At 35.4% G+C, this 144,179-nt stretch overlaps 2 protein-coding genes and 1 long non-coding RNA gene across 3 annotated transcripts; all 3 read right to left on the minus strand.

Annotated features, from left to right (window-relative positions):
• Positions 1-5,555: 5,555 nt before the first annotated feature.
• Positions 5,556-50,093, minus strand: LOC100377722 (MGC81958 protein-like). The gene is made up of 3 exons (NM_001290087.1): positions 49,493-50,093; positions 33,424-33,518; positions 5,556-5,960 (listed from the first exon to the last, which is right to left on the minus strand). The coding sequence occupies exons 1-3, from the start codon at positions 50,091-50,093 to the stop codon at positions 5,556-5,558; spliced, it is 1,101 nt and encodes a 366-aa protein (NP_001277016.1).
• Positions 50,094-52,364: 2,271 nt separating this feature from the next.
• On the minus strand, positions 52,365-59,141 carry LOC102803149 (galactosylceramide sulfotransferase-like). The gene is made up of 2 exons (XM_006816007.3): positions 59,023-59,141; positions 52,365-53,528 (listed from the first exon to the last, which is right to left on the minus strand). Exons 1-2 carry the CDS (start codon positions 59,139-59,141, stop codon positions 52,439-52,441), a joined length of 1,209 nt encoding a protein of 402 aa, XP_006816070.2. The 3' UTR covers positions 52,365-52,438.
• Positions 59,142-68,096: 8,955 nt separating this feature from the next.
• Positions 68,097-69,093, minus strand: LOC146750933 (uncharacterized). Its single transcript, XR_014928854.1, has 2 exons — positions 68,765-69,093; positions 68,097-68,270 (listed from the first exon to the last, which is right to left on the minus strand). It is a non-coding gene; the product is annotated as an uncharacterized LOC146750933 (long non-coding RNA).
• Positions 69,094-144,179: the final 75,086 nt, after the last annotated feature.

The raw sequence follows: 144,179 nt of genomic DNA on the forward strand, positions 1-144,179 counted from the left end.
ACTCATGCCCAAGATGTGTATAGTTTGAAGAAAATCCATCAAAGTATGTTTGAGGTGCAGCTCCATCCACATGCAATCAAGCATGCATGCATGCATGCATGCATGCATGCATGCACGCACAACCACCCCAAAGCCTCAGCCTCACAAACAAATGCAAATCCAAACATTAATATTGATATAAACTATACCATACCTTACCTACTAGCTAACTAAACCTAAGCTACGCAAAACATATTAATAAGTTGAATTAACTACTAAACGTTTTCAGAGAATTATGAAAAACAGTCTTAGAAGGTGAGCTTGTCTTGGAAGTTGGTATATATCTGTATTTTTGTCCTCGCAACATTAGTAATGCAAGTACACACACACACATACACACATACACATGCATGCATGCACATCCCTTCACATTGAATGCATTCCTATATAGGGTTGCGTTTTAATAACAATTAACTTTATTGCGTTTGTTTCCCTTCTAGGATTTTGAATAAAATGCAATACAGATGTGAAGAAAAACAAATAAATAAAGTGAGATTAAAAAAACACACAAGAAACGAGCAAATAAAAGTAGGACAAAAATTGGATTGTTTTCCATATTTGTGTTGGTGAATATTTGGTTTACTAATGCTTGTACGGTACATGACCTTATCCTGAGATAGCTGACTATATCGTTTTCAGGTTGTCCTTTGAAGTATTGTTTTCTCATCTTTATTATTTAACATATTTTTGTTTTCTTTATTTTTGATAAATGTGGTGGGATAACAGCTGATAGTTTTTTCTTTCTCCTACGTAAAGATCACATGTTAACAGAAAATGTTCTTAGTCCTCTATGGTGTTTTTTTTTTTCACAAAATAGACATTTTCTGTCAAATATATCTGTGTTGTTATATCTCCCAGTCTCTATTTGTAGTCCATGAGCACTAATCCTCAATTTTGTCATTGATGACCTGTGATGAGTATTTTTGACGTGTAAGTAGTTTTCAAAGCCAAGGTCTGTTTTCAGTTCTCTGTAAGTGCGCAATTTATTTTTGTGATTTTTCCCTAAAATCTGTTTACAAATTTTTTCAAATTTTGTTTTTAGTTTTTCTGATATTGTTGTATCTATAATTACATTGTTTTCGTTTTGCTTTTTTTCCTCATGCCACAAATAGTCTATATCTAGATCTTTAAGTATAAGTTTTAGACCGGAAACCCAGTTGTAGTTGTCTAGTTCTAAGCAGAGACTATATGGTTCATATACTTTATTTATTGATTTACTGTTTATTGCTTATTTTTTTTTATTATTTCATCTATTTTTTTTCAATATTATAACCTACATATATCAATAGTTTTTTTGTAATTGTAGTTTGTTGTTTTGTTTTTTTTGTTTTTTTTAAAACCATTGTTGTGCTTTAGACAGTAATTCTTGTAAAATTTGTATGTTTTATATATGTGTTTTAGCAGTTAGTGTAACCATTTTAATTCCTTCTGAGGAATTTTAAGTGTTTCAATAAACCTATAACCATATACCAGAGAATTTTAAGGGATTTTTTTTATTCTAGACCAGTATTTGATCATCTGTTTTATACCTGTTGTAATTAGTGGATACCATCCTAATTCTAAAAGACATGCCACATTGGTGGCTTTGCTGTTAACCTTGAGTCAGTATATGCAGTATTTTATGTGTAATTGTTTCATTGGTGACATGATATTCATATACAGCTTTTGATGTTTAATTATACTATTTGACCAGATTTCTGCACAGTATAAAGGTATTGGTTTGATCATTGGTATCAAACATTTTAAACCGGAATTGCTCTCTGATAGTAGAATTAAGTCACCTGCACATAATAAACATGGCAGTATAAAATTTCGCAAAGATGGCAGATTGTTCTCCCCCATGTTTATATTATTATTATTATTTTATTTCCATTTCTCTAAAGAAATATACCCCACTAACCTGGGGGAACAGGTTACAATGCGAAAGTTACAGGCGTGACTTTAATCGCCTCAATAAAATAAAGTATTATATATATATACACATACACACACATATACAACTCATCTATTGGAGAACCACCACTAGCAAATTATATCTAATCTGAAAAGCTGTGTATACAAATCTTGCAATACTTTGGATGATTTCATGGTTATCCTGAGAAAAAATATATGTAAGTTTACGGATAGGCGAAAGGAACTCGAATTGTGGTTCAATGCGGTTAATTCGATCAAAAAGCGGTTTTCGAATATGGTTATATGCTGGACAAACTACCAGAAAATGAGTTTCATCTTCAACAGCATCTATACATATTTGGCAGGTTATATTTTCCACTGGAGTTCCATAATATCTACCGGTCTCAATGTGTAACTTATGATTAGAGCACCGGAGTTTAGTTAAAGCTTGTCTGTACAGGGGAACACGAACGATATCCAAATAATTCTCATAAAAAATATTTGTTTTAAATTGGCGAAACGTTCGTAACTTATTTCTACTGTTTGGGGATCTACGAACATCGTCAAATAAAGCATCTTTCCAACTTTTGAAATAACAATCTCTCTCTTTCTTTCCAATTAACAACGTTGTTTCATCGATAATTTGGGAGATAAACCTATTCTCCCAAACAGTATGCATATTGTGTTTAATTAATAATTTCTTAATAGCTAAAGCAAAACATGGCTTTCCTATCTGTGCCAATTTTTCAGACTCTCTATAGGCTTTGTAAACGAGTCGATTAGATGACATTTTCAGAATACGTTTCAAAAATTTAATACGGATTAGATTTCTGCCGATACTAAGTGGATATCGTCCGAGTTCACCCATAACTGCACTGTTGGTTGTATTTTGCCCCACACCTAATATATATTTACACCACTTTAGTTAACTGAACATCTTCAATTGGTTTACAATACCGATTTCCTATAACTGATTTATATGTCATTGACGTATATATTAAATAAGAGTAGGCTTAGGCCATCCTCCTGCTTTACGTCTCTTTCTACTGGGAATGTTTTTATTAAATCAGTTTTTGTTTTTACGCATACAAGCGAATTTCGGTAAATACTATTATTTGTTTGATAAAATTTTCCTGTGATACCCAATTTTTCTTAATTTGTACATTAGTCCAGGGTGCCAAATACTTTTTTGAAGTCAATAAAACAAATGTTGTTAAGATATTGTGTGAGCAGTTGTTTAAATAGAAATATGTGATATCTTGTTCCAAATTTTGGTATGAACCCAATTTGTTCTTTAATTATTATTGAATATCCCATTATTATTGAAGAGACCACTTCCCTTTTACTAAACCTAAGCTATGCAAACTTGACTTAAATTTGATTAAATATTAATATAAATTATGAAAATTGTGAGGGTCATCACAAGAAGGTGTAAAGTTAAACTTAAAGTTAAACACACACACACATACAGGTGTAACAGCAGTTGTGACGCCACACATTGGATTAACTTTTAATATAGTTGTGATATGAATTGTATTAAAACGCGTTCCTATATAGGGTTGCGTTTTAATTGGAGTTTAATTAAACTCAATTACAATGCAATACAACATAGGTTTGCGTTTTAATTAAGTTTAATTAAACAAGCCATGCATGGCACAGTCCCAGTTAGTTATCGAATTTAAGATATATAGTTTTGTTTATAGTAATAAAGCTGGAATATAAACATGTCAGGAATATGATTATGATGATTGTTTAACATTTAAAAGATTGACAATTGTATCCGATCGTCAAACAAGTATTGAGAGATATTGCTCTGGAACAGCATTAATTAAAACAAAATCAGTCATTTTGAATACATGTATAATGAATATATAAAATTTGAACATAGTCCGTCAAAGCATGTCAGAGATATGGCTCTAAAAGCCCATTCATTAAAACAAAATGGCTACTAGTCAGCCATTCTGAATTCGATCTAAAAGATAAAATAACATGCGTCAGGAACCCATAATGTCTAATATATGTATCAAGTTTGAACAAAATCCATCTATAAATGCTTGAAATTTGATGAATTTTTAGCATAAAAATGGCCACCACTTGGCCATTTTCAATAGAATCGTCAAACCAATATATCTGTACAAATGTCAGAAATGCTTGATATTTGATGAATTTTTAGCATAAAAATGGCCACCACTTGGCCATTTTCAATAGAATCGTCAAACCAGTATATCTGTATATCTATGACATGATGTATAATGAATATTTAAAATTTGAACATAATCAGTCACAGCAAGTCAGAGATATGGCACTAGAACCACATTAGTAAAACAAAATGGTTACCAGTCAGCAGTCAGCCATTTTGAATCTTATCTGGAAACAAAATTATGTGCAATCTATCTGTAAACAGCAGAGAAATGCTTGATTTTGATGATTTTTTAGAATAAAAATGGCCGCCATTCGTCCATCTTGAATTCAGATCGTGAAACAAATTGATGTGCATATGTATAATATCATGTATGATGTATGTGTGAAGTTTGATTGTGATTGGTCCGGGCATTTTTAAGATACAGGCCAGACGCATACACGCACGCACGCACGCACAGAGGTCAAAACATAATAGGCACCCTGTCGGCTGAGATACCTTGATTAGAAAATGAACAATATGTATAGTATCAAAGCAATCAAACTTGCGATTTTCACCAAAAAGTCAAAAATATCACTTCTTACCAAAAATGACAAAAATATTCAAAAAAATTAGAGAATTGAAGATATCATCACGAAATGAACAAATCTGAGAGAGGTCTACCCAAGGTACATATACACCAAGTATCAAAGAATTCAGGCTTGTAGTTTCCAAGAAGAAGTCGAAAAAGTAAAAAGTTGACGCAGATGACGATGGACGACGAAGGACAATCACTCATGTGATAAGCTCCGCTCGACAACAGCGCCAACAGCGGAGCTAATAAAAGTTGAATATCCTGTGACTGAACATATAAATGTTTGCAAAGCTTAGGTTTAGTAATGGGGAAAGGTTATTAATATTAATATAAATTGAACCATACCTTCCCCCTTTACTAAACCTAAGCTTTGCAAACTTGACATAAATTCGATAAAATATTAACATAAATTATGCAATATTGTGACTCCCCATGTTTGAGGCTCCACTTGTACAAAAGGTTCCACTTTGTTGGTGGGCATCTGCACCACTGGCTCCACTTCTACTTCTATACAAACACATACACGCGCACACCCACACACACTAACTGTGGTGATATATATATAATAATAATTTGGTAACCAAATAGTTCTTAATTATAATGAACAGATATACTTTTAATCTTACACCTCATGTGTGTTCATTTGATGGAAATCAAAGTAATTTTAGCTCTAGATTACATGGATTAAATGGTACACAGTTAAATTACACTAAGCTTTGGCCACCACCAAAAGCTGCCACTGCGATGATGTTGTTCAGCAACCAGAATATATTTGTACATGTAGGGCCTACTTAATATGAACAAAATTTCATAATCATAAGTTTACAAAAATAAAATATAAAACAATTTTGTACAGTTTAAAAAGTTCATTTGTAAATGAGGACATTACACACAATGAATTTTCTACTTTTATGCATGTAGTCGTATCTTTGAAAATGCTATATGTCCATTGTTACCTTTCTCATATACAAGTCCAATGTTATTATTGTCTATTGCTGTTAAACATGAATAGGCACTGTTATGTAAGTAAATAGGCAGGTAACCTGGCCATGTTATTCCATTATCTAAACTCCAATAAAGAGTCATATTGGTTCGTGATGTTCGACTATCAAGCCCTGAAAAATACAGGATGCCATTGTGGTGTAAAATGCTACCACAAACATTCGGATCAGGCAGGTCGTCCACCATCCAAATATCACTAACTGGAAATGATTCACCAGCATCATAGCTTTTTGAGAATATTCGGCATTTGCAGTGAAATGCTTCTGTATTTCGAGACATCATGATCAGAGTCCCGTCATACATTTCCACAATCTGAAACATCAATAAAAGAAAAACTAGTGAGCATAAGTGCAGACAATGAAAGTTTGTGTAAAAGTGAGTGCAATTAATAACAAGTTGCAGTGTGTACATAAAAGAGTGTGCAAACAATAGCAACTTAGTAGTAGTAGTGTTCACGCTACACAAAGTACAGGCTAAGATTCAAGCTGATTTAGGCTTATCTCGCATGTTTGCATTTTGGCTAGACCCAATTGCGTCCACGCACTGGGAGGATCAGTCCTTAGCACAGGCTAAGTGGCGCAAGATTTCTACTGCTAACATGTTTCATTCCAATTTTGAAGTGACGCATGATCAGGAACGAGAGAAACTTATGCACAGAAACAGTATAAACGGCGTAACAGAGTTTTATCAATGCATGTTATAGACAGCAAACCAAATTTATTTTGTCTAGGATTGGAACTGCTGTACGCTCTACCTACAGCGACCCAATAAGTGTGAAAGCATGTGAGGAGTAATGACTGGTTGGATAGAACACTTTCCTGAAAGTCAAAGATGGCACATGTCGTTTTGGGGTGTAACGTACATTTGCAGGCGTGATATGGGCGAGAAACCTATAAATTGCATCCAATATGCAGATGACCTTGCACTTATTTCAGAAACGGAAGACGGCCTACAAAGCTGTCTGAACAAATTAAATGACTATTGTATAAATTGGAATTTAGAAGTAAACGTAAAGAAAACTAAAGTCATGGTATTTAATTGCAGCAACAGACTGATTAAAAACATGAATTTTAAAATCAACAACCAAGACATAAAAGCTGTTAGCGAGTTTTGCTATTTAGGGGCAATATTTACTCCAAATGGGAAATTTAAAACAAACTTATCTATGTTAAAAAATAAATCAATGAAGGCTCTTTTCAGCATCAGACAAACAGTCTTAAACCACAAAATAATCTCACCAGCACTTAGTTTGAAAATTTTCGACCAATTAATTTCACCTATACTCATGTATGGTGCAGAAATCTGGGCCAATGAAATCACAACTGACAGTAACAGTTTAGAGCAAGTTTGCAGTCATTTTTACAGGTTTATCCTAGGAGTGAGTAAAATGACGCCAATTAGTGGTTTGAAAGCAGAACTTGGTAGGTTACCAGTAAAATTAAAAATTAATTTGGCTCAAATTAAATACTGCCATAGACTATATAGTCTGCCAGATAATCACATTTTAAAATTAGCCCTGGATGAAATGATAAAAATTAATTCAAACTGGGTAAGGACTATTAATGCTACACTGGGACATGATCTAATTAAAATAAAAAATGATCACAATATGGAAAATTGGAATCAAATACTAAAAAAAGTAAAACTCAGACTATCTGAGTTTTATATTCAAAGATGGAGAGAAAAACTAAATTTCAGTGAAACCAATGAAAATAGGGGAACAAAACTGAGAACATACAAACTATTCAAAGTAAGCTATAATATGGAAAATTATTTGCAAAACATTTCAAATTTCAGCCTCAGGAAAATGCTTTCAAAATTCCGTCTGAGTGACCACAACTTAGAAATAGAATTAGGTAGAAGAACAAAGCCCAAAATAGAATTAGAAAATAGACACTGTAATAAATGTAACACTAAAGCATTAGGAGATGAAAAACATTTCCTGCTATTTTGTACTGGCTATATAAAACAAAGAAAAAAACTGTTTGATGAGTGTTCAATAAATATTTACACAATGGATGTGAATTCCATATTTAAAAAGATTATGGAGAATAATATAGCTTTAGCAAAATACTTAAAGAGCACAATTTTTAAAACCACAGAAAGTAATTAATTTATTTCTTTTATTTTATTTTACTAACATTTTATTTTTATCTCTTATGTATTGTATGTATTTATGTTCCTTACCATACAAAAACCCTCTGAAGGTTTTTTAGTAGTGTAATAAAGTTATTATATTGTTCTTTGGAGAGTAGCAATCAACGTCACAAAAATAAAATTTCATTCTATCGACTATCAGTAAATTGACATGTATTTTTTTTCAGCATAACAAAGCAGGAGTATTTTTGACCCAATGCAGTCTTGCTACTTCCGGGAATATCATCTATGGATTCGTTATATGAACAGAGGACAAAGTAACATTCCTGTAAAACTTTGGATTTGTCTAACTAATTAACTTTTTATTTCTTTGAAATTTTTTCTTCTTTAAATTATGTGTCTTCTAGTTTGTTACGCCTGAGCTCGGTTGTCATTTGGAAATGAGAAAGTTGCATAAATTTCAACACATGCATAGTATTCACATCCAAAAATTGCCACAGAGGATACTTAGCCCTGGGCTAAGCGTTCGCACACACTTTGTTAGCCCATGCTGAGGATCTGGACAGTGCCTTAAAATCGGATCAGATTTTACCCGTACTTATCATTCCTTAGCCCGTGCTAAGTGTTCACGCACGTTCTCTTAGCACAGCCTAGGAATTTGACCTCTTAGCCCATGCTAAGGAGCTGTGGGTGAACGCGACTAGTGTGTAAAAAAAGAGTGCAAATAATAGCAAGTTAGAGAGTATGAAAGAGAGTGTGTGTGCAAACAATAGCAAATTAAAGTGTGTGTGCAAACAAAAGCAACTCCATGTGTAAAAGAGTGTGCAAACAAGTGTGTAAAAGAGAGTGTGTGCAAACAATAGCAACTTAGTGTGTAAAAGAGAGTGTGTGCAAATAATAGCAACTTAGAATGTGTAAAAGAGAGTGTGTGCAAACAATAGCAACTTAATGTGTAAAAGAGTGTGTGCAAACAATAGCAACTTAGAATGTGTAAAAGAGAGTGTGCAAACAATAGCAACTTAGAATGTGTAAAAGAGAGCGAGAGCGAGAGCGAGAGCGAGGGTCGTTTGTCAGAGCAACAGTGTGTTTTCAGTGCTCTCCATAAATTCTGTAAAGTTATATGAATTTTACCAGAAATAACATTTAAAAGTGACATAGACTGCTCAGTGAAGAAATATCTTATCATCAGGTGTTTATTGCACTACCGTATTGTTCGGAAATGTTTTTTCAACACAAGAATTTGCCCGAAGTTCCGGTTCAGCGAAAGCACATGTGCGATCAACATGGCCGAATACATGTGAGTTTATTCATCATCGAGATCTTGCTACTTTTATCAGGCGATATTGAAGTAAACCCTGGGCCACCTCATAAGATGCCTGATGGTCAGCAAACAATATCTGAGTCGATGACTTTGCGTAGTAGCAGTGATCAGCATGTTTCGCCATTAACAAAAATCCAGTTAACGCAAATAGAAGACAGGGTAGACAAAGAGGGTCGCCATATTGGATTACAAGAGACTGGTGTTGAACGTGTTGATGAGTTTACGTTGGCTGATGTCATGATGGAGATGCAGGGTTTGTGCAAAGATATTATGGATTGTATCGAAGTGGTGGATAATAGAGTGAGGATTTTAGCAGAGGAGTAAAAGTCCTGAAAAGTAGTGTGGATGAAAACCAAGGCGAAATGGCAAAACTAGTTGAAGAAAATAAACAATTACGTGAACGTTCAAATAGGATTGAAGTAGAATTAGATAAAACAAAATGCACAGTTGAAACGTAATAATCTGATATTTTATGGTATTGAACAGCTTGGTATGGAAACGTGGGATACAACAGGAAATACTGTGAAAGATTTTATTACTGACAACTTGGATATAAACGCTGGTGAACTGGAATTTCAGCGAGTTCATCGTCTGACTAGTGCTCATAGTCACCCACAACCAATTATAGCTAATTTTTTGAGGTACAAGCAACGTATGCAAGTTCTCCATGCAGCAAATAAACTGAAAGGTACTGACTATCGGATTGGAGAAGACTATACTTGGAAAGTAAGAGAAACTCGAAAGAAGCTGGGAAAGTTTGCAGATGATGCAAGAGCTGTGGGCAAACAAGTAAAATTTATGTACACTAAAATCAAAATTGATGGTACAAACATGTATATTGTATGCGTATGATGATCAACTTCAAGATATACAACCGATATTGGGCTTTGATAACACAGAGAAATCACCTGATTTTGTTACTTGGTAATGTATATAGAGCACCAGAAAGCTCACAATTTGCTGACAAAGATTTTTCGATACTTTGGAATCTGAAATGTTAATTATTACCAGTAAATATGAGTGCAATGTTATAATTGCAGGAGATTTTAATGGTAGAACAGGTTGCAAATCTGATGGTATTGATCTGGATTGCACATATTTGCCAATGGAGGGGTTTGAAAGGGGCTGATAAATGAATTTCAAAAGATGTGGTAGTAAATAATTATGGGATGGAACTACTTGAATTTTGTTCAGTGACTGGATTAAAAATTGTGAATGGGAGATTATTTCAGGAAAGAGGGAGTGGCAATTTCACTTTTATATCAGAACTTGGTACGAGTGTAGTTGACAATGTGTTGACAACAGAGGAGGTTCTAGTTAAATTTACTGATTTTACAGTGGGCAGTAGAGTTGAATCTGACCACATGCCTTTAGAATTTGTTTTAACTTACCAAAATGGGGTGGGGGTAAATCCAACTAGGGATAGTTTGGACAATTGTATTGTTAACAAGAATGACACAATTTAGGTTAAGGTGGGAGCATCAGAAAAAACAGCAGTATCTTGATAACTTTCAAACTGAACCAATTGAGCAATTAACTCTTACTTTTAACGACAATATTATTATGGGAAACCTTGAGGAAGCAGCAGCGGGTTTGGTGAACATTGTCTCTTTGTGTGCCACTGACATGAAAACTGAGACCAAAAATAATATAAAAAAGAAAGAAAATATATGGTTCGATAAAGAGTGTTTGGCAACTAAAAAAGAAGTATTACGTGTACTAAATCAGTTTAGAAATTCTCAAAATGAGAAAAGTTAGGAATATTATTTAAAATTAAAAAAGAAATATTATAGAAAATTGATTAAAGAAAAAAAGTTAAAATATTTGAAAATGTGACAAAATGAACTTGTAAACTTAGCTGCTAAATCAAACTCACGGCAATTTTGGCAGAAATTTTGGCAACGAAACGAAAATGTGTCTAAAATTATTACCCAGAAAGAGTGGAATGATTATTTTAAGCATCTGTTTAATAACAGTTTTATAGGGGATGAGGATATGGCGGATTTTTTTGGTTCAGTAAATGATTATGTTAACAAGGTTAAAATTTGATGACATTGAGAACACAGAGGTTGACAATACTGACCTTGACTGCCCAATCACACAGGACGAAATTAAAAAGAGCATAAAGAAACTAAAAAATAATAAAGCCCCTGGGCAACATGGAATTTCTTCGGAATTTTGGAAATATGTGTGAATTTACTGATCCGTAACTAAAAGTGTCTACTCACGTTTCCGTTAACTAAACAATATGGCCTCCAGTTGGGGAAATCATCACAACTCCACGCATGCGCAGTCCCAAACAATGAGGTCATGCATACTCCCCTTTTCTCTAAATAAAAGTTGTGTGGAAGAGTCCAGAAAAATATTAATACAGGAACAATGTTCAAATAAAATGTTCAACCATAAACTTTAACACAAAAGTCAACAACACCAAATAACAAATAAGCACCTTTCTTCGTTAGGCAGTCAGCTAGTTGTTTCTGTCCGTCTTGCCATATAACTTCTTGAATCTGTTTGTTTTCGATCAATTCTTTGATACTACTTATTTCCGTTTTTGCTTGACTAGTCTTAAAGCATCAAACAATGATTTGCAATCAGTTATACATATGATGGGTAATTTGGTACTCTCCATCTCTTCAAACAGTGTTGCAATATATATAGCATTATCTATGCCATCTGCCATCGAGAGTGTTTCTCCTGCTAATGTGCTTCTCACTACCCTTCTGATCTTCTTTGAACTCCAACTTATTGGCGAACACATACCATCTTCCCCTACCAGGAAAATGATATGGCCAACCTGACTTCCTCCATCAGGTAAATTTCCCAGGGAGGCATCACTGAATACCGTTAACTTAAGTTGTTCTCTTAATGGCTGAAATTTCAATGTGATGCTCGCAGTTTATTTATCTCTGTAAGATTTCTTACCGTACTTCATGTTGCTGGCCAACCTACAGGCATCAAATAATAAATCTGGTCGACTCTGATGTGTCACCCATCGTATTTGACCAAGCTTTGTTCTAAGAATATCTCTGTCATTGTCAGTCAATTCTGATTCTTTCTGACTTGATCGCATTCTGGAGATCTCTATTGACATCAAGCTATTAACATATTCTGCTTGTTGCAGGTAAATATGATTTTCATCTGTTCTAAGTCCTATTCCCAGGTAATGGAAAGCATCAGAGTTTTCTGTTCCAATGTTAAATTTGGCCCTAATTATGTCAATAACATCAGTTTCCAACTTGTCTGTACCATTCCATATAAAGTCATCAACATGACAAGCTAGAACTCCAATTAATGTGCCTTCATTGTCATTCCAGAAAAATACTGAAGGATCAATCTTGGACAACGTAGCACCAGTTTCCATCATCACCTCCTCAACTTTGTAGTACCAGTGAAGTGATGCGTCACTGAGACCATATACACACTTCTGTAAGTGCCACACTGTCACTTCACAGTTAGCTTCATTGGGAGGTTTTATAAAAACATCCCTTTCTATCTTCTGATCTTGCAAAAAGGCAGTTTTGATGTCCATGGATCTTGGCTTCCATCCCTTTTGTGCAGAAATAGCTAGTATTAATCTCAGAGATTCCTTCGCACAAGTAGGAGAATCTTTTTGTATCTCATTGACTTGTGCTTCTTCAAATCCTCGTGCAACCAATCTTGCTTTGGTCTTTAAACCATTTTCTGTCTCCTTGACAGTACACACCCATCTAGTTGACACACACTTCTGACCCATGTTAGGTACTTCCTTATATACTCCATTATCTCTCCAGTTATCCAATTCTACAATTTTGACTGATTTAAATGAAATATTCTCCATCACCAGTACTTCGTCCCCATTGTCAATACCCTGTTGTGGAATAATATCTTCAAATTATATGGTAATTAAAACTCCACAAAAACAAGTTCATATTAATGGATCCCTAGAAATTGATAATGTACCGTTAGAGGGCGTAACATCAGTATCTTACTTGGGTGTCAATATAAATTCGTCTTTGAACTGGAAATCTCATATTAACAAAGTCACTAACATACTAAGCTCTAAAATTGGTATAATCTCACAAATTCGACATTATGTCCCAAAGTATATTCTTATTCTATTATATAATACCCTGATTCTTCCACATTTAACGTGCTGTGTTGAAATATGGGGAAACGCTTATCCTACCCTTCTTGAACCGATTCTACGACTCCAGAAAAGACTTGTGCGGCTTATCACTTTTTCAAAATGGAACTCGCATTCTGCAACACTGTTCCGTTCTCTTCAAATTCTGGACATTCACAAACTATGTAAATTCCACTCTTGTCTATATATTTTCGATTTAAATAAAAATCGTTTCGCATGCTGTCCTGATACCTACATCAACACTCCTTCTCATAATTATCCCACTAAAATAAATAGAAGTGGCAGCCTCTCTATACCAAAAACAAAACTTTCTATAACCCAGCATAACATAAAGTTTGCATCAATTAAGCATTGGAATTCACTAAGACCAGAACTACAAAATGCAAATATTAGTAGATATTTTTTTAAAAATTGTCTGAAAGCTGAACTTATATCTGAATATTCAGATTAATTATACGACTATTGGTTGACAACTCACTACAGACTGACTGATTAACTGATTGACAAGCCGACTAATTGACTGGTAGTTTGTACAATGTGATTGATTGTTTTGCGATTAGAAAAATATTAATTTATTTATTTTGCAATTAAGTGACTTATTTATTCAATTGAATTATGATTATTCACCATATCAGGATAGAGCATAAAAATCACATATACATATATATGATTACCTTTTGATATTTGTTTCATTGACAGACTGATTGTTTGCTTGATTTTGCAGTTTAGTGATTAATTTATTTTGTAGAAAATGATTTATTAAATTTAGTGATTTGTTTATTGTGCGACAAAATAATGTTCATATTCACTCAGCAATTTCAATGACTTATTTATTTAATTTTGATATTTAGTAATTGAACTATAATGTTTTCTGGTGTAAATAAATAAATACAAATACAAATACAAAGCAGCTGCAATTTTTCTGTTTTACTCAAATCTACTGACTGTTGTATCCCTTGCAACTGTGTAGGCTCTGTATATTCTAAATTGTACCAATTCTTATTACCGCCTGTAGTTTTACCAGCTCTACTTATTATTTTTGCATAAATCTGTTCACTGGTGTCTTTATACAGTTTCCAGGTCTTAGATTAATCATACCATGACTGTTAGCTGATTCATTGTAGTTTATTCCTTGTTTCTTTTCAGCTTAAACCGGTATGTCACTGGTATCTGTTTTGTATTTTCTTCATGTTTCTTCTGTTCGTAATGCATGCCACTGTCTATATGTTCATAACTGGTATCTTCATGAGTGCTAGACTCTATCCGTTTTGTATTTTCTTCATGTCTCATCTGTTCTTCATGTATGTCAGAGAACCTCTGTTTAGATTTGTCTGGTTGTGCAACATGTGATATCATGTGTTTTCTTTCTTCAGTCTATATTGGTGTACTCTTATTACAATTCCACCATGTCATACAAATATAACTTTGCCATCTTGGCCAATTACTCTGGCGGGTCCCTTTCATTCTTTACTGTCAGGTCTCTTGTAATACACTTTGTCCCCTATTGTGCAGTCTTCCGTTGTAGGCCTGATATTTTTTCTCAAGGCTCTTCGTAATCTCTCAGAACATTCAGACTTGGTAAAAGCTTTCCTAGCTGCATACATTGACAGTATATGTTTAGCAACTGTTTTACTGGATGTTGTACCTTCAAGTGTTGGTGGTTCATCCACTAATATTGAGGGCAGATTTGGGTTTCTCCCGTAAACTAATTGATACGCACTGTACCCATGTACCATGTATATTACATAGCTGGGCACTGATGGGGAAAAACAGCCTAAGTGTTGTGTTCCAGTCTTGGTTTCTATCACCCTTCAGTTTTGTCTTTCTAACAACCCGTTACTCCAAGAACTTTATGCCGCTGTGGTTTTAAACTCAATGTTGAAGTTTTCGCACATGTCTCTCACTTCTCCATTATTGAACTCCCCACCATTGTCACTAAAGAGTCTCTTAGGTGCTCCATATATTCCAATCCATATACCTTAATAAATTTCTGAACAAACACTTCTGGCTTCTTACTGGTGATGATTACTCCAGCACTAAACCTGGTAAACTCGTCAATTATGTGTAAGTACCATAGGGATTTCTCTATTTCATGTAAATCAACAGCAACAGTTTCATTGAAATCTGACGCTAGTGGAAACCCCACAACTGGTCTTGGTGTCTGCTTGGAATACTTAAAGCAAGTCTCACAACTATCAATTATACGTTCCAATGATTTCTTAATATCAGGGTCTTGTGTTCCAGCACTTTCAACTAATTTGTATAAACGACTAGCCGAAGCATGGCCAAATTGTCTGTGTAATTTTATCAATATCTTTTCTCTGTCTTCTTTACTTGTATTCACATCTATTATTAATGCTTCATCTTCCTCTACAGTGTTATCAGTATGTCTGTTATTACACTTCTCTTATTCTGTAATCAGTGTGTGACTTTCTTGATTATTACTGGTACATGTATTATTGGGTTGTAAACTGATGCAGTAATGTCTGCTGGTTGTTAACTGTAATTCCACTGGTTTACCTAACATCTCTGCTTTATCATTCATCATATAAAACTTTGTTTCTGCTTTCTTTAATGACGACTTACTTAGTAATAATGGAATGTCTACTCCTACCACTTCGGTATTAATATTACATGCTGTGTTGCCAATATTTGCTGGTATCTTTGCATTTGAAAGATTTGTCACTCTTCCTTTGCTCAACTGAATTTATTTGCGTTTCATCCAATTTCTCTAAGTAATTTTCAAACCACTTCCTACCACAAACTGTTAGAGTACATGCAGTATCGATAACTGCGCACCCATAAGCTTCAGTCATCAGTATATCACTCGTTATCACATTTTCTTTGGTTAAATAGGTCAGATCAAATGTCTCTGTATTCTCTGCTTCCCTTGTGTATTTGTCACTTCCCTTAGCTTGAGTGTAATTAACTTTAGCTACATTATCTTTGTGTTGACAGTCCCTTGCCCAGTGGTATGTTGATTGACATATAACACATCAGCTACGCCTTCCAAATTTATCTATAGAATTTGTGCCTCTCTGGGGATTTTTTTTTAAATTTCTGATCTTGAAAATCTTGTACATGTCCTTTTCGTGTTGCGGATCTCTGATAGTTTTGGGCCATAAGTGCTGATTCTTGTTTGATTTTAATGCCTTCCTCCATCTTGCCAAGTTGACTCCCTACATCGTCACCACATATACGTTTCAGTGCCTTTTTCATGTTGGCATAAGTCAGCTCACCGGCTGCTGTCATCACCATCTGTCTTTCTCTTCGTTCCAAGTCTGCTGCTCCCATTAATTTGAGTGATAATACGGTATCTGGATAAGTCATATTGTAATTCTTGCAAACTTGATATCTCCGTTCAAATTCTGTGACAAAGTCCGAGATGGAGATGTCCGACGATTTAATAAATCCTTCAAAGTTAAGATGTGCTTCATATGTTAGATCCATATTGCTCTTCGAAAATACCTCATCCAATGCATTAATCAATATAGACAAGCCGTTTTCATCATGTAGTGTGCTGGAAATCCTTAGCGCTTTCGCCTTTGCTTGCCCGTTCAAAGTTAGCGCCACTGCAAGTGCCTGTTTTTCTTTCTTTATGTCCGTCACCAAACGCCACATCTCAAGTTCCGCTTTCCAGTTTTCATAGACCGTATCCTTCCCCAACACCGGGGGATTTTTATAATTAGTATTTGAAGCCATTGCTCTGCTACCATGTGAATTTACTGATTCGTAACTAAAAGTGTCTACTCACATTTCCGTTAACTGAACAATATGGCCGCCTCCAGTTGGGGAAATCATCACAACTCCACGCATGCGCAGTCCCAAACAATGAGGTCATGCATAAAATTGACAATATGCACCACAAAAAATTGTTGAAATGTTATTTATTTTATTTAATGTATTACTTGAACAAGGTTATTTTCCTGAAAAGTGGGCAATTGGATTAATAACACAAGTGTATAAAAAATAGGCCAATGGCCTGTTGCTCAACGGTTATTGTACAAAATATTAGTGCTGTATATGACAAATACCCCAAAAGGTAGTGAGACAATAAAACAAAATGCTAAAAGTGGATTTTTTACAAAAATAACAGAAATATTCAATAAAATTAGAATCAAAGAGAGCTTAAAAAGAACTCCAGTGTGTTGAGAGAATAACATAACATGATATTTGCAATTATCTGAATTCGTAATACATGTATATACCAAGTTTTGTTGAAATATGTTGAATGGTTTATGAAATATCACCCAAATAGCTTGAATTTCACTAGCTGGTATGCAAATTAGATAATTTACATAAATTTCCAACAAAAACTAAATATATCTGGAAACTGCCCCAACACATCTATGCACCAAGTTTTATTAAAACATATTGAATGGTTCTCAGGATATCACCAAAATAGCCTAAATATTGGTATGTAAATTCGGCCATTTGCATAATTTTCCATCAAAATCAATCGTGTCTATACACATTTAAATATGTTGAGTGGTTATGTTTTCATTACAATCACAATAGACCAATCATAGAAAACTTAGAACTCACATGTGCTATGTGAGAATGAGAAACAGTTAATAGAACAAATGGGAAATACACATCTCCCTGAGCATATAATTTCAATATGGCATCATTGTATAATCTTCCCAAGTTTTGTCCATTTTCTGACAACTGTAGTGCATTAAGGAGAAGGTAATGAAAAAAATCATGAATTTCTGAAATTTTTAATAAATTTGGCCACTTTTAGTGCCTGGGTGTCATCCAAGCTACATGTGTACCAAGTATCAAAGAATTTGGACTACTGGTTTTGAAGAACAAGTCAAAAGTACTATTTTTGATGAAAAATGACAAAATATTTGCTAAAAATAAAGAATTGAAGATGTCAACACAAAATGAACAAATCTGATAGAGGTCCACCCAACGTATATACCATGCTGGTTTGAGAGCAATCGGACTACCAGTTTCGGGGAAGAAGTCTAAAATAGCATTTTTGACCAAAAATGACCATTTTAAAATATTCGCCAAAATTAAATTTCCTTATCAAATTAACAAAACTGATATGGACAACTCAAGGCACATGCACTATCAATATCAGCACTGTAGACCACTTAGTGTCATAGAAGAAATTTTTGAGTTTTGGGAGGCTAATTTGCATAATTGTTGGCAGATCGACTTCTCATGAACAAATTACCATCTACAATCATCAAGGCATCCACACACCAAAAATCGAGTCAAACGGTTCGGCGGTTTTTGAGAAGAAGTCGTGCACGCACGCACGCACGCACGCACAGACAGACAGACAGACAGACAGACGAAGTACATTAGATAATATATTTATTCTGAGCACAATTATTGATAAATATGTATTCCATCTCAATAGTTGATTATATTGTGCTTTCATAGATTATGAAAAAAGCATTCGATAGGGTCCACTATATTTCACTATTCTAAAAATTAACAAAGGCAGGAATGAGAGGTAGACTATTAACAACATTGTTCTCAATATATACACATGTTAAGACAGTAGTTAAAACCCTACATGGTGTGACTGATCTGTTTAAAATTGGAACAGGCCTGCAACAAGGTTCAGTTATTTCCCCATTACTTTTTTGCTTTTATATAAATGATATAGAAGAAGCTTTTACACAAGGTGTTGAAACTGTAATTTGTTTTAGGGGTACACCCAAATAGATTAATAAAATTTTTAGAGAAAAATAATTTATACTCTCCTTATCAATTCGGTTTCCGTAGAAATAGACGGATGACAGATTGTTTATTTATTCTAAAATCTATAGTTGATAAGTATATTCACTCAGAATACTCAAACAAGCAGCCTGTCGGCTGAGATAGCTCTGCTGTTAGCAATGCACATGGCAATTAAAGAACAGAAGATATCATTAGAAAATGAACAAATCTGAGAGAGGTCCACATGTAGTACCTATATGTATAATATATCAAAGCAATTGGACTTGCGGTTTTCAACAAGAAGTCGAAAATATCACTTTTTACCAAAAATTACAAAAATATTCATCAAAATTAGAGAATTAAAGATATCATCATGAAATGAACAAATCTGAGAGAGGTCCACATATAGTACCTATATATGTAATATCAAAGCAATTGGACTTGCGGTTTTCAACAAGAAGTCGAAAATATCACTTTTTACCAAAAATTACAAAAATATTCACCGAAATTAGAGAATTAAAGATATCATTACAAAATGAACAAATCTGAGAGAGGTCCACATGTAGTACCTATATATGTAATATCAAAGCAATTGGACTTGCGGTTTTCAACAAGAAGTCGAAAATATCACTTTTTACCAAAAATTACAAAAATATTCACCAAAATTAGAGAATTAAAGATATCATTACAAAATGAACAAATCTGAGAGAGGTCCACATGTAGTACCTATATATGTAATATCAAAGCAATTGGACTTGCGGTTTTCAACAAGAAGTCGAAAATATCACTTTTTACCAAAAATGACAAAAATATTCACCAAAATTAAAGAATTGAAGATATCATCATGAAATGAACAAATCTGAGAGAGGTCTACCCAAGGTACATATACACCAAGTATCAAAGCATTCAGGCTTGTAGTTTTCAAGAAGAAGTCGAAAAAGTAAAACATTGACACGGACGACGGACGACGACGACGGACGACGACGGACGACGACGACGGACAATCACTCATATGATAAGCTCCGCTCGACAAAGTCGACAGCGGAGCTAAAAATTCAAAAAGTAAAAAATTGTATGCATGCTTCGTAGACTATAAGAAGGCATTCGATAGCATGTGGCGTGATGGATTATATTGGAAATTGCAAAAATATGGTATCACCGGAAATATTTACAACCTCATAAAAAATATGTATAGTGGGGTATCCTACAAGGTAAAAACTAGTAAAGGGCTCACAAATGAATTTGATTCATTTATGGGGGTAAAACAAGGCTGTAATATAAGTCCAACTTTATTTAGTTTATTCATTAATGACTTGCCGGAAAAAATAAAATCTGCAAATGGCATCCCCCCTGAACTAAACAGCCAAAAACTAAACTGCATTTTATTTGCTGATGACGTCCTAATATTATCACAGACCCAGGAAGGTATGCAGTGCAGCATAGATGCACTGGCAAAATACAGCAATTCTTGGAAACTATCAGTAAGCCTCAATAAAACTAAATTAATGGTATTCAATAAAAGAAATCATACATTAAATAAGAAGTCAGTGTTTTATGAGGGAAATGAAATTGCCACAGTAGATAGTTTCAATTACCTGGGTATAGTTTTCACGCCGAATGGAAAATTCAAAACTGCGTCTAATACTTTAAAAGAGAAAGCTATGAAAGCTATGTTTCCACTAAAGCAGTCTTTATTAACATTATCGCATTATAAAATTAGCACAGCATTGAATTTATTTGATAAATTAATTGTACCAATCATTAATTATGGGTGTGAAGTACGGGGAGAAGAATCAGCAAAACATAGTAACATTATAGAAAGTGTACAGTTTGCATTCTGTAGATTTCTTTTAGGTGTCAGCAAAAATTCAACAAAAATTGCCATAATTTCTTGGAGAGCTGGGTAGATATCCATTGAACATCAAAATTGAAACACAAATGTTAAAATATTGGTTGAGACTAAAAGCCCCAGTAATTCCAAACATTGTAGCAACTGCCTTTATGGAAATAAACACTTGGAAAACAGGATGGGTAGAAAGAATAGAAGAGATAACTAAAAACAACAATCTTTCAGAATTATCAAAACAACATGAAAAAAATATAGGGGAGGTACTCAGAGAAAATTATGTAAAAACATGGAGAAGGGAATTATTTAATGACAGCAGAACGAATGGAGCAACAAACAAACTAACTTCATACAGAAAATTTAAAACTACTTTTAATATGGAGAATTATTTAAATGATATAAAAAATTTAAAATTAAGGCGATTATTTTGCAAATTTAGAATTTCTGATCATAAACTACTCATTGAGACTGGCAGACAAAAGAAAATTCCTAGAAACGAAAGAATATGTAAACTCTGCACAGATGATAAAATTGAAGACGAGTACCATTTCTTAATAGGATGCAGTAAATATGACATACCCCGTAATAAATTATTTAAATATATACAGGGCAAAAAATCTGACTTCTTGAAAATGAATGAAGACGAAAAATTCCGATTAATTATGACAAGCTTTGCAGGAATAGAAACTGCACAATTCATACATACAAGTATGAACTTAAGAGATGAAACATAGTAACTCCATCAAATTAGTCTGCAGGTAGTTTTAATGCAATTGCATATTTAGTAGCTTAGTAGTTTTATTGTTATACTAATTTTCATGTATTTTTTCCTCCATTCTTAGTTACATGTATTCAATGTTTTATTTGTGATTCTGGTGGATTGAACTGTACTTCCGTCTTGCTTTGTACAAAACAATAACATTAGCTTATGTTTAATGTGCTATTTGTGATATTAGTTGTGTGAAGTATTATTTCTGTTCTTGTTTTACAACCATAAAATTACTCTCTGTAGTAGATTTTCGTGTTGAATAAAATTATTATTATTAAAGGCCACAAACTCTGCTGTGAGGGGGGAGTTGGGAAGACATCTTGAATTAGAACATATGCGAACAAAGAAATAATTCGGTATTGGTTAAAATGTATAAGTGCTGATTCCTCTGTTTTTGTATATGAATGTTATGACTATCAATATGACAGGGTAGAAAGAGGATCTAATTGTTGGGCAACATATGTCAAGGATTTGTTATGTAATTTTGGTTTTGCACACGTATGGGGAAAACCTGGTATGTGAATAACCCAAATTGTTTTCTGATACATGCAGTTTAACCAACGGTGTCTAGATATTTCCCAGCAACAGTGGCATGGTCAGATGGGTAATAGTTCAAAATTATGCATTTATTCTAAATTTAAAAAATTATCAGCCGGGAAAAATATCTGGATTCTATCGCCATAGGTGTTTTTAGAATATCTCTCACTTGTTTTAGGATATCTGCTCGTGATCTCATGATTGAAAAGGGTAGGGCATTGGGAATACCACTTGAGCAAAAATTGTGTCCTTTTGGTTGTAATCATATTGAAAAGGAGTTCCACTTTCTATTACAATGTCCCAAATTTGAGAAAATTTGAACTCGTTTTATACACAAATTTTATTATTGCCCAGCGCTTGAATGGAAATTTATTTTGCTACTGCAATCTGAAAATACACATGCAATACAAAATCTTGCCAAATACGTATTTTATTCTTTACAAAAACATCATAGTTTGTTGGAAGGAAATTTAACTGAAATATAAATATAATTTGGTGTTCAAAGGTGAAGTATAAGTTTGTAATATTCAGACAAGTAGTAGCAGTGGTTATTCTTGTCAAACGATCTATTTATTAATTTATTTTTGTTACATTTAAGTGTGTACATTATGGCCTATGGCCAATGGTACTGAATAAAAAATATATTATAGTGTAAAAGAGAGTGTGTGCAAACAATAGCAACTTAGTGTGTGAAAGAGAGTGTGTGCAAACAATAGCAACTTAGTGTGTGAAAGAGTGTGTGCAAACAATAGCAACTTAGTGTGTAAAAGAGAGTGTGTGCAAACAATAGCAACTTAGTGTGTAAAAGAGAGTGTGTGCAAACAATAGCAACTTAGTGTGTGAAAGAGTGTGTGCAAACAATAGCAACTTAGTGTGTGAAAGAGAGTGTGCAAACAATAGCAACTTAGTGTGTGAAAGAGAGTGTGCAAACAATAGCAACTTAGTGTGTGAAAGAGTGTGCAAACAATAGCAACTTAGTGTGTAAAAGAGAGTGTGTGCAAACAATAGCAACTTAGTGTGTGAAAGAGAGTGTGTGCAAACAATAGCAACTTAGTGTGTGAAAGAGAGTGTGTGCAAACAATAGCAACTTAGTGTGTGAAAGAGTGTGTGCAAACAATAGCAACTTAGTGTGTAAAAGAGAGTGGGTGCAAACAATAGCAACTTAGTGTGTGAAAGAGAGTGTGCAAACAATAGCAACTTAGTGTGTGAAAGAGAGTGTGTGCAAACATTAGCAACTTAGTGTGTGAAAGAGAGTGTGTGCAAACAATAGCAACTTAGTGTGTAAAAGAGAGTGTGTGCAAACAATAGCAACTTAGTGTGTGAAAGAGAGTGTGTGCAAACAATAGCAACTTAGTGTGTAAAAGAGAGTGTGTGCAAACAATAGCAACTTAGTGTGTAAAAGAGAGTGTGTGCAAACAATAGCAACTTAGTGTGTGAAAGAGAGTGTGCAAACAATAGCAACTTAGTGTGTAAAAGAGAGTGTGCAAACAATAGCAACTTAGTGTGTGAAAGAGAGTGTGCAAACAATAGCAACTTAGGGTGTGAAAGAGAGTGTGTGCAAACAATAGCAACTTAGTGTGTGAAAGAGAGTGTGTGCAAACAATAGCAACTTAGTGTGTATAAGAGTGTGTGCAAACAATAGCAACTTAGTGTTAAAAAGAGCTTGTGCAAACAATAGCAACTTAGTGTGTAAAAGAGAGTGTGTGCAAACAATAGCAAGTTAGCATGTGTAAAAAACTGGGTGCAAAAACAATAGCAACTTAGAGTGTGTAAAAGCATGGAATGTACTAACGGAAGGAGCCACGACGCCAATCAAGTGGCCACTTAAGCCTCTTAACTGGCTTATTTCCTTTTGTTTCAACCCAAATTAATCCTGATAAGACCATTGTCTAGCTCATCTTTGATGTCCATGATAGTTTGCGATTGTTTACACAAGTAACGAGTTAGCGGAGTATGATACAACCCCGCCATTTTTTTAATGTGACTATAAAATATATGCGCATAATGAAATTACGGTCATCACATATGCGCACTGGGTTTGTTTGGGTGTAAAAATTCAAAATACGTATTTCACAACTGGAAATTCAACTGATGAACGTTTGACTTCACAAATTTCTCATGTTTTAAATATTAGCAACTGTAACTAGAACAAGATTTCGAGTGCATACAACAACAATTCCTAAGGACTCCTAAGAAATATTATCACTGAGAATGTGTCGAGGCATGCTCTTCTTTCGATACTATCTTTTCTGTTGGTGTTTGCCGATGTCCGGCAGTCAAAAATTTCGACAGTTTCGGGCGCCAAACCCACGCACTGACAATGGTACCATTGAATAATGCAATCGTCACAAGCAATCATTGAATAACTCTCATTACCATTACAAATATAAAATTCACGATATTTCATCAGAGTTTCTTCAATCAATGTTATATCTGACAATTTTCCATTAAAGTTCGCCATTTTCAATATTGTACATGCGAGGTACGACTATCGCTGCCGAACATGCTCCGAATATTACCGAATGCTCGAGATTAGCATAACCCATTGTACGAAGGTGTTAAAAGCTAACAAGAACAATGTTTGTGAACAAACATTGACAAACGATCATGGGGTAAAGCTAAAACAATTTATTTATTTTATTTATTTATTTATTTATTTATTTATTTATTTATTAACACACAACATCCCTCGGAGGGGATGAAAAGGGTTACAAATCAGATATTAGTAAAAGAAAAATAACCACATAAAGAGTAAGGGAACAAAAAGGCATAAAAAAAAAAAAAAGATAATAAGTTGAATACAAGGAATGTATTACTGGCTTAGTTTATGTAGGTGCTGCTGTCTTGTATTAAAACAGTTTTTTAAATATTGCGCTAAAGGAATTGACATTTTCTCGTCACTTAGTAATGATATGAATTTATTTTCATTACTAAATTTGTCAAAATTTGGTATACGTTTATTAGCTACAATGTAAAGTTTTGATCTTATTTCATTGTAATGAGGACAATTTGTGACAAAATGTTGTTCATCTTCAACATGGTCATTGTCGCACATATTGCAGACTCTGTCTTTAAAATCCAATCCTGTATGCCGGCCTGTTTCAATTTTCAGACAGTGGTTGCCAAGTCTAAATTTTGTTAAGGATTTGCGAAGTTCACTGTTTTTCATAATTGTTAAGTAGTTTTCTTGTTCTATTTTGGTTTTAAAAAGTTTGTAGGTTCTTAGTTTATTTTTAGAATTTGATTTTTTCCTATTGTCATTATTTATTTCATTTTTCCACTCAGTTGTAAACTCTTCTTTTAATTTCTCATCAATTGTTTTTAATTTTGATAATGAGATAATATTTGTTTCATTTAAAAGATAAGAATGGTTAATATTATTTAATATCAGATCAAGTTTTTTAAACCATTTACTTTTAATAATTTTATTGACATAGTATGCTTCTTGAAGTAGAGTATTTGTGGAATTTGCAATACGATTGGCATATTTTATCATTTGTTTCTTAATAAAAGAGTCAAGAGGTAATTTTCCCAATTCACTATATATTGCCATGCTAAAACAATAGCTAAAACAATAGCGTCGTGGCTCTTTCCGTTAGTACCTTCCATGGTAAAAGAGAGTTCAGACAATAGCAGCTTGGAGTTAAAGGCCCATGTATATTATAAATATGCTTCTAAACAACAGGCATTATTTTATTGCTTGTCACGCTGTAGTAAACAGTTCCAGCCAAGCTCCGGTAAAAACTCGTTTTCTTGTAATTACAGGTGGATTATGTCGTGCCAAAGTGGATGTATGTGACTATGAATATCACAGCAGTGACTGTGTGTAGTATTTATAACAATAAATAGTGTACGAGCTGAGATTTTGGCAGATAAAAGTCAAAAACACGAACCAGGGAAAGAGAAGCGCTTCTAAGCTTGAATAATTAACTACTGTCAATCAAAGTAACGTGATGTTAGACCGCCAAAACAGGATGTGTCATCTAATCTCCACAAACATTTACAGAGTTTCTAATGCGTTTCTCATTATCACATAGCGGATTCAACGAAGACAATGACAATCGTGTTTTCACAGAGAATACGAGCCAGAAATACCCCTAGTTGTTTTAATGAAAAGGAATTTAGTATTGATAGAGCATGTTCCGAAAATAACGCAGCACAAGGTAAATGGGTTGTAAATGAGACTAATCTTGCTTATTCGTGGTAACGCAAGGCTAGCAAAAACAGAAATTACATTAGTTTTCTCGGAAGTCCCTTTCTATTGCCAAGTCAAGGCCAGATTCAGGAACAAATCCGCTGTCATCTAACCCCACATTCGTATTGAGTTCGTCAAGTGGTGATTCTACTACAATCAACAAATATCTTGTGCTTCTGTAATGCTAATGGTTATTTTATGCATGTTGACTGAAACACGTAAAGAACCAAAATAAAAGTAAGACACTCGCCGAAATATTCACACCCTACACTATTCGCATAAAGGCATCTATGGTGAGGCAATTTATCCCCCTTTGTACGTGTGATACCACAGGTACAATTTCCTGTCTGTTGTTAGAGAAAGACGGACAATGCTTTTACATTGCCGTGTGCGACATGTCATCAAGTATTGAACTTGCACATTGTTATTTCTATAACTCAATTGATTGTAAAGGAAGACTCGCCTGCATGTTTAGTGAGAATAACGAACACATCCTGCTGTTTATTTTAGTGATGTTAGAGGCCCAGCCTGGAAGTAGTTCTTTTACATAAATTAGTAACAGCACCATTTCACAATCATGTCAAAAATTCTGAGAAATATTTCGTCTATGTATAGTAAAACAGAACAAATAATTCCGACACGCCGACACCATGTCACACATCTACGGGTGAGTTTGTAAAACGGGGGAATAATGAAAATGTTGCCATCACATCGGAGATTTATTCTGATGTGTTTGTCTATCGTAGTGACGAAAACTGCACACTACGAGGTATGTACGACCTAGAAATAGTGCCGTATGCGAGTACCAAGTTGCGAGTCGCAAGTAGCAAAATATGCCATATGCTAGTGGTAAAAACGGCATATGCGAGTGGTAAAATGTATCGTTTGCTAGTAGCAAAAAAGCCCTATGCGAGGAGTAATACAAAGGCTTGTAACGTTTGCTTATAATATAACAACGTTCGTTCAATTGTGTTTTATCACAGTAAAATCAAATATTTACCATGGTTATGAAATGATGTGTACATGGTTGGTTAAGATTGGCATGATGCGGTATCAAAAAGTTCGTTCAGTCGTTTGCATAGAATCGATGTTTGCTCTTCACGAAATTGCACAGGAAACGTGAAAGCACAATAATTTAATAAACTGCCATGACCAGCCAGCACACTCCGCATAACATGTGATTTTTTTTTTCTTTCGGTAAAATTAGTATGAACCCGTGGTCAGCGATTAAAGAATCATAGAATTATAATTGTAGTTAGTAACGGGTGCATGTTCACGGAAGGGTCACAGAATTCTTGTGTCACGCGCCGCCGTTTAAATGAAGACAATGGCAGATTTCAAAAGTAGTCACACCTCGGTGAGGTGTTAAATTTGCCACAACCCAAGTGTTAACGTGCATGTTGAGTGATAAGTCCGCATATTTACGAGACGTCCCTCACACATGGAATGTATTTACACGCAACCCGGATCAAATTTGAATTGAAACAAATTGAAACAAAGAAGTGTCTGCCGTTGCTTGGTCAGGATAGAGAGACAATTTTCATGGGTAAATGCTAGTAGAAGACTTAGCCTCAATGCCCTAAATACTTCGACCTAACCACTTTATTTGTACAAGTAGATAAAGTGTTATGTTTCGTTAAAATAAGCATGGACATGTTAGCATTGAAATAATCATAGAAGTACAGTTATCATCAGTACAAGTAGACTCGCTGAACAGGAACTCACACGCGAGCCAATGGAAACAATGGCTGGTTTCAAAGCAATTTTGTCTCAGACAAGACATGGACAACAAACTCGCTGTTTTGCTGTTTAGGAATAACGCGTGATGACAATTTCGTGGTATTTCAACAGCTTTGTAATGAAGCACAGGCCCTTAGCTAAATTCTCCTATAAACTGTTGATTCTGTCGACCAATGGGAACGCACGTTTCAACCAGACTACTTGGACCTTGGACATTTGCGAGACGTAACAACAAAAAACGCAGCCAGTGATACATTTCGAAAATAAAAATACAAAATAAACGCAATCAGTGGCGCCGACCACGCGCGTTGGAAATAAATAGAACGCGTTCAACTGCGTTGTGACACAGTATCACCAGCCTCTTTCACTCACGCAATATAATTACTATAGTAATAGTAGGCAGTACTAGAAATTATTGCTGATACTAATCATGTTTTGTATTGGAAAGTTGGATACTTGAACGTGAAGTTCCCGGGCATGTAGTAATAATAATAATAATAACTTTATTGCCTTCGTGTATTTTTTTTTACATAGGATAAGTACACCAAAAAAGAGTTTTAAAATAATAACAAGATATATGTAAGAATTGTACAAAAAACAATGCAAAAGTATTTAAATGTTAAATAAATCTTTGTGTTGTGTAAATATAATTGGCAAGTTCTATAATTATGCCAGGATCTTTGCTTGAGAGTATATATGTGAACTGTATATTTTTATTGTTATTATCTTTTCTAAGGTATATGTTTTAACGAAACATATCACTTTTTCTACTTGTACAAATAAAGTGGTTAGGTCGAAGTATTTAGGGCATTGAGGGTCTACTAGCATTTACCCATGGAAATTGTCTCTCTATCCTGACCAAGCAACGGCAAACGCTTCTTTGTTTCAATTCAAATTTGATCCGGGTTGCGTGTAAATACATTCCAAGTGTGAGTGACGTCTCGTAAACATGCGGACTTATCACTCAACATGCACTTTATTTCTTTATTATATACTATGTATCATGGAATTGTGTGCTAGTTAACACTTGGGTCGTGGCAAATTTAACACCTCTCCGAGGTGTGACTACTTTTGAAACCTGCCATTGTTTTCATTTAAACGGCGGCGCGTGACACAAGAATTCTGTGATCCTTTGGTGAACATGCACCCGTTTTTACTAACTACAATTATAATTCTATGATTCTTTAATCGCTGACCACGGGTTCATACTAATTTTACCGAAAGAAAAAACAATTTTCACATGTTATGCGGAGTGTGCTGGCTGGTCATGGCCGTTTATTAAATTATTGTGCTTTCACGTTTCCTGTGCAATTTCGTGAAGAGCAAACATCGATTCTATGCAAACGACTGAACGAACTTTTTGATATAAACACTTAAATGAATAATAAACAAAAAGCACTGGAAATAGTAGTTAAAGCTGCTTTTATTTGCGACCTTCGCAATGTAATCCGCGTACACTAGTCGACTGTAATGTTGAGTACAGGGCGGCGTGCGCCGGTTGACACCTAAGCTAGATCGCGTTGACCCCTATTTGCTACCATTATTTTTATACATGAATCACCCCTGAAGTAAAAACCTTAACAGCATCATGCCAATCTTAACCAACCATGTACACATCATTTCATAACCATGGTAAATATTTGATTTTACTGTGATAAAACACAATTGAACGTACGTTGTTATATTATAAGCAAACGTTACAAGCCCTTGTATTACCCCTGGCATAGGGCTTTTTTGCTACTAGCAAACGATACATTTTACCACTCGCATATGCCGTTTTTACCACTAGCATATGGCATATTTTGCTACTTGCGACTCGCAACTTGGTACTCGCATACGGCACTATTTCTAGGTCGTACATACCTGACACTACTGCTAGGTTTATATTTACTTAGTACAGAGTCTGTGGAAATTATCATTCATGACCATTTGCATATACATATGGTGTCTGCCAGATGGTTTCCCAGGTTGTTCACACCTTTCCAGAAGCAAGAACACGTTGAGTGCTCAAGGATGAATTTGGAGATGTGCCAAGAAGATGAGTCAAAGTTTTTCAAAAGACTGATTACACAGGATGAAACTTGGGTCAACTATGTTCCAGGGACCAAAGCCCAGTCAATGCAGTGGAAGCACTTGGACTCACCACTTCCAGAGAAGGCAAGGGTGCAGCCCTCCGCTGGCAAGGTCATGCTCACAGTCTTCTGGGACCAGGACGGAGTAGTGATGACAGATTTCCTGGCAAAGGGTACCACAATTACAAGAGCCTATGCGCTTCACTTTTGATGAAATATAGAAGATATCAAAATCAAGAGGCGGGGCAAAATCGGCAAAGGTATCCTCGTCCCGCGGGACAACGCTCCGGTCCACAACTCAAATGTCACCAGATCAGAAGCAATGGCGTGTGGCTATGAAACCTCCCCCATCCCCCATCCCCCTTTACTCTCCTGACCTTTCACCCTCTGACTTTCATCTCTTCCCAGCCATGAAGTTGTTTTTGAAAGGAAAGCGTTTCCTAGATGATGCAGCCTTGATTTCTGAAGTTACAACGTGGTTGGAGGACCAACCTGGGGTGTTCTACAAAAACGGTGTCCAGAGCTGCATCAAACGATGGGAGAAATGCATAACTCTGGGTGGTTCATATGTAGAGAAACTGTGCCAAGTTTCATTAATCTCCGGCTATAGGAAATGGGTCAGGGGCATCCCTCGTACAGTTCTCTGATGCTGTCTTCTGGAATGGTCATTGTATTAATCAAATCTACACCTTGAAACTAGGAATCCCTAGGTGGATAGAGGTACTTATATCGCATTTATTGTCAAACCTAGTACCTTGTATCTAGTTGATGCTAGCGGGAGACTGTATGGGTGAATACTAACTTGGGTATTCTAACTAAACCTATGGAAGGTGTTACCTCCAGAGGGCAACGTACCTGGCATGCAACCTGATTAAACAGATTTTACAGACATTGGTAGAGACAACTGATTGGATGGTAAGTGGGTGCATACAACATTTAATTTTGGATGATGAAGGCACCTAGGTATCTACGAGCAGATGTGTGTAGCAGTTTGTGTGTAAAATGTGTGCCTTGTGTTGTGTTGGGGAAAGCGCGTTTGCGCTTGGCAAAATGTGACAATGTGAAATTTAACCTGAATTGACTAATTTTTGTTGAAGGCAAGTCAGAATTGATCGAATTTATTTGGTTTATCACTATGAACATTCCTGACTATTAAAAACCATTGTATTTATACATTGAAGTAAATATTTAACATTGCAGGCGTCATTTTCAAATACCTGATTGTGATTGTTGTCACGAATACAACATCAATTGAGTTAAGTCATTATGTGTGTGATTACAGTGGTTACTAGTATGATAGCAACTACAGGTATGAATACCATAGGGTATAGTTAAGTGGTAAATGTTATACTGTAGTATATGAATGAATTATTGAAGGAACACCTTTTTGTGTGATCTCGATATTAAAGTAATAAATACACAATGTATATATATATTCAATACTGAATGACTACTGCTGTGTTGCGGCACAATTATCATTTCTGAAGCCTTTCATCAAGAGCCCCCTGGAATCCATCTCTCATTAAGGATCACATTTCAGTTTTGTCCTCCAAATACGTTCTGTACAAAACTGTGCTCTCGCTGTCGCTCGCAAATGTCGTAAATTACGAAATTTGGACAAGATTTACAAACAAAATAAATATCTATTAGTAAGATTTACGAACACATTTTGTACAAAATAGCCTCGCAAATCGCCCTCATTTAATTGTCAAGACTCGACTGTGATCATCACGTGTGTTACGGTTTGAGTAATTGCCAATTTAAAGTTAAACAATGTCCCGTTACTTCTAAGATTGCAACAATTGTTACGTGGTGATCGCGATCAACACGGAACTGCCACTGAATGGATTTTTCCACTCTAAAGTTATTTTGGTGTCATAGCACATGCGTTGTTTAATCGACATGCGTTTCAGGATACCCCGCGACATTACTCTCAGTATGGGACGGTTTCATGTCGCTCTTATCAAACACGTGTTTTGTTTATTTATTAAAAATGGAGACTACGTCAAAAAGGAGTAGACAACTGCTTGACGAATATTTATCACGACGAGATGGACTCAGGAGAAGCCGCTAAATCATGTTCAGAACCAGAAACTCATGGGTGTCCTAATCCTGACAGCACCAAGAAATGGAAAGTTGATCGTACTGCAGCACGATTTCAGAAATAATGGAAGGTTAGCTGCGGTTCCGTAGCTCTTTGGTGCGACATACAATCTAATTTTGCCCTAACAATTTCACTCGGACGTCTTGTTTTTATTTTTGTTGTTGTATGACGAACATGGGCCAGCCAGTGTCTGTCACGTAAATAATGCGGTCATTAACATAGGGCTATGATTCTACAGCTAATGGAAGGTGAGACGATGTTAGCGAATCGATCGAAAAATACTATAATTTGTGTAACATTCTTACCGGGCTTTCTTAGCATTGAAATCAAGTTACAAGACCAAAAGTTACTTTAGTTACTTTTTCACTTTAATTCAGAAATTTCGATGAAAATAAATAGTCATTTTGTGTCGTCATAAACGTCAACATGCGGGTTTTGCATGATGAGCACGGGAGATTACTTCATAATAATATACAGCTTTTTGATTGGCATAGAGTTTTTTTTCGAGAAATTTCCCGTGAAAATTTATTCACAGGATGATTTGTGTTCTAGGCAGTGAACTTTTGAATGATGACTATTTTTCCCACTGTTAACAATGTGAACTTATTATGAACATGTTTAATTAATACTGAGTTATTCAAATAAAGGTTCTGGTGTCTACATTGCATATTTTGTTGTGATGTTTTGTTGTACCATCATAAATGGTACATTTTGTGGAGCAGACTGCCTAATTTGATGCCATGAAATTACACACAAAATTAGAGCTCAGGTTGCACCAGCAAGCACCATTTTCAGCATGCTGTTCTTGTTTCGGCGGACGACAGAGGGGACACCTCCCTCTCCTTCTCTCTTCCCCGTTGTGCTCGGTCACGGGAAAATGCTCCGCAGTTTCCAGACAAAGTTTACTAATACTTTTTTTTCTTGATTAGTAAATTTACTATTACCTAGCAAATTCCAGAGAGAGCCCAGCAAAACCCAGATTGATATTTGGTAACTAAAAGATGCAGTCTCTTCTGTTAGCAGTCATGTGTGTTACACATGTACATGTCATGCATGAATGAATTAAAGTTCTGTTGTGTGTGTGGTCATGCGGGAACCTCTTGACATAAATATACAAGCATTCTAATAGTTTTGGAGATGCGATGGAAAATACTAAGGCATAAGGAAAGTGCTTCCCCAAATATTGTAAGGAAATACCTGAGAACATTTTCTTTACAGATATTACAATCCAGGATAAAGTTTTGAAAAGTTAGTCTATGAGTATAACAAGAATTGAGTAAATTCACCTGTGATTCACCTGGTGCAAAGTCACCAGTATTTTTGGTGTGATTGAATGGTATTCCAAGCACTCTGCCACCAAGATGCCATGTATCACCATAGTCTTAAAAAAAAATAAGAAGACATCGATAATATAAATTATTTGACAGATCATTTTTATATGGGCTTTGTTTGGATAAAATTAAACACATTTAGATCTGCCATTTTCTGAAGCAATGAAGTAATCAAAGAAAGCTTTCAAAGAGCTCCAGACCTGTTCCTAGTTATGGATTCAAACCCTAGACCTTCAGTATGCTAATCTGTGCATATGTTTATGTTCATATTTACATATCTAATCCCATGAAAATTTAATGTAACTTTGAATTAATCTTGAAAGATACACAGTTAATGTGTACATGTATAAATAATATATGCATAATGTGCATAGTGTTTGATGGTAAGCTGGGTGCAGCAACATAGAAACTAGGTAGTCGTGTTACCATTATTCACAAATATATTATTATAAATAGTTTAACTATTTCTTTTCTTATGACCATTTTAATGTTTTTGAACTACTTTGATTGGTTTGTTAATTTTCAAGTTTTTATCCTAATTATATTGATTTGCAATACTTAAGATAGCTGGATCATTATTTTCATACTTATATTCAACTTTTGGCAAAATGACTAAAAAAAAGACTCAGAATCATCACAAATTATCATAAATTAATTAACAAGTCATTGTCAATGACACGTCCTCATTCCGTTCATATTTGAGTGACATACATGTATACATTCAAAGCAGATCATGACAGAAATCTCAGACCACTTTCAGTGGTCTGATCCGAAATGCACCTGCATATGTACAACACATTGTACTAAATCTGAACAAAATCCATCCATGCATGACTGAGATCCGGTTCCGGAATTGTGAAAATACATGATTTTGATGCATTTTCGGCCTTAAAATGGCCATCATTCAGCTATTGTTAAGCGGAACATGAAACAAGTGCACATATCTATTTTTGACATGATGTACCATGTGTGTGTGAAGTTTGAACTTGATCAACCCAGACATGTCTCGGATACAGATCCAGAACTGAATACTTTAAAACAAAATGGCCGCCAGTCAGCTATTTCAAACTTGATCCGAAAAAAAAATGACGTGCATCAAGGTCCTATTATGTTTAATGTATTTACCAAATTTGAACAAAATCCGTCCATGCATAACTGAGATCCGGGTTCGGAATGGTGAAAATGTGCGATTTCAATGCATTTTCGGCCTTAAAGCGGCCGCCATTTGGCTATCGTTAATGAGATCATGAAACAAATGCACATACATATTTGTGACATGATGTACCTTGTGTGTGTGAAGTTTGAACTCGATCAATCCAGGCATGTCTCAGATACGGATCCAGAACTGAATTTTTTAAAACAAAATGGCCGCCAGTCGGCCATTTCATACCTGATCCACAAAAAAAAAGACGTGCATCAAGGTCCTATTATGTTTAATGTATGTACCAAATTTGAACAAAATCCGTCCATGCATAACTGAGATCCAGGTCCGGAATGGTGAAAATGTGTGATTTTGATGCATTTTCGGCCTTAAAATGGCCACTATTCGGCTATCCTTAATCGGATCATGAAAAAAATGCATGTGCATATGTCCCATATAATGTGTGATGTATGAGTGAAGTTTGAACTTAATCGGTCCACGCATGTTCGAGATACAGGTGATCACAGACGCACGGACGCACACAGGGCAAACCATAAGTCCCCGTTTTCGGACTACGTCCGAACGGGGACTAATTAAGCTTTAAAGGAGTGTCAGGCTTGTAAGTCTGTAGTTATTACTTTGTTACTTCTTATTCTACTTCCACAGTTAATTTTCAAACGATATCTTCTTGAGCGACTGTATCATTCGACCTGAAAATTTAGGTAACTTACATTCCACTGGTTTCACTCTACAAAGTGACTCAAACAGATTTTGTGGTTCTGCCATCATCTTGAATTATGTAAAACCTGGAAGTGCTCAATTGCACCACTTTCTTGTGGCCTAGGAGTCAAATTTGTGTGTGCAACAACTATGAAGTATGTGTAGTACTAGTAATATTGAAAAAATAGGCACAATTTTAATTATCGTAAGCATCTACTAATGAAATGATATTTGTTGGTTTAAGGTAGAGATGCAGATTCGTGGGCACTTGGGAGTGAATTTTTTTTTTTTTTGCTTTTTATTATTCAAAATGTCTTGGCTATAGACTGTTGAAATTTTGTAGAATTGTGAATAGTGGAACATATTTAAAAAAACGATTTTAAAATATAGATAACAGGTGCAAAATTATCTCTTTTGAATGCTTAGGAAGATTTAGCAAGGCTGTACATAAATAATAAAAAAAAACATGGTGAAAAAAAGAAATGACGGGATCTCCATATTATGCGCTGTATTTAACTTTTTACAAAACGATAATACATTTAAATTTGGAACTGCTACAGCCATTTTAATTATGAGCATTAACAAACTTCTTACTGAGTGTATTGTTATGCAAATTAGCAATTATCTCAGCTTTTTTTTAGTGCACATTCCAGAACTTTAAAAAAAAATAGCTCCTAGACGCTTTGACCTTTTGTTTTGAAATTTTCACAAATGATTAACCCATAAACCAATTTTGACAGGAAACAGAAGCATGGTTTAGAAGCTAATTTTTTTTAAATCACTTTTGCCCAAAAAAATAAACTACTGACAAAACTTTTAAATTCATAGAATAAGCTTTCCGAAAATATATAGTTTGTGGACAAGGGAGGTCATCTTGGTTTCCTAATTAACTAATTAAAATACCTGTCAGGTAAACTGCATCTCTACCTTAATTGATGAGACATTTGGTATACAGAGCAGTCTCTTCAAATTGACTATTTCATTAATCTGGTGGTTCAGTGGCCATCTTGGATTTTGTAATTAACAGAAATCGACCACTTACTTATTGAAATTTGGCATGTGTCATCTAATTTAATAGCACAGTCCACTTTGAGGAAATCATGTTCCTTATGGTCTTATGGTTTGGCTGCCATTGTCGTTTTTGGGGGGAGGGAGGAAGCGAGCTAAATTAAGAGTTTCAGAGCTGGCTCTGGATTATTTTTGATACTTACATCAAGGGCAATATGTATTTTAACTGTGCCTACAAGAATTCAATTTAGATAAGTAATTATGCACATATTATCAACAACACTTATGATGTTTTGTTCCAATTAGCTCAGCGGTCCGCCGGTTGTCCATGGACAACTTCTTCTCCAAAACCGCAGGTCCTTTTGTTCTAATTTTTGGTATGAAGATTCCTTAGAAAATTTGGTTGAAAATGTTAACTTGATTAAGAGAAGTGGATTCATCAACAAATCTGGAAATTGGGTCGAAAAAAGCTGAAAAATTTCTCAAATTTAAAATGTCAGTCTGATTGACTTGCTATTCAGCATGTTGGCACCTTGGCACGTCCTCTGTGTGGTCTATTGATGTGGTAGCATTATCTTCAAAATTGTTTTTAAATAAATTTGTTCATTATTATTTTTTTTAGCTAAAAGTGTTATTTTTTGATTTCTTCTCCAAAACAGTCAGTCAAATTGCTTTCATATTTAGTATGTAGGGATCTTGGGTAACCCTTTCTCAAGATTGTTCATTTCATAATGATATCTTCAATTTTGTGCAATTTATGAATTTCTTTCTGCTTATTTTATTTATATTTTTGACTCTCCATAGGTAATACATGGGACTTACAGAATGCATAGGCCTAAGTGTAAGCAGTGAAGGTACTCTGTGGAGTAGAGATTGGGATTTATTCATAGATCAGTCTATAATTCTGCAAATTGGGTCAAAAAGAGCTAAATATTTTTGTTAATTTTTCAAAAACCATTAGTCTGATTGACTTCATATTTAGCATATAAGTACGTAGGCCGATCCTCTGTGTAGCCTGTTGATGTGCTAACCTTTTTTTTTCAATTTTTCTATTTTTAATCCTTTTTTTTTTCAATTATTTTTGTCCAAATCATAATTTTTGAGAATTTTTTCTCCGAACGTCACACAGTGGAGTTATTTTTAATTTTGTATTTTTAGTGATTTTTTTAGATGCTATTTTGTTGAATTTTTTTCAAACGACAAGATTGTTAGTTTTTATTTCAGGTGTGAAGGCTATTTATTGGTTGAAGATGGTAATTTGTTTAAGGTATACATGTAGATTGACTAATAAATTTGCAAATTGGGTCAGAAATGCCAAAACATCTAAATTTTTCTTTTCAACAATTATAATTACAAACAATCTCTGGGATTTGCAGTGCCCTCTCATGAAGCTGCTTCTTTTTTTTTTTAAAACTGTACAATTTCTCTATTTGATTTTCAACAGATAGCACTTGGCAATGTATCGTGGCAAGGAGTAGACAATTCATACATTTATATGCCCATTTTCTTAATTGTTGACAGATTTTTCCAAAACCTAATCAGAACTTGCACATATCACATAGTATTCAATGTTCAGACAGACAGACAGCACCACAACATAAGCACTCATTGACTGACAAATGAAGTTAAAAAATGACCAAAAATGCACCTGGGTTTGGTCAGTTAGAGTTCAGTTATAATTGATTTGTTCATATTTCCTAAAGTTGTTTGTTGTTTGCGTGTTAACACAGGTGTGCATGCTCCAGTGTTAACACAGGTGTGCATGCTCCAGTGTTAACACAGGTGTGCATGCTCCAGTGTTAACACAGGTGTGCATGTTTCAGTGTTAACACAGGTAAGCATGTTTCAGTGTTAACACAGGTATGCATGCTCCAGTGTTAACACAGGTGTGCATATTTCAGTGTTAACACAGGTAAGCATGTTTCAGTGTTAACACAGGTGTGCATATTTCAGTGTTAACACAGGTGTACATGTTTCACTGCCAACGCAGTTGTGTATGTTTTAGTGTTAACACAGGTATGCATGTTTCAGTGTTAACACAAGCGTGCATGTTTCAGTTTCAACACAGGTGTGCATATTTCAGTGTTAACACAGGTGTGCATGCTCCAGTGTTAACACAGGTGTGCATGCTCCAGTGTTAACACAGGTAAGCATGTTTCAGTGTTAATACAGGTGTGAATGTTTCAGTGTTAACACAGGTGTGCATGTTTCAGTGTTGACACAGGTGTGCATGTTTCAGTGTTGACACAGTGTGCATGTTTCAGTGTTGACACAGTGTGCATGTTCCAGTGTTAACACAGGTGTGCATATGTCAGTCTCAACACAGGTGTGCATGTTCTGGTGTTAACACAGGAGTACATTTTTCAGTCTCATCACAGGTGTGCATGTTTAAGTGTTAACACAGGTCTGCATGTTTCAGTGTTAACACAGGTGTGCATATTTCAGTGTTAACACAGGTGTGCATATTTCAGTGTTAACACAGGTATGCATGTTTCAGTTTCAACACAAGTGTGCATGTTTCAGTTTCAACACAAGTGTGCATGTTTCAGTTTCAACACAGGTGTGCATGTTTCAGTGTTAACACATCTGTGCATGTTTCAGTGTTAACACAGGTGTACATGTTTCACTGTCAACACAGTTGTGCATGTTTTAGTGTTAACACAGGTATGCATGTTTCAGTGTTAACACAAGCGTGCATGTTTCAGTTTCAACACAGGTGTGCATGTTTCAGTGTTAACACATCTGTGCATGTTTCAGTGTTAACACAGGTGTACATGTTTCACTGTCAACACAGTTGTGCATGTTTTAGTGTTAACACAGGTATGCATGTTTCAGTGTTGACACAGTGTGCATGTTTCAGTGTTGACACAGTGTGCATGCTCCAGTGTTGACACAGTGTGCATGCTCCAGTGTTAACACAGGTGTGCATGTTTTAGTGTTAACACAGGTGTGCATGTTTTAGTGTTAACACAGGTGTGCATGTTTTAGTGTTAACACAGGTGTGCATATTCCAGTGTTAATACAAGTATGCATGTTTCAGTGTTAACGCAGGTGTGCATATGTCAGTCTCAACACAGGTGTGCATGTTCTGGTGTTAACACAGGAGTACATTTTTCAGTCTCATCACAGGTGTGCATGTTTAAGTGTTAACACAGGTCTGCATGTTTCAGTGTTAACACAGGTGTTCATATTTCAGTGTTAACACAGGTATGCATGTTTCAGTTTCAACACAAGTGTGCATGTTTCAGTTTCAACACAAGTGTGCATGTTTCAGTTTCAACACAGGTGTGCATGTTTCAGTGTTAACACATCTGTGCATGTTTCAGTGTTAACACAGGTGTACATGTTTCACTGTCAACACAGTTGTGCATGTTTTAGTGTTAACACAGGTATGCATGTTTCAGTGTTAACACAGGTAAGCATGTTTCAGTGTTAACACAGGTGTGAATGTTTCAGTGTTAACACAGGTGTGAATGTTTCAGTGTTAACCCAGGTGTGCCTGTTTCAGTGTTAACACAGGTGTGCATGTTTCAGTGTTAACACAGGTGTGCACGTTTCAGTGTTAATACAGGTGTGCATGTTTTAGTGTCAATACAGGTGAGCATGTTTTAGTGTTAACACAGGTGTGCATTGATTAGTGTTAACACAGGTGTGCATGTTTTAGTGTTAACACAGGTATGCATGTTTCAGTCTCAACACATCTGTGCATGTTTCAGTGTTAACACAGGTGTACATGTTTCACTGTCAACACAGTTGTGCATGTTTTAGTGTTAACACAGGTATGCATGTTTCAGTGTTAACACACGTAAGCATGTTTCAGTGTTAACACAGGTAAGCATGTTTTAGTGTTAACACAGGTAAGCATGTTTCAGTGTTAACACAGGTGTGAATGTTTCAGTGTTAACACAGGTGTGAATGTTACAGTGTTAACACAGGTGTGAATGTTACAGTGTTAACACAGGTGTGCCTGTTTCAGTGTTAACACAGGTGTGCATGTTTCAGTGTTAACACAGGTGTGCATGTTTCAGTGTTAATACAGGTGTGCATGTTTTAGTGTCAATACAGGTGTGCATGTTTTAGTGTTAACACAGGTGTGCATGTTTTAGTGTTAACACAAGTGTGCATGTTTCAGTTTCAACACAGGTGTGCATGTTTCAGTGTTAACACATCTGTGCATGTTTCAGTGTTAACACAGGTGTACATGTTTCACTGTCAACACAGTTGTGCATGTTTTAGTGTTAACACAGGTATGCATGTTTCAGTGTTAACACAAGCGTGCATGTTTCAGTTTCAACACAGGTGTGCATGTTTCAGTGTTAACACATCTGTGCATGTTTCAGTGTTAACACAGGTGTACATGTTTCACTGTCAACACAGTTGTGCATGTTTTAGTGTTAACACAGGTATGCATGTTTCAGTGTTGACACAGTGTGCATGTTTCAGTGTTGACACAGTGTGCATGCTCCAGTGTTGACACAGTGTGCATGCTCCAGTGTTAACACAGGTGTGCATGTTTTAGTGTTAACACAGGTGTGCATGTTTTAGTGTTAACACAGGTGTGCATGTTTTAGTGTTAACACAGGTGTGCATATTCCAGTGTTAATACAAGTATGCATGTTTCAGTGTTAACGCAGGTGTGCATATGTCAGTCTCAACACAGGTGTGCATGTTCTGGTGTTAACACAGGAGTACATTTTTCAGTCTCATCACAGGTGTGCATGTTTAAGTGTTAACACAGGTCTGCATGTTTCAGTGTTAACACAGGTGTTCATATTTCAGTGTTAACACAGGTATGCATGTTTCAGTTTCAACACAAGTGTGCATGTTTCAGTTTCAACACAAGTGTGCATGTTTCAGTTTCAACACAGGTGTGCATGTTTCAGTGTTAACACATCTGTGCATGTTTCAGTGTTAACACAGGTGTACATGTTTCACTGTCAACACAGTTGTGCATGTTTTAGTGTTAACACAGGTATGCATGTTTCAGTGTTAACACAGGTAAGCATGTTTCAGTGTTAACACAGGTGTGAATGTTTCAGTGTTAACACAGGTGTGAATGTTTCAGTGTTAACCCAGGTGTGCCTGTTTCAGTGTTAACACAGGTGTGCATGTTTCAGTGTTAACACAGGTGTGCACGTTTCAGTGTTAATACAGGTGTGCATGTTTTAGTGTCAATACAGGTGAGCATGTTTTAGTGTTAACACAGGTGTGCATTGATTAGTGTTAACACAGGTGTGCATGTTTTAGTGTTAACACAGGTATGCATGTTTCAGTCTCAACACATCTGTGCATGTTTCAGTGTTAACACAGGTGTACATGTTTCACTGTCAACACAGTTGTGCATGTTTTAGTGTTAACACAGGTATGCATGTTTCAGTGTTAACACACGTAAGCATGTTTCAGTGTTAACACAGGTAAGCATGTTTTAGTGTTAACACAGGTAAGCATGTTTCAGTGTTAACACAGGTGTGAATGTTTCAGTGTTAACACAGGTGTGAATGTTACAGTGTTAACACAGGTGTGAATGTTACAGTGTTAACACAGGTGTGCCTGTTTCAGTGTTAACACAGGTGTGCATGTTTCAGTGTTAACACAGGTGTGCATGTTTCAGTGTTAATACAGGTGTGCATGTTTTAGTGTCAATACAGGTGTGCATGTTTTAGTGTTAACACAGGTGTGCATGTTTTAGTGTTAACACAGGTGTGCATGTTTCAGTCTCAACACAGGTGTGCATGTTTCAGTGTTAATACAGGTGTGCATGTTTCAGTGTTAATACAGGTGTGCATGTTTCAGTGTTGACACGGGTGTGCATGTTTAAGTGTTGACACGGGTGTGCATGTTTAAGTGTTAACACTGGTGTCCATGTTTCATTGTTAGCACATGTGTGCATGTTTCAGTGTTAACACAGGTGTGCATGTTTCAGTGTTAACACAGGTGTGCATGTTTTAGTGTTAACACATGTATGCATGTTTCAGTGTTAACACATGTATGCATGTTTCAGTGTTAACACAACGGTGGTTCTAGGCATACAGTGATGTCTGCCAAGACACACTGCAGTTATTTACATTGTTACTTAAAGAACCCATGAAAATTTTGCTTGAAGCCATTACATAAACTATCTTATGTTTAAGGCCTATTTTTTCAAAAACATTGACTCATAAAAATGTTAACTTAGAACTACTGAGAAATCAAATGAGCTATAATTTTGTAAAGCAAAAATCTTATTTTTTTGAAGGGCATATTTCATGCAAATAATATCCTAAATGTGTGAACACTGATTGCAAATTGAATGACTGGTTACATGCCACAGTTACACAGAACCTGAATCAACATTCTATTGTCTCATATGCAGTATGGACAACATATGGTTTGTTGATATTGGACTGTGATTGATCATGAACTGAAAATGTAAATAGTTTATGATAAATCATAAACTGATGTGACCTACAGTATAGAGTATCAACAACACAATTAAACAATAAAATTAACGTTTTTTGTCCATATTGCATTTTTAATTAATTTGTGTAGGTTATTACGAATGTGATTTGAATTCTTGGGTTTTTCTACCTTATAAAACCTATTTTTAACCATGGAGCTAGCTTTCGGGGCTCATACCACTAATTGAAACTCCATAGACGACAATGTTAACATATGACGAGATTGCTATATGAAAATGATAAACAAAATTGAAAACATGGCTCAAAAATGGGAAATCAACATGCCAGTAATCAACAAGATGAAAAAAATAACATGTTGGCCAGCTCAAACTCTTGCAAATCTCAGGTAAACAAGACACACCTACTGTATTTGAATTGCACCTAGAGAAATCACTGGAAAAACACCAAGATTAGAACATCCACATACGCACAGAATAAACTCACAGGTACACAGCTGATAAATAGTAAAGAACATAGTTGAACTCTGGTGACTTTGCCCTTTGTTATATAATATTATAATTCCTTTTATCATAGTTTGTTTCAATATAAATATGCATTGTCATAATTAATTTTGAATACAAACAAGTTTTGGGGTTGAACCAACAGTTGGGAATCAGTCTACCGAATGTCCTTACAAAAACATTGGTGGCTAATTTGTTTAATTATTTTAAGGAACATAATTTCCATCTTTATTCAAAGTAATTCAGATATTGTAGTATAAAAACAAATGTCTCATCGCAGAAAAAAAGTGCTGCATTTAGACATGAATAGATTCATAGAACATGCAAGATAACAGAAAATCTTAGCTGGCTTTTGTCCAAGTATATTGTACAGGTGTCTGTCAAAAATTAATGATTGAGCTGGGTAAACCAAACCTACTCAATGTCGACCCTTTTCTTTAGTTTTTTAAAAGATATAATTTCAGCATGGTTGCAGTATAATTATACGAGTGTAAGTAACATAGAAAATATACTTCAAGAACTAATATGGAATAATTCTAATATTCTTATTGACAACACGACTGTTGCCTGGAAACGTTTTATACAACACGGTATAATATTTATTAATGATCTTTTGAATGCAGACTGTACATCTTGCACGTTTCAAGATTTGGTATCAAACTACGGAAATATATGTACTCAATTTGAATATCGACAGTTATTATCAGCAATTTCATCTAACATGTCAAAACTAATGGTCTGTATGCCAAACATGCATAACAATATCTGGCTGTCAGGAACTAAGGTTAATACAAATATTTATCTTTGGTATTGCCATGAGGAATTTCCTGATTTAACCCCCTCAGTTATACAGCAATATTGGCTGAAAATTTTGAACACCCCTTTACCTTGGAAAAATATTTATCTTGCTCCATTTTCTATTACTACCAATGCCAAATTACGCTATTTTCAATATAAAATTAATATGAAAATATTGCCTTCAAACAGGTTGTTGTGCATGTGGGGCTTAATTGATTCCCCCCTGTGTTCTTTTTGTGGAGAAGTTGAGGAAGACTATTTTCATTTATTTTGGGACTGTAGATATGTATTTGTCTTTTGGACATCAGTCGATGAATGGTTTTCTTTCATTACAGGTGATACTTTGACGTTAAGTGCAGTCACATGTATTTTTGGAGATGTATACTATTGACACGCTATTATATATTTAAATGTAAAATTGTTGGGACAAAACCAGACATTGGTGGTTTTAGATCATATATCAAATTAATTTACCATACAGAGAAGAAAGTCACAATTATAGAAAACAGACACAATAAAAAAGAAAATAGAAAAAAGAAAAAAAAAAAAAAAATAGAAAAAGTCACAATAAAAAATGGGGAGAATTCATTGATTATTTTGAATTATAAGTTTGTATTTGTGTAGTAACCTGTATTGTATTTGTGTATTGTATCTTTGTTTTGTTAAGCATATCAATAAAAAAAAAAATTAATGATTCACTGAGACTGCCTCTTTATATTCATTGTGTGCCAACTGTATTATATGAAAAATAAAAAAAAACACCCTCTATGCATAGCTATCATGTTGCAAGCTCTGCTTTGTATGCAAATCAACTTAAATAGTTAGTTAGTGTCCAGTGGAGAGAGAAGTCAACAGTACTGTTGCCTCCTGAGAATCTACATCTTCAAAACCTGTAATCTTTGTTTTTGAAATGCGTTTCTAAATTAGTAATACTAATTATAGTTTCTGACATCTTGTTTACTGTAAAAATGTTATTGGTAGGTTTGCAAATGTGTATCAGACTGTGCAAAAAATCTCTCCATGAGATGGTTTTGAAACCCAGTATAGTATTCCCATGTGATTTGGGAGATACATTACCAAGGATATTATTACAAGATAAATGATTTGCTTCATTGAACACATACAACAATGCATATTTCCACTGAGATCAGTGACCTTTGATGTGTATCACCAGTGATCAGTCAAGTAGAAACAGTCAAAATATTTTATCAGATTTTCTCAATTTTTGCAAGATATTTTCATACAGAACATCTGTTGTTCAAACTCAGGGAAGACTTTATACTGATGAATAAGATGACCAAGTTTGATGAAGTTTGGAATAGAATTAGTAAAGTTATTGTGCACACAATAACAATTATTAACAATGAAAACGACGACGACGATGGACAAAATTTGTTCCCTTAATATACCTTTTCCTTCCATCTTTGATGGTACGGGCAAGGTAAAAAGACCACATGTTAGTCTCTTTGACCCAGGTGATCACCCCTTCAAACAGGGAGCACCTGACAAAAAAATATTGAAAAAATTTCATTGGTTCTTGCAAGGCATTTAAATTGGCTATGAGCAGCCATTGGTTGATTAGTGGCATGAGACCTTAGGAGAATAATTAAGGTTTAATAAAGTTTTTGTTGATCTTGTATATGATGGAATATCATTAGACGAGTAATTTCCCATGGAAAAAAATCCCCAAAATTTAAACCCTGGGAGTTATTTATCAAAATCTACCATTTGGTGGTGCCCTATACCCAGACAATTAGTTGTAGAAATTGGCAACATACACACTCAGCATAACACCAAATTAGATGGTAGGCAATGAATATAAGCCTGATTCTTGGATGCAGTACTGTAAACTATAATGTCGTCATTCACAACATACAAGTACAGACCAACATTTGACATGATTAGTAATTTTAATTAATTTCTAAAAATAATACATAGAATTATGACTATTATAGGTAGTTTATCACTATAATTATAAAAAAAAAATTCTACTGAATCAAAAGTCTCAATTCATCAGCTCATTATTTCACCAATTAATTCAAAACAAAAAATAATCTGCAGTATCTGCATTTAGGCCAGAGACCTGTGATGACCTACTTTGGATATACCAAAACACAACAGTGGTTTGATTTACCATGGCCACACATGGAATTTGCTCTACATAAAAAGCTTAATCAAATCTTATGCGAAAAAAGTAGTTTGAAGAAACAATTTTATGATTTAGAAAGAGATAAAAATAAAAATATACAAACCAGAAAAGGGTCTAGATATAAAATACTAGTACTCATATTACACATCCATGATCAAATTAAATTCAAATCAACAGCTTTTCTGATTAATTTGGGGGGGGGGGGGTTTACAAGCACTGTTCAATAGTAAACTCAAGATGGGATTAATTAGCAAACAATTCACAAAAATTCTGAGAAAAGGGCAAACAATGTGAAATTGAAAGAGTTGTATTACTTGGCTAACATACTGACAGTATGTAAATCTCTTGTCAGTGACAAGATACACAACACAATTTTGAGAATTTATTTGAATATTTGAGAGTTTGACCTCATTAAACTTTGAATAGGGTAAATTAGTAATGACTGCACTACATATTGTTAAGATTGTCAGCCATAATGTGAAAATAAGACAAAAAAACCCATAAAATGGGGTTAAGCATTTTCCTCAGAATTCCTAGAGCCATTGAAATTTGTGGTGACATGAATAATTCATTGATGAATGAATACAATTTTTGGACAAGTTTTATAAAAACATTTATATTTCCAGACCACAGCCCAATCTAATTCAAATTAATAAGATTGGGGCCAAAAATATACGGAATTACAAATTTTCAAATTCTCCAACCAAGATATAAGAGAATGACAGCAATGGGAGAAACATAGCAAAATATGATATTTCTGGATAAAAAAATACTCTGCTGTGTCTAAATAGTTGAATACAAAGAAAGAATCAAAGAAAGCTTAGAAAGAACTCCTGTGTGCTGAGAGTATTGAAGACACATTAAAAATTAGATCCAAAATTACTTGTACTGGAGATATTGATGGAATAGCTGAAAACTAATTATGTAAATCAGGTAACTGATATGAACAGATTTGAGTGTAAAACTAATAAGGCCTGCGTAATGTAATATCTATGTACCAAGTTTCATTGAAATGTGATTAGAACAAAAAACTATGAATTATTATTAGAGAATTAATATGAACAAATTTCAACCCAAAATTGATCGGGCCTAAAGCATTTATGTACCCAATTTTATTCAAATGTGATGATCAGTAATTGAGATATCAGTGTTAATTAATTATTTTAATTAGGTGATTAATAAGCATAAATATTTACTAAAAACTAATTGGCTCTCTGCATAGTCCTAGGTTCATTGAAATGTGATGATGAATACTCTTTAAAAGTTTCATTAAAATGCAATTAGTGGTTCTTTATATATCAGTGGAACATTCATGGAAAAAAATAACTAATTATACAATTAATATGCACAAATATTTACCCCAAAACTAATCAGGTCGTTGCACAGTCCTTAAGTAACTACATGTATGTACCAAGTTTCATTGAAATGTGATGATTACTACTTGAAATATCAAAAGCTGAAAATTAATTATTAATTATGCAAATTAGGTAATTAATATGTACTGATATTACCCTAAAAACTATCAGGTCTGTGCAGTGTCCTATGACATCTATGTACCAAGTTTCATTGAAATGTGATGATTACTACTTGAAATATCAAAAGCTGAAAATTAAATAATTATGCAAATTAGGTAATTAATATGTACTGATATTACCCTAAAAACTATCAGGTTTGTGCAGTGCTCTATGATATCTTAGTACCAAGTTTTATTGAAATGTGATGATTTGTACTTGAGATATTAGTGGAAAAGCCAAAAATTTATTAATCATTATGCAAATTAGGTAATTAATATTGCACAGATTTTTACCCAAAAATAATCAAATCTGTACATTAGTTCAGAGCATATATGTGCCAAGTTTCATCAAAATCCAATGAGTGGTTCTTTAGATATCAATGGAAGTCATGGAACAGCTAAAAATCAGCTAATTATCATGCAAATTAGGTAATTAATATGCATGGATTTTTACCAAAATCTAATCAAATCTGCGCATTGGCCCAGAGCATCTATGCACCAAGTTTCATCAAAAACCAATGTATGGTTCTTGATATAGCAGTGGAACAGACACACACACACACACAGACAGACACACTAAATGCAAAGACTCCTTTTTTGTGCTTCGCACACAGGAGTCAAAAATGGTAAAATAAAAATAAAAAAGATTCCCAGTTATTTTGCACTACACCTGCCAAATAAATAGAGCTGATCTCATGAAATGTGTGCTTGAACACACAACCTCATAATTATCAGATCTATGCAAGGTCAGGTGAGGTCAAAACTTATAATAATAACAAGTCATTGAAAATGAAACAGTCCCCGTTAAGTTCTCTTTGTGCTCGTCATATTAAAGCGAAGGGGTTGTCGCGAGCGTGTCCTTGAAACTTGAGTTCCAAGTGGCGTATACAACAGATTGTTTATTTACATCAAAACACGTGTTCCGTGTAGTAGTAATATGGCCAAAAATAAAATAAACGTTATTCGTCCATCTCTGATCTGATTATGAAACACACTGATATGTATGATGTATGTGCCAAATACGAATGAAAATGGTACATAAATTGTGGAAATATAGTAGTAAGGCCAAAAAGTCAGATGGCTGTCAATCGGCCATCCTTGACCAGATTTTGAAACAAATTGTCATGGACATGCATCCTAACATGTATAAAGTACATGTATGTGCCAAATTTGAATGGAAACTGACAGAGCACGTCCAAGATACCGCATAAAAAAAACAAAAACAAGATGCCTGCCAGTCGACCATCTTTGATCCAATTGTGAAATAAATCGTCATGGACATGTATCCTAACATGTATGATCTATTTACCAAGTTTGAATGACAACTGACAAAGCATGTCCAAAATACAACATTTTCAAAAAACAAGATGGCTGCGAGTCGGCCATTTTGAATCAAATCACTAAACCACTGCATGTGCATATGTCCCACATAAGGTACTAGGCACATGCAAAGAATGAACGGAATCGGTCCACAGGATTCTGAAATATGACATTGGATAGACTGACGCACGGACAGACTGACACACGGACGGTCGGACTGACAGACTCAGGAACTCACGGACGGTCGGGGACATGTATTCTAACATGTATGATCTATGTACCAAGTTTGAATGAAAACTGACAAAGCATGTCCAAAATACGATATTTTCAAAAAACAAGATGGCTGCCAGTCGGCCATCTTTGATTCAATTGTGAAATAAATCATCATGGACATGTATCCTAAATAAATAAATCTGAAACATGATGATTAATAAAAATAATTCTTTCGCAAGTTCATAATGTAAAACAGTAGCTTACCGTCAGAGTACAGACAGCTAGCTTCTCTCAATTCCAGTGACATGCCATGACCACAAGATAAAAGTCTACCTTTGTGTGGACCATATTTTAATTGTATACCGTACCCAGGACCAGCAGTCCATTCATATCCCTTCAGCTTTGGATTACGATCAGACAGTGCTATGGCTTTGCCCCACGATACACCCCAGTCTAGGCTCTTCACCATGTATAACTCTGAATGCGTGTGCGCATGTACATATACTATTATAACACTGTTGTTATAATAATCGATAATAACGTTTCCAAGGTTCAATCCGTCCACAGAGGGGTTATCATCCAGGACGAATTCTGTTGTCGTCCAAGTGTCGCCACTGTCTTTCGATCGTCGCATGGCCAAAAATTTTGAACCATAATCTCCCCTCCCGTATTTCCGCCCCTCTGCAAATGCTAAAATTGATCGGTCGGGACACATAATTGAAATTGGAATTCGGTAGGCGTCAACCTCTCCAGGATTGCCCGGTTGAAATAAATACTGTTCTTCAATGACGACTGGGCTCAGCACTGCACTTGCCTGACATAACACGGCTGAAATCATTATAAATATTGTCGATTCGCTACCCATTCTGTGTCAACTGCGAGTGCGCCTCAAAAATAAAGGATGTCACGTGAACTCATGGTCACATGATTTGGGTGAGGTGGGTCACATAATTTACATTTCGGGTAAAGCAAAGCGTTTTATGCATTCATTCCACTGTGGCGGATCAAGATATTCGATACGCACCTCTGATGGGCTGGGTTTGTCAATTGACTTGTCATTTTTTTCAATGCAGCATCACATTAATTAAAATTAGTGATAAATCTAACTCTATGGAATTCAAATTACCACATGTAAAAATAGTCAGATTGTACAAGCTCATACTAAATAAAAAACTGAATTTAGCAATTTATGATGACAACTTTTGCTATCAACTCTTGAGAAATGTAAGTGCTTGCTAAGCACTAAAGATAGTGTCATTGTCAACTGATTGAGAACATTTATTTTTTATTTATTTATTTATTTATTTAAAATACCTTACCTCTGCCGATGCTGTACGTTTTTAAGATTTTGCATGCTGTTGTTTTTCTTGTCTGTTTTATGCATTGTAACCATTATCATCCTTGACTGCCAGAACTGTAAAAAAATATGCGTATGTGCCTCACTCGGCTTTTGCTAATACATTTGCGTAACAGGATGCTACGGTTACTGCATGGAGCTTCATGGTCACTGTTAACACATCTAATTTGAGTGTCTTTTGTAATAATAATAATAATAATAATAATAATAATAATAATAATAATAATAATAATAATAATAACAACAAGCCATGCATGGCACAGTCCCCGTTAGTTATCGAATTTAAGATATATAGTTTTGTTTATAGTAATATAGCTGGAATATAAACATGTCAGGAATATGATTATGATGATTGTTTAACATTTAAATGATTGACATTTGTATCTGATCGTCAAACGAGTATTGGGAGATATTGATCTGGTACAGCATTAATTAAAACAAAATCAGCCATTTTGAATACATGTATAATGAATATATAAAAATTGAACATAGTCAGTCAAAGCATGTCAGAGATATGGCTCTAAAAGCCCATTCATTAAAACAAAATGGCCACTAGTTGGCCATTCTGAATCCGATCTAAAAAATAAAATAACGTGCATCAGGAACCCGTAATGCCTAATGTATGTACCAAGTTTGAACAAAATCCATCCATAAATTCCAGAAATGCTTGATATTTGACGATTTTTCAGCACAAAAATGGCCACCAATCGTCCATTTTTAATAGGATCGTCAAACCAATATATCTGCATATCTATGACATGATGTATAATGAATATTTAAAATTTGAACATAATCAGTCACAGCAAGTCAGAGATATAGCACTAGAACCACATTTATTAAAACAAAATGTCCACCCGTCGGCCATTTTGAATCAGATCGTGAAACAAATTGATGTGCATATGTATAATATCATGTAATATCATGATTTTGATGATTTTTAGAACAAAAGTGGCCGCCATTCGACCATCTTGTATCAGATCGTGAAACAAATTGATGTGCATGTGTATAATATCATGTATGATGTATGTGTGAAGTTTGATTGTGATTGGTCCAGGCATGTCTACGATACAGGTTCGGACGCACTCAAGGACGCACAGATGCACGGACGCACGGAGGTCAAAACATAAGTCTCCGATTTCGGACTGCTTCCGAACGGGGACTAATAATAATAATGATATGTTTTTATCAGTGTGTATATGAAAAATATTAAATAATACTAGAAGATGTTTACATATTTTGTTAGTTAGTTCGTTTATTTCAGTGAATGTAGTATGTAACATTGGGCAATGTATTCATATCATTAGTCTGCATAATACGATATATATATTTGATAAAAGAGGTATCCAAAATGATGTCCTGGCTATCTCGTTGAAAAGCTGCTGGGAGTTTGTCCTCAGGGTAATTGTTTATGCTAGTAACACAACTTCTTGTTTTGAATGTCAGTTCCACCATAGACAGTATAGTAGGACGCCTTATATTTTTGAGTGTGTAACTTGTTGAAACGTGTTGAATGATTTAAACTTGAACACTTTTTATTTTCGGTGTGGTTTCGCATCCATCATAACCTTTTCAGTGTTTTCTCTGATAGACCACGCATCCAGGAATTCATAGAACTTTGGGCAAACCGATTTACACATTCTCCAAGATACGTGTTTGTAAGAAATTGTGTTAATTAATTATACGTGCTGTACATACAAACTAGTCTCGCAGAAATATATATATACTGAAGCTGCTTAGTTGTATGCCTTCAAAGGCTAGCTTGAGATCCGCACTCAGGCGAGTATTATTATATATGTAAACCATTTGTAATATCTTAGAAACTTTGACAGCATCATTTGAGCAGATCATATAAATCAATTTAGGGTGAAATTAAAATTCATTCTGTGCAATGCTGCTATCATCTGCCTTTGTGCAAGTAATTTCCAATACTGTGTGTCTTCCAAACGAAGCAGTCGACAAAATTCTGTTGCATTGGCAACAAGAACCCACTTTTCTTCTCTGGCGTCAAAGGTATCAACAGCACCCTCCTCAATACATGTCATGGTTACATTGTGTTGTTTTTGTCTGAAACGATGCAAATCATTGTAAAATGTCTGTCCATACGTTTGGATTTTCTTCCAGAAAGTCCTATTGAAGTGCTCGTACAGTAAAAAATCTGCAAGACTCCATCTTTTTATTTTCATTTCGAAAGAATTGTCAATGTTATACCGGAATTGTTTACTTCTTATTCCTTTTGGAATGTACACAATATCATTGAAATGCCAGCACATCAGATTTTTGAGCAAAACCAAGGATTCGTCATAATACTCATGTATCAGCACCAGATCAAACTCGCGCGATAGATCCTTTATTTTCTTTTGTATGGAAGCTACACTTTTTTGATTTTCGGGATTTAGTCCCAGGTCATACATTTGGCCATTTCGGATGTAAGGTCGTCGAAAGAAGCTTTCTGTGGAGTACTTATCAATTTCATTCACAAAAGTATAAAACGGATTCTTGTTGTGTGTTAAATCCAATCTCTCAGCCAATCTAAAATATCCAAATGCCGATTCAAGATTTGTGACTGGATAGCGAATAATGGTGATGTACTTGGCCCCACTTTGAATCACCGACTCCATCTCGATTCTGGAGTAACGCGCGTGATTTGTAATTATGTTAAATTGAAGTTTATGATTTTCTTTGAAGTCCAGTGGCGGAGGTGATTTGTAAGCCATGTTTCTATTGAAAAGCTTGTCAGTCAAAATATGACTATGCGGATTGAGCACGAATGACAAATTGTTGATATATCCGTATCTTTCAATGATGGTGGCAAGTGTCGTACTCCCCGTCTTGTGAGTTTTAATAAATACCACGTTATTCACCGGCCTGCACGTTCCATTTATGTCCGATACTTTAGTAGACCAAAAACTGAGGTTTCCGTCGCCCACTTTCAACATAGCGGTTCTGTGAAAAATAGTTACCGAAGTTAGGTCAGATGTATATTATATGACATTGGAAAAAATACATTCAACAAATATTGTAAGGATCTAATACAAAATTCGATAAAAGTAACTCGAATTTGTTGTTGTGTCTGTTGTTAATTATATTGTGACAATATCAACAAGGAATCAACGTATAACACTACGACACTACACTACTTTCCGTTTTCGACATTGTGAAATTCTTTTTTGGAAGGGATAAATTCAGGAATTTATATTAAGAATAATTCATGACATAATGTATTCCCTATGCACCCATAAATAATTTTCGTAATTACCCACTACACAAGAATACTACAGAAAAAAGATAATATGCTATATTCTCTATACCTTTGCCTTTTATTTGTCTTGAATTATGACTGAAAGAAGCTGAGTGACATTACGAACTATGTAGTGTGGTCATGTATGAACAATAACTTTAATAAATATGATTTTACTTGGTAAAAATATTGTGTTTTTCCGCATAAAAAACGAAAGAAACTGTTTTTTTCTTCTTCTTCTTCAACAGCATCGTGCCATGTAAAGAAACAACACAAGCACGACACCAAAATCGTTTTCAGTCATTTTTTGTTTCCTACTAATTATTTTAGGGCACTGTTCCGTCCGACTCTGATCGAACTGAATTGAACGCTGGCCGATCTCGGCTGTCGTTCGCCCCCGTCCGTGTCCCCGGGGTCCGTGTAAACACATTGAAGATAATCTCCTGTTAATCAGTGGAAAGAGCAGTATTTCGGCTCCGATAGAATGCTGCCGTGTGAACATTGCATATATTTACTAGCGCTGACGCAATACTTTAGGCCACAAATTATGTTTTATGTAAGCCCTGTTTGTAGCATTGAAATTCAAATATTGAAGCTGCGGATTAACTTTGGAGCTAATCTATTTTCTGTCATTATGCCATGTTTAATGTTGGGCCTAGTCAAGTTTATGTCAGTGTACTTTGATTAACTTTGGATCTAATTCAGTTACGGTTAGTATGCTTTGAATTATGTTGACTCTTATCCAGTTTCTGTCATTATGCATTGTGTATTGTTAGGCCTAATCTAGTTCCTTTCAGTTTATCTTTAATAATTTTAAACCTAATCGAATCACTGCCATTATGTCTTGATTATTGTTGGACACAATCCCATTAATAATGTCAGTTTTCCTTGGTCTAGATTTAATACAATTTATATCATCAAAGTGTACTTTGGTTAATGTTGGACCTATATCTTGTCATGTCGGTAAGCCTTACATATAGTTTCATGTATACCTTATAGTGGCTTGTTGAATCTGAATGTTTATATTCAATAACAAACACCGCACGTTGATGTATATGGGGTGAGATAAGTGCCAAAAACATTTCTCTTAGCATTCTACCATTATGTTCACCTTCTTTTCTAACTTTGTTCCATCATTATGTTCACATTTTTTATTATTTTATCAATATGTTCAAATTATTTTTTAATTTTGTTTGCATTTTTACATTATTTCATCATTATGTTCACATTTTTATATTATTTTATCATTATGTTCACATTATTTGTTTAATTTTGTTTGCATTTTACATTATTTCATCATTATGTTCACATTTTTATATTATTTTATCATTATGTTCACATTAATTTTTAATATTTGTTATCATTATTTTATCATTATGTTCACATTATTTCATCATTATGTTTACATTTTTATATTATTTTATCATTATGTTCACTTGTTTTAATTTTGTTTGCATTTTTACATTATTTCATCATTATGTTCACATTTTTATAGTATTTTATCATTATGTTCACATATGTGTTAATTTTGTTTGCATTTTTACATTATTTCATCATTTTGTTCACATTTATATATTGTTTTGTCATTATGTTAGCATTATGTTAGCATTATTTGACATATTTATCTGTCTAATTATGATAATTTATGCATGGTGAACAAACTCCCTAGATCAGCGTAGACGCGAGTACATGCGAGTAGTTGTCATGGGTTTTTAACTACGCGTTTGTGGCATAAGTATATCTTGTATTTATATCCCAGTGTATCAATACAGCATAAACATAACCTTTATTTTAACTGCTGACTATTATTTATAGCGAATTTACCATACTAGTTGAAGCTAATTATAATAGATACGTTAGGGGGTATTATACACACACACGTGATGGGGAAAATGCCGTCTGCGCAAGTGTTGTATCCTTTGGCAAAAGTGGCCAAAATTCAGGAAGCATGTCAAGCTTTGTGCGATGCAAGTTTGTTGATACAGCAAGCTGTTTCAGCGACCGATGCTGAAACAGTGTCACGATCGCCGTTGCCGGTTGAAACCAATCCCGGTCAGAATGTTCAAGTTGGTTCAAATCTCGGGTTCAAATGGTAGCTCCTCGTCGCGCCCGGTGACTTCGGTGCATACACTCCCGCACGGCGTTCTCAAGACATCGAGTCGGTGTTCGCGTTCGTGAAGAAATAGGGTTCGCCGTGGGAATCGTGGGGCGGTGATATTCCAGCAAGTCTCGACCAATATGGCCTCATGCTTGATACATACCAGGGAGGTGTCCCTGAGTGCTCAAAAGTGTCACCATTTTTATACCTGGATAGTGGCAAAATCTATCATTTTTTTCCGCTAATTACAGATAATCAAAAATCCGTAATGAGCGTATCAAGGGTCTTACACGCACAGGCGCTCGGAACGTTTCCTGGATAATAAAAAATGACCTAAAGTGGGATCGGCATAGTTACAAACATGCGCAGTTCCAAACATATACGCATGCTCGGGCCTTTGCTTCAAAATATCCACGTAGATGGGTTGATTCATATTGCTCTGGTGTTTCGATTTTCACAGGATTTAACCCGTTTTAGTTTGAATAAAGATAATGTAAGTCGATCGATAGTTTCTAGCGATATCATGCTTGAGTTATGTGAAGCGGATCGAAATATAATTTGGAAAATCGTGTTATTTTCGGGAAGTTTCGATGTCATGGTGTCAACGCTTTCCTACCTTGTGTTATTATATGAGCAGTAGGGGAATTTACCGGCGACTGACTAACTATGCCGAACCCACTTTAGGTTATTTTTTATTATCCAGGAAACGTTTCGAGCGCCTGTGCTTACACGTACAATATTTACAAATGTCGGTCGAAACTTGACCAGTGCATTCCTTTTTCCGTCGTATATTTAACGACATAAACCATTTGTCGAAAAAAACTATTTTTAATCTGTAACTGGTTCGTTTCGCTAATCACAGATAATAAAAACTCTGTAGTCAGCGAAACAAGGATTTACACATACAATATTTACAACTGTCGGACGAAAGGGTTTATGTTGATGTTGTATTAGTACACAGGGATATAAATGCAAGATACTAGTATATTTATGCCACAAACGCGTACATAGTTTAAAACCAACTACGCATGTACTCGCGCCTACACTAATCCAGGGAGTTTGCTCACCATGCATAAATTATCATAATTAGACAGATAAATGTCAAATAATGCTAACGTAATGATAAAATATAAAAATGTGAACATAATGATGACATAATGTAAAAATCATAACAAAATGAGAAAACAATGTGAACATATGATAAAATAAAAAAAATGAAAACATAATTATAACAACGACAAAAATGTGAACATAGTAATAAAATAATATAAAAATGTGAACATAATGATGACATAATGTAAAATGCAAACAAAATTGAAAAATAATGTAAACATAATGATAAAATAATATAAAAATGTGAACATAAAGATGACATAATGTAAAAATGCTAAAAAAATAATGGTATAATAAAATAAAAATGTGAAATGATTGAAAAAAAGCTAACAAAATGAAAAAAGAATGTGAACATAATAGTAAAATGCTAAGAGAAAAGTTTTTGGCACTGATCTCACCCCATAATTTTGGCACTGATCTCACCCCATACCCAGTTGATATTCATTTTAAGTGTTCGAATATTCTTCTCGTGAAAACAAAAATAAATTGGGCGACTTTCGTTGACAAAATGATCATGAATTCTATAATTGGTGGATTTACGTCAATCGCAGTTATTTAGCGATCAGTGTATATCTACTACGTCAGTGATCCGAATCAGATAAACGTTGCATCTTTATCAACAAATAAACCATCTCTAGACAAGCGAAATAGAAGCATGGATGACTTTCGCCCTTGATGTTCACATTCATTCACAAACCTACTTCAAAAATAGTACTAAAATATACTATAGTAAAGTCTGTAGTGATGGGTGTTGCCATGCACACTTTATTCATAGATAAGACAAATAGTATATCGCATGTGAAGACGTTATAATGAATGAAAATCTGAATAAACTGGTTGGTTACGTCAAGCGTTTAAACACACACGCGTGTTGATGTAATTAGCATCGTGTATTTATTCTGCATATCGTACTATTCCCAGAGGCCCTGCTGCCATTCTAACTTGATTTGACTTGGAAACAACATTCTTCCCACATTACCAAAGAAACGGTTACTTTGATTGACAACTTATTAGTTAATGTAATGGTAAACTGGAACTCAATTAGGAATAATCGTGTTCATCGTCGTTGAGAAATAAAATATCACAAATTTGATTCGATAGCGAAGCAACAACGTTACATTTTGTCGGTTTTTATTTTCATTTGGTTGTGTGAGTCAACTGTGTAAATGCTGCTTCGTTCACGTTCTACACCAATATTTTGGCGATAATTGCATGGAAGATTTCAATGATGTAATATACCCCGGCATTATGTACATTGCCTTCTCGTGTGCTTGACATGAAATATATTCAACATATCTTTTGCAAAATATCACGTACGGGGTAGCTCTCTACAATGAACACAGTAAATACAATATGTATATACAACAACAATTGTATAGTAATCACATGTTCAACATATTAAACGGACGTAAAATAATAGTAAAAGCGATATGTCACGGGCCAATGTTAATAAGAATTACATAAAATCCTCGATTGAATGTTATTAATTCGTCTAGATCAGATTTAAGGAGTTAAAATTACGTTTTCAAAATGTACATATCATGTTGCTATTGAAACTTGATATCGAATTGATTCAAAGTTATTCGATTTAAAAAGTCTTTGGTCGATGATTATTGTCATTTCTAGGTAAGTGGTCTAATTCACTGCACATTGTACCATATTTATTGAGTCATAAATGAAAGTTACTACTCTATTTCCCGTTATATTAACTATTGTCAGTTTAACCTGGGATCAATACCTTAACGATGTGATTGGTATTAGATGCATAGACTTATTTTATTCTCACAATTTATGTTGCTTTGTATTATTTTTCAACAGTCACTTTATTAACAGATGGCGTATGTCGAAATTCAAACAATATAGGACAATTTCTATGAAACCGACAACATTAAAAAAATTGCCTAGGGAATTTGTGTTGTGTATATGGTGTATTCAATTTACAAAACAAATGGGTGACAAAATATGATAAAATGAATGTGTATACCTACCTTGTTAATGGGGATTTTCCATACGATAACCTCTCTGGAAGGTTTCTAGTCCGACTTAGCAGTGTTATTAATGCAATAGAGCACAACGCAATGAAACAGACAAGCAGTCGATTTCCCATAATATAACTCGTACATACATAAGAACTTATGTTACAATGTACACGGTGCCTGGTTATATGTAATGCAATTAAAGTAAAGTCTAGTCGTTGTCTGGGCGTGTGTGATTACTATACTCACAATGCAAAGATGAGCGGCGTTTACAAACCGGGATAGTTTAGAGCGGGCTGTGTTCACAGTGAATATCTGTGTCAAAATCCGAGACTGTTTCGAGTAGGCTGTGCTCACAATGAATGACTGTGCCACAATTCAAGACCGAACACGTAGATCACGACATCGGAGAATGTTCTCTTCTTTCATCAACCCACAATATGCGTGCATGTGTTAAAGGTCATTTGGGAAACAGAGAGCGCTGAGACTGCATTTCTGATATTGATATATATATATACATACATTTTTTGGAATTAGTTCATACTATAGGGACTGCGAATTGCAGAGAACCGGTGATGATTGTAGAGTAATTGATGCTGGGATCAAAGGCTTTGACTTCTAATTGAAGGATTGATTGACATCAGCGTGGAATATGTAAATGTACTGATAATCAGATTCTGTGTGTTCCCTACCACATACTGCTTCACGCAAAGCAAACCGAGACTGAGTCTATTAAGTTCCCATCACGTGATCAACATGAAACTAGTAAGCTAGTTTTCATACAACATATTTCTATACACGAAATGTAAGTTGTTTTCAGAGTAATTGTTCCAACGAACATATTCTTTCTCACACTGCAAATAAATGTATCCGAATGTCGATTTATCCATTTATTAGAGGCAGTGGCACCTTTCAGTGTGATCTTCGTACATTGATAAATACAATATTTACTCTTAAAATGTATTTTCACTAACTCTCATGCAGAAATAAATATAGTAAAATGAAATGCAGCGATAACACATAATCTCTATGTAGATATATATTACACGCAACTACCAACACGATGCTATACAGTATAATATAGAAATGTTAAACGCCACGACCAACACAAATAATTTCAACGGTTTCTCCACAAATGAGTTTAAAGAAAATAATTGGTTGTTCCTTACAAATAATCTCAACTGTTTCTCTACAAATGAGACATAAATATATAATTGATTGTCCCTTATTGGTGGTCAAACACACCACTGGTTTCCACAATCAAGTTTACACTGGGACCGTTAATAAATGGTACCCTACTGTTATATAGATATATAGATAGATCTTTGTCACCACCAAGCTTCTGCGAAAACGTCCTATTGATTTCCTGTCGCTTAATCATCAGAGTGTATGCGAGGCGTCATACAGCGTCGTAATTTAGCCAGGAATCAAGGTTTTCAATGTTTATAAGAAATCTCCAACATCGTTCCGAGTATTTGGATAAATTCATTGCATAGCTACAAGTTTTTCAATTTAATTAATTTACGATAGTGCATCGAAGATGACCGAGCGGAGCTAATGGGTTGATATCTATCGTCGTCCGTCCGTCGTACGTCGTCCGTCAACTGTTTTCATTCAAACGATTACTTCTGCCTTGCTATTCATACCACACCTACATGGGACGGTCCTCTGTCAGATTTGTTCATTTCATGATATCACATGTAAACCTTATCGTGGATGCTTATCCACGTGTGTGTTTCTCGATTCAATTATATTTGTTGTTGTTTAATTATAGTTATTATTTTTCATTCGTATTTACTTTGTATCGATAGACAACCATTTTCTGTATTTGTTCGTTTTCGTTTCATTCGATTCCAAGCATTATTCTTTGAGTTATGTCTGTTAGAAGTCGTTTCATGCTTCATTTCACCTCACAATACATGTATTCCTATGACAAAGAAGCACACATCAATTTATTGTAAGCCATTTACGTAATGTTCACAAACATGCCTTTATCACAGCGAACGCAAGAGAAGTCGCAACTTTGTAGCGGATTAAGCCGAAATGTTTATTCTATAGTGACCTTCTCACATGGCACACCAATCATAGCGTTTTTCCTCCAATTTTAAAATCCGCGGTGTAATCCTATTAACCCTATATAAAGGGTGTTTTAGTGCATGTTTAGTGTGGATTGTTCTAATTGTACTTTGATGCCAGACTTGTCTTCCGAAATAAACGACGTATTACAGTCTACCATAGTCTTTTGTGTTACCATTACACAATCACAGTGCTCACAGTTTTTTTGGACCTGATCGAATGTGTGCGATAGACAGCCACAAACCTCTATTTTTAGCTCCACTGTCGACTTTGTCGAGCGGAGCTTATCGTATGAGTGATTGTCCGTCGTCGTCCGTCATCCGTGTCAATGTTTTACTTTTTCGATTTCTTCTTGAAAACTACAAGCCTGAATGCGTTGATACTTGGTGTATATGTATGTACCTTTGGTAGACCTCTCTCAGATTTGTTCATTTTATAATGATATCTTCAATTCTCTAATTTTGGTGAATATTGTTGTCATTTTCGGTAAAAAGTGATATTTACTACATGTGGGCCACTCTCAGATTTGTTCATTTTGTAATGATATCTTTAATTCTCTAATTTTAGTGAATATTTTTGTTATTTTTGGTAAAAAGTGATATTGTTGTTGTGACTAATAGTGACCTCTTGTTGAAAAAAGCAAGTCCCATTGCTTTGATACTATACATATTGTTCATTTTCTAATGATATCAGATTTATTCATTTCATGATGATATCTTCAATTCTCTAATTTTGATGAATATTTTTGTCATTTTTGGGAAAAAAGTGATATTTTCGACTTCTTGTTGAAAAAAGCAAGTCCCATTGCTTATACTATACATATTGTCCATCTTCTTATGATATCTTCTGTTCTTTAATTGAAATGTGCATTACTAACAGCGGAGCTATCTCAGACGACAGGCTGCTTGTTTTCACTTATGATTAAAAATGATTTTTTTGCAATTTGTCATGAATGTTGTTGACATGGATTACACTCAGACTCATTATTTTCCTGGCACTATAATCGTTTATTTAAAAACATTTTTTTGCTCAATTTTGCGCATTTTCGACTTCTCCGAAACCAAAACCCAGAGTCAAGAGTGCCAAGTGCCCCTTTGGAGAACCAGTTTTTATAAGTACTTTTTGACAGTTCCTCCTATCACTCTGTGCTGCAGTATTTTTTCGAGGCATTATTCTATTAATTAATTCTATTAGTCGGCATGTAATCACAATGTTACAACATTGTGGAAATATCTATTTGTTTAATATATTATATTACTATTTGCATACATGGTTGCCATATTTTCCCAGTGGAGTACGGTTACTTATACTAAAATATGTTTGGATATTTAGAGTAGTAACATATTCTCAATTTCGGTCCGGTTAGACTTGAAACATACCACGAGTATTAACTTTTGAGATAAAATTTTTAATATGTATTGGTTTTTGGATGTTTCAGCTTCGTCGTCCTGTACTTCGTTTAGTAATTCGGACTTCCAAGAAAGCGTAAAACGGGCAGTTTTGCGATTTTGAAACAGAAAATGCCTGGGCTAAACCATTTGCCAAGGGACGCTCGCTTAGGTATGTGCAATTTAACATGGACCTAAAGACGATGGGCAATAAAAAATGACTTCGCGCTAAAGTACGTCGGTTCAAGGTCTTCACTTGTTCATAGCACAAACATGGTTTCCACCTTCGTTATGACACTCGTTATGTCTTTATTTGCCGTCAATTACGTTTTTGGGGTCGTCACTGCCATACCTGTAATCTTGCCGTAGCTATGACCGAAAAGATTAAAATAATCTCTAATTTGTTTTCAACTATTAAAGTTTTTGACCTTTGTCACCGTTGAACATTAAAACGTTCGTTGCGAAATGTATGTGCATTAAATTGCGTTATTTAAGTCACGTGTCGTAAATTACGTTTTAAGAGTCCCTCAATTTTGTGTTTGACCGTTGTCACTTATTCCCCCACCAGAGTGAATTACATCACTAATATGTTTCCCGGGAAGCTATAATCAAATAATACTAACGTGTCACTATCCAATTTTCGAAGTGCATTTATTTTCACTGTAACTTTACATTTGCGAAACGTTTATTTATGACCTTTATTTGTTTTCTGCCTTAACATGTTTTTAACAAAATAATTATATAGATAAGATTTCACTATCATGAGTTTTATAAAATAAACCTATGGGCCCGAAAACTAGCAAAGACGGGAAATTAAATTTTGCATTATTGACGCCATGTTTATTTACCTTCACCAGATTGAATTACGTCACAAAGATTTGTTCCCCGAGTGAGATGGCTCCGCTGTTAGGAATGCACATTTCAATTAAGATATGCAGATACAAGTAACCTATAGAATGCTGTGTGGGTAACATCTTTATATTGATGTTTGTTGCATTTGCAGCAAATAGTTACCAAACAATGAGAAATCTATCGGATTGGATATACCTCTCAGCTGGCTTCACATGCATAGTTTAAGCCTGCCTAACCAGTGCTTACACCGGGATTGTGTTACAGCCCCTGTGGTTACAGCTTCATGTTCCACATGCAATTAATAGCAATGGCATTTTTACTGGAATTTATTTTAGCGGGAAAATGTTTACAGTGAAATGAAGTATTCCACATTATTACATATGTACTGTACTGCAATTTATTTTGATTCGTCCCTGAAATAAAAATCGGTATTTTCACATCCCATATGCAAATGAGGTCTGAGAGCAAATAAAGTAGTCCTTTCAAGAGTAGCGTTTTTTGAAACATAGGAGAAATAAACAATATTTAGAAGTATGATATTTTACCCTTGGGTACATGAATATACTTGCCGAATGAAATGAAATTTGAACAACACTGGCAGTAATGATACTACTAGGCAGTCACTTATTTTGACTAAAACTAATTTGCATATCACCCATGCAATAATGTTTTCGGTATCACGGTCAATATGCAAATGAACATGGTATTGGCGATCCGCTCCACTAGGATTGCCCTTAAAATCACTTTTGTGTGTCTGTGTGTGATTTCCAGTGTTTTCACGTGTTAATTCTTCTGTGATTTTTTTGGCTTGGCCGATTTCGCTCAAACTTAGCAGGTAGGTCACACCTTCACCCTGGTTATTAGGAACAATTTGAAAAAAGGTTGCCATAGCAACAGCCAAAAAACTGATTTTTGGATAGCTTCGCGCTAAATGTATCTCCTCCTCAAATTTAGGATACAACACCTCGGACATAGCTCATTTTACTCTGCTTGAATATGGGTACAAATTTACTATTTGAATTTTTGATATCTTTTTTCATTAATGAGAAATTTGACCCCAAAGTTAGGGTAACTGTTCACCGGGAATGGCATTTTAACTCTTCTGTGATTTTTTTAGCTGGGCCGATTTGGTTCAAACTTGGTAGGCAAGTCATACCTTAGTTAGGTTGTAAAATCTGAAAACAATTTCTGGTCTCCGTTTCCATGGCAACAGCCAAAAACTGATTTTTTAAACACCTTCATGCAAATGTACCACATCCTACATTTCTATGATTAAAAAGCACGGACGACATTCTACTCAGCTTGAGTGTGGGCAATTGTTTTTTTATGTATATTTTCATTACCGAGAAAAATTACCCCAACGTTGGGGTAACTTTTCACCAGCAACAGCTATTAACTCCTTTGAGATTTTTTTTGGCTTGGCTAATTTTGTTCATACTTGACAGGCAGGTCGTACCGTCACTAATTGGAAAACAATCCTGGCCCATTGCTACCATGGCAACAACCAACAACTTTTTTTTGGATACCTTCGCCCCAAATGTATTACCTCCTACCAGTCTTGTAATAGCAGTGTTCAAATGTTCATTTCTTTTATTTTGGCTACATTGCACACCCACAAGAGATCACCGGCGCCGATATTGTTACACTATATCAACGTAATGAAATGTTAAAGGGCGGCAGTCGCCACGCCGCGTCCTGTTCGATATGGAACTCATAGCGACGTATACAACGCGTGTTAAATACATTGTTTATTTACACGACCACCGCGCTTTAACGCTGCCTCCAATCTAGAAAATACTATCGCAAAACAGTTGGAAATAATACATTTAACGGCAGAATACGTCCTAGCAATAAAATAAAGTGACTTCTAAAGACTGAATATTTTTTTGCGAACTTCGTATAATACGGTGCCCGGTTTTAGTTATAAACCGACGTTAGCTTCACGTATTGGTTGTTTTTTGAACTATTTTTATTTTGTCAACAACTGTTCGTCTGCTATTTTTATCCACTTCAAATCGTTCAGCAACATTTTTGGCATATTAGGTGTACATCACATGGAATACTACTATTGAGAGAACTTGATGTATGTTGACTGAGTTTAAGGTATAGATGCATGTTCGTGGGCACTCGGAGTGATTTTTTTTTTGGCTTTTCTTACCCAGACAGTCTTGGCTAGATAGTGTTGAAATTTCGGAACATTGTCAATGCTTGAACATGCCCAAAAATGGATTTTAAAATATAGGGAATCGAGACACGCGTATGTGATTAAAAGTCCCGAAAGTTTGTTTACGTTGCTCTTTAATTGACAAGTCACTGTTGATGTTATATGCAAATGAGTTGCTGGCCTCAGTTACGGTGCGGCAATGCGTAACTTCCTGTCCGCGACCCTGTTTAACTTACCTCAAGTAATCAATCATCAACTAGTCTTGCAAACTACAAAAAAAAGACAAGATCTAGACGCTTCCAGAATGCAAGCGGAATACAAAAAACATACAGTTGTAAATGATAAGTAAACTTTTTCACCCTTATCTCGCAACATGTCGACAACTTCTAGCCAGGCAGCTTCCAGTGGAGTACTGTTAAATATTTTTTTTCACGCATTTTTTTCTCCGAAGGCATTATAAAACTGACTAATTATACATTTGTCGTTTCGCTGCAACGATCACTGTGCTGATAGCATTGCGATGTAGTGGTGGATAAACACCATTCAGACCATTGCTGTGCTGTCATCGATAACTAACTTTTCAGTGGCAAAATACACAAACGTAAAACGCTGGGTTATTTAAAAATAAAAAAATACCCCGAAAATTACAGAAACATCGGCAACGAGATGCTGTTTTAAAAAACCGCGGAAAATCACGCGCTCTGTGATGCCATCTCGGTTACCTTAATCGGAAACCCCCTTGTCAGCTAGCATGCGTCTGTAGCGATGTTGCAAAGTACGTTGTACGGCCGTGCTCGGCGACCTCTGGTAATAATGGCACTCTATGAATGAGGTATTTCCAGAGGTCAGGGTTCGTTTTAATTGTTATCGACCCGTCTCGTCTGCTCGTAGTTGAATGAAACCTGTTTCGATTTACAATAGTTGTCTTCCATTTCGACTTTTTCTCACCGGCGTTTGAGCGACTGAGTACAAAAACTGTGAATAGCCGTTGTGTAGCAAAATATTACGGCCCATTTCAACCTCAGGCTGGCCGTCTAACTTCGCACGGTCCATTTCACCGGAGATCGTGAAGAAACTGCGTCATACAGAGTATTTTTTAAAGGTTTGAGGAAAGGTAAATTTAGACTGAACCCACCCAATGGCGATCGCTATGTTTATATAACTGTATGAAAATATCTCATCGGCTTTACGTAATCCATTTTGCCCCTCCCTAAGTGGAAAAGATAACACAACGCCATGACAGTTTTCACGCAAGGTTTTGACTCCGCGGACGATTTTACGTCTGTTTCCCTAGTATTGTAAATGTGTTTTTTTTAATTTTTTTATCTGACGATTGAACATCAGCAAGCGTCGGTGTATCATGGATGTTGGCATGTCGTCGTGATAAAATAGCCATTTTTGTGGACGATTAACGTCACTTTCATAAAACGGCCATTATCTCCGTTCGTGTTTTTTGGTTGGTCAGAGAGATTGAAAATTAATTAGCTCCCGCAGTTTTTGTCAGTTTGTCTTGACATATTCACACTATTTTGACAACGTCTCTACGAACAAAAGGACGTCTGGGCTTATTTTTAAAGCTTTGTATTCTCGGACAATGACATTCGAAGTGTGAAATACTGACCGGGATTGACTATAGGGCACACATCCTGCTTGACAACTTTGTAATATGAAAACAAAACATACTAAATATACGCCTGGACGCCCATTTGTTAATAAGCAACTGATAAACTTTGTGTGAAAGTTTCACTCAAAATAAACAAGAATTGTGCGAGCTATTTAGATTTGAACTTCTATGGTAAACTGAAAAAAAATAAGTGGAGATAATGGCTAATTTGCACAACCATTCACTCAGTAAGAAGTTTGCTAATGCTCATAATTAAAATGGCTGTAACAGTTCCAAATTTAAACCTATTATCGTTTTGTAAAAAGTTTAATATAGTGCATAATATGGAGATCCCATCATTACTTTTTTTCTCACCATGTTTCTTTCTGATTATTTATGTACAGCCTTGCTTAATCTTGCTAAGCATTCAAAAAAGAGAATGTTTGTACCAGTTTTCTATATTTTAAAATCGTCTTTTGAGTATGTTCCACTATTCATAATGCTGTGAAATTTTAACAGTCTATAGCCAAGACTGTTTAGAAAAAAAAATCACTCCCAAGTGCCCACGAATCTGCATCTATACTTTAATAAACCCTGAAGGGCTCTTGGAAGATTCACCCGCAGTAAAATTAGCAATTGTCACGAAGAGCAACCATCAACATCAAAGTACTAGGAGGTTTCTGCTGGCGACGTTGCAATCTGATTAAAATCTGATGTAGTGTACGGGCTTTAATTATTTTGGCTATAAACTTGTTTTAATTTTATTTTGTATTACTTTTGTTATTAATGCCCTTTTATTTTACTTTGATTTTGATTTTTTTTAATTCCGCCCTACCTACATCTGATCCGACGCCTATGTAAGTCCCGTTCAAATCTCGCGTAAGTAACAGCCAATCACAGTCCCCCTTTTATACAGGCTGTCGGTTGCTTACTTTTCAGTGTATACGGGCAATTCTTCTGTACATTTATATTTTGCCCACTTGAATAAACCATTAATAGAAAATTGCTAGTATATTTTTATTTGCAAAAGAAATTCCACAGCATTTTACAATTTTTGTCATTTCATTGAATATTTTTTTCACTTCCAACAAATGTGTACACTTCCAGATACATCTTCGCCAGCCAAGGTTCGTTCATTCAGTCATCGCTTCAATTTTACATCACTGAGCATAATTATCTAGAATGGAAGCAAAAAAAAAGTAAATCGTAATGATTAGAACACTGTAAACAGCTATAGTAAACAATGCAAACTGATTTTAAATTGTATAGCGGTCACCGGCCCACGGCATCGACGCAGAAAATTGGAGCAAAACAATATTTCCTGATCAATTGCGATGTGTTCCAAATAAAAAATATTTTATTCCAGTCCAAATCAGCTCATTTACTTTAATAAAGTGTTATTGTATAATATACAAAATGTTGATACAATTTGATGAATATTTACAGCTACGGCTTCAATACCGTAGACGATTTTGGCCCGATCGTCAACAAAACATCACCCGTCTCCAGGGCTGGCGACTGAAAAAAGACACTGGTGTTCGGTCGAACCGGTGGAAACAAAATCGTCACTCCCAGAATAACTATGCAAAATAACGATCTAAAGTCGAACCATTCGAGCCACAATATTAACATAAAAATGACTTTCGTTGCATTTGACAATGATAAACTTACCGAAAAGCCGTGTTTTTTCGGTCGGTATAATCCGCCATTTTATTTGAGTGTGTTTGCCATCAGACTCTGCCCGGTGACGTCATCATGTGCGCTATAAAAGGAGGTCTGTGATTCGTTGACTAAAATCGTCGATAGTGGGTCTCGTTGAAATCTCGTTACATAGGCATCGGTTCAGATGTAGGTAGGGCGGAATTAAAAAAAATCACAAAATCAAAATCAAAGTAAAATAATAAAATAAAAGGGCATTAATAACAAAAGTAATAAAAAATAAAATTAAAATAAGTTTATAGCCAAAATAATTAAAGCCCGTACACTACATCAGATTTTAATCAGATTGGCGACGTTGCTGCGTTACCCAGTTCCAAATAAAGATTATCAACGCCAAATGAGCAACATTTAAACCGGTATTAATCAAGATTTTTTTCAATTCACGGCTAACAAGCAGCATCACAAGCGAATTTGTAGCGTACAGCTTAGCGACGACCGATGTCGACGAAAGTCATCCCGTCAGTGGAGTACCGTTGATGCTAGAACTTTTAACTTCAACATAAATTTAAACTGGTATGACTGATTCGAAGTTCCATCGAGATCGGACGGCCTATCTGCACCCTTCACCATTGTATTCAAACTAATCACGTGGCGCGTCGTTCTCCTTCAAACCCGGGATTCAATTAATAGGGGAGTGAAAAAACCCATCGCAAATCATGCAAATTCAACATTTTCAAATCAGTATACTAACACAGAAATGATCAGCGATGCAAAAAAGGATATATATTATTTTTCAGTATACACATCTCTGTTGATACTATCCCTCACACATTCTACTCCCAATTATTCCAGTGTAAAATGGAATAGCCTCTTTCCATGTTGACATTTTGAGTAAAATCACGTGATAGTCTGTTAAAAATTGGCTGTTACATACTCTTTCGCCGGTTTGGAAAATGTCTTATTTATTACTCATTCAAGCAGCAATGCAAATTTCCCAGTGGGAGTGAAACTAGTTCGACTCTGCCATTACAAAATAGGGGTGTTTTCAGCAAAAAACGAATTACCCTGGAGTGCACACAACACACTGAATTTCGGAACAAATCTTGCATTAGTGACAGCAGCAGAATACCACAGAAATATCAGACGAAACATGAAAACACTATATATTGCATTTTGGCCTGAACCCTCTCTATTGTAATTCCAGGAATTACCCCCATATGTGCATCCATTTTCCACCTTGGTATCACCCACTCCTGAAAACAAACTCTTAATACCACGCTGAAGCGTTTGGTAATAATTAGAAAATTAAAGCCACAAGCGGCATCAGAGGGGCCCAAGCTCACAGGATTATCTTTCATAATTAATGAGGTAACATGATAGACAATTGGGTAGTTTCAATGATCAGTAACAAGAGGTTGGTTGGTTCCATGTATTTTCCTGGTCTGGTTATCGAGATATGGTTTTCAGAATATATGAGCCACGTGATTGTGCATATTAATGAGGTTACAACAATACAATATGTCCAAGAAATTCTAATTGATCATAAACAATGTAACATTTGGAGGGCTTGGCAGTAAGACCTGCTTGGTTCATGCCTTCGTTATGACATTGGTTGCATATCCCGTTCTGCAACAGGTATGCATATTAATGAGCTCACATGGCCATATATGGTCATCTGTTATTTGAATCAAACATTTTGTTCAATATAGTCCTAATAATACAGAATTCATCTTCCTAGCTTCAACAGTGCTTGAGATATAACGGTTATGCATATTAATGAGGTTAGAAGCCCCCACCCCAATGGGCGCCTAGTTACATAACTACATGACTGTGCCATTCTGGTGAAAGAATGCGTCTAAAAAATAGAATCCCCTAACAAAATTTTAGTCTAATCGGACAAACGCAACACATGTAGTTGCACAAGTTCTTTTTTTCACAAAATCCAAGACCATGTAACTAATCAAAATTATATTATTTTTCTCATATGAAATTAAAGCCAGTACATCTGTTGAAGCACCTTTCAGAAACAAATGCCCAAACAATCCAAGATTATCTGAATTTTCGTTTAACTTTCTGAAAGAGTTCAACATAGAGATGAAATGTAGCTAATGAGAACATAATCACTGTCAAGAGGTCTATATATATTTGTAATAAATCCGAAATAATTCATACAAACGAATGGGAATGCCAAACAGTGATTCGTATGACTTAAACTATATAGATCAAACTTGTTGTGGGTTCTTTTCACGGGCCATAAAGACATTGGAAAATCATTATGATGTTTATCGTTACAAGACGACAATGATATCAGGCCAATAACAACACAGCACTAAATGACACCAAATTTGAATTAACTGCAATGTGCATACGCACACTTTATAGACTGCGGGCCAATAACAGAACCCCCCCCCCGCGCTTAGGAATTGTTGTACATCATGTTTTTTAGTTAGATGGGAACCTCAGCTATCGTAATCTGCTTGTTTGCCATAATATTAATGGTGGGTGTGGGCACCAGACTGTTTCCATGGCAACGCAGTGATGAAATATTGGAATTTTAGAAAATGTCATATCTCTAAAACTAAGCAACATAAAAACACAAACTTAGTGTGTAGGTATATAGTTATGATGACGCCCGATTGATTGCAACCATGACCTTGGTCATACAAGGTCAAGGTCACAACTAGATCAAAGGAAAGTAGAAAAAACATGGATTTTGGTCTAAAATTTGAGATTTTGTACCAAAATTCACTTTTTTTCTCTTGAGCTATTTCGTTATTGTTTAAAAAATCTTACAAATGCTTCATTATTCAACATTGTATTTATTATACTTCATCATTAAGGTAAAAAACAACATGTGATCAATGTCAAACATACAGTTTTGCTATACTTCTACTATAGTATAAATTTTACTAGTATACTTTTACTACACTATACTTTCAATCACTATAATACCACTTTTCATTTATCTTAACAATCATGAGTATTAACACTTTTAAAGTTGTCTTCTTTTATTATCAGCGGATTATCACTAAAATGTTATTCCTTTTTTCGAGTGAATATATACACATTTACATTTTATTGTCTGAAAAGTCATCAGCTCTTCTATCAACATCATACTCATTATCATCAAATGTATCATCTTGCATGTTGTAGTAATCATTGCCAGTATCCTCTTCTTTATCACCCTGCTCAAGCACCAAGTCAACAAGTTCCTTCGGGAGCATTTCATCTTCTGTCCATTTGTACTGCAATTTGTCTTTTTGTAGCCAGCCATGACCATTTTCAGGCTTTGGCAAGTCTGGACATGCCACATCAGCTTGATATATATATAAGAGCCTGATAGTTGGCACGTACAATATGCATCCTCAAGGAAGATCTGCATGGTGGAAGCAAACTAAGGTCGATTCCACTTTCATTGGACAGTGACTTGTTCTTTGGCGTGTAACATGTCATGAACATAGTGTATCGAAGCTTGTTGATATCTTTTACACCTGTGTTTGCTCCATACATAAGGCATGTGAATGCCTCCAATTCATCAAATTCATCTGTTGTAAGAGCCTGGCTCGTACCTAAGCTTGTGAAGACAGGAATAAATTGTGGGTTTCTTTGCAAGACACGCAGGAGTACCACCTTGCCCTTATGCACAAATGAACTTATAGAATCACAGCCGGTGAATGCGTGAAATGAAAGCAATGTATTGCATAGCTCATTGCCAATTGCCTGGACTGCTGAGCTGATGTTAATCAACCTTCGTTTGTCTGCAACACCAGTGTCCATGATTAGTTGTATTCTGATTTTCTGTGAAAACTTCATCAGCAAGAGGAAAACAGGAGACCGGATTATGATGGCATTTGAATCTATGCAGTGTATTTCAATATGTCAGCAGTGGAGAATGATTCTGGTGTCGGCTTCCTCCTGAAAAATAATATCAAGGCATTGTCTAGAATCAATAGCATATCAAATGTAAATTGGTAACATTGGTGTAGTAGTGGCCTACTTGACTATATGTGCTTTAATAATGCGTATTTTCTAATTCTTGGAATGTGGATAAAAATGCTAGGATGCTATCATCATACTGGTATACTGGAATATATATTTGTTAAACTTGGATTTATTAAATATAGGTTGACCCACCTGAATAGATCGCAAGTTTGGAACCTCTTCTACCTCAGTTGTATGGCCATCTTCACTACTTAGACACCAACAGTTCTCGCCGGAGACAAGCATCACCTGCCTTCGTTTCAGCTTTATCGCATATTTGTCTTGCTTCAATTCTTGCAAAATCAGACAAATAAGTTGTATTTTGTTACTGTTGTTTGCCAGAAACTGTTTGAAGTCACATGGTACTCTAGTGAGAGGTCCATGTATGAGGAATTCTTGTGATGTGCCACGGCGTTCCCTCTCTATATTCTTGATACTCTGAGTCTGGTATGTATCTGTGATAAAGTTAACACGGGTAATATTTGAGAGCTGTGCAAATATATGCTGAGCCAACTCTTCAAAGGTTTGTGGGATTTGTGTTAGTGATTGGAACAGTGCATTTCCATCAATAATATGAACCACATAATCTGGCATGCTTGTCACAGCATGTCCCTCTTCCAGTTTGTGCAGAAGCTTTGTCTTGTCAGTTTTGTGTGGTGCACCATCAGCAGTGGCTAGATTCCAAGGCACCGGGCCAAGTGGGTATGCCATCACGTTTTCCATGCATAGATCATGATCCATTACAAGTAGTATGAGCTGCCCAAATACATTTCTCTCTGCTACCAGTTCATTTGTCGTCTTTGTTGAGCTTGTTACAGACTTTTTCACTGCCATTGAAGCAAACGACTTCAACTTCAGTCACTTGATTGGTGCATTGAAAGTGACTGTCTTCTGCACTAGTTTTTCTTCTATGAATCTCTTGTATGCGTTGGTGCCATGTGTGTCAACTGCAAGTATATCAATGGATATTTCTTCTGAAACTGGTCTTCCTGATGATATGAAATACAGATTGTGCACATCAGGTATCATGAAGGGATTGATGAAGTTTTGGAAGGCAGTGATCATCTTCTGCACTGCAGATTCCCCTTTTACAATCTCTGATGTGGTGACATCTTTGTGGTAGCTCATCTCATCATTTCCAATGCCAGCAGATTCAAGTGTTGTCTGTAAATAGTCTGCTCTTGCATGCCGAGTGAAACTCCATCAATGATAGGCTGCCAAGTTACTACTAAAGCCAATGATTCCAGGACCATGCCCACTGGCATGACGGTTATAGGTCTGTTCTATTGTTATATCAACAGCATTTCGAGAATTGGGAACACCAGATCGATTCACACTCATTCCATTATTCTCAAGAAGCTCCATAGCGCCAGGGTGTGTGTGTGAAAGGTTAAGGAGTACATTCAAGTACAGTGATGTATACCTTGCATAGTTTGGCTTTTCCTGACTGAAGAAGAGAGGGCACATTTCATGCAGACAGGCCATATGAAGGGTGATGTCATTGGCCTTAGTAGCCCTTGGGAAACGCATAAGGAACCATGCCTTATCCATGTACCCTATCCATAACTGTGGTGTTTTGCCCTTTTCTCCGGCACGCAACTTGTCCTTGTACTCATCATACTTCTGTATCCATTCCTTTTCCATGACAGCAGACAAATTATCTGAGTTTGGCTTGTTTGCTAGGTTGGACATTAACTTCATTTCATCTTCGCCAATGACTTCATCTACATCGTCATGGAATAAAATCAACAACAGTCGTTCTAGAGCTTCTAGTGATGTTCTGATAACAAGCCTGGCCCTATTGTAATGTTTCCCATTCATGACTTTGTCTATCGACCCACTTGCACATACTGTGGATTCAACCACAACTTCCTCTAATCCACTACCCTTCATATATTTTCCCAATGCACCTGTATATGCACATGCCATGTGGAATGCCCCAAGTTGAATAATGACATTCTTGAATTGATCTGGATACGTCCATAAAATTCCATATGCCTTTTTAGCAGCAGCTTGATCGAATGTAACAATCATGTAGGGCTGACCAACAGCAGCAGATGCCTCCTGGGAAATCTTCAGCACATGCATCACAGTAATGTTTTCAGTGATCGGGGCATTTACTAGAAGCATGTATTCCTCTATTGATTCTCTTTCTTCTTTTTTCTCTCCAGCAAGAGAAATCCAACCTCCCCAACTAGGTACTTTTTGGTCAACTGTTTTTGGCAGTGTCCTGCACAGCACCCATATCATGTCAGAAACTTTGATGTCTGAAACATATTCTCTTGTTTGTTGAGGTTCAGTAATTTGAACACTAAGGCTGGGTTCAACATGTTTTTGACAAAACACGGCTCCATTCTTTCGACTTCATCTGTCGCTTTTTTGTCCTAGCCATGGCAGGTAATTCATAATTGTCATCATTTGATTGGTCAATGACTCTCTCTTACAAGCCCATGAGTTGAATGAGTCGTTCCAGCACCAGATGTTGTCTCTTCGTTGAGATCAAAATTGTCCCAACAGAAGTGCAGCACTTCATTATCTTGTGTTTTGATACCAGGTGGGATTGGACTATGGTGGGATTTTATAACCATGTGGATAGCAGTCAAGATTTCTAGTACAACTGAATATGATACACAGTGCCCAAATCTGTTCACCGACTTCACGATGTATGCTCTTCCTGTCAAATGCCATAATGACATTCCAAGGAGTATATGCTTAGGTGTCATCCATGTACCATTAGTCACAGAATATATTATATCACGGCCAATGGATAATACTCTGTGTTTTGCTAGCAGATAGTACATCCATCTTCTTGCCAACAAGAAGTGCAGAAATGAAATTTGACAACTGCACTGGTGGAACATCCCAATCTTTGAGTTTATTTCCAGGAGGAGGTGGATAAGGCATATCTGAAGAATCTTTCTTGGCAGCTATTATGATTTGTCGCAAAAGACATGGTGGCTTCTTCAAAACGCCTGATTTCTGATGCAGCAACCTCAAATGCAGTTTTCACTGCTTGACCTTGTTCAACAGCTGTTGAGTAGATAAGCTCACTACGGTAATTTGGTTGCCAGAACTGAATAGTGTTGCCAAATGCGTTTTTGATCTTCTGTTTGAGTTTGTCTGTTTTGTAGTTTGGATTATAGTGGTCCGGATGGTATTGCTGCATAAAAAGCAAGTATTTCTCTTTCAACATACCAAGTCGTTCTACATTTGAATTCATGATAATGCTCTCAGTTATGTACTCAGATGTGTACTCAAATGCAGCTGCATGAGCTGCCTGTTCTTGCTTGGCATTTTCATCACCTCGAGCTTGTGTCATATTCCGCTCATCGAAATGTGTGTACAACTTATAACAGGAGTGATGATAGTGTGCCTCTTTGGCTATAAGACCAACATCATTGACCTTTGCCTGCATAGCATAATCATTGTTCATGATAGCTAGCTCCTTTATCAGATCATTTGCAGTAGATGTCACGCACTTTGTAAGTGCTTCTTCCTTGCCTCTTCTTTTTTTCGTTGTTTGGAGCAAAAGAAACATTCATTACTTGGGAAAAGTACACTGGAATCAGCTGACACACGTCTTCTCTTCACATTATGGTGTGCACGGTCAGTCATTGCCTCACATGTTAAAAACTTAGAAACATTGGTGAAATGGTAGCATACTCTGTGGAATCCATGTGCGTGGTTCTGGTATTCATCGGGCATATGTTTTAAAATGTAATCATATGGCTCATGTAAGGTATGCCTCGAACGAATGTCACAAGTATCCTTGATCTTCCTGAAATTGACTTCTGTTACAGGTGAAAGTTTTGTCCCTTTCATATTACAACAATGTATGATGCAAATCAGAGCTTGCTTGATTTTTGGAATCCTTCTCCTTGTTTTTGGTGCCAATGCCATAGGTCTTTCATCCGCCATATTTATCAGCTATTCTTGGGTCCTTTTCATTGGATTAACCTTAATAAAAAAGTATATGACATAATGCATACAATTTTCATAAATAAACAAAATTACAATGACTCCAGTGTCAAAAATTGTGAGAAAATTTATTCTGGCCTCAATTTTCAAGCAAAAATCATTTTTTACTTTTGTTCACACTATGACCCTGACCTCGAATGACCAAGGTCATGGTCATAATCAAATGGGCATCATCAAAACTATATACATAGACATTTATTTCGAGTTTGTATGTTGATTACCTACAGAGATATGTCATTTTCTTCAATTCCCTTATTTCATAAATACGTTGCCATGGCAACAACTGTGGCTCTCATAACCACCACCAATTTTATGGTAAACAACCTGTTTAGCTGAGGGTTCTGTCTAACTAAAAATTATTGTCAATGAAAATCCCTAAGGGGGGACCCCCTCCCATAGCCCATAGACTACTAATACAAAGAAGAAAAGTTTGACAATAAATACACAAATAGCTTCACAAAATCGGCTAATTAAATATTACTGCATTGCCTAAATAATTTAGACTGTTCCGATAAACGTAACCGCGGTCAAAATATTCAGGTAAGGCAGGGGGAAACTGAAACCTGGCTGTTTGTGCATGTAAGGCAGATGTACTTTACCGGACGTATCGATGTCGAACTGAAGCAACAAACGTGGCGACAAACTTCAGACGGCTTGGTTTCCAGGGGTGGTTCACATCACGAGAACGCTGTACAGTACCATAGTTGACACCAGGACGACCAGATAGTAAATTCTCAATCCGGAGTTCGATGGTGACGTTATCTGTGTTATACCGCACTTCTGGTGGATCGTCCAACATGCAGCCTAAGGCACGATTTCTTGTTCAATTTATTGGGAAACATATGTAAATCAAGATGACACCCTTTGTCTACACTGCTCAGGTGCGACAGGAATGTTATGCAAACAGAAATGCAAAACCGAGTTTGTTGACCCGTCTAACCAAATTCATCAAAGTTTATTAACCTCAAATTCATACAGAGTGCTGGAATCACCTCGGCCTAAGACATTCATGTTCATACCACAGTAGAATCGCATCTGACGTCATTCTGATTCGCGGGAATCAAGTCTTCGGTACCATAGTATTTGGAGACAAATCTCACCCCAGGTAAATTCTTTGTCGTCCAATCAGGCTGCTCTCCTTGCGAAGAATTCGTGCATGCAATATATGTATTAAGTATTTCTTTATTTATCCACCTATAACAAGTCACAAAGTATTCCCCTTTCTTTGTAATTTACGTATGCATCTAAAAGCTTATAAGCCTAACAGGGAGGGCGTAATACTTGGAAATCAATTAAACTTTGGATTCCTGACAATCACGTAATTGAGGAATAAGTAAAAAAAAACTACTTCTTGTTTGGAAGAAACTCACAATTACCATTTTTTGGAGAAAAAAAGGTGGAAAAAGTCAAGTGGCCGTTAAAAGTTTTTATTGCTGATATCTATTAAAAATGAGTTGTTCTATACACATTACAAATCTAAACGCATAGACTTTCCGAAAGTGGTCAAATAGCCACTTCCGGTTTACTTTCAATCCAATATGGCTACCAAACCAAAACCTTCTGAAAGTTAGGAGCACCAGTTCACATTAGGGACTATCAGTATAGAGAATTTTCAGACCATTCTGTTCAGCAGTTTGATGATAAAAGTTATGGAAGAAAGAAAGAATAAAGAAGAAAACACAAACGATAATAATAGAGGCCTAGCCCTACGGGCTTGGGCCCCTAATGAACAATATGTATATCAAAGCAATCAGAAGTCGAAAATATCACTTTTCACCAAAAATGACAAATATTCATCAAAATTTTGAGAATTGAAAATATCACAAAATGAACAAATCTGCAAAGTCCACCCGATGTACATATATATATATATATATATATATATATATATATATATATATATATATATATATATATATATATATATATATATATATATCATGAAATGAACAAATCCAAGAGGTCAATATATACCAAGCATCAAAGCAATCAGGCTTGTAGTTTTCAGTTGACACCGCCGACGGACGCCGACGGACAATCACTCGTATAAGCTCTGCTCGACAAAGTCAAGTCTAACAATAGATAAATTCTGGGTATTTGAGGAGGCATCTACCTTAAAGGGAAAGTCAAGGCTAACAACATAATACTCCCAGATAATATAGCTCGGCAAATGTAAGAAATGCAAGTTACAGTTTTTTATATCATTTTTCATTCTCTAGATATTCAACTTTTCATCAATTTATGTAGTCCGCCATCTTCATTCTTCAGCAAAGGATTATGCGTATGACATCATAGAATCTGTTGCCAGAAATTGAGAAAATGATTTCATCTATATGTTCTGGTGCCAAACTTGCTTCTAAAATAGTTGTCATAGAAACAGAACTGAAAATATATATTTTTATGTTTTTCTAACCAATATAGGTGATATATTACCTGTGGACCACGAAAAGGGAACAAACAAAAACCAATTTTTATTTTGTAACGTTTTTGACAATATCGTCACTTTATGTGTATTTGTAACATTTTAATTTCCATTACTATAATTTACATGGGTAATACGCACAACGCAAATTTGAACTGATTCGCATCAGTATTTCTCATGTTATAGATGAAATCATTTTCTCAATTTCTGAGAGATTCTAACAGATTCTATGATGTCATACTTTACCCTTAATCCTTTGCTTGAGAATCAAGATGGCTGACTACATAATACTGATGAAAAGTGATATAAAAAAATTGTAAATTGCATTTCCCTACATTTGTGGAACTTTTTCTTGAAGGGGCATTATGTTGTTTGGCTTGGTGTTCCCTTTAAGTTATTGCACTTATAACTCAGAGTATCAAATTAGTTTGTTTACAGGTGACCAAGATGCAATTGATTTGGTCATATTTGTAACAATAAATTAATTGTGATACAATTATGCAAAGTAAGCCATCTGTAATGGAAATAACAATTATTTCAAGTACAGAAACGTCACCAATGCCACCTCACTTATGCCATCAACATATAAAGTATCTAAACAAAACATACTTGAGCTATGACTGGGACATTTTGGTATGGCTTAATACATCGCCAGCTGAAATGAGTGGTGTGTATTTTTTCACTAAACTTCAAATGTTGGAGTACAAATAAATATCTGCTTAGAAGAGCGTTCAGGCTTACTGTAACTGTACTGATTAATATTGATTATCATACACAGTATGAAACAAAGTATTGTGTGGTCTGTGTGTGGTGCATGCAGTAAGTTTATACTGTGAAATAATGCTCATGGCGAAGCTGATACAGTGTAGCAATATTCTGAGAAGAAGAGTTTTGGAGCTTTATTTTAAAAGCTATATGCTGGTTAATTTTTATATTTTTTCAACATTGAGTACTAGTATTTACACTCTTGTGAACCATCTTGTACTGCTCTCAAATGTGTTGTAGTAAAACGATGTAGTATTGTTTTTGCGTATCTGTTGATCGACTTAATTAGTTGATTACGAGTGATCGTTTAAGCCTATGCGAGGTTCCGAACGGAACTTGGCTCAGTGATTTGGAACTAATTACGAGATAACCGTCGCTATTCGGACTACTATTTCTGACAGTTAGTATTCGTAGTTATTAATGTAGTGAACGATTAATCAAAAGATATGACGTGTTCAGTACTTAGTGTGATTAGTTGAATGTGTGAAGGCCACGCCTTAGAGTCTTAATACTGTTTTGTAATTGGTTAAGGTTTTGAAAATGAATAAAGTTGTTTTTAGTTGGTCTTGGCGAGTACACCACGACAAGTCCAGGCCTGGAGAGTTTTGGGGCGAGTCTAGACGCAGTCTTAGAGAGTCTTGGGTCAGCCTTGCGATAGTCTTGGGGACTTTTCCCCAGGGCGCTGTGTCTTATAGAGTGCTCGACTGACCGACTAAGACGAGAGTTGAAACGTATTTCATTGTGTGCGTCTATTTGACTGTAAAGTTTAAGTGACTTTCCCGATCCCATACCTCAAGGGGACACGATAGAGAGACAAGACGAGATTCCCCTCTGGCAAGTGTGGAGAACCCCAGAGGAGAAGAATTTCCCCCTGATAGTAGCACAATATTTCATATTAGAAACTCTTGTATGGTTGCTATGTATTGTCAAATGAAAATAATCATTCAGTCCTACTGCCATGGTTGATCACCAAACTTAACTTCATTTATGAATTACAACATAATGTGCACGAGACATGTTTTCCATAATGTGTATATTATTGATTTTACTGCTTCTAATTAGAAAACAATACATCTGAGCCCCAAATTGGGCACATTTCAGGTTCGCTTCTGTTAGTTAATTCATCTGGCCATTTCCTCAGAGGTTTATAAACCCATTACTCAAAACTTGGTAACATGTACCATGGTTGACTAGCATCCACTTTGTTTCAGGAAAATTTTCAGGGAAATGTAATTTTCATTTTTTTTTTGCAAATTCACCCAAATTTTAGGACATCAACAAAGAATTGCTATAAGATTTTGGCATCCGTTCAGACAAACTTGACACACACAATATCTCTTGGAATATATCTTCACTTTTTTAAATTCATTTTGTGATATATGAATCCCTGGATTCAAGATGGATGAATATTGGACATTTTACTTCCAACAAATTACAAAAACATTTACACCGTTCTGGAATTTGTATTGTTGGCAAAATTTTGTTTGTAACCTTTTGACGTGTTAAGTAGTATGTGTACTGTAATCAGATGTTTTGGGGCAATAGTCGAGCAGATGTTTTGATCTGATTTATGGTTTGAAAATTGAAATATATTTCAATGAAGATTCGCCAACAATACAAAGTGGTCCTAACATAGACTGATTATTATAGTAGCAAAGTTGTTTAAACAATATATCTACCTACAATTTATATTTGTAACTTTTATTTTGTTATCATAAGGTGTTGAGAATAAATACAGGAGCTGTTACACGCATGTTCAGTTTAACAATTATTGTTCAAAACGTATGCAATTATATTAATAGGTTCCAATGGTTACACAACCAATGGACCATACATTATCATCATTCACCAATGTTAACAAATTTAACCATTAAAAAAACAATGTTGTCAAATCATAGTCTGACATTTAATATACCAATAAACAACAATAACGATTACTGGAAATTCATGAAGCTTCACTGTTTTGGGGACAACGACTGGTGATGCATTATAGTCAGCAGCTGAGACGTCATTGAGTTTGTAAGTCACTGCTGTAAAATTAATTCAGCGAGACAAATAACCGAGGGCTTACGAAAAAAGTCTTGTGTCGATTTTGTCAAAAACCTGCATGCGTCAAAAGAGCCCAAAGGCGCCGACAATTCTGGTGAACACAGGGGCTTGTTAACTGACGGCGAATCCGAAGAAGAGTACTAAGCACGGTCGTTGACGTACAATGCCCCAACCCAGAAAATGGTTAATATTTGCGTGATTTGATCGTGATTGTGGTTTTAATGTGTAGACAAATGCTTTATTCTTGTGTGTTCTTTTTTCAGTTAAACTATTTATCACTGCGTACAATTCAGATAATCTTTAGCTGTGACGACATTGGGGCTGAGGAGTGTTCTCCCTGCTGGCACTGGTGGTATTCGTCGTCAGTTACTGTAACAAGCCCCCATGCTGGTGGGGATATTTAGACCTGGGGCGGGGGTTACTCCAAGGCAGGCCTGATACCCAAGCTGAACTATAGCTTTTTTCCAAAAAAACTCTAAACACGTACTTATTTTTGTGAAATTATAACCCCTTTTCAAGTGCAGAAACCGAAAATAGACACCCTATATACATACTAAAATCACACCGTTTCCAAGTTGAGATAAGAGTTCATGAGATTCCTTTATTTCACGCTAAACACGTACAGGCGTATACACGTCAAATAACACCCCTTTTACGCGTTTTTTCACTTCAGCTTGCACACCATATTTTATTCAGAGACCGCCACCAACCCCCCGGATTTGGAACTATGAATGACTTGGTTCATTACTACGACTTATTTGGTCTTCGACCAATAATTACACCACGTCAAGCGCAGATACCAAGCCCGATCGACGATGGTCATCACCTCCCTGTTGATGCTGACTTTCCTTCGACATCTTGTTTTCCATGTGCGTTGGGAGTTAAAGGGCGGTGGTTGTCGCGCCACACATGCGCAAGATATGGGTTTAATATGAACAAAGATACCGACTTCGACTGTTGCGCAGTTCTGGGAGTACAAACTGAGACGTTATCAAGCTGTAATTAGGCATTTTTTAGGTGTTTGGAATGTATCAAAGGAGTCACTGGTGGTAATTAGTGCAAGTCGCGCCAAGGTCAAAACTCATACTTGTGATTTCCTTTATAAGAGTGCATTGGATTGTGGGAAAATTAATATTTATCAACACATATGTCGCACATGCGCGGCGCGACGACCACCGCCCTTTAAAGGTTGGAGTCAAAGTGTTAGCTTTGTTGCAACGCAGCAGCGGTTTACTTATTATCTCCATTGCGATGCAACGGCGGTTTACTTTTTAGCCCCGCTTTTGAACAACTTTTTTTAAAATACTTAATTAATTAAATAAGCTATTTATTTATTTATTTATTTATTTATTTATTTATTTATTTATTTATTTATTTATTTATTTATTTATTTATTTATTTATTTATTTATTTATTTATTTATTTATTTATTCTTTTAATTATTGTTCTTTGTTTCTATATATTCTTTCATTTATTTATCTATTCTTTCATTTATTCTTTTATTTATTGGTGCCAATTTTGGCCCTAATGGCAGGCCATAAAGAATTTTTGTGAGTGTACCTGTAAGTAAATATGCACACCATTAAAATGATAAAAACCTAAAATGCAACCATAGTACACATACAAAATAAACAACATTATCAAGAGTGATTTTAGATTTGTTAAAAATTTGCCAACATGCTGTGACATTATATCTAATTGGTGGTGGGACTTAAAAATTCAGTTTATAAAATATTTTCGTAAATAAGACTGACCGCGAAATATCATTGTCATATCATTTTATTTTGTTGTTGTGTTGCAGCACATATATACATATATATGCTGAGAAGTATTTTCAAACCATAATTTCTTATCCATATTGGTAAAAAGTTCTAGGGATTATTAATTTCAATAAACAATCTTCAACTATCCTTCTGCATCACTAATAAGATCATTACTTATAGTATGTCACTAAGCAGTATGACAAAAATGTGTCCATTCTTTAAAAGGTCAAATATTTCTCGGAACTAGGAGGAAATAACAGAGCATGGGTCTCATTTAGGAACTCCTGACAAAGCTACTGCACAAATTATAACGACAAATTTACAGCTTCTAACGATGGTATTCCCAAATTAACACCAGTTGTGAATAACCCTATAAACATTAATTCCCAACTCAAAAGCTACTCACCAAGAATGCCACTCATTGCGAAGGTTGTGGTTCGGAATCACAATAGAATGCAAGATTCGTAATATAACGAATCTGGTAGTGTATCTATATACTCTCAGTTACGAGACAGAGACAACGAGGCAGTATTCTACAGCAAATAATTTGAGGTTATTACGAGGACACCTCAAAGTATGCACGAAGACAGTACAGCTGGAGTATCAACCGACGCTCAGCTGAGGTCGATGCACGGCGTGCTGTCTGGGTGCATACTTTGAGGTATCCTCGTAATAACCTTATTATTATACAAATTTTCCTTCAAAGGATACACCATGGGAATGCCGAAATCCAAAATGTTTAATCAGCCTATACCAGTTCAGAAACTTTTTAATATAATTCTTACAAGTGGATTTCCCCCCATTAACTGGAATACAGGAATAATAACCCCAGTCTTTAGAAAGGGTGATAAATCTTACCCTAGTAACTATAGGGGCATTACACTGTTAAACGCCTTAAGCAAACTGTTCACAGCAGTTTTAAAACAAAGGCTTAACTGTTAAGGAACAGATTGGATTCATACCATAATTCAGAACAAATGATCATATATTTGTTCTGTGTCAGCATCCTTTATTTTATGTTTTTGTCATATTATCTCAAACTTTGCAAATGGAAGTGTGCATGGAATCATGGAAAAACAATTATTCTCCGAAATAAACATCCCAATTAAAATATATCTCAAAATGTTTGACTCTGTAATTAAACCAGTGTTGCTGTGCTGCTGTGAAATATGGTCAAATGAAAATATTAATATACAAAATATGTTCAACTTTAATTTACCAATGGAAAGATTACACAGTAAATTTTGCAAATTTCTGTTAAAAGTTAACTGCAAAGCTTCAAATATAGCTTGCCTTCTGGAAATTGGAAGGTATCATCTTGCCTTCTTGAGCATTGTACAGACAATAAAATATTGGCTCAGAATTTCTGACAAACCATGCAACACTTTAATCCATGAGGCCTTCAGACTAGGTGGACTCAAAAGGAATAAAAAATTGGGTGTCCCACGCTAAAAACATATTTCATATTACAAATATGTTGGATACTGTGACAGCGGATGAAAAAACAGACAACTATTACATCCCTTGAGAGCAATCTAAAATCTATGTTCAAACATCGCAAGAATAAATTAAGAACTTATGGAATGATAAAATATAATTTTGATTTTGAAAAAATATCTGGAAGACGTAAAAAAACCATCAAACAGATCTAAGCTAAAGATAAGTGCTCGCACACAGCAGATTGAGGCAGGAATGTATATCAACCAAACAGTAGAAGAGAGAAAATGGCACTACTGTTAATAAAAACAAATAGAAGATGAAAACAATTTTCTATTAAAATGTTCCCTTTATGCCGATTTAAGAAAAAAGTTCCTCCATACCACAAAGGTCATTACAACAATTGACAAATCTGATATTGAAAACACTGTAGACATTCTAAAAACAAAAGATAGACAACCACTAATTCATTTGGCAAAATATATCTTTGAGTGCTTCAATTTAAGAAGTGACACTCAGAAACAAAAAATACCATTAAGATACCTTTTCTTTTTTCTAACCATTCCTTGTTCTCTTGTTTTTATTTTTTTATTTTGTTATGCTTTCATTTTGTCTTTATTTCTATTTTATCTTGCCATTCTGTATGTATCTGAAACTTTATTGTATTTTAAAAATCTTAATCCGGAACAGGATATGATTTCAATAAAGACATTATTATTATATTATTATTTTTATTACGCTAGTACTAATAATACCTTGAATAGTTAAACAGTCAAGGTTGTGTTAGTTAGGAGTACATGTAATTTTAAAGGAATACAACAATAATGCTTCTCAAAGCGAAAATAAAACAAATCAATAACGAATAATTTATATGAATTTATATGAATAAAGTGTTCCTGATAAAGCTACTAGTAAACATATTACTACGGTATGAACACATATGATATAAATTCTGCAAGGAACACATACACACATGTACACTCTAGTAAAACATATTGCTACAGTATGTACACATACGATATAAATTCACCCACGGAACACATACACACACGTACACTCTAGAAAACATATTGCTACGGAATGTACACATATGATATAAATTCACCAACGGAACACATACACACATAGGTACACTCTAGAAAACATATTGCTACGGAATGTACACGTATGATATAAATTCACCCACGGAACGCATACACATATAAATTCACCCACGGAACACATACACACACGTACACTCTAGTGAACATATTGCTACGGTATGTACACGTATGGTATAAATTCACCCACGGAACACATACACACATGTACACTCTAGTAAAACATATTGCTATGGAATGTACACATATGCTATAAATTCACCCACGGAACCCACACACATATAAATTAACCCACAAAACACATACACACATTTACATTCTAGAAAAAACATATTGCTACGGAATGTACACATATGTTATAAATTCACCCACGGAACACATGCACACATGTGCACTCTAGTAAAACATATTGCTACGGAATGTACACATATGATATCAATTCACAAACAGAACACATACACACATGTGCATTCCAGAAATCATATTGTTACGGAATGTACACGTATGATGTAAATTCACCCACGGGACACATATACACATGTACACTCTAGGAAACATTGTTACGGAATGTACACATATGATATAAATTCACCTACGAAACACATACACACACATACACTCTAGAAAACAAATTGCTACGGTATGTACACATATGATATAAATTCACCTACGGAACACATACACACACATACACTCTAGAAAACATATTGCTACGGTATGTACACATAAGATATAAATTCACCAAGGAACACACACATGTACACTCTAGAAAACATATTGCTAAGGAATGTACACGTATGATATAAATTCACCGACATAACACATACACACACATACACTCTAGAAAACATATTGCTACGGAATCTACACGTATGATATAAATTCACCCACAAAACACATACACACAGGTACACTCTAGAAAACATATTGCTACGGTATGTACACATACGATATAAATTCACCCACGGAACCCACACACATATAAATTCACCCACGGAACACATGCACACATGTACACTGTAGAAAACATATTGCTACGGAATGTACACATATGATATAAATTCACCCACGGAACACATACACACAGGTACACTCTAGAAAACATATTGCTACGGATGTACACATATGATATAAATTCACCCACAGAACACATACACACAGGTACACTCTAGAAAACATATTGCTACGGAATGTACACATATGATATAAATTCACCCACGGAACACATACACACACGTACACTCTAGTGAACATATTGCTACGGTATGTACACGTATGGTATAAATTCACCCACGGAACACATACACACATGTACACTCTAGTAAAACATATTGCTTTGGAATGTACACATAAGCTATAAATTCACCCACGGAACCCACACACATATAAATTAACCGACAGAACACATACACACATTTACATTCTAGAAAAAACATATTGCTACGGAATGTACACATATGTTATAAATTCACCCACGGAACACATGCACACATGTGCACTCTAGTAAAACATATTGCTACGGAATGTACACATATGATATAAATTCACCAACAGAACACATACACACATGTGCATTCCTAGAAATCATCTTGTTACGGAATGTACATGTATGATGTAAATTCACCTACGGGACACATATACACATGTACACTCTAGGAAACATTGTTACGGAATGTACACATATGATATAAATTCACCTATGGAACACATACACACACATACACTCTAGAAAACATATTGCTACGGTATGTACACATATGATATAAATTCACCTACGGAACACATACACACACATACACTTTAGAAAACATATTGCTACGGTATGTACACATATGATATAAATTCACCAAGAACACACACATGTACACTCAAGAAAACATATTGTTAAGGAATGTACACGTATGATATAAATTCACCCACAGAACACATACACACACATACACTCTAGAAAACATATTGCTACGGAATGTACACGTATGATATAAATTCACCCACGGAACGCATACACACATATAAATTCACCCACGGAACACATACACACACGTACACTCTAGAAAACATATTGCTACGGAATGTACACATATGATATAAATTCACCAACGGAACACATACACACATAGGTACACTCTAGAAAACATATTGCTACGGTATGTACTCGTATGGTATAAATTCACTCACGGAACACATACACACATGTACACTCTAGTAAAACATATTGCTATGGAATGTACACATATGCTATAAATTCACCCACGGAACCCACACACATATAAATTAACCCACAGAACACATACACACATTTACATTCTAGAAAAAACATATTGCTACGGAATGTACACATATGTTATAAATTCACCCACGGAACACATGCACACATGTGCACTCTAGTAAAACATATTGCTACGGAATGTACACATATGATATAAATTCACCAACAGAACACATACACACATGTGCATTCCAGAAATCATATTGTTACGGAATGTACACGTATGATGTAAATTCACCTACGGGACACATATACACCTGTACACTCTAGGAAACATTGTTACGGAATGTACACATATGATATAAATTCACCTACGGAACACATACACACACATACACTCTAGAAAACATATTGCTACGGTATGTACACATACGATATAAATTCACCTACGGAACACATACACACACATACACTTTAGAAAACATATTGCTACGGTATGTACACATATGATATAAATTCACCAAGGAACACACACATGTACACTCTAGAAAACATATTGTTAAGGAATGTACACGTATGATATAAATTCACCCACAGAACACATACACACACATACACTCTAGAAAACATATTGCTACGGAATGTACACATATGATATAAATTCACCCACGGAACGCATACACACATATAAATTCACCCACGGAACACATACACACATGTATACTCTAGAAAACATATTGCTGCGGAATGTACACATATGATATAAATTCACCAACGGAACACATACACACATAGGTACACTCTAGAAAACATATTGCTACGGAATGTACACGTATGATATAAATTCACCCACGGAACGCATACACATATAAATTCACCCACGGAACACATACACACACGTACACTCTAGTGAACATATTGCTACGGTATGTACACGTATGGTATAAATTCACCCACGGAACACATACACACACGTACACTCTAGAAAACATATTGCTACGGAATGTACACATATGATATAAATTCACCAACGGAACACATACACACATAGGTACACTCTAGAAAACATATTGCTACGGAATGTACACGTATGATATAAATTCACCCACGGAACGCATACACATATAAATTCACCCATGGAACACATACACACACGTACACTCTAGTGAACATATTGCTACGGTATGTACACGTATGGTATAAATTCACCCACGGAACACATACACACATGTACACTCTAGTAAAACATATTGCTATGGAATGTACACATATGCTATAAATTCACCCACGGAACCCACACACATATAAATTAACCCACAGAACACATACACACATTTACATTCTAGAAAAAAACATATTGTTACAGAATGTACACATATGTTATAAATTCACCCACGGAACACATGCACACATGTGCACTCTAGTAAAACATATTGCTACGGAATGTACACATATGATATAAATTCACCAACAGAACACATACACACATGTGCATTCTAGAAATCATATTGTTACGGAATGTACACGTATGATGTAAATTCACCCACGGGACACATATACACATGTACACTCTAGGAAACATTGTTACGGAATGTACACATATGATATAAATTCACCTACGAAACACATACACACACATACACTCTAGAAAACATATTGCTACGGTATGTACACATATGATATAAATTCACCTACGGAACACATACACACACATACACTCTAGAAAACATATTGCTACGGTATGTACACATATGATATAAATTCACCAAGGAACACACACATGTACACTCTAGAAAACATAATGCTAAGGAATGTACACGTATGATATAAATTCACCGACATAACACATACACACACATACACTCTAGAAAACATATTGCTACGGAATCTACACGTATGATATCAATTCACCCACAAAACACATACACACAGGTACACTCTAGAAAACATATTGCTACGGTATGTACACATACGATATAAATTCACCCACGGAACCCACACACATATAAATTCACCCACGGAACACATGCACACATGTACACTGTAGAAAACATATTGCTACGGAATGTACACATATGATATAAATTCACCCACGGAACACATACACACAGGTACACTCTAGAAAACATATTGCTACGGATGTACACATATGATATGAATTCACCCACAGAACACATACACACAGGTACACTCTAGAAAACATATTGCTTGGGAATGTACACATATGATATAAATTCACCCACGGAACACATACACACACGTACACTCTAGTGAACATATTGCTACGGTATGTACACGTATGGTATAAATTCACCCACGGAACACATACACACATGTACACTCTAGTAAAACATATTGCTTTGGAATGTACACATAAGCTATAAATTCACCCACGGAACCCACACACATATAAATTAACCGACAGAACACATACACACATTTACATTCTAGAAAAAACATATTGCTACGGAATGTACACATATGTTATGAATTCACCCACGGAACACATGCACACATGTGCACTCTAGTAAAACATATTGCTACGGAATGTACACATATGATATAAATTCACCAACAGAACACATACACACATGTGCATTCCAGAAATCATCTTGTTACGGAATGTACATGTATGATGTAAATTCACCTACGGGACACATATACACATGTACACTCTAGGAAACATTGTTACGGAATGTACACATAATGATATAAATTCACCTATGGAACACATACACACACATACACTCTAGAAAACATATTGCTACGGTATGTACACATATGATATAAATTCACCTACGGAACACATACACACACATACACTTTAGAAAACATATTGCTACGGTATGTACACATATGATATAAATTCACCAAGAACACACACATGTACACTCAAGAAAACATATTGTTAAGGAATGTACACGTATGATATAAATTCACCCACAGAACACATACACACACATACACTCTAGAAAACATATTGCTACTGAATGTACACGTATGATATAAATTCACCCACGGAACGCATACACACATATAAATTCACCCACGGAACACATACACACACGTACACTCTAGAAAACATATTGCTACGGAATGTACACATATGATATAAATTCACCAACGGAACACATACACACATAGGTACACTCTAGAAAACATATTGCTACGGAATGTACACGTATGATATAAATTCACCCACGGAACGCATACACATATAAATTCACCCACGGAACACATACACACACGTACACTCTAGTGAACATATTGCAACGGTATGTACACGTATGGTATAAATTCACCCACGGAACACATACACACATGTACACTCTAGTAAAACATATTGCTATGGAATGTACACATATGCTATAAATTCACCCACGGAACCCACACACATATAAATTAACCCACAGAACACATACACACATTTACATTCTAGAAAAAACATATTGCTACGGAATGTACACATATGTTATAAATTCACCCACGGAACACATGCACACATGTGCACTCTAGTAAAACATATTCCTACGGAATGTACACATATGATATAAATTCACCAACAGAACACATACACACATGTGCATTCCAGAAATCATATTGTTACGTAATGTACACGTATGATGTAAATTCACCCACGGGACACATATACACATGTACACTCTAGGAAACATTGTTACGGAATGTACACATATGATATAAATTCACCTACGGACCACATACACACACATACACTCTAGAAAACATATTGCTACGGTATGTACACATACGATATAAATTCACCTACGGAACACATACACACACATACACTTTAGAAAACATATTGCTACGGTATGTACACATATGATATAAATTCACCAAGGAACACACACATGTACACTCTAGAAAACATATTGTTAAGGAATGTACACGTATCATATAAATTCACCCACAGAACACATACACACACATACACTCTAGAAAACATATTGCTACGGAATGTACACGTATGATATAAATTCACCCACGGAACGCATACACACATATAAATTCACCCACGGAACACATACACACATGTATACTCTAGAAAACATATTGCTACGGAATGTACACATATGATATAAATTCACCAACGGAACACATACACACATAGGTACACTCTAGAAAACATATTGCTACGGAATGTACACGTATGATATAAATTCACCCACGGAACGCATACACATATAAATTCACCCACGGAACACATACACACACGTACACTCTAGTGAACATATTGCTACGGTATGTACACGTATGGTATAAATTCACCCACGGAACACATACACACATGTACACTCTAGTAAAACATATTGCTATGGAATGTACACATATGCTATAAATTCACCCACGGAACCCACACACATATAAATTAACCCACAGAACACATACACACATTTACATTCTAGAAAAAACATATTGCTACGGAATGTACACATATGTTATAAATTCACCCACGGAACCCATGCACACATGTGCACTCTAGTAAAACATATTGCTACGGAATGTACACATATGATATAAATTCACCAACAGAACACATACACACATGTGCATTCCAGAAATCATATTGTTACGGAATGTACACGTATGATGTAAATTCACCTACGGGACACATATACACATGTGCACTCTAGGAAACATTGTTACGGAATGTACACATATGATATAAATTCACCTACGGAACACATACACACACATACACTCTAGAAAACATATTGCTACGGTATGTACACATATGATATAAATTCACCTACGGAACACATACACACACATACACTCTAGAAAACATATTGCTACGGAATGTACACGTATGATATAAATTCACCCACAGAACACATACACAGAGGTACACTCTAGAAAACATATTGCTACGGAATGTACACGTATGATATAAATTCACCCACAGAGCACAAACACACAGGTACACTCTAGAAAACATATTGCTACGGTATATACACATACGATATAAATTCACCCACGGAACCCACACACATATAAATTCACCCACGGAGCACATACACACATGTACACTGTAGAAAACATATTGCTACGGAATGTACACGTATGATATAAATTCACCCACAGAACACATACACACAGGTACACTCTAGAAAACATATTCCTACGGTATGTACACATATGGTATCAATTCACCCACGGAACACATACACACACATACACTCTAGAAAACATATTGCTACGGAATGTACACATATGATATAAATTCACCAACAGAACACATACACACATGTGCATTCCAGAAATCATATTGTTACGGAATGTACACGTATGATGTAAATTCACCCACGGGACACATATACACATGTACACTCTAGGAAACATTGTTACGGAATGTACACATATGATATAAATTCACCTACGGACCACATACACACACATACACTCTAGAAAACATATTGCTACGGTATGTACACATACGATATAAATTCACCTACGGAACACATACACACACATACACTTTAGAAAACATATTGCTACGGTATGTACACATATGATATAAATTCACCAAGGAACACACACATGTACACTCTAGAAAACATATTGTTAAGGAATGTACACGTATGATATAAATTCACCCACAGAACACATACACACACATACACTCTAGAAAACATATTGCTACGGAATGTACACGTATGATATAAATTCACCCACGGAACGCATACACACATATAAATTCACCCACGGAACACATACACACATGTATACTCTAGAAAACATATTGCTACGGAATGTACACATATGATATAAATTCACCAACGGAACACATACACACATAGGTACACTCTAGAAAACATATTGCTACGGAATGTACACGTATGATATAAATTCACCCACGGAACGCATACACATATAAATTCACCCACGGAACACATACACACACGTACACTCTAGTGAACATATTGCTACGGTATGTACACGTATGGTATAAATTCACCCACGGAACACATACACACATGTACACTCTAGTAAAACATATTGCTATGGAATGTACACATATGCTATAAATTCACCCACGGAACCCACACACATATAAATTAACCCACAGAACACATACACACATTTACATTCTAGAAAAAACATATTGCTACGGAATGTACACATATGTTATAAATTCACCCACGGAACCCATGCACACATGTGCACTCTAGTAAAACATATTGCTACGGAATGTACACATATGATATAAATTCACCAACAGAACACATACACACATGTGCATTCCAGAAATCATATTGTTACGGAATGTACACGTATGATGTAAATTCACCTACGGGACACATATACACATGTGCACTCTAGGAAACATTGTTACGGAATGTACACATATGATATAAATTCACCTACGGAACACATACACACACATACACTCTAGAAAACATATTGCTACGGTATGTACACATATGATATAAATTCACCTACGGAACACATACACACACATACACTCTAGAAAACATATTGCTACGGAATGTACACGTATGATATAAATTCACCCACAGAACACATACACAGAGGTACACTCTAGAAAACATATTGCTACGGAATGTACACGTATGATATAAATTCACCCACAGAGCACAAACACACAGGTACACTCTAGAAAACATATTGCTACGGTATGTACACATACGATATAAATTCACCCACGGAACCCACACACATATAAATTCACCCACGGAGCACATACACACATGTACACTGTAGAAAACATATTGCTACGGAATGTACACGTATGATATAAATTCACCCACAGAACACATACACACAGGTACACTCTAGAAAACATATTCCTACGGTATGTACACATATGGTATCAATTCACCCACGGAACACATACACACACATACACTCTAGAAAACATATTGCTACGGTATGTACACATATGATATAAATTCACCTATGGAACACATACACACACATACACTCTAGAAAACATATTGCTACGGTATGTCCACATATGATATAAATTCACCTACGGAACACATACACACACATACACTCTAGAAAACATATTGCTACGGTATGTACACATATGATATAGATTCACCAAGGAACACACACATGTACACTCTAGTAAAACATATTGCTATGGTATGTACACATATGAAATAAATTCACCAACAGAACACATACACACATGTACACTCTAGTAAAACATATTGCTACGGTATGTCCACGTATGATATAAATTCACCCACAGAACACAAACACACAGGTACACTCTAGAAAACATATTGCTACGGTATGTACACATACGATATAAATTCACCCACGGGACCCACACACATATAAATTCACCCACGGAACACATACACACATGTACACTGTAGAAAACATATTGCTACGGAATGTACACATATGATATAAATTCACCCACAGAACACATACACACAGGTACACTCTAGAAAACATATTCCTACGGTATATACACATATGATATAAATTCACCCACGGAACACATACACACACATACACTCTAGAAAACATATTGCTACGGTATGTACACATATGATATAAATTCACCTATGGAACACATACACACACATACACTCTAGAAAACATATTGCTACGGTATGTACACATATGATATAAATTCACCTACGGAACACATACACACACATACACTCTAGAAAACATATTGCTATGGTATGTACACATACGATATAAATTCACCCACGGAACCCACACACATATAAATTCACCCACGGAACACATACACACATGTACACTGTAGAAAATATATTGCTACGGAATGTACACGTATGATATAAATTCACCCACAGAACACATACACACATGTACACTCTAGTAAAACATATTGCTTTGGAATGTACACATATGCTATAAATTCACCCACGGAACCCACACACATATAAATTAACCCACAGAACACATACACACATTTACATTCTAGAAAAAACATATTGCTACGGAATGTACACATATGTTATAAATTCACCCACGGAACACATGCACACATGTGCATTCCAGAAATCATATTGTTACGGAATGTACACGTATGATGTAAATTCACCTACGGGACACATATACACATGTTCACTCTAGGAAACATTGTTACGGAATGTACACATATGATATAAATTCACCTACGGAACACATACACACACATACACTCTAGAAAACATATTGCTACGGTATGTACACATATGATATAAATTCACCAACAGAACACATACACACATGTGCATTCCAGAAATCATATTGTTACGGAATGTACACGTATGATGTAAATTCACCTACGGGACACATATACACATGTACACTCTAGGAAACATTGTTACGGAATGTACACATATGATATAAATTCACCTACGGAACACATACACACACATACACTCTAGAAAACATATTGCTACGGTATGTACACATATGATATAAATTCACCTACGGAACACACACATGTACACTCTAGAAAACATATTGTTAAGGAATGTACACGTATGATATAAATTCACCCACAGAACACATACACACACATACACTCTAGAAAACATATTGCTACGGAATGTACACGTATGATATAAATTCACCCACAGAACACAAACACACAGGTACACTCTAGAAAACATATTGCTACGGTATGTACACATACGATATAAATTCACCCACGGAACCCACACACATATAAATTCACCCACGGAACACATACACACATGTACACTGTAGAAAACATATTGCTACGGAATGTACACGTATGATATAAATTCACCCACAGAACACTTACACACAGGTACACTCTAGAAAACATATTCCTACGGTATGTACACATATGATATAAATTCACCCACGGAACACATACACACACATACACTCTAGAAAACATATTGCTACGGTATGTACACATATGATATAAATTCACCTACGGAACACATACACACACATACACTCTAGAAAACATATTGCTACGGTATGTACACATATGATATAAATTCACCTACGGAACACATACACACACATACACTCTAAAAAACATATTGCTACGGTATGTACACATATGATATAAATTCACCAAGGAACACACACATGTACACTCTAGAAAACATATTGTTAAGGAATGTACACGTATGATATAAATTCACCCACAGAACACATACACACACATACACTCTAGAAAACATATTGCTACGGAATGTACACGTATGATATAAATTCACCCACAGAACACATACACACAGGTACACTCTAGAAAACATATTGCTACGGAATGTACACGTATGATATAAATTCACCCACAGAACACAAACACACAGGTACACTCTAGAAAACATATTGCTACGGTATGTACACATACGATATAAATTCACCCACGGAACCCACACACATATAAATTCACCCATGGAACACATACACACATGTACACTGTAGAAAACATATTGCTACGGAATGTACACGTATGATATAAATTCACCCACAGAACACATACACACATGTACACTCTAGTAAAACATATTGCTTTGGAATGTACACATACACATACTTTACACATACTTTATTGACATCATTCTGTTTCAAGAGAACATACAGTCAAGTGCTAAACTAATAATTAAAATTAAAAAAAAGGAAGAAATTAATATGTAGTTTAAATAAATACATATTTAAAATTATGAAATATTGATATATATATTTAAAATGTACCACATTCTCTAATATAGTTCGCAAGTTCCTTATCTACATTGCTCATAATGTATATGAACTTGTCATCTGGTTTCATCAAAATAAAATATGGATGTATATGAGCAATTTTTCCAAACAGCTGACATCTTGCATTTTTATGACTTGGACAATCAATCAGGAAATGGAATTCATCCTCCACTGCATCCGTATCACACTTTTTGCATACCCTTTCTTCAAACTTTATTTTTGGTCTAACATGCCTACCCTTCTCTATCATTAGACCATGGTCACTTATCCTGAATTTACAGATACTTTTTCTATAGTGGGGGTCTTTAATTTGTGTTAAATACTGTTCCATTTTGAATTCATTTTTGAATTTACAATAAGTTCTTAATTTATTATTTTCACCTGATGATGATTTTTTTGAGGTTATTTGTTTTTTCCATAATTCAATATAATTCTTTTCTATTTGGCTACTTATTTGTTGTATATTTTTGTTACCTCTACTCCAAAATCCATTTATTTCACTTCCTATTATTTCCTGTACTGATTTTGCCCATTTTAGCTGATTATTAATATTGCATGTAATTGCATCATTTATTAGGATGTGTTTTTTGGTATTGAAAATATTATGCCAATATCTAATCATCATTTTATTTATAAAGACTGATATTGGTTGTCTGCCCAGTTCACCACGCACCGCTAAGTTTGTTGACGCCTGATTAACTTGTAGTAACATTTTAGAAATTTTAAGGTTGAGCATTTCTGGGTAACTTCTATCTGTGTATTTTTCTGAACCCCAAATCTCACATCCATAAGTCAGAATGGGTCGAATTACATGGTCAAACATGTTTATCCAAGTTGGTATACTTATATTAGTTGATGTAGTAATTAATTTCTTAATATAGAAAAAAGTTTTCAATGCCTTTTTATATAATTTTTCTTTTGCTAAATCAAAATTTCCACTAGGTTTAAATTCTATGCCTAAATATTTATAATTTCTAACTATATCTAATTCTTCATTTTTATAATGAAAGATAAACTTATGGTTCAATAATTTTCCACTTTTATTGAATACCATTATTTTTGTTTTTGTAGTGTTTACCTCAAGGTTCCACTTACTGCAGTATTGAGATAATTTATTGAAACAGTTTTGTAAACCTGAATCTGTTTCAGATATGAACACAAGGTCATCTGCATATAATAAACTACCAATTGATATATCATTTAGCTTAACAGGTTTACATGACTCATCTAACTCACTTGGCAAATCATTTAAGAATAAGTTAAAAAGCATTGGGCTGATGTTACATCCCTGTCTCACCCCTCTGAGTGATTTGAAATCATTTGTTAATCCATTGTTTAATTTTATGCTATACTTAACATCATTATACATGTTTTTAATTACATTATATATTTTTCCATTAATTTTATTTTTTAATAATTTGTAATAGAGCCCTTTACGCCATATGCTATCGAAAGCCTTTCTAAAATCCACAAATCCAACAAATACTTTGTTTAATTTACCATTTGTTTGGTTTATTTGATTGGTATTGCTCCTATTATTTATATATTTATCAATTATTGTTTTAAGAATGAACATGTTATCTGTTGTTCTATAACCTGGCCTGAAACCAGCCTGACATGGATTTAAAATGTTATTTTGCTCAACATGTATATGAAGTCTACTATTAATCACAGATGTAAATAGTTTTGACAAACAACTTGACAGTGCTATTCCTCTATAATTACTTGGATTATTCTTATCACCTGACTTGTAGATTGGCTTAATTATGCTACTTCGCCAACTATCTGGAAATTTACCTGTATTTAAAATGATATTGAATAGTTTTTTGATAGGTGTATTCAATACTGTTTGTCCATAGATAATCATTTCATTTAATATTTTATCTTTGCCTGGTGATATTTTCTTTTTCAGCTGTCTAATTGCCTTTGTAATTTCATCTGATGTAATTTCTTTATTTAACTCTACATTAATGTCTATATTTTCTAGATTCCTTATATCTGCATCCAATGATGAGTCGTTTTCACACTCCTTATTCAGATTTGAGAAATGTTTGATCCATGCATCTACACTAATACTATTACTAATACCATTGTTAGTTGGTAATGAACTACAGGTCTTTAATTCTGTTATTGTTTTCCAAAATTTTGCAGGATCTTTCTTTTCACTCTGGTTCAACTCATTTAGAAGTGCTTCTTTATATGATCTTCTTTTAAATTTAATTAATTTTTTATACTCCTTTTTTAGCTGAAAATACCTAGCTCTAACATATGGGTCCCTTGGGTGTTTAACTAACAACTTACTCATTCCCTGAAATTCTCTTTTCATTATAAAACAAGGTCTTTGCTTATGACTAACTAACCTATTTGAGCAAGTTTTAAGGGACATATCAGCAGCATTATATATAATATCATTCAACCCTTTCACAGCGTCATCTGTATCATAACTCATATGCAAATACTGTGTTATTTTGGACCTCATTGCTGCACTCTGTATGGCTTCCTGATACTTTTCAGTTGAGGATGACTCCCACAAATATTTCATATGGAATTGATTCAAATCTTTATTTATGCTATCATTTTCAATTTTGTTTTGTAAACTAATTGAAAATGTTAGCGGACAATGATCTGATAAGTAGGATATTGAATGCACTTTTACAAATTGGATTTTTACAAAGAGTCTTGTTTGTACCAATATGTAGTCAACAAGACTAGAACCATTATAAGAATGGCAGGTGAAATTTCCATACAAGTCACCAATTTTTCTTCCATTGACTATTTTCAAGTCAGTTGATAAACAAAGGTCAATCAATTTCTTACCATATGAATTGATATTGTCATCTCTATTTAGTCTTTTCCTGAAATGATCAACCTCATAGTAATCAGGATGAGGTATATGATCTACAGAATCATCTGAAATATAGTCATCTAGTCTCCCTGTTCGTGCATTCAAATCTCCCATTACAATCACATCTCCATTTAGTGAATGATAAATTATTTCTTTCTCCAATTCTTCAAAAGTATTATTTGTTTTTTCTCTGAATATAGACGAGTTTTCTGGTGGTAAATACGCAACACAAATAAAAATATCCCTTTCAAATTGGAAATAATTTTTGTCTAACCTAACCCATATCACATCATTCATTGTTGTTTTTAACTTATTTATACCTTGTTTATATTTATGTTTGAAAAACAGTGCTACACCACCTGAATTTCGTCTCGCTAATTTACTTCTATTTCTATCACTACGAATATAACTAAACTCTGCTAAAGAAAAATCGTCTACTGAATCTAACCATGTTTCTTCTAATGCTACAAAATCATAGGGATTAATAGCGTTCTGAAAATCACTATGATGGAATTTTTGTTTAATACTTTGAATGTTGCATGTCATAAATGACAATGCATTCTCTGTAGTTTTAGCAATATTGCTTGTTATGCACATTATGTGTTTAGATTTGGCTTAGCTCTACTTGTAATTGGCAATTTTTTAGCTCATTCTACACAATTATATAAAACTCTTTATAAAGTCAATTAATTTATGCGCTAACTGTCCATCATTGCTCCGTCTAGGGTCATTGAGTATACTGTTATACACTGGCGGCTGCTGGGTCCTCTCTTGCTGTTTGTTTGCAGGTTGATATTTTCTTGTGGTATTTTTGTTTCTTACATAATGGTGTATGTTGTTACCTCTGTAGATTAGCTGACTGACTGACTGACTGACTGGCTGGATGTCTGTCTCTGTGTTGATAGTGTGATCTGTTTTTGGTATCCTTTCCCCTCATCGACCTTTTCATATCTGCTACTAATAGTTTGACACCATCAGTATTGATATGAATCCCATCGTCAGCAAATAAATGTTTGCTGAGTGATAGTTTATGATGGACTATGAATACACAGTCTTCTTTGTGACAGTAATCTTTCACTTCATCATTTATGTGCTTGATATCATTATTGATACCATCATTTCCTCTTCTTGGTAGAATTGCTGATATTCCTATTCTTGCTTTGGGAAATCTTCTTTTTCCAGCGCTGACTATTTTCTTGGTTTGTGAAATGATGTATTCACAATTATGATTGCCTAAATCATTGGTGCCCACATGACACACCACAGATATCACCTGAGTATCATCAGCTGACACTTCCTCCAACTTATTCAATGCTTCATCTACTGTATAAGTGATATACTTATTTGATGTATTTGGACCATACATCCTATCAATGTTTACACCTTTTATGATTGAGTCTCCAATCAAAATATGTTTTGCAGCTATCTTTGGCGTAACTGACGCATTATAATTAACTTCCTGGAGACCTTGATCTTGAATTGGTGTCTGCTTCTCTATATTTGGTTCTTGCTGAATCTTATCAGCCATTTCCTCAGTATCATCTTGATCATTGAGTGATGTTAGTACCTCATACCCATTCCTCAACTCCATTTCTTTGTACATGTCCAGTTGATTTGTTTCATTTGAATGATGTTGTTTGTTGATTTGACACTCCAATGACTTGTTGAAATTTAATGATAATTGATCATATTGAGTGCTTAGAGCACCACATTTCACTGTTAGACTTTCCACTAGATTTTTCAGACTTGTATTTTCTTCTCTCATTTTATCAAACAGACTAGCATTGTACTTGATTTCTTTATCTAATCTTTTCTCCCAAGCCTGTCTCTCTGTAATTAATGTCTTCTCTTTATTTTCCAATGCTGCCATTTTTTCTTTCATTTCCCTCTTCAATTTTCCATTATTTTCAACAAGTGCATTTATGGTTGATTTTAAAGCACTGTTTTCTTGCTTGCAATCACATTTGTGTTTTATGCTGGTAATGTTATTTTCTATCTCCTTCAACTGATCAGTCATGACATTCTTTCCTTTTATAATTTCTGTAAACTGCTCTTGAATGACCTCAATGCATGTTTCAGTATCATGTAGTCTTTTCTCTAAGTTATTATAAAGTTTTTCTGTAATGGCTTGTCCTATTTTGTTAGTGGTCTTATCTTGCTTGTCTGTAGTTTGTTGTATATTCTCTCCTTCTCCATCCATCATGATCACATCACTTACTTGATTCACACTGCTGGTGATGGTTTGTTGTGTGACCTTGTCCCCTTCACAAGTACATTCCATTGCCTGTGTAACACTATCAGTAACACTATCAGTTTGTTCACCATCTTGACCTTGGTTGTTGTTTACACTGACTTTGATTTCATTACTATCCACCCTTAATTTCAGTTCATTGTAGTCTTTCTTCACCCAGTCCTCAAAGTTTTCTCCTTGTATCATCACTCCCCCTTTAGTAAAAAAGGTTAATACAACATACTTATGTTCCTTACTGCTTTGTTTATCCTTCCACAGAATGAGTATACTAGCCTTCTTGCCTGTTGAGTTGACTTCCTTCCATTGTGATTTCAACCCCATCTTTACACAGTACTCATCTGTATATCTTTCCTTTGCTGCCTCAATCCACTTGGGTAGTCTGGCTGCTGTAGTTTTGAACTTCATATTTGTTGGTACCACTTCATTAGTCTTGATATCTTGCATGAAGTCAATGTGTACATTTTCATCAGCCTGTATCTCTGCCATTGATGCGTTATTCACTGTATTTGATGGAATGTTGTACACAAAATCAACGTTTACAGTTGATTTTGAACTTCTTTTGCTGTCAGTCATGATTCACTGCTTTCTCGGTATACAACTTGATAAATCCGTATAAATTGACAGTTGAATATAAGTCTCGAACTGCCAAAAATGCCTGTTACTTGTAGAGCTATGTCACTCACACTGCATACATAATGGCGGCCATATAGTGTACACATATGCTATAAATTCACCCACGGAACCCACACACATATAAATTAACCCACAGAACACATACACACATTTACATTCTAGAAAAAAACATATTGCTACGGAATGTACACATATGTTATAAATTCACCCACGGAACACATGCACACATGTGCATTCCAGAAATCATATTGTTACGGAATGTACACGTATGATGTAAATTCACCTACGGGACACATATACACATGTACACTCTAGGAAACATTGTTACGGAAAGTACACATATGATATAAATTCACCTACGGAACACATACACACACATACACTCTAGAAAACATATTGCTACGGTATGTACACATATGATATAAATTCACCAACAGAACACATACACACATGTGCATTCCAGAAATCATATTGTTACGGAATGTACACGTAAGATGTAAATTCACCTACGGGACACATATACACATGTACACTCTAGGAAACATTGTTACGGAATGTACACATATGATATAAATTCACCTACGGAACACATACACACACATACACTTTAGAAAACATATTGCTACGGTATGTACACATATGATATAAATTCACCAAGGAACACACACACATGTACACTCTAGAAAACATATTGTTAAGGAATGTACACGTATGATATAAATTCACCCACAGAACACATACACACACATACACTCTAGAAAACATATTGCTACGGAATGTACACGTATGATATAAATTCTCCCACAGAACACATACACACAGGTACACTCTAGAAAACATATTGCTACGGAATGTACACGTATGATATAAATTCACCCACAGAACACAAACACACAGGTACACTCTAGAAAACATATTGCTACGGTATGTACAAATACGATATAAATTCACCCACGGAACCCACACACATATAAATTCACCCACGGAACACATACACACATGTACACTGTAGAAAACATATTGCTACGGAATGTACACGTATGATGTAAATTCACCCACAGAACACATACACACAGGTACACTCTAGAAAACATATTCCTACGGTATGTACACATATGATATAAATTCACCCACGGAACACATACACACACATACACTCTAGAAAACATATTGCTACGGTATGTACACATATGATATAAATTCACCTACGGAACACATACACACACATACACTCTAGAAAACATATTGCTACGGTATGTACACATATGATATGATATGGTTTACAAAACTGTTTCAATAAATTATCTCAATACTGCAGTAAGTGGAACCTTGAGGTAAACACTACAAAAACAAAAATAATGGTATTCAATAAAAGTGGAAAATTATTGAACCATAAGTTTATCTTTCATTATAAAAATGAAGAATTAGATATAGTTAGAAATTATAAATATTTAGGCATAGAATTTAAACCTAGTGGAAATTTTGATTTAGCAAAAGAAAAATTATATAAAAAGGCATTGAAAACTTTTTTCTATATTAAGAAATTAATTACTACATCAACTAATATAAGTATACCAACTTGGATAAACATGTTTGACCATGTAATTCGACCCATTCTGACTTATGGATGTGAGATTTGGGGTTCAGAAAAATACACAGATAGAAGTTACCCAGAAATGCTCAACCTTAAAATGTCTAAAATGTTACTACAAGTTAATCAGGCGTCAACAAACTTAGCGGTGCGTGGTGAACTGGGCAGACAACCAATATCAGTCTTTATAAATAAAATGATGATTAGATATTGGCATAATATTTTCAATACCAAAAAACACATCCTAATAAATGATGCAATTACATGCAATATTAATAATCAGCTAAAATGGGCAAAATCAGTACAGGAAATAATAGGAAGTGAAATAAATGGATTTTGGAGTAGAGGTAACAAAAATATACAACAAATAAGTAGCCAAATAGAAAAGAATTATATTGAATTATGGAAAAAACAAATAACCTCAAAAAAATCATCATCAGGTGAAAATAATAAATTAAGAACTTATTGTAAATTCAAAAATGAATTCAAAATGGAACAGTATTTAACACAAATTAAAGACCCCCACTATAGAAAAAGTATCTGTAAATTCAGGATAAGTGACCATGGTCTAATGATAGAGAAGGGTAGGCATGTTAGACCAAAAATAAAGTTTGAAGAAAGGGTATGCAAAAAGTGTGATACGGATGCAGTGGAGGATGAATTCCATTTCCTGATTGATTGTCCAAGTCATAAAAATGCAAGATGTCAGCTGTTTGGAAAAATTGCTCATATACATCCATATTTTAATTTGATGAAACCAGATGACAAGTTCATATACATTATGAGCAATGTAGATAAGGAACTTGCGAACTATATTAGAAAATGTGGTGCATTTTAAATATATATATCAATATTTCATAATTTTAAATATGTATTTATTTAAACTACATATTAATTTCTTCCTTTTTTTTTAATTTTAATTATTAGTTTAGCACTTGACTGTATGTTCTCTTCAAACAGAATGATGTCAATAAAGTAAAGTAAAGTAAAGTATGATATAAATTCACCAAGGAACACACACATGTACACTCTAGAAAACATATTGCTAAGGAGTGTACACGTATGATATAAATTCACCCACAGAACACATACACACAGGTACACTCTAGAAAACATATTGCTACGGAATGTACACGTACGATATAAATTCACCCACAGAACACAAACACACAGGTACACTCTAGAAAACATATTGCTACGGTATGTACACATACGATATAAATTCACCCACGGAACCCACACACATATAAATTCACCCACAGAACACATACACACATGTACACTGTAGAAAACATATTGCTACGGAATATACACATATGATATAAATTCACCCACGGAACACATACACACATGTACACTTTAGAAAACATATTGCTACGGTATGTACACATATGATATAAATTCACCAACAGAACCCACACACATATAAATTCACCTACGGAACACATACACACATGTACACTGTAGAAAACATATTGCTACGGAATGTACACGTATGATATAAATTCACCCACAGAACACATACACACAGGTACACTCTAGAAAACATATTCCTACGGTATGTACACATATGATATAAATTCACCCATGGAACACATACACACACATACACTCTAGAAAACATATTGCTACGGTATGTACACATATGATATAAATTCACCTAGAGAACACATACACACACATACACTCTAGAAAACATATTGCTATGGTATGTACACATATTATGTAAATTCACCTACGGAACACATACACACACATACACTCTAGAAAACATATTGCTACAGTATGTACACATATGATATAAATTCACCTACGGAACACATACACACACATACACTTTAGAAAACATATTGCTACGGCATGTACACATATGATATAAATTCACCAAGGAACACACACATGTGCACTCTAGAAAACATATTGTCAAGGAATGTACACGTATGATATAAATTCACCCACAGAACACATACACACACATACACTCTATAAAACATATTGCTACGGAATGTACACGTATGATATAAATTCACCCACAGAACACATACACACAGGTACACTCTAGAAAACATATTGCTACGGAATGTACACGTATGATATAAATTCACCCACGGAACACATACACACATGTACACTCTAGTAAAACATATTGCTATGGTATGTACACATATGATATAAATTCACCAACAGAACACATACACACATGTACACTCTAGTAAAACATATTGCTACGGTATGTACACGTATGATATAAATTCACCCACAGAACACAAACACACAGGTAAACTCTAGAAAACATATTGCTACGGTATGTACACATACGATATAAATTCACCCACGGAACCCACACACATATAAATTCACCCACGGAACACATACACACATGTGCACTGTAGAAAACATATTGCTACGGAATGTACACGTATGATGTAAATTCACCCACAGAACACATACACACAGGTACACTCTAGAAAACATATTCCTACGGTATGTACACATATGATATAAATTCACCCACGGAACACATACACACACATACACTCTAGAAAACATATTGCTACGGTATGTACACATATGATATAAATTCACCTACGGAACACATACACACACATACACTCTAGAAAACATATTGCTACGGTATGTACACATATGATATAAATTCACCTACGGAACACATACACACACATACACTCTAGAAAACATATTGCTACGGTATGTACACATATGATATAAATTCACCAAGAAACACACACATGTACACTCTAGAAAACATATTGCTAAGGAATGTACATGTATGATATAAATTCAACCACAGAACACATACACACACATACACTCTAGAAAACATATTGCTATGGAATGTACACGTATGATATAAATTCACCCACAGAACACATACACACAGGTACACTCTAGAAAACATATTGCTACGGAATGTACACGTACGATATAAATTCACCCATAGAACACAAACACACAGGTACACTCTAGAAAACATATTGCTACGGCATGTACACATACGATATAAATTCACCCACGGAACCCACACACATATAAATTCACCCACAGAACACATACACACATGTACACTGTAGAAAACATAATACTACGGAATGTACACATATGATATAAATTCACCCACGGAACACATACACACATGTACACTCTAGAAAACATATTGCTACGGTATGTACACATATGACATAAATTCACCAACAGAACCCACACACATATAAATTCACCTACGGAACACATACACACATGTACACTGTAGAAAACATATTGCTACGGAATGTACACGTATGATATAAATTCACCCACAGAACACATACACACAGGTACACTCGAGAAAATATATTCCTACGGTATGCACACATATGATATAAATTCACCCACGGAACAGATACACACACATACACTCTAGAAAACATATTGCTACGGTATGTACACATATGATATAAATTCACCTACAGAACACATACACACACACATACACTCTAGAAAACATATTGCTACAGTATGTACACATATGATATAAATTCACCTACGGAACACATACACACACATATACTCTAGAAAACATATTGCAACGGTATGTACACATATGATATAAATTCACCAAGGAACACACACATGTACACTCTAGAAAACATATTGCTAAGGAATGTACACGTATGATATAAATTCACCCACAGAACACATACACACACATACACTCTAGAAAACATATTGCTACGGAATGTACACGTATGATATAAATTCACCCACAGAACACATACACACAGGTACACTATAGAAAACATATTGCTACGGAATGTACACGTATGATATAAATTCACCCACAGAACACATACACACATGTACACTCTAGTAAAACATATTGCTATGGTATGTACACATATGATATAAATTCACCAACAGAACACATACACACATGTACACTCTAGTAAAACATATTGCTACGGTATGTACACGTATGATATAAATTCACCCACAGAACACAAACACACAGGTAAACTCTAGAAAACATATTGCTACGGTATGTACACATACGATATAAATTCACCCACGGAACCCACACACATATAAATTCACCCACGGAACACATACACACATGTGCACTGTAGAAAACATATTGCTACGGAATGTACACGTACGATATAAATTCACCCACGGAACCCACACACATATAAATTCACCCACAGAACACATACACACATGTACACTGTAGAAAACATAATACTACGGAATGTACACATATGATATAAATTCACCCACGGAACACATACACACATGTACACTCTAGAAAACATATTGCTACGGTATGTACACATATGATATAAATTCACCAACAGAACCCACACACATATAAATTCACCTACGGAACACATACACACATGTACACTGTAGAAAACATATTGCTACGGAATGTACACGTATGATATAAATTCACCCACAGAACACATACACACAGGTACACTCTAGAAAACATATTCCTACGGTATGCACACATATGATATAAATTCACCCCCGGAACAGATACACACACATACACTCTAGAAAACATATTGCTACGGTATGTACACATATGATATAAATTCACCTACAGAACACATACACACACATACACTCTAGAAAACATATTGCTACAGTATGTACACATATGATATAAATTCACCTACGGAACACATACACACACATATACTCTAGAAAACATATTGCTACGGTATGTACACATATGATATAAATTCACCAAGGAACACACACATGTACACTCTAGAAAACATATTGCTAAGGAATGTACACGTATGATATAAATTCACCCACAGAACACATACACACACATACACTCTAGAAAACATATTGCTACGGAATGTACACGTATGAGATAAATTCACCCACAGAACACATACACACATGTACACTCTAGTAAAACATATTGCTATGGTATGTACACATATGATATAAATTCACCAACAGAACACATACACACATGTACACTCTAGTAAAACATATTGCTACGGTATGTACACGTATGATATAAATTCACCCACAGAACACAAACACACAGGTAAACTCTAGAAAACATATTGCTACGGTATGTACACATACGATATAAATTCACCCACGGAACCCACACACATATAAATTCACCCACGGAACACATACACACATGTGCACTGTAGAAAACATATTGCTACGGAATGTACACGTATGATGTAAATTCACCCACAGAACACATACACACAGGTACACTCTAGAAAACATATTCCTACGGTATGTACACATATGATATAAATTCACCCACGGAACACATACACACACATACACTCTAGAAAACATATTGCTACGGTATGTACACATATGATATTAATTCACCTACGGAACACATACACACACATACACTCTAGAAAACATATTGCTACGATATGTACACATATGATATAAATTCACCTACGGAACACATACACACACATACACTCTAGAAAACATATTGCTACGGTATGTACACATATGATATAAATTCACCAAGAAACACACACATGTACACTCTAGAAAACATATTGCTAAGGAATGTACATGTATGATATAAATTCACCCACAGAACACATACACACACATACACTCTAGAAAACATATTGCTATGGAATGTACACGTATGATATAAATTCACCCACAGAACACATACACACAGGTACACTCTAGAAAACATATTGCTACGGAATGTACACGTACGATATAAATTCACCCACAGAACACATACACACAGGTACACTCTAGAAAACATATTGCTACGGAATGTACACGTATGATATAAATTCACCCACGGAACACATACACACATGTACACTCTAGTAAAACATATTGCTATGGTATGTACACATATGATATAAATTCACCTACAGAACACATACACACACATACACTCTAGAAAACATATTGCTATGGTATGTACACATATTATGTAAATTCACCTACGGAACACATACACACACATACACTCTAGAAAACATATTGCTACAGTATGTACACATATGATATAAATTCACCTACGGAACACATACACACACATACACTTTAGAAAACATATTGCTACGGCATGTACACATATGATATAAATTCACCAAGGAACACACACATGTGCACTCTAGAAAACATATTGTCAAGGAATGTACACGTATGATATAAATTCACCCACAGAACACATACACACACATACACTCTATAAAACATATTGCTACGGAATGTACACGTATGATATAAATTCACCCACAGAACACATACACACAGGTACACACTAGAAAACATATTGCTACGGAATGTACACGTATGATATAAATTCACCCACGGAACACATACACACATGTACACTCTAGTAAAACATATTGCTATGGTATGTACACATATGATATAAATTCACCAACAGAACACATACACACATGTACACTCTAGTAAAACATATTGCTACGGTATGTACACGTATGATATAAATTCACCCACAGAACACAAACACACAGGTAAACTCTAGAAAACATATTGCTAGGGTATGTACACATACGATATAAATTCACCCACGGAACCCACACACATATAAATTCACCCACGGAACACATACACACATGTGCACTGTAGAAAACATATTGCTACGGAATGTACACGTATGATGTAAATTCACCCACAGAACACATACACACAGGTACACTCTAGAAAACATATTCCTACGGTATGTACACATATGATATAAATTCACCCACGGAACACATACACACACATACACTCTAGAAAACATATTGCTACGGTATGTACACATATGATATAAATTCACCTACGGAACACATACACACACATACACTCTAGAAAACATATTGCTACGGTATGTACACATATGATATAAATTCACCTACAGAACACATACACACACATACACTCTAGAAAACATATTGCTACGGTATGTTCACATATGATATAAATTCACCAAGAAACACACACATGTACACTCTAGAAAACATATTGCTAAGGAATGTACATGTATGATATAAATTCACCCACAGAACACATACACACACATACACTCTAGAAAACATATTGCTATGGAATGTACACGTATGATATAAATTCACCCACAGAACACATACACACAGGTACACTCTAGAAAACATATTGCTACGGTATGTACACATACGATATAAATTCACCCACGGAACCCACACACATATAAATTCACCCACAGAACACATACACACATGTACACTGTAGAAAACATAATACTACGGAATGTACACATATGATATAAATTCACCCACGGAACACATACACACATGTACACTCTAGAAAACATATTGCTACGGTATGTACACATATGATATAAATTCACCAACAGAACCCACACACATATAAATTCACCTACGGAACACATACACACATGTACACTGTAGAAAACATATTGCTACGGAATGTACACGTATGATATAAATTCACCCACAGAACACATACACACAGGTACACTCTAGAAAACATATTCCTACGGTATGCACACATATGATATAAATTCACCCACGGAACAGATACACACACATACACTCTAGAAAACATATTGCTACGGTATGTACACATATGATATAAATTCACCTACAGAACACATACACACACATACACTCTAGAAAACATATTGCTACGGTATGTACACATATGATATAAATTCACCTACAGAACACATACACACACATACACTCTAGAAAACATATTGCTACGGTATGTTCACATATGATATAAATTCACCAAGAAACACACACATGTACACTCTAGAAAACATATTGCTAAGGAATGTACATGTATGATATAAATTCACCCACAGAACACATACACACACATACACTCTAGAAAACATATTGCTATGGAATGTACACGTATGATATAAATTCACCCACAGAACACATACACACAGGTACACTCTAGAAAACATATTGCTACGGTATGTACACATACGATATAAATTCACCCACGGAACCCACACACATATAAATTCACCCACAGAACACATACACACATGTACACTGTAGAAAACATAATACTACGGAATGTACACATATGATATAAATTCACCCACGGAACACATACACACATGTACACTCTAGAAAACATATTGCTACGGTATGTACACATATGCTATAAATTCACCAACAGAACCCACACACATATAAATTCACCTACGGAACACATACACACATGTACACTGTAGAAAACATATTGCTACGGAATGTACACGTATGATATAAATTCACCCACAGAACACATACACACAGGTACACTCTAGAAAACATATTCCTACGGTATGCACACATATGATATAAATTCACCCACGGAACAGATACACACACATACACTCTAGAAAACATATTGCTACGGTATGTACACATATGATATAAATTCACCTACAGAACACATACACACACATACACTCTAGAAAACATATTGCTACAGTATGTACACATATGATATAAATTCACCTACGGAACACATACACACACATATACTCTAGAAAACATATTGCTACGGTATGTACACATATGATATAAATTCACCAAGGAACACACACATGTACACTCTAGAAAACATATTGCTAAGGAATGTACACGTATGATATAAATTCACCCACAGAACACATACACACACATACACTCTAGAAAACATATTGCTACGGAATGTACACGTATGATATAAATTCACCCACAGAACACATACACACAGGTACACTCTAGAAAACATATTGCTACGGAATGTACACGTATGATATAAATTCACCCACAGAACACATACACACATGTACACTCTAGTAAAACATATTGCTATGGTATGTACACATATGATATAAATTCACCAACAGAACACATACACACATGTACACTCTAGTAAAACATATTGCTACGGTATGTACACGTATGATATAAATTCACCCACAGAACACAAACACACAGGTAAACTCTAGAAAACATATTGCTACGGTATGTACACATACGATATAAATTCACCCACGGAACCCACACACATATAAATTCACCCACGGAACACATACACACATGTGCACTGTAGAAAACATATTGCTACGGAATGTACACGTATGATGTAAATTCACCCACAGAACACATACACACAGGTACACTCTAGAAAACATATTCCTACGGTATGTACACATATGATATAAATTCACCCACGGAACACATACACACACATACACTCTAGAAAACATATTGCTACGGTATGTACACATATGATATAAATTCACCTACGGAACACATACACACACATACACTCTAGAAAACATATTGCTACGGTATGTACACATATGATATAAATTCACCTACGGAACACATACACACACATACACTCTAGAAAACATATTGCTACGGTATGTACACATATGATATAAATTCACCAAGAAACACACACATGTACACTCTAGAAAACATATTGCTAAGGAATGTACATGTATGATATAAATTCACCCACAGAACACATACACACACATACACTCTAGAAAACATATTGCTATGGAATGTACACGTATGATATAAATTCACCCACAGAACACATACACACACATACACTCTAGAAAACATATTGCTATGGAATGTACACGTATGATATAAATTCACCCACAGAACACATACACACAGGTACACTCTAGAAAACATATTGCTACGGTATGTACACATACGATATAAATTCACCCACGGAACCCACACACATATAAATTCACCCACAGAACACATACACACATGTACACTGTAGAAAACATAATACTACGGAATGTACACATATGATATAAATTCACCCACGGAACACATACACACATGTACACTCTAGAAAACATATTGCTACGGTATGTACACATATGCTATAAATTCACCAACAGAACCCACACACATATAAATTCACCTACGGAACACATACACACATGTACACTGTAGAAAACATATTGCTACGGAATGTACACGTATGATATAAATTCACCCACAGAACACATACACACAGGTACACTCTAGAAAACATATTCCTACGGTATGCACACATATGATATAAATTCACCCACGGAACAGATACACACACATACACTCTAGAAAACATATTGCTACGGTATGTACACATATGATATAAATTCACCTACAGAACACATACACACACATACACTCTAGAAAACATATTGCTACAGTATGTACACATATGATATAAATTCACCTACGGAACACATACACACACATATACTCTAGAAAACATATTGCTACGGTATGTACACATATGATATAAATTCACCAAGGAACACACACATGTACACTCTAGAAAACATATTGCTAAGGAATGTACACGTATGATATAAATTCACCCACAGAACACATACACACACATACACTCTAGAAAACATATTGCTACGGAATGTACACGTATGATATAAATTCACCCACAGAACACATACACACAGGTACACTCTAGAAAACATATTGCTACGGAATGTACACGTATGATATAAATTCACCCACAGAACACATACACACATGTACACTCTAGTAAAACATATTGCTATGGTATGTACACATATGATATAAATTCACCAACAGAACACATACACACATGTACACTCTAGTAAAACATATTGCTACGGTATGTACACGTATGATATAAATTCACCCACAGAACACAAACACACAGGTAAACTCTAGAAAACATATTGCTACGGTATGTACACATACGATATAAATTCACCCACGGAACCCACACACATATAAATTCACCCACGGAACACATACACACATGTGCACTGTAGAAAACATATTGCTACGGAATGTACACGTATGATGTAAATTCACCCACAGAACACATACACACAGGTACACTCTAGAAAACATATTCCTACGGTATGTACACATATGATATAAATTCACCCACGGAACACATACACACACATACACTCTAGAAAACATATTGCTACGGTATGTACACATATGATATAAATTCACCTACGGAACACATACACACACATACACTCTAGAAAACATATTGCTACGGTATGTACACATATGATATAAATTCACCTACGGAACACATACACACACATACACTCTAGAAAACATATATTGCTACGGTATGTACACATATGATATAAATTCACCAAGAAACACACACATGTACACTCTAGAAAACATATTGCTAAGGAATGTACATGTATGATATAAATTCACCCACAGAACACATACACACACATACACTCTAGAAAACATATTGCTATGGAATGTACACGTATGATATAAATTCACCCACAGAACACATACACACAGGTACACTCTAGAAAACATATTGCTACGGAATGTACACGTACGATATAAATTCACCCACAGAACACAAACACACAGGTACACTCTAGAAAACATATTGCTACGGTATGTACACATACGATATAAATTCACCCACGGAACCCACACACATATAAATTCACCCACAGAACACATACACACATGTACACTGTAGAAAACATAATACTACGGAATGTACACATATGATATAAATTCACCCACGGAACACATACACACATGTACACTCTAGAAAACATATTGCTACGGTATGTACACATATGCTATAAATTCACCAACAGAACCCACACACATATAAATTCACCTACGGAACACATACACACATGTACACTGTAGAAAACATATTGCTACGGAATGTACACGTATGATATAAATTCACCCACAGAACACATACACACAGGTACACTCTAGAAAACATATTCCTACGGTATGCACACATATGATATAAATTCACCCACGGAACAGATACACACACATACACTCTAGAAAACATATTGCTACGGTATGTACACATATGATATAAATTCACCTACAGAACACATACACACACATACACTCTAGAAAACATATTGCTACAGTATGTACACATATGATATAAATTCACCTACGGAACACATACACACACATATACTCTAGAAAACATATTGCTACGGTATGTACACATATGATATAAATTCACCAAGGAACACACACATGTACACTCTAGAAAACATATTGCTAAGGAATGTACACGTATGATATAAATTCACCCACAGAACACATACACACACATACACTCTAGAAAACATATTGCTACGGAATGTACACGTATGATATAAATTCACCCACAGAACACATACACACAGGTACACTCTAGAAAACATATTGCTACGGAATGTACACGTATGATATAAATTCACCCACAGAACACATACACACATGTACACTCTAGTAAAACATATTGCTATGGTATGTACACATATGATATAAATTCACCAACAGAACACATACACACATGTACACTCTAGTAAAACATATTGCTACGGTATGTACACGTATGATATAAATTCACCCACAGAACACAAACACACAGGTAAACTCTAGAAAACATATTGCTACGGTATGTACACATACGATATAAATTCACCCACGGAACCCACACACATATAAATTCACCCACGGAACACATACACACATGTGCACTGTAGAAAACATATTGCTACGGAATGTACACGTATGATGTAAATTCACCCACAGAACACATACACACAGGTACACTCTAGAAAACATATTCCTACGGTATGTACACATATGATATAAATTCACCCACGGAACACATACACACACATACACTCTAGAAAACATATTGCTACTGTATGTACACATATGATATAAATTCACCTACGGAACACATACACACACATACACTCTAGAAAACATATTGCTACGGTATGTACACATATGATATAAATTCACCTACGGAACACATACACACACATACACTCTAGAAAACATATTGCTACGGTATGTACACATATGATATAAATTCACCAAGAAACACACACATGTACACTCTAGAAAACATATTGCTAAGGAATGTACATGTATGATATAAATTCACCCACAGAACACATACACACACATACACTCTAGAAAACATATTGCTATGGAATGTACACGTATGATATAAATTCACCCACAGAACACATACACACAGGTACACTCTAGAAAACATATTGCTACGGAATGTACACGTACGATATAAATTCACCCACAGAACACAAACACACAGGTACACTCTAGAAAACATATTGCTACGGTATGTACACATACGATATAAATTCACCCACGGAACCCACACACATATAAATTCACCCACAGAACACATACACACATGTACACTGTAGAAAACATAATACTACGGAATGTACACATATGATATAAATTCACACACTGAACACATACACACATGTACACTCTAGAAAACACATTGCTACGGTATGTACACATATGATATAAATTCACCAACAGAACCCACACACATATAAATTCACCTACGGAACACATACACACATGTACACTGTAGAAAACATATTGCTACGGAATGTACACATATGATATAAATTCACCCACGGAACACATACACACATGTACACTCTAGAAAACATATTGCTACGGTATGTACACATATGATATAAATTCACCAACAGAACACATACACACAGGTACACTCTAGAAAACATATTGCTACGGTATGTACACATATGATATAAATTCACCCACGGAACCCACACACATATAAATTCACCCACGGAACACATACACACGTGTACACTCTAGAAAACATATTGCTACGGAATGTACACGTATGATATAAATTTACCCACAGAACACATACACACAGGTACACTCTAGAAAACATATTACTATGGTATGTACACATATGATATAAATTCACCCACGGAACACATACACACATATACACTCTAGAAAACATATTGCTACGGTATGTACACATATGATATAAATTCACCTGCAGAACACATACACACACATACACTCTAGAAAACATATTGCTATGGTACATGTATGTACACATATGATGTAAATTCACCCACGGAACACATACACACGTGTACACTCTAGAAAACATATTGCTACGGAATGTACACGTATGATATAAATTTACCCACAGAACACATACACACAGGTACACTCTAGAAAACATATTACTATGGTATGTACACATATGATATAAATTCACCCACGGAACACATACACACATATACACTCTAGAAAACATATTGCTAAGGAATGTACACGTATGATATAAATTCACCCACAGAACACATACACACACATACACTCTAGAAAACATATTGCTACGGAATGTACACGTATGATATAAATTCACCCACAGAACACATACACACAGGTACACTCTAGAAAACATATTGCTACGGAATGTACACGTATGATATAAATTCACCCACAGAACACATACACACATGTACACTCTAGTAAAACATATTGCTATGGTATGTACACATATGATATAAATTCACCAACAGAACACATACACACATGTACACTCTAGTAAAACATATTGCTACGGTATGTACACGTATGATATAAATTCACCCACAGAACACAAACACACAGGTAAACTCTAGAAAACATATTGCTACGGTATGTACACATACGATATAAATTCACCCACGGAACCCACACACATATAAATTCACCCACGGAACACATACACACATGTGCACTGTAGAAAACATATTGCTACGGAATGTACACGTATGATGTAAATTCACCCACAGAACACATACACACAGGTACACTCTAGAAAACATATTCCTACGGTATGTACACATATGATATAAATTCACCCACGGAACACATACACACACATACACTCTAGAAAACATATTGCTACTGTATGTACACATATGATATAAATTCACCTACGGAACACATACACACACATACACTCTAGAAAACATATTGCTACGGTATGTACACATATGATATAAATTCACCTACGGAACACATACACACACATACACTCTAGAAAACATATTGCTACGGTATGTACACATATGATATAAATTCACCAAGAAACACACACATGTACACTCTAGAAAACATATTGCTAAGGAATGTACATGTATGATATAAATTCACCCACAGAACACATACACACACATACACTCTAGAAAACATATTGCTATGGAATGTACACGTATGATATAAATTCACCCACAGAACACATACACACAGGTACACTCTAGAAAACATATTGCTACGGAATGTACACGTACGATATAAATTCACCCACAGAACACAAACACACAGGTACACTCTAGAAAACATATTGCTACGGTATGTACACATACGATATAAATTCACCCACGGAACCCACACACATATAAATTCACCCACAGAACACATACACACATGTACACTGTAGAAAACATAATACTACGGAATGTACACATATGATATAAATTCACACACTGAACACATACACACATGTACACTCTAGAAAACATATTGCTACGGTATGTACACATATGATATAAATTCACCAACAGAACCCACACACATATAAATTCACCTACGGAACACATACACACATGTACACTGTAGAAAACATATTGCTACGGAATGTACACATATGATATAAATTCACCCACGGAACACATACACACATGTACACTCTAGAAAACATATTGCTACGGTATGTACACATATGATATAAATTCACCAACAGAACACATACACACAGGTACACTCTAGAAAACATATTGCTACGGTATGTACACATATGATATAAATTCACCCACGGAACCCACACACATATAAATTCACCCACGGAACACATACACACGTGTACACTCTAGAAAACATATTGCTACGGAATGTACACGTATGATATAAATTTACCCACAGAACACATACACACAGGTACACTCTAGAAAACATATTACTATGGTATGTACACATATGATATAAATTCACCCACGGAACACATACACACATATACACTCTAGAAAACATATTGCTACGGTATGTACACATATGATATAAATTCACCTGCAGAACACATACACACACATACACTCTAGAAAACATATTGCTATGGTACATGTATGTACACATATGATGTAAATTCACCTACGGAACACATACACACACATACACTCTAGAAAACATATTGCTACGGTATGTACACATATGATATAAATTCACCAAGGAACACACACATGTACACTCTAGAAAACATATTGCTCAAGAATGTACACGTATGATATAAATTCACCCACAGAACACATACACACACATACACTCTAGAAAACATATTGCTATGGTATGTACACATATGATATAAATTCACCCACGGAACCCACACACATATAAATTCACCCACGGAACACATACACACGTGTACACTGTAGAAAACATATTGCTACGGAATGTACACGTATGATATAAATTCACCCACAGAACACATACACACAGGTACACTCTAGAAAACATAATACTACGGTGTGTACACATATGATATAAATTCACCCACGGAACACATACACACACACATACACTCTAGAAAACATATTGCTACGGTATGTACACATATGATATAAATTCACCTACAGAACACATACACACACATACACTCTAGAAAACATATTGCTATGGTATGTACACATATGATGTAAATTCACCTACGGAACACATACACACACATACACTCTAGAAAACATATTGCTACGGTATGTACACATATGATATAAATTCACCAAGGAACACACACATGTACACTCTAGAAAACATATTGCTCAGGAATGTACACGTATGATATAAATTCACCCACAGAACACATACACACACATACACTCTAGAAAACATATTGCTATGGAATGTACACGTATGATATCAATTCACCCACAGAACACAAACACACAGGTACACTCTAGAAAACATATTGCTATGGTATGTACACGTATGATATAAATTCACCCACAGAACACAAACACACAGGTACACTCTAGAAAACATATTGCTATGGTATGTACACATATGATGTAAATTCACATACGGAACACATACACACACATACACTCTAGAAAACATATTGCTACGGTATGTACACATATGATATAAATTCACCAAGGAACACACACATGTACACTCTAGAAAACATATTGCTCAGGAATGTACACGTTTGATATAAATTCACCCACAGAACACATACACACACATACACTCTAGAAAACATATTGCTATGGTATGTACACGTATGAAATAAATTCACCCACAGAACACAAACACACAGGTACACTCTAGAAAACATATTGCTATGGTATGTACACATACGATATAAATTCACCCACGGAACCCACACACATATAAATTCATCCACGGAACACATACACACATGTACACTGTAGAAAACATATTGCTACGGAATGTACACATATGATATCAATTCACCCACGGAACACATACACACATGTACACTCTAGAAAACATATTGCTACGGTATGTACACATACGATATAAATTCACCCACGGAACCCACACTCATATAAATTCACCCACGGAACACATACACACATGTACACTGTAGAAAACATATTGCTACGGAATGTACACGTATGATATAAATTCACCCACAGAACACATACACACAGGTACACTCTAGAAAACATATTCCTACGGTATGTACACATATGATATAAATTCACCCACGGAACACATACACACACATACACTCTAGAAAACATATTGCTACGGTATGTATACATATGATATAAATTCACCTACGGAACACATACACACACATACACTCTAGAAAACATATTGCTACAGTATGTACACATATGATATAAATTCACCTACGGAACACACACATGTACACTCTAGAAAACATATTGCTATGGAATGTACACGTATGATATCAATTCACCCACAGAACACAAACACACAGGTACACTCTAGAAAACATATTGCTATGGTATGTACACGTATGATATAAATTCACCCACAGAACACAAACACACAGGTACACTCTAGAAAACATATTGCTATGGTATGTACACATATGATGTAAATTCACCTACGGAACACATACACACACATACACTCTAGAAAACATATTGCTACGGTATGTACACATATGATATAAATTCACCAAGGAACACATACATGTACACTCTAGAAAACATATTGCTCAGGAATGTACACGTTTGATATAAATTCACCCACAGAACACATACACACACATACACTCTAGAAAACATATTGCTATGGTATGTACACGTATGAAATAAATTCACCCACAAAACACAAACACACAGGAACACTCTAGAAAACATATTGCTATGGTATGTACACATACGATATAAATTCACCCACGGAACCCACACACATATAAATTCATCCACGGAACACATACACACATGTACACTGTAGAAAACATATTGCTACGGAATGTACACATATGATATAAATTCACCCACGGAACACATACACACATGTACACTCTAGAAAACATATTGCTACGGTATGTACACATACGATATAAATTCACCCACGGAACACATACACACACATACACTCTAGAAAACATATTGCTACGGTATGTACACATACGATATAAATTCACCCACGGAACCCACACTCATATAAATTCACCCACGGAACACATACACACATGTACACTGTAGAAAACATATTGCTACGGAATGTACACGTATGATATAAATTCACCCACAGAACACATACACACAGGTACACTCTAGAAAACATATTCCTATGGTATGTACACATATGATATAAATTCACCCACGGAACACATACACACACATACGCTCTAGAAAACATATTGCTACGGTATGTATACGTATGATATAAATTCATCTACGGAACACATACACACACATACACTCTAGACAACATATTGCTACAGTATGTACACATATGATATAAATTCACCTACGGAACACATACACACACATACACTCTAGAAAACATATTACTATGGTATGTACACATATGATATAAATTCACCCACGGAACACATACACACATATACACTCTAGAAAACATATTGCTACGGTATGTACACATATGATATAAATTCACCAAGGAACACACACATGTACACTCTAGAAAACATATTGCTCAAGAATGTACACGTATGATATAAATTCACCCACAGAACTCATACACACATACACTCTAGAAAACATATTGCTATGGTATGTACACATATGATATAAATTCACCCACGGAACCCACACACATATAAATTCACCCACGGAACACATACACACGTGTACACTGTAGAAAACATATTGCTACGGAATGTACACGTATGATATAAATTCACCCACAGAACACATACACACAGGTACACTCTAGAAAACATAATACTACGGTGTGTACACATATGATATAAATTCACCCACGGAACACATACACACACATACACTCTAGAAAACATATTGCTACGGTATGTACACATATGATATAAATTCACCTACAGAACACATACACACACATACACTCTAGAAAACATATTGCTATGGTATGTACACATATGATGTAAATTCACCTACGGAACACATACACACACATACACTCTAGAAAACATATTGCTACGGTATGTACACATATGATATAAATTCACCAAGGAACACACACATGTACACTCTAGAAAACATATTGCTCAGGAATGTACACGTATGATATAAATTCACCCACAGAACACATACACACACATACACTCTAGAAAACATATTGCTATGGAATGTACACGTATGATATCAATTCACCCACAGAACACAAACACACAGGTACACTCTAGAAAACATATTGCTATGGTATGTACACGTATGATATAAATTCACCCACAGAACACAAACACACAGGTACACTCTAGAAAACATATTGCTATGGTATGTACACATATGATGTAAATTCACCTACGGAACACTTACACACACATACACTCTAGAAAACATATTGCTACGGTATGTACACATATGATATAAATTCACCAAGGAACACACACATGTACACTCTAGAAAACATATTGCTCAGGAATGTACACGTTTGATATAAATTCACCCACAGAACACATACACACACATACACTCTAGAAAACATATTGCTATGGTATGTACACGTATGAAATAAATTCACCCACAGAACACAAACACACAGGTACACTCTAGAAAACATATTGCTATGGTATGTACACATACGATATAAATTCACCCACGGAACCCACACACATATAAATTCATCCACGGAACACATACACACATGTACACTGTAGAAAACATATTGCTACGGAATGTACACATATGATATCAATTCACCCACGGAACACATACACACATGTACACTCTAGAAAACATATTGCTACGGTATGTACACATACGATATAAATTCACCCACGGAACCCACACTCATATAAATTCACCCACGGAACACATACACACATGTACACTGTAGAAAACATATTGCTACGGAATGTACACGTATGATATAAATTCACCCACAGAACACATACACACAGGTACACTCTAGAAAACATATTCCTACGGTATGTACACATATGATATAAATTCACCCACGGAACACATACACACACATACACTCTAGAAAACATATTGCTACGGTATGTATACATATGATATAAATTCACCTACGGAACACATACACACACATACACTCTAGAAAACATATTGCTACAGTATGTACACATATGATATAAATTCACCTACGGAACACATACACACACATACACTCTAGAAAACATATTGCTACGGTAAGTACACATATGATATAAATTCACCCACGGAACACATACACACACATACACTCTAGAAAACATATTGCTACGGTATGTATACATATGATATAAATTCACCTACGGAACACATACACACACATACACTCTAGAAAACATATTGCTACAGTATGTACACATATGATATAAATTCACCTACGGAACACATACACACACATACACTCTAGAAAACATATTGCTACGGTAAGTACACATATGATATAAATTCACCCACAGAACACAAACACACAGGTACACTCTAGAAAACATATTGCTATGGTATGTACACATATGATGTAAATTCACCTACGGAACACATACACTCACACATACACTCTAGAAAACATATTGCTATGGAATGTACACGTATGATATCAATTCACCAAGGAACACAAACACACACATACACTCTAGAAAACATATTGCTATGGAATGTACACGTATGATATCAATTCACCCACAGAACACAAACACACAGGTACACTCTAGAAAACATATTGCTATGGAATGTACACGTATGATATCAATTCACCCACAGAACACATACACACACATACACTCTAGAAAACATATTGCTATGGAATGTACACGTATGATATCAATTCACCCACAGAACACAAACACACAGGTACACTCTAGAAAACATATTGCTATGGTATGTACACGTATGATATAAATTCACCCACAGAACACAAACACACAGGTACACTCTAGAAAACATATTGCTATGGTATGTACACATATGATGTAAATTCACCTACGGAACACATACACACACATACACTCTAGAAAACATATTGCTACGGTATGTACACATATGATATAAATTCACCAAGGAACACACACATGTACACTCTAGAAAACATATTGCTCAGGAATGTACACGTTTGATATAAATTCACCCACAGAACACATACACACACATACACTCTAGAAAACATATTGCTATGGTATGTACACGTATGAAATAAATTCACCCACAAAACACAAACACACAGGAACACTCTAGAAAACATATTGCTATGGTATGTACACATACGATATAAATTCACCCACGGAACCCACACACATATAAATTCATCCACGGAACACATACACACATGTACACTGTAGAAAACATATTGCTACGGAATGTACACATATGATATAAATTCACCCACGGAACACATACACACATGTACACTCTAGAAAACATATTGCTACGGTATGTACACATACGATATAAATTCACCCACGGAACCCACACTCATATAAATTCACCCACGGAACACATACACACATGTACACTGTAGAAAACATATTGGTACGGAATGTACACGTATGATATAAATTCACCCACAGAACACATACACACAGGTACACTCTAGAAAACATATTCCTACGGTAAGTACACATATGATATAAATTCACCCACGGAACACATACACACACATACACTCTAGAAAACTTATTGCTACGGTATGTATACATATGATATAAATTCACCTACGGAACACATACACACACATACACTCTAGAAAACATATTGCTACAGTATGTACACATATGATATAAATTCACCTACGGAACACATACACACACATACACTCTAGAAAACATATTGCTACGGTAAGTACACATATGATATAAATTCACCAAGGAACACACACATGTACACTCTAGAGAACATATTGCTAATGAATGTACACGTATGATATAAATTCACCCACAGAACACATACACACACATACACTCTAGAAAACATATTGCTATGGAATGTACACGTATGATATCAATTCACCCACAGAACACAAACACACAGGTACACTCTAGAAAACATATTGCTATGGTATGTACACGTATGATATAAATTCACCCACAGAACACAAACACACAGGTACACTCTAGAAAACATATTGCTATGGTATGTACACATATGATGTAAATTCACCTACGGAACACATACACACACATACACTCTAGAAAACATATTGCTACGGTATGTACACATATGATATAAATTCACCAAGGAACACGTACATGTACACTCTAGAAAACATATTGCTCAGGAATGTACACGTTTGATATAAATTCACCCACAGAACACATACACACACATACACTCTAGAAAACATATTGCTATGGTATGTACACGTATGAAATAAATTCACCCACAGAACACAAACACACAGGTACACTCTAGAAAACATATTGCTATGGTATGTACATATACGATATAAATTCACCCACGGAACCCACACTCATATAAATTCACCCACGGAACACATACACACATGTACACTGTAGAAAACATATTGCTACGGAATGTACACGTATGATATAAATTCACCCACAGAACACATACACTCACATACACTCTAGAAAACATATTGCTACGGTATGTATACATATGATATAAATTCACCTACGGAACACATACACACACATACACTCTAGAAAACATATTGCTACGGTAAGTACACATATGATATAAATTCACCAAGGAACACGTACATGTACACTCTAGAGAACATATTGCTAAGGAATGTACACATATGATATAAATTCACCAAGGAACACACACATGTACACTCTAGAGAACATATTGCTAAGGAATGTACACGTATGATATAAATTCACCAAGGAACACACACATGTACACTCTAGAGAACATATTGCTACGGTAAGTACACATATGATATAAATTCACCAAGGAACACACACATGTACACTCTAGAGAACATATTGCTAAGGAATGTACACGTATGATATAAATTCACCAAGGAACACACACATGTACACTCTAGAGAACATATTGCTACGGTAAGTACACATATGATATAAATTCACCAAGGAACACACACATGTACACTCTAGAGAACATATTGCTAAGGAATGTACACGTATGATATAAATTCACCCACAGAACACATACACACATGTACACTCTAGAAAACAGATTGCTATGGAATGTACACGTATGATATCAATTCACCCACAGAACACATACACACAGGTACACTCTAGAAAACATATTGCTACGGAATGTACACGTATGATATAAATTCACCCACAGAACACAAACACACAGGTACACTCTAGAAAACATATTGCTACGGTATGTACACATACGATATAAATTCACCCACGGAACCCACACACATATAAATTCACCCACGGAACACATACACACACATACACTCTAGAAAACATATTGCTACGGTATGTACATATATGATATAAATTCACCTACGGAACACATACACACACATACACTCTAGAAAACATATTGCTACGGTATGCACACATATGATATAAATTCACCAATGAACACACACATGTACACTCTAGAAAACATATTGCTAAGGAATGTACACGTATGATATAAATACACCCACAGAACACATACACACACATACACTCTAGAAAACATATTGCTATGGTATGTACACATATGATGTAAATTCACCTACGGAACACATACACACACATACACTCTAGAAAACATATTGCTATGGTATGTAGACATATGATATAAATTCACCAAGGAACACACACATGTACACTCTAGAAAACATATTGCTCAGGAATGTACACGTATGATATAAATTCACCCACAGAACACATACACACACATACACTCTAGAAAACATATTGCTATGGTATGTACACATATGATATAAATTCACGTACGGAACACATACACACACATACACTCTAGAAAACATATTGCTACGGTATGTACACGTATGATATAAATTCACCAACAGAACACAAACACACAGGTACACTCTAGAAAACATATTGCTATGGTATGTACACATATGATGTAAATTCACCTACGGAACACATACACACATACACTCTAGAAAACATATTGCTACGGTATGTACACATATGATATAAATTCACCAAGGAACACACACATGTACACTCTAGAAAACATATTGCTCAGGAATGTACACGTTTGATATAAATTCACCCACAGAACACATACACACACATACACTCTAGAAAACATATTGCTATGGTATGTACACGTATGAAATAAATTCACCCACAGAACACAAACACACAGGTACACTCTAGAAAACATATTGCTATGGTATGTACACATACGATATAAATTCACCCACGGAACCCACACACATATAAATTCATCCACGGAACACATACACACATGTACACTGTAGAAAACATATTGCTACGGAATGTACACATATGATATAAATTCACCCACGGAACACATACACACATGTACACTCTAGAAAACATATTGCTACGGTATGTACACATACGATATAAATTCACCCACGGAACCCACACTCATATAAATTCACCCACGGAACACATACACACATGTACACTGTAGAAAACATATTGCTACGGAATGTACACGTATGATATAAATTCACCCACAGAACACATACACACAGGTACACTCTAGAAAACATATTCCTACGGTATGTACACATATGATATAAATTCACCAAGGAACACACACATGTACACTCTAGAGAACATATTGCTAATGAATGTACACGTATGATATAAATTCACCCACAGAACACAAACACACAGGTACACTCTAGAAAACATATTGCTATGGTATGTACACGTATGATATAAATTCACCCACAGAACACAAACACACAGGTACACTCTAGAAAACATATTGCTATGGTATGTACACATATGATGTAAATTCACCTACGGAACACATACACACACATACACTCTAGAAAACATATTGCTACGGTATGTACACATATGATATAAATTCACCAAGGAACACATACATGTACACTCTAGAAAACATATTGCTCAGGAATGTACACGTTTGATATAAATTCACCCACAGAACACATACACACACATACACTCTAGAAAACATATTGCTATGGTATGTACACGTATGAAATAAATTCACCCACAGAACACAAACACACAGGTACACTCTAGAAAACATATTGCTATGGTATGTACACATACGATATAAATTCACCCACGGAACCCACACACATATAAATTCATCCACGGAACACATACACACATGTACACTGTAGAAAACATATTGCTACGGAATGTACACATATGATATAAATTCACCCACGGAACACATACACACATGTACAATCTAGAAAACATATTGCTACGGTATGTACATAAACGATATCAATTCACCAACGGAACCCACACTCATATAAATTCACCCACGGAACACATACACACATGTACACTGTAGAAAACATATTGCTACGGAATGTACACGTATGATATAAATTCACCCACAGAACACATACACTCACATACACTCTAGAAAACATATTGCTACGGTATGTATACATATGATATAAATTCACCTACGGAACACATACACACACATACACTCTAGAAAACATATTGCTACAGTATGTACACATATGATATAAATTCACCTACGGAACACATACACACACATACACTCTAGAAAACATATTGCTAAGGAATGTACACGTATGATATAAATTCACCCACAGAACACATACACACAGGTACACTCTAGAAAACATATTGCTACGGAATGTACACGTATGATATAAATTCACCCACAGAACACAAACACACAGGTACACTCTAGAAAACATATTGCTACGGTATGTACACATACGATATAAATTCACCCACGGAACCCACACACATATAAATTCACCCACGGAACACATACACACACATACACTCTAGAAAACATATTGCTACGGTATGTACATATATGATATAAATTCACCTACGGAACACATACACACACATACACTCTAGAAAACATATTGCTACGGTATGCACACATATGATATAAATTCACCAATGAACACACACATGTACACTCTAGAAAACATATTGCTAAGGAATGTACACCTATGATATAAATACACCCACAGAACACATACACACACATACACTCTAGAAAACATATTGCTATGGTATGTACACATATGATGTAAATTCACCTACGGAACACATACACACACATACACTCTAGAAAACATATTGCTACGGTATGTACACATATGATATAAATTCACCAAGGAACACACACATGTACACTCTAGAAAACATATTGCTCAGGAATGTACACGTATGATATAAATTCACCCACAGAACACATACACACACATACACTCTAGAAAACATATTGCTATGGTATGTACACATATGATATAAATTCACGTACGGAACACATACACACACATACACTCTAGAAAACATATTGCTACGGTATGTACACGTATGATATAAATTCACCCACAGAACACAAACGCACAGGTACACTCTAGAAAACATATTGCTATGGTATGTACACATACGATATAAATTCACCCACGGAACCCACACACATATAAATTCACCCACGGAACACATACACACATGTACACTGTAGAAAACATATTGCTAAGGAATGTACACATATGATATAAATTCACCCACGGAACACATACACACATGTACACTCTAGAAAACATATTGCTACGGTATGTACACATACGATATAAATTCACCCACGGAACCCACACTCATATAAATTCACCCACGGAACACATACACACATGTACACTGTAGAAAACATATTGCTACGGGATGTACACGTATGATATAAATTCACCCACAGAACACATACACACAGGTACACTCTAGAAAACATATTCCTACGGTATGTACACATATGATATAAATTCACCCACGGAACACATACACACACATACACTCTAGAAAACATATTGCTACGGTATGTACACATACGATATAAATTCACCCACGGAACCCACACTCATATAAATTCACCCACGGAACACATACACACATGTACACTGTAGAAAACATATTGCTACGGAATGTACACGTATGATATAAATTCACCCACAGAACACATACACACAGGTACACTCTAGAAAACATATTCCTATGGTATGTACACATATGATATAAATTCACCCACGGAACACATACACACACATACGCTCTAGAAAACATATTGCTACGGTATGTATACGTATGATATAAATTCATCTACGGAACACATACACACACATACAGTCTAGACAACATATTGCTACAGTATGTACACATATGATATAAATTCACCTACGGAACACATACACACACATACACTCTAGAAAACATATTGCTACGGTAAGTACACATATGATATAAATTCACCAAGGAACACACACATGTACACTCTAGAAAACATATTGCTAAGGAATGTACACGTATGATATAAATTCACCCACAGAACACATACACACACATACACTGTAGAAAACATATTGCTATGGAATGTACACGTATGATATCAATTCACCCACAGAACACTTACACACAGGTACACTCTAGAAAACATATTGCTACGGAATGTACACGTATGATATAAATTCACCCACAGAACACAAACACACAGGTACACTCTAGAAAACATATTGCTACGGTATGTACACATACGATATAAATTCACCCACGGAACCCACACACATATAAATTCACCCACGGAACACATACACACACATACACTCTAGAAAACATATTGCTACGGTATGTACACATATGATATAAATTCACCTACGGAACACATACACACACATACACTCTAGAAAACATATTGCTACGGTATGCACACATATGATATAAATTCCCCAAGGAACACACACATGTACACTCTAGAAAACATATTGCTAAGGAATGTACACGTATGATATAAATTCACCCACAGAACACATACACACACATACACTCTAGAAAACATATTGCTACGGTATGTATACATATGATATAAATTCACCTACGGAACACATACACACACATACACTCTAGAAAACATATTGCTACGGTATGTACACATATGATATAAATTCACCTACGGAACTCATACACACACATACACTCTAGAAAACATATTGCTACGGTATGTACACATATGATATAAATTCACCAAGGAACACACACATGTACACTCTAGAAAACATATTGCTAAGGAATGTACACGTATGATATAAATTCACCCACAGAACACATACACACACACATACACTCAAGAAAACAACCACGGAACCCACACACATATAAATTCACCCACGGAACACATACACACATGTACACTGTAGAAAACATATTGCTACGGAATGTACACATATGATATAAATTCACCCACGGAACACATACACACATGTACACTCTGGAAAACATATTGCTACGGTATGTACACATACGATATAAATTCACCCACGGAACCCACACTCATATAAATTCACCCACGGAACACATACACACATGTACACTGTAGAAAACATATTGCTACGGTATGTACATATATGATATAAATTCACCTACGGAACACATACACACACATACACTCTAGAAAACATATTGCTACGGTATGCACACATATGATATAAATTCACCAATGAACACACACATGTACACTCTAGAAAACATATTGCTAAGGAATGTACACGTATGATATAAATACACCCACAGAACACATACACACACATACACTCTAGAAAACATATTGCTATGGTATGTACACATATGATGTAAATTCACCTACGGAACACATACACACACATACACTCTAGAAAACATATTGCTACGGTATGTACACATATGATATAAATTCACCAACGGAACACATAGACACACATACACTCTAGAAAACATATTGCTACGGTATGTATACATATGATATAAATTCACCTACGGAACACATACACACACATACACTCTAGAAAACATATTGCTACGGTATGTACACATATGATATAAATTCAGCTACGGAACTCATACACACACATACACTCTAGAAAACATATTGCTACGGTATGTACACATATGATATAAATTCACCAAGGAACACATACATGTACACTCTAGAAAACATATTGCTCAGGAATGTACACGTTTGATATAAATTCACCCACAGAACACATACACACACATACACTCTAGAAAACATATTGCTATGGTATGTACACGTATGAAATAAATTCACCCACAGAACACAAACACACAGGTACACTCTAGAAAACATATTGCTATGGTATGTACACATACGATATAAATTCACCCACGGAACCCACACACATATAAATTCATCCACGGAACACATACACACATGTACACTGTAGAAAACATATTGCTACGGAATGTACACATATGATATAAATTCACCCACGGAACACATACACACATGTACAATCTAGAAAACATATTGCTACGGTATGTACATAAACGATATCAATTCACCAACGGAACCCACACTCATATAAATTCACCCACGGAACACATACACACATGTACACTGTAGAAAACATATTGCTACGGAATGTACACGTATGATATAAATTCACCCACAGAACACATACACTCACATACACTCTAGAAAACATATTGCTACGGTATGTATACATATGATATAAATTCACCTACGGAACACATACACACACATACACTCTAGAAAACATATTGCTACAGTATGTACACATATGATATAAATTCACCTACGGAACACATACACACACATACACTCTAGAAAACATATTGCTAAGGAATGTACACGTATGATATAAATTCACCCACAGAACACATACACACAGGTACACTCTAGAAAACATATTGCTACGGAATGTACACGTATGATATAAATTCACCCACAGAACACAAACACACAGGTACACTCTAGAAAACATATTGCTACGGTATGTACACATACGATATAAATTCACCCACGGAACCCACACACATATAAATTCACCCACGGAACACATACACACACATACACTCTAGAAAACATATTGCTACGGTATGTACATATATGATATAAATTCACCTACGGAACACATACACACACATACACTCTAGAAAACATATTGCTACGGTATGCACACATATGATATAAATTCACCAATGAACACACACATGTACACTCTAGAAAACATATTGCTAAGGAATGTACACCTATGATATAAATACACCCACAGAACACATACACACACATACACTCTAGAAAACATATTGCTATGGTATGTACACATATGATGTAAATTCACCTACGGAACACATACACACACATACACTCTAGAAAACATATTGCTACGGTATGTACACATATGATATAAATTCACCAAGGAACACACACATGTACACTCTAGAAAACATATTGCTCAGGAATGTACACGTATGATATAAATTCACCCACAGAACACATACACACACATACACTCTAGAAAACATATTGCTATGGTATGTACACATATGATATAAATTCACGTACGGAACACATACACACACATACACTCTAGAAAACATATTGCTACGGTATGTACACGTATGATATAAATTCACCCACAGAACACAAACGCACAGGTACACTCTAGAAAACATATTGCTATGGTATGTACACATACGATATAAATTCACCCACGGAACCCACACACATATAAATTCACCCACGGAACACATACACACATGTACACTGTAGAAAACATATTGCTAAGGAATGTACACATATGATATAAATTCACCCACGGAACACATACACACATGTACACTCTAGAAAACATATTGCTACGGTATGTACACATACGATATAAATTCACCCACGGAACCCACACTCATATAAATTCACCCACGGAACACATACACACATGTACACTGTAGAAAACATATTGCTACGGGATGTACACGTATGATATAAATTCACCCACAGAACACATACACACAGGTACACTCTAGAAAACATATTCCTACGGTATGTACACATATGATATAAATTCACCCACGGAACACATACACACACATACACTCTAGAAAACATATTGCTACGGTATGTACACATACGATATAAATTCACCCACGGAACCCACACTCATATAAATTCACCCACGGAACACATACACACATGTACACTGTAGAAAACATATTGCTACGGAATGTACACGTATGATATAAATTCACCCACAGAACACATACACACAGGTACACTCTAGAAAACATATTCCTATGGTATGTACACATATGATATAAATTCACCCACGGAACACATACACACACATACGCTCTAGAAAACATATTGCTACGGTATGTATACGTATGATATAAATTCATCTACGGAACACATACACACACATACAGTCTAGACAACATATTGCTACAGTATGTACACATATGATATAAATTCACCTACGGAACACATACACACACATACACTCTAGAAAACATATTGCTACGGTAAGTACACATATGATATAAATTCACCAAGGAACACACACATGTACACTCTAGAAAACATATTGCTAAGGAATGTACACGTATGATATAAATTCACCCACAGAACACATACACACACATACACTGTAGAAAACATATTGCTATGGAATGTACACGTATGATATCAATTCACCCACAGAACACTTACACACAGGTACACTCTAGAAAACATATTGCTACGGAATGTACACGTATGATATAAATTCACCCACAGAACACAAACACACAGGTACACTCTAGAAAACATATTGCTACGGTATGTACACATACGATATAAATTCACCCACGGAACCCACACACATATAAATTCACCCACGGAACACATACACACACATACACTCTAGAAAACATATTGCTACGGTATGTACACATATGATATAAATTCACCTACGGAACACATACACACACATACACTCTAGAAAACATATTGCTACGGTATGCACACATATGATATAAATTCCCCAAGGAACACACACATGTACACTCTAGAAAACATATTGCTAAGGAATGTACACGTATGATATAAATTCACCCACAGAACACATACACACACATACACTCTAGAAAACATATTGCTACGGTATGTATACATATGATATAAATTCACCTACGGAACACATACACACACATACACTCTAGAAAACATATTGCTACGGTATGTACACATATGATATAAATTCACCTACGGAACTCATACACACACATACACTCTAGAAAACATATTGCTACGGTATGTACACATATGATATAAATTCACCAAGGAACACACACATGTACACTCTAGAAAACATATTGCTAAGGAATGTACACGTATGATATAAATTCACCCACAGAACACATACACACACACATACACTCAAGAAAACAACCACGGAACCCACACACATATAAATTCACCCACGGAACACATACACACATGTACACTGTAGAAAACATATTGCTACGGAATGTACACATATGATATAAATTCACCCACGGAACACATACACACATGTACACTCTGGAAAACATATTGCTACGGTATGTACACATACGATATAAATTCACCCACGGAACCCACACTCATATAAATTCACCCACGGAACACATACACACATGTACACTGTAGAAAACATATTGCTACGGTATGTACATATATGATATAAATTCACCTACGGAACACATACACACACATACACTCTAGAAAACATATTGCTACGGTATGCACACATATGATATAAATTCACCAATGAACACACACATGTACACTCTAGAAAACATATTGCTAAGGAATGTACACGTATGATATAAATACACCCACAGAACACATACACACACATACACTCTAGAAAACATATTGCTATGGTATGTACACATATGATGTAAATTCACCTACGGAACACATACACACACATACACTCTAGAAAACATATTGCTACGGTATGTACACATATGATATAAATTCACCAACGGAACACATAGACACACATACACTCTAGAAAACATATTGCTACGGTATGTATACATATGATATAAATTCACCTACGGAACACATACACACACATACACTCTAGAAAACATATTGCTACGGTATGTACACATATGATATAAATTCACCTACGGAACTCATACACACACATACACTCTAGAAAACATATTGCTACGGTATGTACACATATGATATAAATTCACCAAGGAACACACACATGTACACTCTAGAAAACATATTGCTAAGGAATGTACACGTATGATATAAATTCACCCACAGAACACATACACACACATACACTCTAGAAAACATATTGCTATGGAATGTACACGTATGATGTCAATTCACCCACAGAACACATACACACAGGTACACTCTAGAAAACACATTGCTACGGAATGTACACGTATGATATAAATTCAGCCACAGAACACGTACACACATGTGCACTCTAGTAAAACATATTGCTACGGTATGTACACATATGATATAAATTCACCCACGGAACACATACACACACATACACTCTAGAAAACATATTGCTACGGTATGTACACATATGATATAAATTCACCAAGGAACACACACATGTGCACTCTAGAAAACATATTGCTAAGGAATGTACACGTATGATATAAATTCACCCACAGAACATATACACACACATACACTCTAGAATACATATTGCTACGGTATGTACATGTATGATATAAATTCACCCACAGAACACAAACACACAGGTACACTCTAGAAAACATATTCCTACGGTATGTACACATATGATATAAATTCACCCACGGAACACATACACACACATACACTCTAGAAAACATATTGCTACGGTATGTACACATATAATATAAATTCACCTACGGAACACATACACACACATACACTCTAGAAAACATATTGCTACGGTATGTACACATATGATATAAATTCACCTACGGAACACATACACACACATACACTCTAGAAAACATATTGCTATGGAATGTACACGTATGATATCAATTCACCAAGGAACACACACATGTACACTCTAGAAAACATATTGCTAAGGAATGTACACGTATGATATAAATTCACCCACAGAACACATACACACACATACACTCTAGAAAACATATTGCTATGGAATGTACACGTATGATATCAATTCACCCACAGAAAACTTACACACAGGTACACTCTAGAAAACATATTGCTACGGAATGTACACGTATGATATAAATTCACCCACAGAACACAAACACACAGGTACACTCTAGAAAACATATTGCTACGGTATGTACACATACGATATAAATTCACCCACGGAACCCACACACATATAAATTCACCCACGGAACACATACACACACATACACTCTAGAAAACATATTGCTACGGTATGTACACATATGATATAAATTCACCTACGGAACACATACACACACATACACTCTAGAAAACATATTGCTACGGTATGCACACATATGATATAAATTCCCCAAGGAACACACACATGTACACTCTAGAAAACATATTGCTAAGGAATGTACACGTATGATATAAATTCACCCACAGAACACATACACACACATACACTCTAGAAAACATATTGCTACGGTATGTATACATATGATATAAATTCACCTACGGAACACATACACACACATACACTCTAGAAAACATATTGCTACGGTATGTACACATATGATATAAATTCACCTACGGAACTCATACACACACATACACTCTAGAAAACATATTGCTACGGTATGTACACATATGATATAAATTCACCAAGGAACACACACATGTACACTCTAGAAAACATATTGCTAAGGAATGTACACGTATGATATAAATTCACCCACAGAACACATACACACACATACACTCTAGAAAACAACCACGGAACCCACACACATATAAATTCACCCACGGAACACATACACACATGTACACTGTAGAAAACATATTGCTACGGAATGTACACATATGATATAAATTCACCCACGGAACACATACACACATGTACACTCTGGAAAACATATTGCTACGGTATGTACACATACGATATAAATTCACCCACGGAACCCACACTCATATAAATTCACCCACGGAACACATACACACATGTACACTGTAGAAAACATATTGCTACGGTATGTACATATATGATATAAATTCACCTACGGAACACATACACACATGTACACTCTAGAAAACATATTGCTACGGTATGCACACATATGATATAAATTCACCAATGAACACACACATGTACACTCTAGAAAACATATTGCTAAGGAATGTACACGTATGATATAAATACACCCACAGAACACATACACACACATACACTCTAGAAAACATATTGCTATGGTATGTACACATATGATGTAAATTCACCTACGGAACACATACACACACATACACTCTAGAAAACATATTGCTACGGTATGTACACATATGATATAAATTCACCAACGGAACACATAGACACACATACACTCTAGAAAACATATTGCTACGGTATGTATACATATGATATAAATTCACCTACGGAACTCATACACACACATACACTCTAGACAACATATTGCTACGGTATGTACACATATGATATAAATTCACCTACGGAACTCATACACACACATACACTCTAGAAAACATATTGCTACGGTATGTACACATATGATATAAATTCACCAAGGAACACACACATGTACACTCTAGAAAACATATTGCTAAGGAATGTACACGTATGATATAAATTCACCCACAGAACACATACACACACATACACTCTAGAAAACATATTGCTATGGAATGTACACGTATGATGTCAATTCACCCACAGAACACATACACACAGGTACACTCTAGAAAACACATTGCTACGGAATGTACACGTATGATATAAATTCAGCCACAGAACACGTACACACATGTGCACTCTAGTAAAACATATTGCTACGGTATGTACACATATGATATAAATTCACCCACGGAACACATACACACACATACACTCTAGAAAACATATTGCTACGGTATGTACACATATGATATAAATTCACCAAGGAACACACACATGTGCACTCTAGAAAACATATTGCTAAGGAATGTACACGTATGATATAAATTCACCCACAGAACACATACACACACAGACACTCTAGAATACATATTGCTACGGTATGTACATGTATGATATAAATTCACCCACAGAACACAAACACACAGGTACACTCTAGAAAACATATTGCTACGGTATGTACACATATGATATAAATTCACACACGGAACACATACACACACATACACTCTAGAAAACATATTGCTACGGTATGTACACATATAATATAAATTCACCTACGGAACACATACACACACATACACTCTAGAAAACATATTGCTACGGTATGTACACATATGATATAAATTCACCTACGGAACACATACACACACATACACTCTAGAAAACATATTGCTACGGTATGTACATATATGATATAAATTCACCAAGGAACACACACATGTAGACTCTAGAAAACATATTGCTAAGGAATGTACACGTATGATATAAATTCACCCACAGAACACATACACAAAGGTACACTGTAGAAAGCATATTGCTACGGAATGTACATGTATGATATAAATTCACCCACAGAACACATACACACAGGTACATTCTAGAAAACATATTCCTACGGTATGTACACATATGATATAAACTCACCCACGGAACACATACACACATATAAACTCTAGAAAACACATTGCTACGGTATGTACACATATGATATAAATTCACCTACGGAACACATACACACACATACACTCTAGAAAACACATTGCTACGGTATGTACACATATGATATAAATTCACCTACGGAACACATACACACACATACACTCTGGAAAACATATTACTACGGTACGTACACATATGATATAAATTCACCTACGGAACACATACACACACATACACTCTAGTAAAACATATTGCTACGGAATGCACACATATGATATAAATTCACCCACGGAACACATACACACACATACACTCTAGAAAACACATTGCTACGGTATGTACACATATGATATAAATTCACCTACGGAACACATACACACACATACACTCTAGAAAACACATTGCTACGGTATGTACACATATGATATAAATTCACCTACGGAACACATACACACATGTGCACTCTAGAAAACATATTGCTACGGTATGTACACATATGATATAAATTCACCAAGGAACACACACATGTACACTCTAGAAAACATATTGCTAAGAAATGTACACGTATGATATAAATTCACCCACAGAATACATACACACACATACACTCTAGAAAACATATTGCTATGGAATGTACACGTATGATATAAATTCACCCACAGAACACATACGCACAGGTACACTCTAGAAAACATATTGCTACGGAATTTACACATATGATATAAATTCACCCACAGAACACAAACACACAGGTACACTCTAGAAAACATATTGCTACGGTATGTACACATACGATATAAATTCACCCACGGAACCCACACACATATAAAATCACCCACGGAACACATACACACACGTACACTCTAGAAAACAAATTGCTACGGAATGTACACATATGATATAAATTCACCCAAGGAACACATACACACACGTACACTCTAGAAAACATATTGCTACGGAATGTACACATATGATATAAATTCACCAACGGAACACAAACACACATAGGTACACTCCAGAAAACATATTGCTACGGAATGTACACGTATGATATAAATTCACTCACGGAACGCATACACTCATATAAATTCACCCACGGAACACATACACACACGTACACTCTAGTGAACATATTGCTACGGTATGTACACATATGATATAAATTCACCAACGGAACACATAGACACACATACACTCTAGAAAACATATTGCTACGGTATGTATACATATGATATAAATTCACCTACGGAACACATACACACACATACACTCTAGAAAACATATTGCTACGGTATGTACACATATGATATAAATTCACCAAGGAACACACACATGTACACTCTAGAAAACATATTGCTAAGGAATGTACACGTATGATATAAATTCACCCACAGAACACATACACACACATACACTCTAGAAAACATATTGCTACGGAATGTACACATATGATATAAATTCACCCACAGAACCCATACACATATAAATTCACC

The sequence above is a fragment of the Saccoglossus kowalevskii genome, chromosome 1 (assembly GCF_978046115.1).
Source record: "Saccoglossus kowalevskii chromosome 1, keSacKowa6.1, whole genome shotgun sequence".
In the NCBI taxonomy this organism is placed as follows: domain Eukaryota; kingdom Metazoa; phylum Hemichordata; class Enteropneusta; family Harrimaniidae; genus Saccoglossus; species Saccoglossus kowalevskii.

Excerpts from the sequence above, each read along its gene's own strand:
- LOC100377722 (NM_001290087.1), bottom strand. The coding sequence starts at position 50,093 with ATGGGTAGCGAATCGACAATATTTATAATGATTTCAGCCGTGTTATGT. Across the intron at positions 33,519-49,492 it reads TAGCTGTCTGTACTCTGACG|ACTATGGTGATACATGGCAT; the intron begins GTAAGCTACTGT and ends TTTTTTTTTAAG. Across the intron at positions 5,961-33,423 it reads TTGCACCAGGTGAATCACAG|ATTGTGGAAATGTATGACGG; the intron begins GTGAATTTACTC and ends TTGATGTTTCAG.
- LOC102803149 (XM_006816007.3), bottom strand. The coding sequence starts at position 59,141 with ATGGGAAATCGACTGCTTGTCTGTTTCATTGCGTTGTGCTCTATTGCA. Across the intron at positions 53,529-59,022 it reads GGAAAATCCCCATTAACAAG|AACCGCTATGTTGAAAGTGG; the intron begins GTAGGTATACAC and ends TATTTTTCACAG.